Raw genomic sequence first — 144,179 nt, 5'->3', positions numbered from 1 at the left:
CTGGACTACTGATCTATTGGGCATTAAAAAATATAACCAGTGTGAAAATTGCACAAACATGGTTCCTACTGCAAGCATTCATAATCACTCCTTCCGGGGAAGTAAAATAAGAATTCTGTTTCTTTGTTGTGCCTTAAGCAGCAAAATTACTCAAGCTTTATACTAGCAAGTTTTTTACATATCAGTTCAATGCCTATCAGCTTGGAATTAAGTTTCAGAGTCTTTTGTTCTTATTTGTTGTTAGGTGCAAAGTCGTGTCCGACCCATCGCAACCCCATGGACAATGATCCTCCAGGCCTTCATGTCCTCTACCATTCCCCGGAGTCCATTTAAGTTTGCACCTACTGCTTCAGTGACTCCATCCAGCCACCTCATTCTCTGTCGTCCCCTTCTTCTTTTGCCCTCGATCGCTCCCAGCATTAGGATCTTCTCCCGGGAGTCCTTCCTTCTCATGAGGTGGTCAAAGTATCTGAGTTTCATCTTCAGGATCTGGCCTTCTAAGGAGCAGTCAGGACTGATCTCCTCTAGGACAGTTTGTTCACCTTGCAGTCCAAGGGACTCGCAAGTGTCTTCTCCAGCACCAGAGTTCAAAAGACTCAATTCTTTGACGCTCGGCCTTCCTTATGGTCCAACCTTCGCAGCCATACATTGCAACTGGAAATACCATAGCCTTGACTAAACGTACTTTTGTTAGCAGGGTGATGTCTTTGCTTTTTAGGATGCTGTCTAGATTTGCCATAGCTTTCCTCCCCAGGAGCAAACGTCTTTTAATTAATAATAGTTCTTATAGTACACATTTAAATTCCCTAAATCAAAAGAAATACACCTCAACTTCTTGTAACAATCCAATGCCAATTTAAGTTCCTTGGAAACATGAACTTGTCTCTCTCTCTCTCTCTCTTTTTCTTTCTTTTTTTGGTTTTGTTTATGAATCTCTGTAGAGAATCTCTGTTGAGAGATGGTGATACTCTACTGAGGGAAAAGACAACAAACCAGACATGCCTAACATGTCATTATTTGCAGGTCTGAGCTGAGCCACACTCTTCCTATTCTTCATAGATTAGAAAAGGTGTTATAGTTATGTTACAGGACACTGCTTTGGATATAGTATCCAAATAAATATAGCAAATAAAATTAAAACAATGATCACTAGTTCAGCCAGGTACAACCACACATACAAATTATGAATTTAACTTGGAAATGCTCTTGTTAACAATTGATTTCATTGCTGTAGAACTGAAGTCACTTGGGACACCTGAGCCATCTTGATTCATCAAAGGTCAGATTTTATAAGCTAACTAAGTAAATCATGTAAGGGATAAGAGTTAACATAACCTGCTTTTAAACAGTTTGCTTTGACGGTTTTATTGTTTTTATTTTGTACTGAATTATATTGGTTGTGTTCTTGTTATGACTTAGTCATTTGTGGGATTAGGAAATAAAAAAGAAGGTCATAAATCAAATGCCTAAACTGCCATGCATTCTGATGGCACAGCAAATTATTTCCTGAAGTTCCATTCAGGATAAACACCACACTGGAGAACAAGAATCTCAGCAGGCCTGGCTAAATATATGCTCATTTATTTCCTGCTTTCTCTCAAAACTGTGATTTCAAAGTTGGATATTATACTTTCTCAAATGTGCATGTTTTGTGTTATATATATTTGGCTTTTTTATTGTACATCATTTGTATCATACTTTTATCCTCACTAGGGACCCAAAATAGCTTACAATACTCCCTCCTTCTCTATTTTATTCTCACAACAAGCTTAAGATCACTCCAGCAAGCTTCCATGACAAAATGGGGATTTGATGCTGCCTAGATCCTAGCCACACTCATACTGCTATAATCATGCTGGTTTCCATACTGTTTGGATTTAATATTTGTTTCCTATTGCTGGGAGGACATTTCTGCTGCTGGAAGCATTTTAGCAATTCTCTCCTCCCACTCAAGACCCCCACATTGTAAACAATGCTGTTCCTGAAAAATCCCCTAAAGGCTGAGGGCAGCATTCTGGAGAGTGCAAAGTCAGGGGCTGCAAAGCAAAGGGGAATCTCATTTAACTTCAACACACCATCCCGGACAGATCTAGAGGTATTGTCAGCAATGCCTGGAGCCTCTGTAGGACTATACTAGAAATTCCTAATTCCTGCTCCAACCAGTCTAACAAGGCATGAGAGATCATATCAAAGGCTGCTGGCAGAGTATACCATACTGATAACACAGAAACACAATATTTTCCTATTAGGCCATATATCTAGTCAAATTAGCTGAATAAGACCTTTAGCTGCTAATATGAACTAGAGTGACTGGAAAAGTTTATAGCCCAGTTTTCAGAAACATAAAAAATGTTATATCCTTTGGCTATATAAAAATGTAAACTTCTTCTACAGAATAGCACCAGCAAATGCTTCAGAGCATGAATAGTTTGCAGTACAGCACACTGGCTCAGAACCAGGTTCCTATGCACCTAATGGTCTTATTCCTAGTGGAACTAGGATTGCAACACCTTTTAAAACTTACTGCAAGCAGCTGATTGACAACTGCATCCACACCAAAATGCAACTAATAGTTCTGCAGTTGACACTCACTTCTTTGTCTGTTTTCAGTACACTCTCAGCTGGTAGTTGAGCATTCAAAGCTTGGCCAAGGGGACGGACAACAACATTTGCCACTTCTCTCCCCACATTGTCAGGATAGCTATGAAGTACACTAGTGTGACCCTTATCATTTTGAATTACAAGATGCAGGGACCTCCACTCTGAGTACATAGTGCCTTTATGCTCCAGAGAAGTCTGTGCCTGGAAAAAAGAGAACAAGAAAAAATAAAAGTGTTAAAATTATACACTAAATGAGATAAATATTGTAGTTCCACAAAAATATAATCAAGTGTAACTCAAGCTCTAAATATGAGCCGTATTTAAAAAGCTGACTGCTTAGATATTTTTGCCCACAGACCTGCCTAGCATTTTTGATGGCCAAATAATTTGGAAGGTGTTTGGTCTCCACATGCCATCTTGTTAGTGTAAGGCCCCATGGGTAGGAGAAAGTGCTTTATTAAGTCCTATGCAGTGCAGAGTAAATGATCTCATTAAGGCAAGTCACCTGATTTGTCAGATCACTTGGATAGCAACATACCTTGTCAGCCAATTTGTATTATATACTATATATTAATTGGTCAACTAGAATCATGCCAATGATCTATCTATAATAAATGAAAGATATTTGATTCTAGTTTTACCCTTTGTCTAGATTATATCTAACTTTGAGACACTTTGATTTTGAGTGGGCTACAATAGCCTGACTTTGAATTTGAATCTCTATTGGATTCAGTTTTGCCAGGTCATTGTGCTGCGTTTGCTGGCAGGAGCTCGTGGGAATTGTAGTCCATGAACATCTGGAGGACCACAGGTTGACTACCCCTGCTCTACTCTACTGCTGTATATATTTAGTGATCTTAGCTATACCATAGAACAGTGGTCCCCAACCTTTTTATCACTGGGGACCAGTCAATGCTTGACGATTTTACTGAGGCCAGGGGGGGGTAGTCTTTTGCTGAGGGACGTTGCAGCCACTGCCTGAGCCCCTGCTCCACTTGCTTTCCCGCCGGTGCCCCTAACTTCCCACCGCCCGCTGGGGGGCACTGCCAGCAGCAGCTGCGCAGTGCCATGCCAAGGGGGAGCCCCAGCTGTAGCGGCCGCTGGAGAGCACCAAAGGTAAGCTGGCAGCAGAGTGGCAGGGCAGCCCCTGAGGTAGCAGCCCAGGTGGAGGACGAGGAGGAGCTGCGGCCCAGTACTGATTGATCTACGGACCGATACCGGTCCCCGGACCAGGGGTTGGGGACCACTGCCATAGAACACAGGCTCCAATACTTAAAAGCAACAGATTTTAAGCAACTGATGCTTAACTGAAATTAATCTCTGCCACATTACTAATCAACGACATTAATACAACTTTAATGAACAAGTCAGCATATGCAGTAAAACTGATTTTATGTTTATGTGACAACCACTTCAGAGTTCAGATTGCTTTAAACCTTTTTTAAAAAGAGGCTACAGAATTCTCCCTGCATAGTAGCAAATACAAGGAATGCTGAGCTCTGGAATACCACAACGCAAAGAATGCGCTTGGATGAAACAAAAATCCTAACCAATTCCCTGTGTCTATTATTTGCATTTCCAATTATGCACTGTAACAGACACAACTCAGCTTCAAGTGTTAAGTATCTACAAAGCTGAATACACACAGGTTGTAGTGGTACATTTTAAGTCATGACCGCATCCTACTTATGGCAGTATGACAGAACTGTGAAGTAATGAACTCCAGGCCTTGAAATAGTGGACACAATGAAAGAATTGTCTCTCCTAGACCTACAGTCTATTTAAAATGCCTAAGACTAGTGTTAAAGTTATTGCTGAGAGCCAGCTTGGCGCAGTGGTAAAGAGAGGCAGTCTCTAATGTGGAGAACCAGGTTTGATTCTCCACTCTGCCACATGCAGCCAGCTGGGCGATATTGGGCCAGTCACAATTCTCTCAGAGCTCTCTCAGCTCCACCTACCTCACAAGGTGTTTGTTGTGGGGACAGGAAGGCAACAGCAAGACACACTGAAACTCCTTCAGGTAGTTAAAAGTGAGGTACCAAAAAATTCCCACTCTTCTCTCTTCTCTTTTTCAAAAAAGAGATACTCAAAAATATTAAAAGTATATACAAAATTAAAGCCAAAACACAGCCTCTTGAAACGGATTGATTTACAGTCTGCCTTTCTTACTGAGACTCAAGGCAGATTATACAATATAAGTCATCATCATCAATGCAATCAATAAAATGGGACTTCTAATAACTGATGCAGTAGTACTTAGATTACAGCAACCTTAAATAAAGTATAGAGTATTCAATTTATATTAAACATAGCGGAAAATGGCATTACGTAAGTATAAAAACAAAGCCATCAGAGAAGGATAACATATACTGCAAACAGATAAAAAATACATTGTTTTATAAAAGTGCCTTCATGAACCATTTTGTTATCTGTAATGTAGCATGCAATGGCATAATATGCTGAACAGGCTCCAGCCAGCTCAGACACAAAACATTCATGTCACAGTATTTTGTACACACAGATCTTACTGTTTTCCACTCTGAAGAAATGTTTAGCCTACTCAACACTGCTAATTATCTAAGTGTCTTTCATAGATCAGAGACTACCAGAATTAGTACATATCCTACAAAACCACAAGAAAAAAGCAATAAAACAAGTTTTCCACAACTCTTTCCCACTGTATCAACATTCGGCCATTCCTTCGCCCTAAGCCTCATACCAGAGAAGAGAATGAAGAACCAATAAAAAGACTCCTTTCAAACCAGTGTGCCACCATATGAAAAAAACATTTATTTATTTATTTATTTGTTTGTTGTATTTATATACCGCCCCGCCCCCCAGCTTTTAAATACCTTTAAAAGGCTGGTACCTATACAAGAATATTCAAGTGGTAGCTTAAAACAGAGCTTTGTAATAGCATAGCCCCCAAACACAAGCTTCATTCTTTACTTTTGCCATAACCAGAAACCACTGAAAATAAAACACTTTCAGAAGGATATCCTCTACACCCTCACACTTCCTAAGGAGTCAACATTTATTTCCTTTAGAAAAAAAAGGCATGCAGATACTGAACGCAACCTTGGAAGCTGTACTAGGAACCAGTGTTGTGGGGCAGAAAATGCTCCAGTGCTATTTTTTCTGCAGAAAAATTTATCCTAGTATGGGTAAATATTGTCAGTTTATCTACAGCTGTCAGGGCTGTTGTGCTATAATCAACTTAAAGGTAAAGGTAAAGGTATCCCCTGTGCAAGCACCGAGTCATGTCTGACCCTTGGGGTGACGCCCTCCAGCGTTTTCTTGGCAGACTCAATACGGGGTGGTTTGCCAGTGCCTTCCTCAGTCATTACTGTTTACCCCCCAGCAAGCTGGGTACTCATTTTACCGACCTCGGAAGGATGGAAGGCTGAGTCAACCTTGAGCCAGCTGCTGGGATTGAACTCCCAGCCTCATGGGCAAAGCTTTCAGACGGCTGCCTTACCACTCTGCGCCACAAGAGGCTCTATAATCAACTTAGATGGGCTAAATGTCAGTATGAAGCACTGACAAACTCCAGTATTCACTTCAGTTGCCCATGGAGGAACTGAAAAATAGGGCACAACAGCCCCTCACAGTATTCAGTGCAGATGGCTCCCAGATCTGAACCCAATTTGTCCAAGGTGTAATTGCCTTCTTTTGCCAACATTTAAATTTTGTTAATATTTAACAGAAATGGAGAGTTTAAATGGCTCAGAACCATTTAAACCCCTGCTTTTTGCTACATGCCACTTTTGCAGGGAGGAGAAGGGGGTTTATATTTTAAATGGCTAACAAACAAAATTTAAATGATGTTTGCAAGTCGGAGCAGCAGAAAGAGTGAACTTAGAAGGCATTTAAACGGCTGTTTCTTTAAATGCCTTCTTCAAACTCGGGTTTCATCCCAAAGGCATTTAACGGGACTGAGAGCTCTTTAAATGCACTTACACTGCAACAATTCAGTAGCTCCAAAAATCCTATTTTTTCCTGGAATTTTCAGGTTTGGCCACTTAGGACACCTGAAAAACTGAGGCTCTCCAGACGTCCATGGACTACAATTACCATGAGTCCCTGCCAGCTCATGTTGGCAGAAGCTCAGGGTAACTGTAGTCCATGGACATCTGGAAAGCCACAGGTTGGCTATCCCTGCTCTATATCTACCCTGTGAAAGTACAGTGAGAGAGTAATAAACATTTTACTTGATCCAGGAAATGTCATATCATCATTGTCAAAGGGAGCCACAGCAACCACAATGACTACATTTCCCGGGGAGGGGGGGGGCTGGTTAGCATTCAAATAAGAGATCTATAGCCCAACTGATAGTGAGCTATTGGAGTCACCTTCTTCAAGTCCAAAGCTTGTTCACCTTCAGTTCACAGACTGCAGCCCTCCAGCTTTCCGGGAATTGTACAAAGCCACTGACCTGTCAGGTGCAAAGGGAGGACAGAGAACAATCCTAAAGATGTAAACAGTGTATAGCAGTTTGTAATTAATTTTCTCCAGTTCTGGGTACCATCAACATTATGCCTATGAAGATTAAAGCACTTATATGGCTTTTTTCCTACTAAAATATGTAAGTGTTTCTAAGACAAAGCTATTCCACCATCCCTATGATTGAGGCTTAAAACACCATCAAAGTATGCTGGCCTCCCTGTCAAAGCCCCTTTGGGTTAGTAGGATTTCCTACCTCCTCTCTCTTTCCTTTCTAATGTATTTAACAGATTAAGCAAAAAGTGATTTAATTGTTTTGGATTTTTTTCTGACTTTTAGGTATATTTATTCCCATCTCCAGTTTGGAAGTTTCCAGAATTTTTACATTTGTAGTCCTGCCTGAAGAGCCTCTTGTGGCGCAGAGTGGTAAGGCAGCCGTCTGAAAGCTTTGCCCATGAGGCTGGGAGTTCGATCCCAGCAGCCGGCTCAAGGTTGACTCAGCCTTCCATCCTTCCGAGGTCGGTTAAAATGAGTACACAGCTTGCTGGGGGGTAAACGGTAATGACTGGGGAAGGCACTGGCAAACCACCCCGTATTGAGTCTGCCATGAAAACGCTAGAGGGCGTCACCCCAAGGGTCAGACATGACCCGGTGCTTGCACAGGGGATACCTTTACCTTTACCTTTAGTCCTGCCTGAAGAACAGTTTGGCCCTATCAGTTCAGGAGGTAAAGGAAGCCTGGGTAGCAAGTTCCAAATCCATAGCTGCTCAAGAGGATAAGGCATTGGAACAGTAATGCAGAGATGCAATGGTGTGCAGCAGAGGGCCTTCATATACCTGGCAAACCAGTTTGCTATCACCGTACCTAGCTACTCTGGCTCTTGCACTAGACTCAAGGACAAGATCTCCTTTTCAGAGCTGCCGGCACCTAGTTGCAACAGGCTGCCTCAGAGGAGACTGACCTCTAAAGTAAGCAATTCTTCCTTCCTGAATTTATTTAGAATATTTACATGAAAATCTTCCAGACATGTGCTCATGCCAACTCACAACTACAAACAATACAGACTTGTAACTAATTCTGAACTTGGTTTCAGGGAAATGGGGGGGGGGAGTCCACACAGTGGGATCAAATACAGAAGCAGGAGATGTTTCTACAACCCCCATGTTTACAGAAAAGCCTCAAACATTTTAAAAATGAATTCCATCTCCCCAGGTTTGTGCACACAAGAACTTTGAAACACAAAATGCTGACTAATGTCTTGCATGATCGCAGCTCATCTTAGCAGTCCCATATCGCCAGACACTGATAAAACAGGGGGATGGGGGTGAGAAGGCAGTGATGACAGGCAGGTCAGGGAGGAAGAGAAGGCTGCAGGAGGATGGGGGGGGAAGCAACAGGAGGGTGGGGCAGTAAAAAAGACAAAAGAATGTGGGTGCCAACAGGGAGTCAGATGAGAGTTCCCTTCCATTTCAATTTCTCATGAGATTCTTATTAAACCTTAAGTACAACCACCATAAAGAGCCTCTTGTGGCACAGAGTGGTAAGGCAGCAGACATGCAGTCTGAAAGCTCTGCCCATGAGGCTGGGAGTTCGATCCCAGCAGCCGGTCCAAGGTTGACTCAGCCTTCCATCCTTCTGAGGTCGGTAAAATGAATACCCAGCTTGCTGGGGGGTAAACGGTCATGACTGGGGAAGGCACTGGCAAACCACCCCGTATTGAGTCTGCCATGAAAACACTAGAGGGCGTCACCCCAGGGGTCAGACATGACCCGGTGCTTGCACAGGGGATACCTTTACCTTTACAACCACCATAAAAGTATCAGTATTAAAAGAAGCCATAAAGACAGGCTAGGGACATAAAAAAACAATAAACAGCCTAAAGTTATCACAAATTACTTAGGCCAAAGCGAAACAGAGGTTCGAATTTCACTGGAACTCCTATTTAAAGTACCCATACATGCAAGCAGACAATTTGTTTCTCCCACTAGTCCCATATATGCAAGAAAGACTTCTCCCTAGAGATCTATTAACATCTACAAAACTTGGGCAACTAGAAAGCTGACAGTGCCCACCCATACTAAGTGGTTGAATTAGTCTTTGGATATGTATCTTAAAAACCTGTGTTCCCACCATCTTCCATTTGTTCCATGTATATATACCTATAAAATGAACACATATATGGGCTATGAACTCATGTAGGTTTATGCCATAATAAATGTGTTCTTTAAGGTGTCACGTGACTGCTTGGTGTCTTAATGCAGAAAGAAAATACATGGCAACTTAAAGAGTCAAGAAAATTTAATTACTTCCATAGATGATTCCAACCAGGCTAATGGAAGATCAGGAACTCCTATGTACTGTAGCTACTTATTAAACTTTATTAACTCCACAGACTTTATTTGTATGTCACTTTCTACTCCTAGATACTTAAAATTAAGACAATGTACAACATAAAAAGGAGCCATTAAAAACAAGCTATTGGATAGTTTGAAATCATCACATATCCATGTCGAAATCTGCTTCTCTAGAGGTGTGAAAGAATACATTTCTGTCCAGATGCATTTCTTGACTTCTTCTTTTGTCACATCTCACACAAAATAAGCATACCAGCATGGCTTGTCTCTAGTGAAGATCCGCCAACCAAGTATGGAAAGTTTACAATGTATTAATTACTATAAATATGAATCAGTATTTCCAGAACTGATCACATCCCTTCCTTAAACAGAGTACAAAAAGATTAAAGAGTTTCTTGAAGAGCTTTCACACCGACTTAACCAACACAAAGCCACAGCCCTGAATGAGAGTTTTTAAAAATTGTTTTAACCCTCATTTACAAATGAGAAAAGATTCCTGTATATGTAGGATTAATCTCATGGATACAGCAAGCAGCAAATATGCTAAACTTCCACAGCTAAGTGGCTCAGAAACACAACATACAAGTACGAATAAATACAAAACACAGCAAAAGGAGAAAAACGGGAATTTTATAAGCAAATGCCTTCTGAAGTAAATAGGTGACATACTCCTTCCTCATTGACTTCTGGAGAAGTACCACCATGCGTCCTCAGAAAGGATGATCTATAGCAGTGGTCCCCAACCTTTTTATCACCGGGGACTGGTCAACGTTTGACAATTTTACTGAGTTTTTTGCTGAGGTACGTTGCTGCGGCCACCTGAGCCCCTTCTCCACTTGCTGTCCCGCCAGCGCCCCTGACTTCCTGCCACCGCTGGGGGGAGCTTCCAGCAGCAGCTGCTCAGTGCCACACCGAGGAGGAGCCCCAGCCATGGCGGCCACTGGAGAGCACCAAAGATGAGCCAGCGGCAGAGTGGCAGGGCAGCCCCCAAGGCAGCAGCCAGGAAGGAGGATGAGGAGGAGCTGTGGCCCGGTACTGACAGATCCATGGACTGGTACCAGTCCCCGGACCGGGGGTTAGGGACCACTGATCTATAGCACTGAGGTCAAGTACAAAAGGGAAAGTAACATTTTACATAGCTATCCCCCTGAAGAATTTTGACACACAACACTTGGGGTTTCATAACTATTGATTCCTTCCCTACAGGCACCTTAAAAAAATTCTTACTGGAACACTAGGCAAGATATCCTGCTATTTGAAAAGAATGGTAGGATTCACATTACTAAAAACTCCTGAGGTCATCAAGGCTTCTAATGCTGTTAAAATTTCCAAATCGGGGTGTGTGGGTGTATCCAGACTGGAAAAAAGGATTGAAGAAGGATTCTTCATCCAGCAATATTTAGGCTTCTCTGATATCATATATATATGTTCAATAAAGCTACTCTTTTAAAAAGGAAAACTAAAATGGAGTTTGCCACCCCACCCCTACCCAAAGTTGTTTCTTTCTACCCAGAAGTGACCAGATCCCTGCTTCTTTCAATATCAACAAGATTCTATTCTCTGATAGCACCTCTGGCATACACACTGCACAACAAACTTCCTCCCAATGAACTCAGACAGTTCAACCCTCATCTATTCTTCCTCCCTTACACCAGGCTCTTCACAGGTAGATGATGCCAGGAACTTTTTAGAACTATGGGTAAAAAAAAAAATTGCTAGACACTAATACTCTGCTCGTTAGCAATCATGACATCTACTCCTGACAATCTGCAAGACCTTACTTTTGAAGTGGCCAAGATTTCACGTTAGGCCGCTGGTGGCAGGGAAGGGCAGTAAATACACACAAGCTACAGATGCCCTTAAGATACTGAGTTTGTGGAAATAACTTCCTTTCCTGGGTGACACTTCTTATAGTATTTATATATCACTTTCAGGCATTTGAAGAACTACACTTACACTATCTTGTCATCATGCCTCTTACAACAATCCTGTGAAGATCAACATATCTATCCAATGCTGGTAAGGAGGAGGGACTCTCAGAGATCAATGCATGCATGCACAGAAAAGACATCTAGGGAACTTCCCAATTCACATCATGCAGCTGAAACCTGTGCACATGTATTGCCCTATATAAGTATGCAGAGGTCTGCATCCTCAGAAATGTGGCGTACACTTTGCATTGGCCTGATTAAAAGTGTGAGTGCCAGTATTCCTATGTGCAAACATGGGTAACACTTTAGCACCCAATTAAACACGAGTCCTGTGATACCTTAAGTCAAACAAAATTTATTCCAGCATAAAGCCAGGGGACCCGAGAGCACCTAGTTAAGTTGAAGAAGTGAACTCTTACAGTAGCTCTCCGGCCCGCCTCTGCCCTCCAGGTTGTCACGGCTACTAACAACTTGCTCAGCGGCCCCTGTAACTCAGGTTACGGGAGGAACGTTCGGGGGCGGGGAGGAGACATGGCCTAGTGGTTCCTCTCAAGCGGGACTCGGTGACCGGCCGGCTCTTCTTCTTCCTCAGGGAAGACTTCCTGCCACCGGCAGCCACCCCGCTGGACGGAAGCGTCTCCCTCGGGCCTGGCACCTCCAATGCCCCAAACTCAAGAGGAAGCGGAGGGCAGGAAAGGTGCGACCGCGAAGCCCCGCCAAGGGCCACTCCCCCCGCCCTCGCGCGAAAGGGAGCCGCTCTCCGGAGTCGAGGCCTCCGGACCTGGAAGGCGGAGGAACCAGAACGGAACGCAGAGGCGGGCGGCGGAGGGGACCGGCGGGCCCGCCTGAAGAAAGCGCGCCGTGGGCCACGATGGGGAGCGGGGTGGCGGAAGAGGCTCGTAGCACTCACCTGCACCGAGGGGAGCAGCTAACATGTCTGGGCTGAAGGCATCCGCTGCGCCCTCAAGCTCCCGGCTCCATGGTGCCCGCAGTGGGTGAGGGGAGGCTAATCGGACGCTCCACTCAAATCTCTCCGGACACTTCCGGCCGCGCCAGAAAATTCACGCTCCGGAGCACTATTTCCATAACACGCATTGCGCACGCGCCTTGACGCCCTCCCTGCCGTGCGAAATAAGTTCTCCCTTTCGCCGTCGTTTTCAACCGGAAGTACGCATGCGTGTGGTATTTCCCGTAAAAGGAGTGGGAGGAGAAATGAGAATGTAGGGCTTGTGATATGCGCATGCGCTTTTCGTTCCTCCGAGCCTTAAAAAAAAAAAAAAAAAAACACGAACACAGAACCTTTTAAAGGAGACTGGAGGGAAACTTTCTGTGAGTTTTTCATTACCAAGAAAGTCAGATTGACTTGTCTACCCTGTCAATAGCTAAACTTAATGAGTGGGATGAACAACAGCACTTTCAGCACCATCTTGCTGCATCTCCAGGATTCTGATTTGAAGATGTTGTAACCAGCCTGACCTCAATATACGTGTGTGTAGGAAGATATTTCGCTATACATGCTTATCCTTGCCTTATGTTTAAGGTTGAACCACTTAAAAAATATTTTCAGTGAAGCCTGTTGCTTTTATTGTTGTGTCCTACTATGTGTATGACGGTCAGTCAAACTATCAGTAGGGGATTTGCATGAGGGTCCTAGGTCTGGGGACAGGGAAATCAAATCATTCCTTGCAAGGACATGTTTTACCTGTGTATACTCTAATTTTGTATTACAGAAAACACATTTTCAGAAGGAAAGACTACAAGGGTGTGTTATTGAGTAGTGACAACAGCACTGTGGAATGTTTTCCCTGGCTGGGTGCCAGGAGAAGATAACACACAATGTTAACAAATCAATAGTAAATACTATATTTTCAGGAACAGTACACATAGGGTATTATTACCTAAATCAGCCCCCATGCCATGACTGTCATGCCAAAGTGTCCACTTACATTTGTACAGTCAAAGCCTAAAACACTGGGGCCTAATCTATTGTCTACACATCTTCCAGTTTTGTGTAATAAATCTTTTAGACAAAAAAAGGAGTCAAATTACTCAACCAGTAAGTAACTTTATTACTCTAACAAAATGCAGATCAGAGACAAAGAGATCTAAAGTAAAATTAAAGGAATAAGCAAATCCAGTGAAATCTGTAAACTCAACCAATGTTAATATGTAGTTGTGTTTAGATCAAAAATACATAATTAGTGTTACTTATCTGTATTCCTCCCACTGGGCTAGTACATAGAAAGGAGATAAGTGATGAATGTTTCCAAGATGGGACCCAAAAGTATAGTGAAAGAAATGGGGTGGGATGGGATTCCCTGACAGAGTATTTATGGGGAGAGGCTGACTTGCTAGAAGGCAAACCAATTGTGAACCAGGGAAAGAAGCTCAGAGAAGCATGCCTTGAGAAAAAGACAAAATAGATTAAAACGGAAGGAAAAAAAGAGAATAAAACATACTGTTCTTGTCTTAAAGACATGGAGGCAGCTGAGGCAGGACGATTCTGCCACACTTCGCGGTGGTGTGTGTGTGGAATTTTTACTTTCACAAAGGTGGGATTGCATGATAACTTTCAGGGAAAAATTTTTGTAATGCCCAGCCAGCCCCATGGCACCGCAAAGCACCGCAGAACCAAGTGGGGCATTTTCTGTCCCCTCTGGAATGCTGTAGGAGGGGGATAAGCCAGGCCTGGAAGGCCTAGCTCTTCCCTGTTCACACAGGCCTGTGCCTGAATAGGCCCCATTGGCCCCTGTGGCAAACCGGGGAATGTGAAAATGTCTGTATTCCATTACCATGGGACAATAGAGGGCCTAATATGTACGAGGCCCGAGCCGGGGCCAGGCAAGCACCAGTGTCATGCAGAATCAGGAATTAGCCCTGCTACCATACAAGCACTGGCCATATGCCTGTTTCACCTGTGCAGAATTGGTCATAGTCTGCCATTTTCATGGACCTGAGTTTACCTGGGATTCAGTAGTGAAGCCTAGTCCAGCCATTGATCAGCGTGGATACAGAACTAGAGCAACAGTGTAATAAGCAACATCCAGGCAATGTTTATTACTTTTAATCTTCGGCACTCGATCCATATCAGTCTGGCTTCCGCCCTGGCCACGGGGTTGAGAAGGTGTTGGTCGCCCTGCTGGATGATCTCCGTCGCCAGCTGGATAGAGGCGGGTCAGACGTGCTGGTCCTTCTGGATCTATCAGCTGTCTTCGACATCGTGGACCATGAGTTATTGGTCCACCACCTCGCCGGTATGGGGATACAGGGTACAGCCTTGCGCTGGATACGCTCCTTCCTCCAGAACCGGACCCAGAGGGTTTTGGTGGGGGATGAGCTCTCGCGCCCTTATGGACTCCCTTGTGGGGTCCCACAGGATGCGGTTCTCTCCCCCACACTATTCAACATCTTTATGCGCCCTCTGACCCAGCTGGTTTGGTTGGGTTGCCATCAGTACGCTGATGACACCCAGCTCTATCTCCTTATGGACGGCCACCCAGACTCTCCCCCGGAACCATTCGCCACATGTTTGGAAGCATTGACAATATGGTTCGAGCAGAGTCGCCTGAAACTCAACCCCTCCAAGACGGAGGTCCTGTGGCTGGGAAGTAGGGGGCGGGAACAGGAAGCGCGTTTACCCACTCTGGCTGGGGCGCATATTACCATCGTGTCCCAGGCCAGAAACTTGGGTGTGACCATTGATGCCTCCCTGACTATGGAGGTGCAGGTCAAAAAAGTAGCCGACCAGACATTTTTCCATCTCTGCCAAGCCCGACTACTAGTGCCCTATTTGTCCCCCGAACACCTGGCCACTGTGATCCATGCAACGGTCACCTCCAGATTAGATTTCTGTAACTCGCTCTACACAGGCCTACCCTTGTCCTTGTTCCGGAAACTCCAGCTAGTGCAAAATACAGCTGCTAGGGTCCTCACCAGCACGCCTTGGAGGGCCCACATCCAGCCTGTGCTGAGGGAGCTGCACTGGTTACCAATTGCTGTCCGGATCCAGTTCAAGGTTTTGGTTCTAACCTTTAAGGCTTTACGCAGGCTGGGACCCACATACCTGAGGGACCACCTACCGCCCTATGCCCCCCACAGGGCTCTGCGCTCTGCAAGTGAGAACCTTCTGGCCCTAGGGAAGCACGCCTAGTCTCGACCAGGGTCAGGGCCTTTTCGGTCCTGGCCCCCACCTGGTGGAACAAGCTCCCAGGAGAGCTGCGGGCCCTGCAGGACCTTTCAATGTTCCGCAGGGCCTGCAAGACAGAGCTCTTCCGCCAGGTCTATGGTTGAGGCTGGGGCTGCCATGGTACGTCGACTGCTCTCCCCCAGGCTTCTTCTTGAACACTGTCAACCTCCTTCTCCTCCGCCTCCCACTTTTAAGAAGGGGGGTAGGAAGGGGATCTTATTATTGCGCCGCCATGTTGTGATGGCTTTAAGTCTTTAAATGGGAGTTTTAATGGGGTTTAAGACAATGTAACCCGCCACGAGCCATTTGGGAGTGGCTGGAAATAAATTGAAATCATCATCATCATCATCTCATTGATTTCACCAGTTATATAGAGCAGGCATTTACCCCAATCATCAGAAGGATGTCAGAGAACATAAAATTATCGTTTAAAAATGGAAAGGCCTGAGTTAATCCCATCCAGAATTCAGCAAATCAGTCTTCCCTCCAGGCTATCTTTCTCCTGCTATTGGCTAATAAATTAATCTTCTAACCTAAGCAGCAACAAACTGTGTTACACTGCTCAAGAATTCAAAACATCCCATTGATAATGCACAGAAAGGAGTCACTGCAATAGAAAAGTGATTGATGTATTTAAACATTGCTCCATTTTCAAACTGGAGAAGGAAGCAGGACATACAGCAATTATTCCTGCTGCTTTAAAAAGGCTGGAAGCTGCCACAGCTGAACCGAGGACATTATGTATTTATTTATTTATTAGATTTTTATACTGCTCTACCCTCATGGGCTCAGGGTGGCTTACAGCATCCTTATCCATCCATGGTTCCTCTATATATTTGTGAAACAGCCTGGGGGGTGGGACGTGTCCGGCTGTCCAAGTTGGAATAGGGCCGATCAGGGTGCAGCCAGCAAAGCTAGGTGCTCGGCAAGTAGCCCATGGTCTACCATGTCGAACGCTGTAAGAAAGGAACAGCAACGCCGACCTCTTTTTGTTTACATACAGCCTGAGGAAGAAGTCAGTGAAATACACAAATAGCCTCAATCTTTAGGCAGTTTTCAATTGTAATAAAGGTATTCTTGTATGGTTAATATTTGGCAATTCCAAACTAGATCCATGAAATATTCACCTCTAGAATGGACTTTTGTAACTTGCTCTATGCAGGCCTGCCCTTAGCCTTGACCCGGAAACTACAGCTGGTTCAAAATGCAGCAGCCAGGATCTTCACTGCAACACCGTGGAGGTCCCACATCCGGCCCATTCTCCACCAACTGCAATGGTTGCCAGTTGAATTCCAGATCAGACTAAAGGTTCTGGTAATTACCTTCAAGGCCATACGTGGTCAGGGCCCAGTGTACCCGAGGGATCGCCTCCCCGCCTATGCCCCCAAAAGAGCTCTGCGCTCTACTGCTACCAACCAGCTAAGGGTCCCTGGCCCTAAAGAAGTCCGCCTGGTCTCGACCAGGGCCAGAGCATTCTCTGTTCTGGCACCCACCTGGTGGAACAAGCTCCCAGAGGAGATCAGGGCCCTGACGGAGCTTAAACAGTTCCGCAGGACCTGCAAAAAGGAGCTCTTCCGCCAGGCATTTGGTTGAAACCAGACATAACCAACAGCGACTGAAGGGCCCGTGCTCCCCCCCCCGCCTCCCCTCAGAACTCCACCAGTATACTCTGGACCTGTTTGCACTGTTGCACTGTTTATATTGTTTATACTATTATATTGTTATATGGTTGCAACTTTTAGTTATTATTATTGTACGGTTATTCACATGCTATAGACTGTTTCATGTATTGTTCTTATGTAAACCATCCTGAGCCTCCGGGGAGGGCAGTAAATAAATAAATAAATAAACAAACAAATAAACAAATAAATAAATAAAATGGTTAGTTGCATGAGTACTAGCGACAGCATGCTGCACCAGTCTGATGAAAATAAAATAAAACAACAATCCAGTGGTACCTTAAAGATTGACATTTATTTTAGCATGAGCTTTCGTAAGTCAGAGCTTACTTCTTCAGATGCTATGAAGAGGAAATAACTATTGTAAAGAAAATTACAAAAAGGCCTGACTATTATGATCATTTATGCATATATATGATTTTATTTACTTCTTGATATCAGGGCCTGAACTTTATTGTGATATTACCCCATCCATGTCTAGTTCCCAAGTTCAATGCAAGAAGGCAGAGAGATAAATTAGAATGAATCTTTGGGCTACCAATGTTCAGGAATTCTGACAGTACATTCCTAAGGATATTTTCCTGGGACTAAGCCCCATTTAATAAACCTGGGTGAATTTCTTGCATTCTGCATGGGGTTGGGACTAGATTACCCTAGAGGTCACTTCCAACTCTATGATACTATGCTTCTGAGTTGACCTGCTTTAAGACAGCCATTTTCAACATAGTGGTAGCCAGGGCTTTCAGAATACCTGCTCATGTATTTCCTAATATACAGTTAATATTTGAGCCTTGGTGATAAAGAAACAAGGGTCTTGAATAGAATAGAAAAACAACAGGCAGCTCTGAACCACTTCCTACCAGCTGACAGACTAGTAAAGTACTTAACTAATTCCAGGCATATGTGCCCTAAGCTTGGCCACAAACACAAAGCTTTTTATAACTCTAAGTTTAGCAGCCTCTCCCTAAGGCTATGCATGAAACAACAAACCCTACCTCCTATTTGGAAAGAAGCCAAAGGTCATCTATTTTTCTGTGCAAGGAGCCTCTCCCATCTTTCCTCCATCTCCTCAGTGCAGAAGGTATTTTGGGAAAGCCCACAAAGCACTGCCTTTGCATTTACTGAGTGCCCATTCTGAAATGGCTACCTCCATCATAGAATGTTTCAGCACTCTATGGAAACTGCCAGCATTTTGTGATTGTGATCCCTTCTCATGGCTTCCATTTTGTGGTAGTGATCAACGTCCCAAACATGTTGACAAGTTCAACAAGGTTGGCAGGGGCAGCTCTAGAATGATGGTTTAATTTGTTGACAAGATTAGATTACATGCAAGTAATTCAAACAAGTGAGATGTTTTTCCATATTACAATGTTTAACAGAATGGAAAGTTCCTAGTCATGTAGAAATTAGCAAGAGTCCAATAGTGATAGGCCAGAGTGGGGAGGTTTTGTTTCAGAGCCTTTTTGGATTACTGCAAAACAGATTACAAGCCGAGAAGAGAACCCACTGTGTCTGTTCAATGAAGTAGTTTACTAATAAATTAGCATTCTTTATATTTCTCAGTGGAAATGGAATCATAGTGGCATGGAATCACTGATTGGTTCAAAACTGAGAAAGGAGTTTGGCAAGGCTGTATACTGTCACCTTGCCTCTTCAACTTGTATGTGGAGCACATCATGAGAAAGGCGAATCTAGACAGCATCCTAAAAAACAGAGACATCACCCTGCCAACAAAAGTGCATCTAGTCAAGGCTATGGTCTTCCCAGTTGCAATGTATAGCTGTGAAAGTTGGACCATCAGGAAGGCTGAGCATTAAAGAAGTGAGGCTTTTGAACTCTAGTGCTGGAGAAGACTCTTGCAAGTCCTTTGGACTGCAAGGCGAACAAACCGGTCAGTCCTAGAGGAGATCAGCCCTGACTGCTCCTTAGAAGGCCAGATCCTGAAGATGAAACTCAAATACTTTGGCCACCTCATGAGAAGGAAGGACTTCCTGGAGAAGAGTCTAATGCTGGTAGCGTTTGAGGGCAAAAGAAGGGGACAACAGAGAATGAGGTGGCTGGATGGCAGCACTGAAGCAGTCGGTGCGAGCTTAAATGGACTCCGGGGAATGGTAGAGGACAGGAAGGCACGACTTCGCACCTAACAACAACAACATATTTCTCAGTAGACAATGTAAGGAATTCTTCAACAATAATTAAATTGTTCACAAAATAAGTTTGTCACAACCAAAACAGATATCTAGGCTGTATACCACATTTTCGGAAAACCTCCTTTTTCAATGGTGTCCCTTTATAATAATAATATACATGTCACAAAAATATTCCATAAATCACATAAGTGCATCAATAGATATGCTGAAAAGCTCTGCTTCTGTGTTAGACAGGCTGCACTGAAGGCCATAGCAAGCATGCTGAGTACAAAGAAAGATAAGAGAACTTGTGAGAGGCCCCAAATGGGAATAGAGAAATGAAAGTCTGAGTGGGGGACACGATGCTTTTCTTAGTAAAGAACAGGTATTCATTTCTTTAAAAAATGAAATTGACAATACAGCAGCTTGCACAGCACCAAATGGGGGAGAACCTTCTGCTAAGATGGTGACCGGAGAGAAAATGCTGGAAGAATCTCTTCTTACAGTTTAAAAAAACATGCCCAGCATGAAACTGACCAATAAAGAGAGAACAATCACACTGCCCCCCCCCAACCCCTTCCTGATCCCAGACTATCCCCTTTTTCTCATTGGCATGCAGAACACATACTCTGCTATTCCAAAGAGAACATTGGATTTAAAAAAGAAGTGCAGAGTGCAAGAACAGATTCAAATTAAAGTTATACCGAATGGAATTTAGTGATAATCGATAGTAAGCTATGGCAGAAAGGGTCTGTGATTTGTTTGCCTTCCAAAGAAAAGATTTAGACAGTGGCCACCAGCAGCATCTAGATGCCATCTAGTGGACAAAGAAAGATCCGTTGTTTTTTTTAAAGATCAAAGACTTTTGAACTGTATATTCATAAACAAAGCGGGGGTTGTTTCAGGAGTCATGACTCAGAAACAGAAGCCTTTTTTCCTGATCTGTTGTCTATATTTCCAAACAACTGCCCTTCCTCCAGCTATGTCAGCACTAGCTGCAGAAGCAATATCTGTGCATGGACTTTTCTATACAGCTGCTACTACTGCTGCTTTCATCTTTCTAGGATTTGACCAAGATGGCAGTGGATGGTTGTTACCTGGTCTATCCCTGCCTAGTCTTATCCCCATTTAGGCAAGACAGAAGAGGCACTGACTTTGGTGGAAGGCTCTATTATTTATTTATTTTATTTATATACCGCCCTCCCTAGAGACTCAGAGCAGTTTACATAGAACATAGAAACTATACAGGGAGATTAGTGGGGAGCTGCTTCCATTCCCAGACCTCATCCAAAGCATGCTCTTATGTGATTATTATCCTTAACTTCACCCATTTCTTGCTCCTATTGCACTGTGAATAAGAACTGTTGTCCTAGTGGTTTCCCATGTAGCTGATTGAACAGCTGGAGCATTAGAGTACCTGGGTCTGTTGGATTGTTTTTAATGATTTTTCCCTAAAATCCAACAGTATGAATAGGTCAATAAGGGTAACCATACAAGTCTGTAACAGTAGAATTCAGTGGCACCTTAAAAATATTTTTTGTTGGTAGTTATTAACCACCAAAAGAAATTTGTTAATAGTTACACAAAAGTCAACTAGTTGGTTATCTAGTTACGTGATTTAATTCAATAGCATCCCCATCAAGTGATTAGTGAGGCTTTTATGGTCACATAATTCTTAATTAATTAGGTTATAAAGATGTCTGGTATAAATTAGTTTATTCAAAATTTTGCATAGTTGTGGAGGTTGGACCACTAAAGGATAGCAACTTACCTATTGGCATGCCCTATGTATGCAGACATTGTACAGATGGTCTCAGAGATATGTATGGTTATTAGCAATCAGACCCCTTCTCTCATTGGGCAACAGTTTATAGTTAGAAAGCCATAAACATCAAATACACCACCTGGCCAAAAATGACACTAATCTAGATGTCAGCCAGATCATGAGTGCAAATACACTGTCTGACCCAACAGAACATTAAATGCATGCCAGCCAGAAGCAAGGCTCCAGGGACAAGTCTGGACACATAGTTTAGAATGTGTGGGAAAGAACGGCTGACATTTCCATAACACTTTCAACCAGGGAGATGCATAATTTAGGACAATATGTTTCCCAGGAATTTGTGGCTAATCCCAGTCTCACTTCTCATGCCTAGTTGCCCTAATTTAGCAATACTTAACACTTTCCCAAACTTGAGAACTTTCCCATCTGGTATTCAGAGTATCATTAAACCATCACGTTTCTCCTAAATCATTGTTTAGCTCCAGAATACTGTTTAGCTTTCCTGAACACTGTTTTGGGGGCAAATATGTCAGCATAACCATGGATAGCACTCTGCCCCCATCTACTGTGTGTGTTCTTGGTGCCATATGTACACTTCTACATGAAACACAGGTTGCTTTGCTGCTGAATCCACATATCTCTTCCCATCTAGACTGGTGTCACCTTCCCCAAAAATACTCTCTCCCCATTCCTTCCTTACTTTTTTAGCCACATGCATTTTTTGTGTGTACGCTGTACCCTTGCATTTCCCCTTAATTAAAGCCTTCCAAGTCAACCACCCAACTGGTTTATTTTTAGTTTCTGTAACGGAATAATACTTGTAATCATTGGTGGAAATCCTAGTTCCCTCCTCTCATAGTTTCCTATAAGCTAATTTCGCCAAACTAATTAGGAGACCTCCTTTGGATAACATGGTAATTGGCAATGTCCCTGTTCCATTTCCATTTGATGACCTCATTTGTTTCTTCCTCTTATTATCATTCTTATGAGTCTTTTAATAAGCATAAATTCCCAGAGGACTCCTGTTGTCATTAACAGGCACGCATCACTGATGTACAATAGCAACTCTAAAAGGCTTGATTGTATCATTTACAGTGAGTGTTGGATTTCAAGCGTAGACAAGAAAAACCATAACATAGTTTCTATTGCCTTTTCAACTGGATTGGGATGGCTTCGCATCAGCATTCTAGCTCCCACCATCGTGCATGCTGCTCCCCAGTGTACTGAAAAATGCAAGGTACAATTGTTTTGATAACCTACCTCTACTTTTTGCCAGTGAAAAGGAATTCTGTGGGTGGTACTTCACTCAAGAATTCCAAAAGGTAAAGTCATTTTCAGTTATGCTGTTTTCCCACCAGCACAGAACCAGTTGGACATATCAAGTATGTTAAATATCACCAAATAAGAAACTGAAGCATTTGAGGGTGGGGAGGAAACAGCAGATATTTAATAGCAGGAAGAACAAGCACACTTAATTCCTTGTTTTATTTGCACTAAAACTGTATCTCTTTAGAACTGGTAATAATGGAAGTCCTTTGACATCATCTGAATTATGTTAATATATTCTGTTGATTCTAATTTTTTCACACACACAATAAGACTTGATTTATACCTAGTATATTCCTTTAAATGACAATACATGCTCAGGTAAAAATCTCCAAGGTCTGATGGCTTTCTAAGAATCACTGACTACAGAGCAACTTCATCAGGAAAGTAACAGAAGGACTGGGGTTGTTACTTATATCACCCAGCGAACCCTTCTCAGTTTAACATCAAGGATCAGCCTAACATCAAGAATGGTCCTTCCCTCTCATAGACCTTGGCTAAAAGTCTTATACTTGTACTCAGTCAAACCTCCCAAGTTGAAATAACTACTCACTTGTACCAACAGACAATAAATAGTAATAATTTGAATGGCTAAACAGGGCACTGCTGTTAAGAAGCAGACATAAATTATCTGTATATTTTGACATAAGGGAATCACAAAGGCTAGGTGCATTACAGAATTAAAATGGACACATTTGAATTCTAGTGAATTCACCTTTAAATATATACTGAACTGGACAATATGAAGAACTTTCTAAGATAAGTAACCCACTCCTTTTCTCCTTTTTATTAAAAAAGTAATTTTAAACCATGACTAGTTCTAAGTCAATATATAATCACTTAGCCAGCACATTCATTTCCTTGAACGATTTCTGCACTTGTTTTTGCTTTCCCATAAATTTGGGTGCCCATCAATTTCTGTAGCAGCATCTGTGGTTCAGTACCTTCATTATGAACTGCTAGTGGAATGGCTGGTTTAATGTTTTTTGGGAGGAGGGGGGTTCTGCTAATTTTATTTTATTTAATGGCATTCAGGTTTCAAGACCTAATACAATGTTTTGGATACCATTAATCCATAGGGTCAGAAGTTACTTAATGGCACATAACACAAACATGCATTCAAAGGAGAAGCTCCATTATTTGATGCCCATTCCATCTATAACAGACACTGTTTCTCAACAGTCTCGGTTAGGCCGTGTTAGGAAAACTTTCCACTTGAACTAATATATTTTAACCTTCACCAGTAATAGTCAAGTTCAAGACCTAAATCTGCTTAATGTTACCCTTCAACCAGTCCTCCTTGAGCCTCTGGATGTTGCAGTTACACTCTATTAATATTAAATAATGTGATAAAGTATATGTTTGTTTTGCATATATAGCAACTTAACTAGTCCTGTTGTCCTAAATTTTTTTTAAAGTACAAGTTTAATAGTAATAACTCTGAAGTAAAATCAGCCAGTGCATAGCACTGCTACAGCTCAGCTTATGACAGCGAAAGGTCATTGAACCTCTAATCCTATCTAACAATCCTGTTCTTTTTGTAGGTCAGACAGTAAGCGAGGCTTCTTCAGCATGCTTTTACAAACCTCTAACATGGAGAAATGAAGCTCATTTTTTTTTCTTGAAACATCTGAACTACTTGAGTAAATCATGTTCCATATTTTGCCAAACCATGCCTAAAAGAACAATTCCATACATGTGAAGAGAATCTCTTAATTCCCCAGGAAACCTCTTCATTCCACAATGTCCTGAATAAACTGGAATATTTCCTCAGAGTTGGTTATAGTTGAAAATAGCTCCCTGCAAGCATGGAGATCTTCTGGCAGTAAATGCCATATGGTGTACTATGCAATATTTCCCTTAGATTTGTTGCAAAGGGACAGGGTAAAAGTCAGAATGGCCAGGAATGGGCATTAGCTTTTTTCCTGACGCACATGAGATACACTCTCAGCACCGAATTATATAATAGGGAAGAGTGGTGACCCTAGGCATATATCATAGGAGGTGGTATCCAAAAAGGATAACATTTACATATATTGGTTGGAGCCATAATTTACAGATCCCATTCAACCACTCAGCTACACTTTATAAAGAGTTTAATATAGATATTTTTTATAGTGTATTATCACAGTTCTGACCACTGAGGAAGTCCCAGTAGGGTCGAAACGCATTTGGTCTTATGTGCATTTGGTCTTAGTTCTGTTTTTATGAAGTTTTTATTCTGTTTTTAATTGTGCACTATAACAAATAATAAAAGCCTCTGGAGTCGGCATTAAACAAACAAGAGTACCACAAAAAACAGTGGGATGCATTACGGACACTTGAGAACAATATTTTAGAAATCAAGAAGTGTAATTCTTACCCCTTTATAACCCGTTCCGGGACAAAGTGCAACAACCTTGAATGGGCATTAAACAAACAAGAGTACTGCAAAAAAACAGCAAGAGGCATTATGGCCACTCAAGAACTCAGCACCTTCTGGGGGTGCTCCAGAGGCTTTTTGGCCACATAAGGGTTAATAAAGATGTAGAATTTCTGCCTTTTCATTTCTAAAATATTGTTCCATAATGCACTCTCTTTTTTGTGGTACTCTTGTTTAATGCCTGTTCTGGCCCATTCTGGCTTTTACCCTGTCCTGTTTCAAACCTGTAACATGTCACCTTCAATAGAATATTTTGAGAATAATCCATGTTTTGACAATAATTCCCTTCCCCAGCCATTTTTCATACTTATCTTTTCATAATAATCCAGCATCTTTCAAGTGGAACAAAAGTTATGTTTTCCAGTTCATGATAATTTCCCTCACACACTGCTGTATCATCACATACTTTCTGATCTGACATTTCCAGGTATCTGTCAAAATCAACTTTCCTCAAAGCTTTCAATCCCATGTTGATTTCTTAGGGAACAAATCTCATGGGATTTACTTCTAAGTAAATACTGTATAAGGTTGGATTTAAAGATTAACTCCGACCAGTTACAGAATTAGGAGGAGCAGTTTTCAAATCTGAGAACATGATTTCTAAACTAGAAACATAGTTCAAGTTGAACCAGCTCGAGCACCTGCAATTAACCCGATCAACTTGCACCAGCATCCACTACAAATAACACCTGGGGCGCGCGCACCCCCACCCGGCTGTTCTCTCACTCTCCCGCCCTTTTCTGGCTTTCTCTTCCCCCGCCCCTTCTTTTTACCGAAGCCTGCCACCGCTTTCGTAGACCTAAACAACCACGGGAAGTGTGCGCTTGCGCGGCAGTCGTGACCCTCTCCTCCAGTCGCACTGCGCCTGCGCGGTTGTTTCCTCACACATGCTGTTGAGTGTTGCTGGAGTCCTAGAGTAGAAGGCGGGGGGGTCACTGGTGCCTGTGCTGTTTGTGGCGTCAGGTAAGTTCTGGGTCGTGCGGGGCTGGTCTTCCCTCGTCGGCCTTGCTCTCTTCCGCTTCACGGTATGGCCGAGTCGTTTGTGTCTCAGCGACGGGCGGAGCAGTTGGCTGGTTGGGAGTCGATGCCTCGTCCCCACGGCGGGCTTTGGGGGTGTTCAGCTGCTCTGACCACACTTTCCCCCCGCCCCCATCGTCCCCAGAGGCCGGGGGGGGGGGGGGCGAGATCTCGGCCTTGCCTTCCTGGGATGGCTGGCGCGCCCTGTGGCCACCCAGGCTGGCTTGCGGGGTGTAATTGGGATGCTGCATCTCTGGCTGGGAAGGGCGCGCCTGGCCCCAACTGGCCACCCGGGGGCAGAAAAAGGAGAAATGACACCTGGCAGGTTAGCGGTATGTGGACCGATAAAATCTAAGCAATGTCACAGAGTTCTTTTCCTGGGTTGGCAAGCAGTGCCTGCGCTCAGTGGTGCTGCTTTTAAGGCTGTGGATTTAAGCCTATTTAGTTAGAATGAAAATCCCGTTGAGCTCAAGTATAAGACCTACTTCCGTGTAAGCATTTGCTTACGATCGCGCTGTCAATTTCTCCGGGATGAATAGGTCTCGCAAAGCGTGGCGTTTGAGCTGGAATTTTTTTTTTTTTGCCATTCCTTCTAGCGTGTCCACGCGTCCTTCAGTAAACGCAAGAACTGTAGATAAAACTTGCTGCTGAAAAGAATCATTGTCTGATTTGCAGGCATCTCTTGAGAAGCAAGTGAACAGCTGCATCGTGCTTATTTCTTTGGGAGTGAACAGTTTGCAGGGATTTTGTATTACAGTAGAATCTAACCTTCTGTTGCCATTCTGATTTGAACTGATCATGGCTCGTCTCTGTAGAGCTTTCAGCAGACTGGGCCCTCCTTTTCCAATGTTGCCTTGTTTAGCGTCGTACAAAAATCATGTTGCCTTCATGATGAAAATACTTTTGAGGTTGATTTCTCTGAACAGAAGCAATCACTTGTGCCTATGTTGGAATTAAATGATGCATGCTCACAATGGTGCTGTTAATGCCCCTTTTGGAGAATAGCTTTGGTTAAAAGCTGCATTTGCAGCTATCATATGTGACTGAATATAGTCATTACCAGTATTGCAAGTTTGTCCTATAAATGATTAAATTGCTGTTTGTAAAATATGTATTTCTAGTAGCGAATCAGCACAAACACCCGGTTGCCTTTCTGTTAATTCTGTATATTTATAATACTATGCATAAATCTGATTGAAATCAGTGGGATTTGTATTTAGGATCAAGCTGTAAATGTGTATATCCCTTATTCGTCTTTAATTATTTATTTGCAAAAGTAATTCTGATGTATGAGGTAGCTGTGTTGTTGCATAGGTTGTATCTGTCTTCTTAGAAGGCTGTATATTGGGATGGAAAATGTTTATAAGAGTCTAATGGTCTACTAACATTTTAAAACATCCCAGTGTGCCCGTCAAAACTTTGAATAATCCCCAAATATAGGCTTAGAAATAGCAGGTTCAGGTGCTGGATAAAGGAAGCTTCAGCTTCTCTCATATTAAATGCTACCCATATGCTTGGCATTACATTAAAATAAAAAGCTCTGCCCTCAGTATTTGAGGAAAAATGAAACCTAGATTAAGGATGAATGGATTCTGTGAACTTGTAAGGGGAAAGAAATACCATTTTTAGAATGTTGGGGAGGAAGTAAGCTTGAGAAATTCTGCTAGCAGTAACTTTCTAAGGTTCTTTCTTGCTAATAAATGAAGACTACTAATTTCAGGAAGTAAAGCTTATTAGCCATACTGCTCAGTCTTCTCTGTTTCATTTCTTCTCAACTGGATACAATCTAGTTGGTGCCTTCTCTTGGTCTAATTTTGACAGTTTCTGTAGAACTTGGTATCAGTGCCATCAAGCAAGCATAATTTTGATGGGAAATTAAAACACTAATTCACTTCTAGAGATATCTGAGGAAGAGGGTTCTGCAGAAATTATTGACTTGTTTTTCCTCTTACTGAAGGGAAGAAATCTAATCATAATTGCAACAAGCACAGAGAATGGTTCCATAATCTCTCTATACCTTTAAAAATAGGCTCAAAGATGTTTACAGGTAGCTCTGGTTTTCTTGTATTAGGAAGGATGCTGCAGGGATGATTCAGTGTATATATATAAAACTTGACAGAGGAGCACTCTGAATTGCCAGCTGCATCAATCAAAATAGAAAATAATCAGCTGTAGACCTGAAAACTTTCTCACTAGTAAAGAGGTTGGCGTTCCATGCTGTTCTTGAGACACTTATATAGTATTTTCAGTGCATATGAGTGCATTAATATGATCTTAGAACAAAAATAAAAAGAAAGCTGTGCTAGTCTGTAGCAAAAAAGAACCAGGTCACAGGGAAGCGCCAACATTCTTATCATTTTACAGAATGTGTAAAACCAGACGGTTAATTTCCCTTTCTGTGTTTCACATATATATCTGTTGTAAGCTGCCCCAATACCTTTCTGGAGATTGGGGGCTTAGAAAACTAACAAATAAAATGAATGAATGTACTGTTTATTGCATTATTTCCCAGCTTTGCTGTTCAGTTCTGTTACATTCTCTTATATTCTACTATAAGAGCCAAGGCCATTGCATTCAGGAATACAGCAGGTGCTAGATTGGGAGGATAGGGTGGAAGAACTCTGCAGATAGCCTCTCCCTCCCCCCCCAGGACCTGGAAAGGCTGCAGGCAGCTGTTAGGGAACTCTCCGGCAGGGGCAGCTCTCACGCAGCAGGAATCTGCAGCCTCCAAGCCTCAGAGGGAAGTGGAAGGAGGAGGGGGTGGTCAGGGGTGGGGGATGGAAAGTGATTGGCTGGCCACTAGACAGGCAAGCTGGCTGGAGGAAAAGGCACTGGGGTGGAACAGCCACCCTGAGTGGGTGTTAAGTGCCAGCACTTAAGCCATGAGACTCGCTCCTCTTTCAAGGCCTTACCAGAAATATATTATGTGGAAGAGATGTAAAGAAATGCTTTTTTTTAAAGGCTAGAAATTCTATATTATATTGTTTTCAATACCTTTCTGTCTAATTTTGTAACCCAGTTTTTATTTCTGTTGTTTTGTTTTAAATTGTATAATCTGCCTGGAGTCTCAGTGAAAGAGATAAATATTAAAATAATAATTATAATAAATATTATGAGCAACCAAAATAACATAACCCACTGTGTGTGTTTTCAGTGTATCCAGAAATCTTCATCAGGTTAGGTGTTAAAAAGGGGAGGAAAAGATCGTAGTTCAGGAGTAGGCCACTGGACCATTTCTGGCATTTTTTTGGGGGTGAGGGGCAACAGAACATGATCTAATGAAATGACCACTTGTTGTAGGGTGAGGCTGCATGTTTGAGGCCACTTGTCTCTGATCTATTTATCACTAACATGAATTCATTACTTAGCTTTGTTTAAGGTTTATCAACAAGTCAGGATAATATCTAAGATAAAACCTAACAAACCTTTATTGCTGTCTTAAGTAAACTTATCTTGGCAGAAAGAATGTTTTGTGTACATGGAAGAAAAAAGATTCAGACCATTTTCTTTCTTAAAGGCATGAGATGGATGCTAAAGAATTTTAAGTCAAGTATGGTGTTAATGTTTATGTTCAAGATAAGTTATTATTTTGATTACTTTGTCTTTTGTTTTGATAGTTTAGACAAGAAACAATCTTGAAGTATTCTTTAAAAAATTTCAGTGACGTGATATACTTCATGCCACTTGAATACATTCTGCTGAAAGCATTCTAATACTTAAAGGGTAGAATAATCATAGTACGCTGACTTCTAGACATTGAGTAGTGCAAATACAGTGAAAAGTGCAGGCTTACAAAAATAGGTTATTATATACATTTACAAATTACAAATATATGATCTGATGAAGTCTGCATGCACACAAAAGCTTATACCCAGAATAAAATTTTGTTGGTCTTAAGGGTGCTGCTGGACTCAAATATTCTTCTCATTCTCTGTTGTCCCCTTCTTCTTTTGCCCTCGATTGCTCCCAGCATTAAGCTCTTCTCCAGGGAGTCCTTCCTTCTCATGAGGTGGTCAAAGTATTTGAGTTTCATCATCAGGATCTGGCCTTCTAAGGAGCAGTCAGGGCTGATCTCCTCTAGGACTGACCGGTTTGTTTGCCTTGCAGTCCAAGGGACTCACAAGAGTCTTCTCCAGCACCAGAGTTCAAAAGCCTCAATTCTTTGATGCTCGGCCTTCCTTATGGTCCAACTTTCGCAGCCATACATTGCAATTGGGAATACCATAGCCTTGACTAGACACACTTTTGTTGGCAGGGTGATATCTCTGCTTTTTAGGATGCTTTATAGAGTTGCCATAGCTTTCCTCCCCAGGAGCAAGCGTCTTTTAATTTCTTTGCTGCAGTCCCCATCTGCAGTGATCTTGGAGCCCAGGAAAATAAAATCTGTCACTATCTCAATTTCCTCCCCATCTATTTGCCAGGAATTCAGAGGGCCAGATGCCATGATCTTTGTTTTCAAAGAGGTAGATATAGCATGATTCAAATGTAGGCATGTAAACAAATTGAGCTTTAACCAGAATCCACAATGCACCTTGTCAAGACGTCAGACCTACAATGGCTCTTCTTATGTCAAGGTCAGGAATAGAGGGTAGCAATTTGGGAGAAGCAGTTACACTATTTCCCACTCCCTTGTGGAATATTGCATGGTGCGATTCTCTCCCCTTGTGGAATACTTCAGGGTATGATTCTCTCCCCTCCCCCATGCTATTTTACATCTATACAGCTGGTTGGGGGATATGGGCTGGGATGCCATAAATATGCTGATGATACCCAGCTCTGTCTGTTAATGAGTAGCTGGCTGGATACACTCCCAACATCACTGGCTGAATATCTGGAAGGTGTGACGGGATGACTCTTGCAGAGTTCCCTGAGGCTTAACTCCTCAAAGAAAGAGTTTTTATGGCTGGGGGGGAAAAGGACCAGAAGAGGTAGTGTGCTGCCCCTGTCTTGAGTGCAATTAACAACTTCACTTTCTGTCAGGAACCTGGGAATGATTTTCGATGCCTCCCTCTCTGTGGAGGCTCAGGTCATGAATGTAGGGTGCTAGATGTCTTGCCATTTTCACCAGGCAAAGCAACAGTGATCCATGTGACAATCATCTCCAGGTTGGATCACTGTAACTTTTAAATATAAAGATAACTAACTAATTTGCTGTTTAGATCCAGAAGCTACAGCTGGTACAAAATGCGGCTGCAGGGGTCCCTGGAGGGCTCATATTTAACCTACCGTCTGCCAGGTGCTGACATCATGAGAAATGCGGGATTAGAGGAGTCACAAATTGGGATCAAGATTGCAGGGAGAAATATCAACAACCTCAGATATGCAGATGATACCACTCTAATGGCAGAAAGTGAAGAGGAACTAAAGAGCCTGTTGATGCGGGTGAAGGAGGAGAGTGCAAAAGTTAGCTTGAAACTCAACATCAAGAAAACAAAGATCATGGCATCCGGCCCTCTCAATTCCTGGCAGATAGATGGGGAAGAAATGGAGATAGTGACAGATTTTATTTTCCTGGGCTCCAAGATCACTGCAGATGGGGACTGCAGCAAAGAAATTAAAAGACGCTTGCTCCTGGGGAGGAAAGCTATGGCAAATCTAGACAGCATCCTAAAAAGCAGAGACATCACCCTGCCAACAAAAGTGCGTTTAGTCAATGCTATGGTATTCCCAGTTGCAATGTATGGCTGCGAAAGTTGGACCATAAGGAAGGCCGAGCGTCAAAGAATTGAGGCTTTTGAACTCTAGTGCTGGAGAAGACTCTTGCGAGTCCCTTGGACTGCAAGGCGAACAAACCGGTCAGTCCTAGAGGAGATCAACCCTGATTGCTCTTTAGAAGGCCAGATCCTGAAGATGAAACTCAAATACTTTGGCCACCTCATGAGAAGGAAGGACTCCCTGGAGAAGAGCCTAATGCTGGGAGCGATCGAGGGCAAAAGAAGAAGGGGACGACAGAGAATGAGGTGGCTGGATGGAGTCACTGAAGCAGTGGGTGCAAACTTAAATGGACTCCGGCTAATGGTAGAGGACAGGAAGGCCTGGAGGATCATTGTCCATGGGATCGTGATGGGTCGGACATGACTTCGCACATAACAATAACTGCCAGGTGCATTGGCTGCCAATAGAATTCCAAATCAAGTTCAAGGTGTTCATGTGCCCCTCTCTGTGTTCCATCCTCATATTGATATCCCCCACACAATCTGTGAAATTTATCAAGATTAAAAAGAACATTGCATGAGACAGCGGGGATTGGAGAGTGAAATAGAAGCGAGCCAAGTACACCTCCCTTAGGAGGTTGTTCTGTATCTGTGGGGCTGCCACTGAAAATACCCTCCCTTGTGTGTCCACCAACCTTCTTTGGTCCCAAGGCATGTGGGGTTTTAAAGGACAAAACAACATTATGAGTTGGGCTCCAAAGCAGATTAGTAGCCAATGTAATTGCTGTAGTGTCAGGATCATGTGCTCTGACTAGCTGGTCCCAACCAGTGTCATAGCAGCAGCATTCTGTCCTGGTTGCGGTTTCCAAACATTCTTTAAGGGTATCCCCAAGTAGAACACATTGCAGTAGTCCGATTCTTGCAGCCTTCTTGAATGTTGTTCAGGGAATTTACAGATGATACTTAGGTCCGTGCTTTGGAATTTACAAATAGGTGCTGTTTCTTAGCTGTTTATCTGAGAAATACTGTTTTAACAACAGTAGAGAATCCAGTTGTACTTCATAGGAATGTTGTACTTCATAGGAACAAAGCAAATAATATAATGAGTATATTTGCTAATTAAAATCTAGTGCTGGGACACTTGAAGTATATGTTCTTGAAATACATATTTCCAGAGAAGGAGAAATGGCTTTAAGGTTTCAAGACCATCCAGAGTCTGAAATGTATACAACTAAATAGAATTATAACATTATAAAGGATCTTCTAAAATTAAGCACAGTGTCTGAGTCTTTGGGTGACTCTTCTAAGATATACTTTTATTGCATTTGAATGATTTGCATGGGCCATAGCTCTCAATGAAATTAGAACTGGAAACCTTCGTTTAATTGTAGTATCTATTTCTATAGCACAGGGAAGCGCTGTTCTACATGAACCGGTTTCTCTGGCTCAAATATACCAACAAATTACATTTCGCTTTTAAGGAGGAGAAGGAATAAAATGCTGAAATGTGTAATAGCTATACAGCCCCTACACGTTTTGGATGTGATTTTGCCAGGAGGACTTTCAGATCCTTTTCCATTCCCTTCCCATACATACACTGGAGCAAAGTCATGTATGGGAATGGAATGAAAAAGAATCTCAGATTCCTCCTGGGAAAACTGCATGTGAACTGCATAGACTGTATAACTATACAAAAATTTCATTTGCACCATTTTGTTTTTTCTTGCTTTGCTTTGGTGTGGCCCTCCTTTCCTTCTTTGCTTCTAGGAAGGAAGCATAAAGGTAAGTGGAAGAGAGTATGCAATCATGATGAAGTTTAGGCAACAGTCACCAAATCATGGATAATCTTGCCCCCTCTAGTGTAGTCTACACTGTCTCCAAGGTCTCTGACCTCACCCCACCCCTTCATATTACACAATATTTCTGATGTGCCTGTTTTGGCATTCTTCAAATATAATGGCCAATTATGGATGTCCATTATGTGAACATGCCTGGGGGATCCTTTGCTTGTGTGTGCCCTCCCTCTGTCTGTACAGCTTATTAATTGAATGCTTTTGTTTTCATGGTGAAGCTTTCCTTCGTGACAAACTGTGATTTGCACTAGGATCCCACATAAAGGTTTAATCCTAAATTGGAATGCAGTTTTTCAGGGAAGAACATATATCTTAGCTTGTAGTTTGTATGAAATGCCATGTTGCGTTTCGCTGCAAAAGTCTTCAATTACATCATCCTGCAAGAGCCTAAATATCCTTCAGGCTAGTCTGTTTAGCAGTGGGTTATGATTTTGCCATTACAGCTGAAGCATGGTTATGTCTATGTTTATTTACAATTATTCAAAAGGATATTCCTTATAGGTTGTGGCTTTTTGTTCCCAACCGGTACCTATATTTACAGCTGAACTATATTGTCAAAATGGAATTTTCTGTCCTTAGCTCTGTTCTCTTGTAGGATTGCAGATAGTTACAGTTAGAAACTACTGGTGTAACTGAATAGATTCAAACTGAATATGAGCTTTGTTATAGCATGCAGGCGAAAAAGTCAGAGTTTTAAAACATTTTTTTATATATAGTCATTCATTTATTCCTGACTGGCTATATTATGCAGTTATTTGTCTCTCACCTGAATAGTGTTGAGCTTTGGTATGCATGCATCTGGGATTATAATACATAAAAGGGAGTGTGAATATTGGTCTTAAAACATGTTACTATATTAAAATGCTATTTGCTGAAAGGAATGAAATTTAAAGTCTCCAGATATAAAATTTGAAACCCACCTATTAACAAATTGAGGTAACAGTTTATATCAGTGCTGAATATGAACTGTAACAGCAGTTGGCTATGTGAATTTGTCCTTGGTTTGTGGTAGTACATGTTTCCAAAGCCTTGTTTGTTTGTTCAAGAAACCCCTTGTATAAAGGAAACAAGAAAAATTATTAGCACTCAAATCAAATTGGCATTCTTTTCTACTGTATAGAGAACATACTAATATAATGGCAGCAATACATTAAAATTCAACAACAAAAAATCAGCTAGGAAACCCCCCAGAATAATGAATGAATTAATTTCTTATGGTCATTAACCAGAATATCAAATAGCGTATACAGGATTAATAGTCATGCTTAAGAGATATAATAAAACATAAACAGAATAAATCTTTCTATAAAACCAAAACAATCCCAATAAAATCATATAATCAGGATTATATAGTAAACTGGTTAATATGATGCGGTAACATAATAAAATAAGCATAATTATTTGATTTCCACAGTACTCTAATCTTAATAGCCAACTAGGAATATTTGGCCACTCAGCTCATGGTTCTTTCCATAAAGTTGGTGGTTCTCTGGCTAGTAGGAAAGCTTGATACTATGGAGGCTAAGAGTGCTTGCTGAATTTGACTGTAAATCTTACATTTAAATATCACATGGTCTGCTGTCTATATATTCCCATTTTGGCAGATGCACAAGTTCGTTTAGAGGGATCTTTTAAAAACTTTCCCTCTAAAAATGTCAATGGGGAGCATTATGATACAATAAAATAACAGCTCTCCTATATCCTGAGTTGGGAATATTGAAGAGGTAAAGCATTAGTAATATCTTGTTAAGAGTCAGGATAGAGGACTGTGTGATCTCAGCTTTTCTTGGTTTCCTTACTCTGTCCAAAAACTTGAACTGAACAGGTATATTATTTTATTCATTCACTTATTAAAGTTTCGAAGATATAGGCTTGTTAGAGATCAGTTTAGGAGGAGATACTTTCAGATTTGATGGTGACAGCAGTTACCAAAGTTATTTTTGGCCCCTTTGAGGACTAAGGGTAAGGAGCACATCACCAAATGGAAAGTTGAAACAGGTTGGGGGCCAACCAGAAGAAACCAGAAGGGCTTGCAAACTTGTTGCTTCACAGAGGCAATTGTTGTTGCTAGGTGCGAAGTCGTGTCCGACCCATCGCGACCCCATGGACAATGATCCTCCAGGCCTTCCTGTCCTCTTCCATTCCCCGGAGTCCATTTAAGTTTGCACCTACTGCTTCAGTGACTCCATCCAGCCACCTCATTCTCTGTCGTCCCCTTCTTCTTTTGCCCTCAATCGCTCCCAGCATTAGGCTTTTCTCCAGGGAGTCCTTCCTTATCATGCAGTGGCCAAAGTATTTGAGTTTCATCTTCAGGACCTTGCCTTCTAAGGAGCAGTCCGGGCTGACCTCCTCGAGGACTGACCAGTTTGTTCGCCTTGCAGACCAAGGGACTCGCAAGTGTCTTCTCCAGCACCAGAGTTCAAAAGCCTCAATTCTTTGACGCTCCGCCTTCCTTATGGTCCAACTTTTGCAGCCATACATTGCAACTGGGAATACCATAGCCTTGACTTCACAGAGGCCATAGTAAAGTAAAATTTATATACCATGAGTGGAGATTTTACCAAGACAGCTTTTTATTGTTCTCCTGTATTAGAGATCAGGCTTGCCCAATTAAACTGCCCAATAAAACTGGCTCCTAAACATAACACATAACTACAGAATTTACTGCAACATGGTGTAGTGATGGCTTTAAAGGGGGATTTGACATATTCTTGGAGTACAAGTTATTTGTGAAGGTATGAATGAAACCACTTGTTTTTTGACACTATACTTCTGAATGCTAGTTCCTGGATAGCAATAGCAGGGGAAGGGTGTTTGTTGCCTTGAGTCTGCAATGAGGTTCCATGTAAGTTATATAATGTTCAGGGTAAACCGCCCAGAGCTGCAAAGAAATGGGCGGTATAGAAATATAAATAAACTAGTAAATAAACTAGTAAACTAGTACTAAGGCATCTGGCTGAGCACTATGAGAAACACTGTATTTTATTTTAAATTTTAATTTAATTGTTGCTGGCTATATGGCTGGTGGTTTGTATGCATCGATTTTATTGTTGTCCATTTTGGTTCCCAGTTCCCTGAGAGAAAGGCAGGTCTATAAATCATTTAAAGTAAAGCTGGATGCTGGACTATAGGCAACTTGATCTGATCCACTTAAATTTGTATTTTAAAGCCTTATCTTAAGGCTATTGCTGTTAAAATATTGGCCAACCTAACAATGGGATGTTAACAGTTCCTCTGTTAGTAATTAAACTGCTGTTTTTTTTAATTAGTAGTGTTAACCATTACAATTATACCAAGAGGCCACAATAAGAACTTGCACACTTGTTGATACATAAGGTTTAAAGTATATTATTTGATTGATGATTGATTACATTTGTATACCACCCTCCACTGAAGCTCAGGGCAGTTCACATAGAACGTAACAGGAACAATACATCAAACTTGGAGATTATAACAATGAAAGTAACAGTAATAGCAATAAACACAAAAGATAACATTTTAACAGGGTAAACAATCTAACAGGTCCATGGTTGGTCAGATCCATTGCATGGGTTCAAAGAGGGAGGTTCAGGGCCCAATAAATACTGTTTACTTTTGGTCAACCTCAACCAAATGCCTGGTGGAGGAGCTCCCTTTTGCAAGCCCTGCAGAACCATTTTAGTTTTTAGATTAGAGGCTGGCCTTTCCTTTATGGCGTGTCTGCCTCATTCTAGATCTGTGCTTGGGTGTTGGCTTTTACTCAAAATATCAGTGCTGAAGTAAGGTGCAGCTAAGTTAGGATAGGCAAGCCGCTTAGCCAGCCTTATGCTCCTCTTTGCTTGCATGTCTGGGGAGCCTGCAGTTGCCTTGGAAACGTCAGCAGACTGTATTTATCAATTATGCAGCAGAAGACATGCATCCCTCTGGACGCTGCCTTTCTAACTCCATATTTATAAATGGCCAGACTGGATTGTTCCAGATGCTAGACTTCTGCTGAAATTAACACTGTAAAAGAGTGTGAGAAAAGTGAATCAAATGATCAGTAACAGTGTATACCTTTCAGAAAGGGGATGGTAAGGAAAGATTCAGATTGTTACAGTTTCTACAATGATAATACCATTCTGAGGTCACTATATAACATTTTTATTACAATTACATCTGTCTGAAGTGGAAATTCCTATTAGTTCCTCTCCTGGGCCATTAAAATAAGTACACCCAATGGTCATGGAAAGGCAAAGGAATACCAGTAGCTATCATAGAATTATAGAATCATAGAGTTGGAAGGGGCCATACAGGCCATCTAGTCCAACCCCCTGCTCAATGCAGGATCAGCCCAAAGCATCCTAAAGCATCCAAGAAAAGTGTGTATCCGACCTTTGCTTGAAGACTGCCAGTGAGGGGGAGCTCACCACCTCCTTAGGCAGCCTATTCCACTGCTGAACTACTCTGACTGAATTTTTCCCCCTGATATCTAGCCTATATCGTTGTACTTGTAGTTTAAATCCATTACTGTGTGTTATTTCCTCTGACGCCAACGGAAACAGCATCCTGCCCTCCTCCAAGTGACAACCTTCCAAATACTTCAACCTCCTTTTATTTACCTTTTGTTCATTATTTACCTTTTGTTCGACTCATGAAAGTTTCTAAATCCATCCAGTAAAGAAGCCACTTCTTAATCTGTAATTCATAAAATTTAATGCCTGGATTAAGTATGCATCAGTTTCTCTTTATTCCCACGCTTACAACAAAAATGTAGTGCATGGCAGCCAGCAACACATGTAATACGCTGTCATAGTGCAATCCATTAATAGTATCTTTAGCCAAGATGTAACTTGATCAGTAATAACAAAGACATTGGAACCATTTTGAAACTAACAATTGCAACAAGTCTAGTCTTAAGTGCCAGTTCTTCATACGACATGCACATAATATTGGAAGTATTATACAGTTGAGGAGAATATGAACAGAACTGTCTAGCCATTGGAAAGGTGTGTTTCTTCTTCATTTGAGTCAGATATGTACTTTTTCAAGTATGTTTAGAATGTATTTGCCTGTGTAGCAATAATGATTAAAAGTACTCAGACTGCAGTATGCAACCACCTGTTGAATGGTCTGTTTGTTTGGCTTTATGGATTGTTTCCCTATGGCCCATTATGCACGGGGGGGGGGGATAGCGCACATTCAGGGTGAAATGGCAGCGACTAAAATCACCGATAACACACGGAGCTGGCTGCAACTGGCCACAGTTTCAGTGCATACCGCCGAAAAAGCCGAGTTAGCGAAACGCGGAAGAAAGCACAGCTTCCGGGTGACTGGGGTGCAACCAGAAGAGGCACTGGGGTTGCCGCGGGCATAACCGGTTACTCTGGGTTTTGCCGCCGTTGAGTCCCTTCCCGTGCATAAGCGGTTTGCTTCGCTTCTTCCCCCTCCACGTTTTCCATGTGACCCGAAATTGCCGTTTCGGCGGCTGTGCATAATGGGCCTAAATGAGATATAGATATATACATTTCATGTAATGATTTTTTTTGTGCAAATTAAGGTAAAAGTTAAAAAGAATCTGCAAAGCATTGTTTCTGTGTTCTGCATGCTGTCATTACATAGAACATTTAGATCAGAGATCTGGTCTAAATGCTCTGAGATATTACTTGCTACTTGTAATTCAGTCAGGTGTAATTCAGTCAAGCATAAAGTATGCCTCACTCAGTGCTGGGTCATTAGGGTGAGAGATAAACTTCCTATGATTTTGACCAGTCCAAGTGCTGTGGTTGACCATCTTCTCCATATTCTCAATTCATTTTTTGTAAACCTTGGATCTCTTCCAGTGTTATGATTTTAATCTACCTCTGTCTTTTCTTTGCCTTAACAGCTGTGATTTGCTATCTCATAGCTAACTTTGGTGGTATCAGAAAATATGGATGAATTGCAAGATGTCCAGTTAACAGAGATCAAACCTCTTCTGAATGATAAGGTAACTTATCTGGTCTTACTGGAGCACTAGCAAAATTTTACATTTTGACTATTTGAATTGAGTACCAACTGCGTGTACACATGCTGTATTCTACAGTTCTGTACCATTTGGTGTTGGCAGAACAACTAGATATTCTGATAATTTTTTAGTTTCTATTTTGATGCAATTGACCTTACCTATATTATTTCTCTATTTACCTTCCTCTCTGTCCTCTTTTCCTTCCAGTTTTGCTTCTCCCATATTGTACTTCAGATTGTGAACTCCAACCTTTTTCCCCCTTATAAAATGGTGACAGCACCAATAAACAGTTATGACTGCAAAGAGTATTGAAAATGTGCAGATAGTGGATGATACCCAAAGCCAGAACAGATCTCCGTGGCATTTCCAGTTATCATCAGAAGTGGGATATAACTACAGTGTCCTGCTTAGGTCCTTGTTTCTCTCCATGCCTTGCTAAAGCAGAATAAATAATTTAAAAAAAAGAAAAGAAGTTTAGTTTTGTACATTAACATTGCCATTTTTAGCTTTTTTTTAGCGCTGAATTTGGGGTACCTAATCATAGAATTATAACATATAATATTTAGTTGCGAACTAAATATTAGACTCCGGGGAATGGTAGAAGACAGGAAGGCCTGGAGGATCATTGTCCACGGGGTCGCGATGGGTCGGACACGACTTCGCACCTAACAACAACAACAATATTTAGTTGTCAGTTAAGGTAACAGCCTCAGCTTCTCAAAACCCAGTTGTCCTTCATATATGGTGAACAAATGCAAAGAAAGGAACTATGAAAGTATTCATCAGCTTTAAAGAAGTCACTGTAGTTCAAATATTTGCTATTATGTGGAAAGATGTGCAGACACATATAAAGGACATGATTTCTCTGTAGCCTGGAATGAGTATAGGGGCAGAACACTGGCTTGGATTTAGAACAGTGTTTCCATAGGTGCAAGATTTGTTGCCTGTAATGACCACTGGAAAAGGATTGGGAGGGGTATTTTGGATAGCTCTGGGTGGGGGAGTTGCCTGTCATAGAGGGAAACCTTTGCAGCTATTAAATTGCTGTGCTGGATCTGTGCCAGTATTAACAACTTCATCTGCAAATCCAGTATTTATTTCTGTCTGTTTTCCATTTTATTTGCTCAGAAACTGTCCTCACCAATATCTGAACTTGTATGCATATTATTACAATTTACATTAATTCAAAGTATCCTTTTCTCCTGGCATTCATAATTGCCAGGAGAGCTTGAGCATCCTTGTAATCTAGAAATAAAGCTATAGCTAACTTCACTGGATGGAGAAAATGTAGATATTGCATAGTAGCTAAAGGCTGAGATTTATCCAAGTAGCAGTTTAAGAAGGCGCAATATATAAACGTTGACTTTAGATTTAAATCATTCTGAAGCTTGTTTCAGAGTATATTTCGAAGAGGTGTTTGACATATGCATGAAGATTTTGAAAGTGATTAGAAATTGTGTAGTTCTGAGCCATGTAAGTATAAACATTTAAATGCATACTTATGGAGGTGTTGAAACTGCTGCACATTGCCTGACAGTGTGATTAGCTGCTTATTGGCACTGATCATACAGGCTGGCTTCTGGGCTTCAGTGGTGATAAAATTAACATCTTCCTTGTAATTATTCCATCTGAGCACTTTCTTTTGGAAGATTCTGTGCAAAGTGGCTTGGATGCAAGCCACTCGCTGTGTGAGCTGAAGGGTACTTCTTCATGCACAAGGGGGACCAAGATTTGCTGATTTCCTCCCATCCTCTGCACTACATCCTATCCAATTCCCAATAATCCAGCAATATCTGGATGGGTGTGTGCGTGCAAAGGGCTGCAGTGTGAAGGGGACTCAGCAAAGACCTGTTTAACAAATAAATTTATTTTGCATCCTGTGGCCTTTTATGCTGACAAACATGATGAAGTAGAAATTTCAGATGTGTGCAGTGTTTAGTTCCTTGATTTGCAGCCATACTGTTTTGTATTTTTGATCATTTATTGTTTCATATTCTTATTCTGACAGAATTCAGCTCGAAACTTCCAAGACTTTGATTGTCAGGTAAGCATGTGAATTCCGAATGGGCTTGCATTGGCAGTCTTTTCTTGAAGAAGAAAAAAATCAATTGGTTGTGTGATAGTTTTGAACAAATGGGAGAAAGTGAATTTGAAAAGTTTACATGCTATTGACTTTTGTTTATATTTCTGACTTAAGTGTGTATCTGCACTGTTCTAATTCAAAGATTCAGGTTCTTGACCTAATTGTCCCTTATTAAGTAGCTTAAAGTGCTTCAGTGGTACATGAGATTTCAGGTGCGAATCTGCACTGAAGTTACACCTCACAAACGGGTAAAATGTGTGGGGTTTGTAACTCTAATTAAGAACTGCTTGTAAATGTATGAAAGAAGCTAGCTTGCACTAGGAGTTCCCAATTTGGGGAAAGACCAAATTTGATATTATGCAGTCTCTGGTATTTGTGGCATTCTGTTGGTATTAAAGATCTTAATAGCTGGTAGTGGAAAGTGCTATCAAGTCACAGCCAACTTATGGTGACCCCTCATGAGTTTTTCAAGAGACAAACAGAGTTGGCTTCCCATTATGTGCTTCTGCATAGCAACACTGGACTTGTTTAGTGGTCTCCCATCCACTAATCTGGGCCAAATTTGCTTTGCTTCTGAGATCTGATGATGTCGGGCTAGTTTGCCACATATGATCAGTATCTGATGTGAATTGTTGAGCATCTTCTTGTAATAACTGTATGCAATGCAGTCAGGAATTTGTACTTACTAGATTTCTGTGCCTCTTTCCCTTGTTGCTCAGTTGTTTACAATAAAATAAGCAAATTCTTTCTACCTCCTCCTCATTCCCAGTGTTAGTTCCTATTGTTCCTTCTCCTGGGATGAAAGGTCCTGAGCACCTCAGCATACTTTGGAGAAAGGCTGGCTCTTATAGGACACTCACTGGACACTGGACGTGCTTATCTGGACCAGGGTCTGCTTTAGAAACAAAAGAGGCCACAAAGAATTTTATCTGGCCTTCTGGTCCATAGAATCGATTAAGGTCCTTTGTGTCCTACATAGTTAACATATTAAATCACTGTATGCAAGGGAGCCAACTGTATATTTAACATTGCTGTTCTTGCATTTTACATATGCTGCTTTATTTGTGCCTGACCATTGATAAAGGCAGGGATGCCGAAAAGCAGTGGTCCCCAACCTTTATTAGGCTGGGGACCGGCAGGGCATCGGGCTGCGCCCGCGGGGACCGCACCCTCGCGGGCCACGCTCGCGGATCGGGCCGCGCCCGCGAGCCGCGCGGGCACGGCCTGCACGGGCGCGGCACGGCCCTGATTCCCTCTCCCCGCCCTCCCGCAGTAAGTAGCTTCCCGGGCCGCAAGCTTGCGGCCTGGGAAGTTTTTTACTGCAGGGGGGGGCGGGGAGAGGGAGCCGCGGCCCGGCGCCATGGCCTTTGCGGCCCGGCGCCGGGCCGCGGCCCGCAGGTTGGGGACCACTGCCGAAAAGCGTCTGGTCAGTGATGGGATTAGCATGAGTGTATACATGGATTTTAATGAGGCTATATGTTAAGCCTTGGGTTTTTAATTTGAATAAATATTCTTATTTATTTTTACAACATGTTTTAACATACAGAGGCTTGACCATACTTTCCCTATTTTAACCCTTTTTCGGGGTAGGTCCTGAGAGCCAGACAGAAAGGAGCCAGATATTTCTTTGCCTTTGATTGTAGCATGGCAGTTGCTTGAATGTTGGGCTCCCTAGCTTCTCCTTCTTTTCCATACCATGTCAGCTTTTGTGCAAATAAAAATCTTAGGTGACTCCTGAGGAACTTGCAAGAACAGCCATCCCATTTCCTTACCCTTCCTTATCCCTTTCTCTCACCTTCCCTTCTTTGTCTCTCTCTTTATCCTCATACTCCTTATTTTGTTTTCCTTATCTCTCCATCATGCCTACTGTAACTCCTCTTCCCCCCATTTTCCCTATTCTGTATGTCTTTCCTTCTTCCATCCATTATTCTCTGTCTTTCTCACCGAAATCACTTGGATACTGCCTCTTGGCAACCCACTATGCTCTCCCCTCAATATTTTGTTGCATATATTTCCTACATGCACGCATACACTTTGGCTGAGCCAGGGGCTGGCCAGATGGTACACTGCACTCCTGTGTGCGTGTCCCCAGCCTTGGCCAGGCATGTCAATCTCCCCAACAGCTCCCAGCTTCTTGTTTTGGGATTTTTAACTCCCCTACCCCATTTTTTAAGGTTTCAGAGTTTTTCTGGAAACCTGGGGAATCTCCTGATTTTGGAGAAATCTTCCTTCTAGTCCTGATCTACAGACATAGGTTTATGCAGATCAGATCAGGCTGGCTATTAGAATTATCTGATGAAGTTTTAATCTGTGTTTAGGTAGCATTGACTTTTGACTGTTTATCAGGCCCTGACCCCACTCATATTTCACAACAGGGAATAGTATAACTGAAAGTGTGAATTAAATGCACACTTACATAAGATAATTTAGTTTAAATATTGATCTAAGATCATATGGACATCACTTGCACATCAGCATAAGTATCCCAGAATAATGGAGTGCAGAGACACGTACACTGTTTGAAGCAGAGGAGAAAGTAGGCTACCCTGAGCAAAGGCATACTCTAGTTTTCTGTTTTTCTAGTGTGGCAATAAGTGAGCATAGACCAGGTGAGACTTGCTACCATTTTTTCTTTTGAGTCTGTGAACACTAACTTGTGTCCATGGCAACTGCAGAACAGGATGTTCTTTACAGTTGCTCTGTTAATTTTAGCTCCTTAACATCCAGCTACTTGTTGTGTCTTTGTGCTAGTTAACAAAGCTGATTGGTCTTGTTAACTTTTCTAAGATGCTTATGGCAACTTCTGAGAAGTGTCCGCTTCAGTCTCCTTTAGATATAACTAAAGAATTAGAGCTACAGTCTCCTTAGGAGGCAAGAATGAGTCTGAAAATTTCCTATGGGCAAGAATGAGTCTGAAAATTTCCTGTCATCTCTGGCTGTTTCACATGTGTTTGCTCATGACAAACTGAAAAACTGCACATCAAGATCTAATGAGCCATCTGGAAAAATGCAAGTACCTGCCCTTGACTAGGCTGTGTCATTGGTTCAAATGCTGCATGGCATTTTAAATACCACCACAACTTAAATTATATATGTGGCAGAATCTCATCAAATGGATATCAAGACCCAGTGCCCAGATCATAGGGTTGTGTTAGATGAACAAGCCCTGTGCTTATCTCCCTGACCCATCACTGCATGTAGCTGGATTCTATTAATTTATTCAATTTCATCACAAACTGTGCTTTGCCAGGATAGAAGTGCTTGGAGACCATGGTTTTTATGACAAGGGCCATCATCAATTGATTCCAACTGCATAAGGGAGGAGGAGGGAGTGCAAGTTAGCAGTTTGGTTCCTTTACTTTATCTTTGCGTTATGTCTAAACTATGGTACAGAATGGATCTCTGTGAATATCTAGGATGAAGGAAGCAGAAAAGTATTCTTGAGCTCCTGATGACAGATGTTGAGGGGGATGAGGAGTCAGAATATATTTTAATAAAAGAAGATAGATTGTGATGGCTATCTTATTTTAAAAACTGTAACAGTACGAGAAGCAGACCCACGAATGCATCATGTGCATTTTCAGCTCTGAGCTACCTGTCCATTTGCTAATGCAGGGGGGATTGGATCTCCCAAGGACCCCTGATCATCTAACCAGGGAAGGTTTTGGCCCTAAAAGCCCATTCTTCCCTAATCCCCATTCTACCCCCAAATAATTGGGGATTGAGGAATTTAAAGAACACAGACAGGTTTTCATCTCTGAGCTTCTTGTATCAGCTTGCCCAGAGATGTCATAAGAGGTTTCCTAGCAACAGCCAAATGGCAGCCAAGATCTTGCAGTGTAGTATCATGTGGTCTTGCTTAGTCTTTTTTGTTTGTGTGTGAATTGTGATGTGTGCTAGTGCAGATACTGCTTCTTCAGTTTGGGGGTGTTAATTCAGAATTTTTAATTTCTATTTTTATGTGTTTTAGATTTTTCTATCTAAATTCAAATCACCCCATTATGCAAGCTTGGCCAGGGTTTGGTGAGGCATGTTTGGCATGATGATAGCTATCAAAAAATGTGTTAATGTATTTCTAGTCTCAATGGAAGGTTTTTACATTGCTTTCAAATAATGAAGGCTGTTTCCTTTTGTGAGTGTTTCTTTTGGTGTTGGTTTATGAGTAGAAAGTTGTTAACAGCCATATCGTCCCATCCAACTTCCAAGAAAGAAAACAAAATGTATTACCCTTCTGTGAGCAGAACAACTGAGGAAAATCTTCCAAGCTGTTAGAAGCCAGAGCCCTCCTCATTTTGAAGGGAAGTTTGCCTTCGAACACTCTTCCCTAAGATCGCCTACACGTTGCCTTCACATTGCTCTGCAGTCACTTCGCTTGACTGAAATGTATAAATGGATGTCAGTTTCACCCACACTGATGTACGTTTTACAAATTCCATGCAGAAATGGAAAATGGACATTCCAGTTGGATGCCATGCTTCCAAGAGCTTTCTGGACTCTTCATATGGGATGACTGAGCCTGCGGGAAGCAGTTAACCACTGACTCTTTCTCCCCATTCAAAATAGCAATATATATTTGCAGGACAATAAGACTCCTAGTGGTGTTACTAATTACATCAATGCTAAAAGGTTCTTCCTTCCCTTTCACCTAGGATAATTCAATTAGGGAAATCACTAGGGAGAAAGAGACCAGACTAGGAAATGTATCTCCCCAGACGGTGCAGTTGACAACTGTGCAGATGGCCAAAAATTTGCGGGTGATCTTTGATGCTTCCCTTCCATGGAGGCTCAATTCATGAAGGTAGTGCAGCTGGAGGTTCTCCATCCTCGCGAAGCTAAGCTACTAGTGCCCTATCTGGCTCCAGAATATTTTCCTATGTTGATTCATGCAATGGTCATCTTGAGATTAAACTACTGTAACTTATTCTACATGGGCCTTCCCTTGTCTTTGATTTGGAAACTACAACTGGTCCAAAATGCAGCAGCCAAAGTCCTCACCAGAACTCCTTTGAGAGGACCCACTTCCAGCTGGTCCTCTGCTAAGCTCCATTGGAATTCCAAATCAGATTCAATATGATGGTTGTGACCTTCAAGGCCACACACAGTCTGGGACAAATGTATCTAAGGAACCTCCTTTTCAAATGCACCGCTTGTAGAACGCTGTGCTCATCAAATACCAACCAAATAGTGTTCCCTGGTCCCTAGGAGATATGCCCAGCATTGGCACCCTTCTGGTTGAATGAGCTGCCAGAGGAGGTTAGGGCTCTGTTGGAGTTTGTCAAGTTCTACCATGGAAGCTTGCTTGGTGACATTAGACAGTCAACTGTTTCTCAGACTAATATTTCACAGGGTGGTGGTTAAGGTAAATGGAAGAAAGGAGAATGTGATGGTGGGCTACTTTGGATCTCCATTAGAGAGAAAAATAGCATATGAATATATGAACCAAAAGATAATCATACATAGCTTCTACGAGATGCTTTGACACACATTTAATGAAATTGGTTTGATTGTCACCTCAGCTGGGTTCTATTCCTCTGACAAAAGCCATTGCAAAGATAACTTCTATAATTATTATAGATTATAATTAAAAGAACCTAACATTTCACTATTTGGATACATTTTATTTTCCTCAAGTTGCTTCCTATAGTGCCTTAAAGATCATGGGCTTTGTTTACGTATTGTGGTTCAGGATGCAGCTTCATGGTACTCTGCTGTTAGCAATTTGGTAAAGATGAGTGAATAAACATGGAAGTGTCTCTTGAGTATCCATTGAAGTTCCCTGAACTGGTAAGAATAACAAGGTAGGAATGATTCATATGGGTAGCCATGTTGGTCTGAAGCAGCAAAACAAAATTTGAGTCTGGTGGTACCTTTAAGACCAACAAAGATTTATTCAAACTATAAACTTTCATGTGCATGCACACTTTTTCAAAAGGTAGGAAAGGGTTATGCTTTAACTGTTGGCTATCTCTTTCCCTCCTTTTAAGCAAAGGGCTCAAAAGCGGCACAGTGCCAATCTGCTCATGTGCATAGTCCCACTAGTATCCCTTTGAGATCATTTCTCTTGTCTGGTTGATGCCTGGAAAAATAGCACTATCCCTCTGTTCATTCCTTGGCTGTAAAGACCACGAGTACATAGTTGCGCCTGCCTCCCCTGGCCTTCATGAACCAAGAGGAGATGCCTTTAATTAGTAACTTGGTTAATCCCTTTGGGACACACAATAAAAGAGGTTAAGACCTAGAGTTAGATCATACCAGCTGGTGTCAGTGTATACTTGATATAGAGATTTATTTGGACCTTGGAAATAGTTCAGTATAACAATAGGTTGCTCTGTGGAATTTCTATTGAAGGCAGAATAGCTTTGAATATTTAATTTAATTGAAGAATGGACAATTGGCTAACATTGTACCATTCTGTTCTGGTTAACTTGAATGCTTCATCTAAAAAAATTATTTACAGCATTCTGAGTACTGGTTTTGTTCTTCATATCAAACAAGTATAGCTAACATGGTAATAGTTTAATATTAAAATATTTTTCCTGGGTCAAACTTGTTCAGCTGGTCTTACAGTTTATATTCTATACACGCTTCTTCACACTGTACTTGAAATCTGAAAGTACAGCAACTGAACCTCCTTCAGCAGATGGTGTATTAAATGGTCTCCAGGGTTTCACTGCAGATGGGCAGATGGTGTCTGTGACCTACACAGCTAGAGCCATGGGTGTGTTCATACTGTGCCTGCCTCCACTTCAGGCACTTAATGTTCAACCTTTTAACTGTTTGTGTGTGTTAGCTTGTCATGTAATTAAGTATGACCTCAGCTCTTTGTCATATTCCCAGTGTTTGTTAATCGAGAAGGTCATTTCTAATATCAAAGCAGTTAAAACAAGTCTGAATGTGTAGGAACTAGAAAGTGCTACTGATAGGACTGGATTTGAGTCCAATAGTGTCTTAGAAACCAAAAGTATTGTCAAAGTGCAAGCTTTTGAAGTCTGACTCTTGAAATATCATAACTTCCAAATCACCTTGGTGTCTAAGCTACTCTAGGAAGTATCTAGCTCTTCTACTGCAGACCAACATGGCTGGCCTTTGAACCTAATTCTTGCAATGAATAAAAAGTATTACATTGTTTGAGTTGTCTTGCAGTTGTGACTCCTGAAAAATTGGAGATACCGATGGATACTATTTTGCGCTCAGGAACATGCACCTACCACAGTAAGAAGGAATTCACATAGCCCCCCTCCTCCCTTCTTTTAGTAGATGAAGCCAAAGCAAAATGAAACTTCTGTTAACTCAGAAAAGGGAGATAACTCCCCCACCTCAAAGTCAGTGTTGGGTTTTTTGTTTTTGTTTTGTTTTTGTTTTGTCATCAGCTGGGTCTGCTGAGGGACAGTATCCCTTCATAGGACTAACCTCTAGATTCTAATACTTTACACAAAGTGGGGTAAGTAGAAGCTCAGCTTCCTATAGGTTTGGTCTTATTAGCATTCTTAGAGTCACATTCTCAGATATTTGAACTTTTGAAGACTGCGCCATCACCTGTTCTACATAATTCTAAAACCAAAGGGGTGATGATAAGCAAAAAGGATATATTTGAGATGAAAGACTTTTGGGCAGTTGATTTTTAAGTAAACCTTTTCTGCTTCTTGATCTCTTGTTGTGTTCCACCGTGGATCTGGAACAATGGAAACTATGCACACTAATAGGAAAAGCCGCATGCATTTAAACATACAAAATCTGCATACAAAATTTTGGAGTTGCCATCTTGGGATGGTGGAGTTTGGGGAGAAGAAAGAGCTCAGCAGGTACAGTCATATAGCACTGTTCCAAAACATCCATTTTCTCTGGGGGGAACTGATCTCTGTCATCTGGTGATAGTAGGAGACAGCCAGGCCCTCCCTGGAGGTTGGCAACCCTAAACACTGCAAGAAGCTCTTGCAAGACCTCGTTTCCTTTTTTATTGTTGCAGCTCTTCATATGGGTATGCCTCTTGACCATGACATTCTGAGGGGACAAGTGATCATTAAAACTGATAGAAGTTTGAACCTTTGTACAGGCCGTAAAGGCACTTGAGGCACTTGAGAAATGTTCCAAATAATTGCAGTCCAAATAATTGCAGTCCAAATAATAAAAAAATAACAATTGCAAATGTTCCAAATAATACCAGCCCATTAATTGCAGTCTCATCTGCATCTGACATTTTAACTTTGCCTCTTCTGTTTAAGGGAATTGTGGAGGGATGCAAGCAATGGGAGAAGGTGGATTGTAAGTAACAGTCAACTGGTCCTCTCTGGTGTTATTCCATGCTGGATATGGCTCTTGCAAGGGAAATACCAGCCTCTAGCCTGGCAAAAAGGGAATCTTTGTAAGCCCCACTAATTATGTAATAGAGATACCAGTTACCTCTGTCAAGGTTGTACAGTATAATCAGTGTGACATCTGTGTCTGCTGATAACGTGTTCACATCACTAATTTTAGAAACCTGTCCAAACTTGGGGGGGGGGGGGATATTCTTCCGAACAGCTGTGAAGTTGATATATTCTCCCCAACAAATTAGCGGCTACAGAAGTTGAATATCAGCGATATTTTTCTTTCCTTTTTCCTGCAACTGTAGCAGTTGGTAATAGTAGACAAGACAATCCGGTGTCTCATCAGTCAAGGTGAATAAGGTTCATGCTTTTCTCCCTGCCCCCAGTCAGGTGCACCTTTTATCTCCCAGAATAGCTGGAAGGCCGTTTGGTACTCGGAAAGGCTCATGTGATCACAAGGTCAGTACCCTGCCACTGTTTTTGGCTGGGACAAGTCCTGTTTATGGGCAATGAAATTTTGATTTCTTCATAACATTTGGCCTTTAAAGAACAAAAATTGGGAGGAAACTGAGACCAGAACTGACAATGGCAGAGATGGTAGGTCTTAAACTAAATGAGTGAAGGTGTATGATCAGTGTGGCTTGGATCTATGGCAGTGGTCCGCAACCTTTGTTAGGCTGCGGACTGCTGCGCCGGGGTGCGGGGAGAGGGCGACTTGGGGCCCCGCGCAAACGTGCATGCCCGGACTTGCCGTACGTGCGTGTTTGCACCGCCAGCATGCCGGCAGCCACGGCTCCCTCTCCCCACCCCTCCAGGCCACAAGGAAATCGGCCACTGAAGCAGCCGATTAGCTTGCGGCCCGGCAAGCTTCTCTTCCCGCCCCCTCCCAAAGCAAGAGGCTTGCCGGGCTGCAAGCTGATCGGTTGCTTCGGCGGCCGATTTGCTCGCAGCCTGGCGAGCTTCTCGCTGTGGGGGGGGGGCGGGAAGAGGGAGCCGCGGCCCAGCACCGAGGCCTTCGCGGCCCGACACTGGGCCGCGGCCCCGAGGTTGGGGACCACTGATCTATGGGACACTTTCACTTTTGGAAGTCATTTCCATGAGCAGGTGATTCTCACTTCACCTCTTCCACAGTTCTAATTGCACATAAGCTGCTGGGCTCCACAGCCGTCGGCATACTGTTGCAGTCAAGCAAATTCCCGTAGATTTGCTCATAAATGACACAAGCTGCCCATGCACTAACTGTGTTTCTGCTTATTTATTAATTATTTGTTTATTTTTGTATTTATATACTGCCCTACCCTGAGGCTTAATAGATCCATATTTTATTCCCCTAAAGAAGCTAGTACTGGAGAATTAATCAACACTCAGATGAAGGGTATTGATTGTGATCTTCGGTTTCTTCAGTATTGTGTATGGGAGAGAGGTAGATTCTTCACATTGTCCTTCAGAACTCCTGTGATCCTGAAAACAGATATAAGGGACAGCAGGGGCCTGAATAAAGTTATACAGAGAAACAGAAATGTGTGTAGACATAATTGCTTATTGGGCTCTATCCTTAGGTGCATGTTGGAGTGAGTTTTGAAGGCATTTTTAAAATCTCTGGCTATCGTTCACATTTCACAGAGCTTCACTGTTAATTTACACCTTGATCTATATTTACACAGTGCCATAGAAACCATTGCCTGTGTGCCTAGACTGTTTTGCTATTAATATTCCCGTTCGATGTGGTTATGAATAATTTACTTCACTGTGCTAGTTTAGTCTGAGCAACTAGTATTGCACATGATCATTTTTCAATCACTGCCTTATGGCAGAGAAACTTAACAGCAGTGATACAAGCAAGGTCTCTTGCAAAGCACTTGGAGCAGGTTGGGAACTTCATCAAGTAATTCCTAGCATTGTAGAAGGTGAAGGATGTGTTCTGAATGAAAAACCAATGATGCTTTTGGAAGTTCTGCATAATTATGAGCTTATTCACATTATGGCTATTGTACGGAGGCTATTAGAAATGTTGCCATGCTGAAAAAGCCATAACCTTTAAGTTCATCAGCTCTGGGTTGGGAAATACTTGGAGACTGAGGATGGAACCGGGAGTGGGGAGAGACCTCAGTGGAGTTTAATGCCATGGAGCCTACCCTCCAAACCAGCTGTTCTCTACAGGGGAACCTGAAGATGAACTGTAAGATTGGGGGATCCCCAAGTCTCACCTCGGGACTGGCATCCCTGGTAACATTTGGGAAGCAACTGAGCATATGTGTCAAATAGATGGCATGGAGAATGCTTACGTGAGGGAGCCAGTTTACATTACATTACCATAGAGCTATAGCCTTGTAGAAGTGTCTTATCCTGCTTTCATACGGTGGCTGTAATAGAGGATAGATCTAAGAGCTAGTCTCAGGAGAAGGAAAAGTTAATGAATGGCAGAAAGCTTTAGAAGAAAGCAGGCTCTGATTATATAGGAAAGGCTTGACTGTTCCCAGGGATAGTTCCTGGGATCTGAGCAATGGCAGTGGTATTTAATGTTGTGAAAATGTGTAACCTACCTTATGACTTTGGTCAGCAACACTGTGAGTGATCTGTGAAAACCCTTTCATTCATTGAAGGCAAACAAGATGATCAAAAGACTGCAAAATCTTTTTCCTACTTACATAATGACATCGTATTGTCAAGTGAGAGTGTTGTGTTATGAGCACATCCCTTTACTGTTGAGTCAAAGTCTCTCATGGGCTATTTCTGCCTGGTTTCTCTCACTATAAGCCAAGTGGGCTGCCTAGAAACCATTTTTGTACTCGAGGCCCACTAAAATCAATTGGGCATGGAACATGCCCAGCAAGACTTACTTTTCTTGCACTGTTGACTTTGGAAGCTGGAAAGATTCTCCTTTGAGAACTGGCATTGCATCAAAGGGAAGTTCTTTATCTGTCTCAGTCAAACATGGTTATTAGTGTAGTAAGAAGTCAGTTTATAGCATTCTTTTCTTTGCTCAGAGGAGGAAGGGGCAGTCATTGTTGCTGCCTCTGGTAGCCTCACTGCATCTGCATTAGCACTGCTTTGCCTTAAAGTTACTGGCTGCTTCCTGGCAAGCCTTCAGTATTCTGAGTTGGCGTGAGTTTCTGAATTGTTTCCAGTTCCTTCTTCCTGGCTGCTGAGATATCCACCCATAAAGTCTCCAATTTCTGCTTCATTGAAAAAAGGCAGCATGTTTTCAAGTTTTTCTCTGCAATCTTGTGAGACAGAAGCTGCTTTAAAAATAGAAGGCGAGATTCTGAAAATTGTATGAATAACTGCTGGGCTCCACAATCAATGCCACCCTATTGGAATCTAGCACATTTCCATAGCTCTGCTTATAAATGACACAACTGTGTTATACTGCTAAAGATACGTAATGAGTTTACGGTCACATATTCAACAGTGCATAATAGCAATAACCATAAAGAGCATGCCTGTTGAGCCTTCAATGCAGAGATGTTCATAATCTAAAATTCTTCACTTGTTTCCTGTCTTTATGCTTGGTGCTGTTTTGTTCAATCTTTTTTTCCGTCTTGTTCCTCTGAAAAATATATAGCTTTTCAATCCCACATGTGTTTCTTTCAGGTATTTTCAACTTGCTTTATTTCTGAAACTAAGAACTAGAGGGACTAATGTTAATTTTCTGCTTAAGGCAATCTGATAACATTTTAAACTTCTTTGCTTTGAAATTCTGCTGTGGAGATGGGCTAATGCAGGGCAACTTGTTTCTCCTCCTTTTTTATTCTAACAGCTCCAGTCTCTTCGCATCTCCAGTGTTAAAGAAACAGTCACTAACAGCAGACACCAGAGCTGTCTCTTGCTGGCCTCATCTGGCATGCCATCACTAGGTTGTTCTTGAGAAAGCAATTAGATTTCACACCATGTTCACCTAATGAGATTTATAGGCCAGGCCAGGGCTGCTGTCACCCAGCAGGAAAACAAGCATTGTAGATTAAAAGAAAGACTGGTGCCATCTGCTGTTTGAATCCAAACCTTGACTTGCTTATCCGCACTGATTCTTCCTATTCTTTCAGATTAGGACAATTTTATAGACTGTTAAAGAAAGGTGCTAACATCTGTGATCCTAGTCACTTGTGAAAGCTGCTTATTACCTGCTTGATTCCACTCAGTAAGCTGTAGTTGTTAGTCACTCTGTTCCTCCAAAATTAGTGCACATGGTGGGATCCCACTCTTTAAAGGAAGGCAACACCAGTGGCTTATTTAAGGTATGACATGTGCCTTGGGTGCCACCTTGATAGGAGGAGTCACTGAGCAGTTTCTGTTAAGAAGATAAAGAAGAAGAGTTAGTTCTTATATGCCGCTTTTCTCTACCCGAAGGGGGCTCAAAGCGGCTTACAGTCGCCTTCCCTTTCCTCTCCCCACAACAGACACCCTGTGAGGTGGGTGAGGCTGAGAGAGACAAGCCATCCTTGGATAGTGATGATGAGTACTAAGGAGGGACAGGGGGTGTGGCTCACCTCCAGTGCAGAGTTAGGAAGTCAAGTTCGGTCTGAGTTCAGTCCAAGGCAGTCTTTCTGCAATGTTTTATCATTGAGAACTCACTGTAACACTCTTCAGGCTTTGAGAAACCCCAGAAGTGGTGTGATCATGCAGAATATGATCAAGAAGCATAGCTGTGTATACCCTTCCCCTTCCCACCCCCTCCAGGTCCATCATCGGCCATTGGGGGAGGTGTCCGATATGACCATATATGGTCATATCACCTGCTAAATGTTTTAACAAATTTTTAAAATACATTAAAAGAATTAACTTTCACCCATCAGGAAACCCTTCCAGGGCTGTCAAGAAACCCCAGGTTTCATGAAACCCTGGTTGAGAAAGCCTGGTCTAAGGTCTTCCTCTTATTTTTAAACTGCAATTCTGGCTGCAGCCACTAGGGACACAGGGAATCTCAAGGATAGCAAAAAGGCCTCTAGGATAGGCTACTCATCTTGATCTAGCATCAGCTAGATAGTCTTCCATATCTCTGAGACTTGTTTAACAGATTGTATGAGGGAGCCAACACCAGGCTGAGAATGACTCAATAATTGCCAGCCTGCAGGTCATTTTTATCCAGTAGTTTAGTCTTTCTCCTTGCATACAGCTCAGCCAGATCTTGCAGCTGCAGCACGATAACCTTTCCCTCTGAATTTCTCTCCCTCCTTTTTACACCTTTCTCATTCATTCTGTTTCCCTTCAGCTAATTTCCCCCCACCCCTTTATTTTCACTTCTTGGTCTCAAGACCTTCTCATCCCTATTCTGCTTGGCGAAGAATATCCAGACATGCACCCCCTGCTTGCTCTGTGATTTTGTGCTTGACTGGCTGGCATTGCCACAAAATGGCACTGGGTTTGCTGGGCACTGTACATAGCCCCTGCCTAGCCTGATCTCAATAGATTTCAGAAGCTAATCAGGGCCAACATGGAGGTAGACAACGACAAACCAACTCTGAATGTCTCTTATCTGGAAAACCCTACGTGATCTCCATACATCAGCAGGACTTGATGGCAAAAAAAAGAGAGGAGGAGTGTGTTAAAAACTTATTTGCCCCAGGCACCAAATAAGCCACTGAGCAAGATAAAGACTCCTTAATATAGGTTTGGACATTGTCATAGGTATTTTGTGGAGATAATATCTCGGTAACCTGAATGAATCCAGATAAGCTTGTACTGCATGCCACATGATCAGATTAAAATATGATGATGACTGTATGCGTCATCATAGCTTGCTGATACGTGTAAAATTTGTGCTTTTTATATGGGGATTTGTTCTATTTTACCCTGTCCCATGGAGGATGGTTCTGTTTCCACTTTTATTTCCATGTTATCTGTTTTTAATGTACCGTATTTTAACCACTGTTCTCATAATGTTCTACATCGCTTTTTAACACTGTTCAGATCTATGACTGTTTAAATAAAGGACTGAATCTGCTGTTATGGTGTACATATTTTTCCTGCTTTGTGCAGAATAGCCAGCTACTCAGCAGAATAATATGTCTTAAGACCATGTAAACTTTGCAAAGAAATGTTCAGGAGACACTAGCTTAAACCAAAAGAGTAAAGCAAATTAAATTAAGTAAAACAAATGATCAATTGACAGACTATGTGGACTTTTTGTGCTGAAATCAGTGATGATCAGATTGCTAGATTAAGGAATTAAAAATGCATCTTGGGGAATTTGAAAAGCATTTGCTCTACTATTCCCCCCCCCTCACCCCTTTAGCCACCAATTAGATTTCTCCTTTTGCAGGAGCATGACATTGAGACAGCTTTTGGAGTTGTTCATGTCACTCTACGTGGGACACCAAAAGGAAACAGGCCTGTCATCCTTACATACCATGATATTGGCCTCAACCGTAAGTTATCTTTTCTAAGGGATTACCTCTGTGGATTTTTTTGTTTTGTCTGGTATATGTATTTTGCCAGCTCAGTCACATTCTTACTGACGACCGCAAGGGCAAAATAGAGCCATGGCTTCTACTTCTGAACTATTTGATAACTTGCTGTGGCACAAAGTATGAATGTGATCAATCAACTGTGACACAAGGTAGAATGAAGTGGTACATTAGTATCTGAGTAATTTTGGGGCATGGGGTTTCTTTCAGATAAGTCCTGCTTCAATGCTTTCTTCAACTTTGAAGATATGCAGGAGATCACACATCACTTTGCTGTGTGTCATGTTGACGCACCTGGACAACAGGAAGGGGCTCCCCCTTTCCCTTCTGGGTAAGTTTGGCAATATCCTCCTGATCCTGAAGGACAAATGGGCCAATGGGCATGGCATTTAGGGTAGTTGTGATAGCACTCATAACAATATTTTTGGCAGGGACTCTTGCTTTTCCTTGGCCATATAGAACTCTCTAGCTTTTCAAGATACCATCTATTAAAAGCACTTGAAATGCTAAGGCCACTCGAGCGGGCCTAACTTCCCAGAATTCCCTGTGCATTTCTGCAGTTCAATTTGAGCCTAGGAATGGCTTGGAAGACATGAAATGGAAACTGACATGGTGGTTCATGATGTGAATCTGCTATGATCCTCTGGCCCCTAACTTGTGTGCATTGGTGGTGTATAATTCCCCCACCACTGGCAATTTTTAGATTCTCAAAAAGCAGCATCACAATACCAGTAGAGTATTCATAGCCAGGATTTTCTGGATGAACCCAACTGAAAAATGGTGAGAGAGAAAAAAGTAGTGGCACAGCCCTATGTAGTCCCTTAAGCCAAAAAGCAACCAATCCTGTGGAGAGAACTCTCCCTCCAGGCTTGGCTGGGGCTCTGCTGAGCAATTTGGTTTAAACCAGACCACCCAGGAGAGTCCACCAAGCAGCTGGTCCTGCAGGGAGAGTTCTCCAGAGGGTCATCAGGGGAGAAGCTGGTCCCAAGATCTGCGTGTGGCAGGGAGGGCTCTCCACACTGCACATAGACCTGGCTAGGAGCTCTCAGTTCCTGCAGCCCCAGCAGTGGTGGCTCAGGGCCACCACCACTGATCAGTATAGCTGACTATCCCCCAAATAAAAGCCAAAAAATTGGCTTTTATTCAGGCTCAACTACATTGGTAGCCAATCAGATTCTCTGATCTGTAACTGACTTAAATAATTTCCAATAAATACCTTATCGATATTATTTTGGCTTGGGCTAATCAAATACAAAGCCCTGGTATGTATTTGTTAGCATATGTTTTCACTAGCATTTTGCCAATCTTTAAGATCAGTTTTTGTGAAATTGATGTGTGTTTTTGCCAGACTGTGTGTATAATGATTATTGTACATGAAGTGTTTTTATATATTTTATCTGTTTATTAATTGGTTGTGAACCGCCCCAAGACAACAATTCTGAGAGGGGTGGTATATGAACGAACGAATGAAATCTTTACTTTTACTATACATTGGAGATTTAACAGTTGGAGATTGTTGCTGTATAGTCTCTAACTAACATCTTACACTTCAGATTCCAGTATCCCACAATTGATGAACTAGCTGAAATGCTCCCTGCTGTTCTTACGCACTTGAGGCAAGTATGCACACAGTGATCTAGATTTATTACAGTGATTACTGCAAGTGGCCAGAACCTTTCCCTTGTGCTTCTCAGGAGATGGGTATGTTCATATTGTAATAGGCAAAAGGTTCGCCAGATATTTTTTATTCATATCCCACATTAGAAGAATACTTCTAATCAGCTATTAGTCCTGACTGGTGCTACCAGTAGAATATATAGTGGAACACTTTGTGAGCTGAAAGGGGGCTATAAAAGCGCTGGTGTGGCGCAGAGTGGTAAGGCAGCAACCTGCTGTCTGAAGCTGTCTGCCCATGAGGCTGGGAGTTCAATCCCAGCAGCCGGCTCAAGGTTGACTCAGCCTTCCATCCTTCCGAAGTTGGTAAAATGAGTACCCAGATTGCTGGGGGGTAAAATAGTAGTGACTGGGGAAGGCACTGGCAAACCAACCCCATATTGAGCCTGCCATGAAAACGCTAGAGGGCGTCACCCCAAGGGTCAGACATGACCCAGTGCTTGCACAGGGGATACCTTTACCTTTACTTTTAGAGAATGATTCTTGTAGTAAGAATGCTCTCTTTTTTAAATCTTTTCAGTCTCAAAAGCATAATTGGTATTGGCGTTGGAGCTGGTGCTTACATTCTCAGCCGGTTTGCAGTAAGTGTTGTTTATCTTTGACTATTTCTCTGAAAAAAATTGAGTCAGTCTCAGCTCTGTTCTTGGGGCTACTTATTTTTAAAGGCGACTACAGTAAAAAGAAATATTGGCAAGAAAAAAGTGACTTGAATTCCTTTAGAGAAAGAAATTTTGTCCTTAACAGCTGATCAGAATTTAGAAAATGGATTCTATTTCACTGCAGAAAGCAGAGCTCCCAGTCGTTTTCTAGAAAGCATTCTGTCATTATTGTTCAGTGCCAGTTGAAGCGAACGGCCTTCTTGTTAGAGTACATCAGAATTAACCCAGATGTTGTGACTCGTGTGATTGTTTTAACCAATAGTATAATCTAGGACTAGGTTAATCATTCCTACTCATTCATACCAGTTAAAGCACAAATATTTGCAGATATCAAGGACCGATACTTCCTTTTTCTTTCCACTCTTTTTTTTTTAGTTGAATCACCCTGACTTGGTTGAAGGTCTCATGCTTATTAATATTGACCCGTGTGCAAAAGGATGGATGGACTGGGCAGCGTCGAAGGTACAACTTCTGTGACTTTCCAATATGTGGGTGATAATATTAACCTACCTTTAGAGGATCATGAAAATAGGCATGAAACCATGCTTTGGCTTTCCCTTCTCTGCATTTTGTTTCCTGATGCTTGAAGTAAGAGATATAGCAAAAAGCAATGTCCTCGCAAGTTCTATCTGCATTTTTTTTAGTTACTAAAAATGCACTAGCATGAAAAATCCCCAACTATAGAACTAACATCTAGCCAAGCAATATATAAGATTTCAAGTGAAAGTACAGTACAGAATTTCTATAGCTTCTAAAACGGCAGCATTTGTGGATATCGGGGAGGGGGGAAGAGTCCAGTCTTGTGCTTGAATGCACTATAGTCGAAAAAGTAGAGGTCGGGGCCCATGTTGGCCTGACTTCTGCCATTCTTTATTAGTTTGTGCACAGCATTTATTTATAACATTTCTGTTCCTTCTGTCTGCCCAAAACAAGAGCCATCAATACTCCCCTGTATAGGTCAGCCAAGTGACAGTCTTATATTTGAAATGTATATGTATAATAATTTTAATTCAATTTTATTGGATTTTATTTAATTCAATTAATTTAGAAATGTAAAATGGTGACTTATTTTATTTATTATTTGAATTTATAAGCTGTTCTTCATGACCCTGTCATCTCGAGGTAGTGTACAACACTGGGAAAATATATCATGTTTTATATATTTCTGACATGAACACTCCCAGCTTGAAGCATTGCTTTGGTTACCTTGTAGTATTTTAGACTATGATTACAAATGTAATTTTTTAAAAACTCTATTCCAGAATGCAGACCTGCTAAGATTGTATTCCCTACTGGGCTAAAAAAATGACACTGTATAATTTGACTTGCTTGTTTTTAATTATTTGACTGAACTGGTGTGATACCAGCAGTTAGGGTGCGAAATCCCCAGCTAAGATTGGGAAGACCCTGTTCCCCACTTGACCATGAAGATCACTGGGTGACCTTGTCTCACCTACCCCATAAGTTGGGTGTGCAAATAAAATAGAGGTAGGAATAACATTATGTACTCTCCTGAGCTCTTTGGAACAAGGGCAAGGTATAAAGTAGTCGTAGTAGTCATACAATTCCACCACTTTCTTTAATAATGAGTGTTTTATTTCCAGCTTTCTGGGTGGACAACTAACATTGTGGACATTGTCCTGTCTCACCTTTTTGGTCAGGTAAGTCAACTCCAAATTTTATATTAATTTGGTTTTTTTTAGAATTAATGTCTTTCAAGCATCTTTAGAAACTGTTCTTGATCATTGTTGCTACTAATATGACCAGCACTGCATTCTCATTTTGGGGCTTTGAAGTAGCTTTTCCATTTAGGGTAATAAATGCACACTTAAGAATGTGTGATGGTAAGAAAGGCAAGGCAGAGGTAAACAATGTTTCTTCTGTATTGTTGATGTATTGTGAAGTTTTCTACACAGCAGGAAACTTAGATATATTGACTTCCTCCTTAATGTTGTTGTCTACAGCAGTGGTCCTCAACCCCCGGTCCAGAGACCGGAACTGGTCTATGGATGAGTCGGTACTGGGCCGCGGCTCCTCCTCGTCCTCCTCCCTGGCTGCTGCCTCGGGGGCTGCCCTGCCACTCTGCCGCCAGCTCATCTTTGGTGCTCTATGGCTGGGGCTCCCCCTCGGTGTGGCACTGCTGCTAGCAGCGCCCCCCCCCCCAGTGGGTGGCAGGAAGTTAGGGGCGCCGGCAGGAAAGCAAACAGAGTAGGGGCTCAGATGGCGGTGGCGATCTCTCTTGACAAAAGACTACCCCCCAGGCCTCAGTAAAATTGTCAAGCGTTGACCGGTCCCCGGTGATAAAAAGGTTGGGGTCCACTGGTCTACAGGATGTATGTTGCTCTTTCTTTTCTGTGTATTAATACTCCACAAAAACAAACATTTTAACATGGCAACTGATCAGAATATTTGTCATTCTTCACCAGGAAGAACTGCAAGCTAATTTGGACCTGATCCAGACGTACAGACTTCATATAGCCCAGGATATCAATCAAGAAAATCTTCAACTTTTCCTCTCCTCCTACAATAGGTACAGGCCTTCATTTAGTTAGTATGGAGACCCGTTTTCTTCATTCTCCCCCTTAAAAAAAAATAATAAGAGATTTGGGAAGAGCCCACTGTGTTGATCATCTGCTGCAAAATGCAGATTGCATTGTACTTTAGGGGAAGCAGACTCCTGTAAGATAATTTAGGGAATGGTCTTGTTGAATCCTCATTGAGCTTGTCCATGTATGTCATATGATCCTGTTATGTTTGTTTAGGTGTTTTATCTTTCACTTGTTGCTTTGGTTGTCTTCTGCTTTTCAAAAGAGGCTATGAAACTGCTGCCAAAACATGGACAACAAGCACACTTCATTCCATGAAGCAGCCTTTTGGTTCTGTGGCTAGTAACTTGTAGAATATGAAACTGTCCCCGCTCCCCCTACACCCACATTTTAAGACAGCTACCCTTAGTGTGATGCTAGGCCCCTTGATGTCATTTTTCTAGTCTCCGATCTGCTGTTATGTTTGTTTGACTTACCTGTGACATTTCAATGTTAATCCAAGTTGAATAATTGTGCTGTTTTACACATAATACAAAAGTGATTCCATGAGTCCTTAGTACCACCAGCCCACTTCTTGGTGTTTGACAGGAGTTTGCTTTGTTTTCTAGCCGTAGAGATCTGGACATTGAGAGACCAGTCTTGGGTGTGAATGAAAATACAGCAAAAACACTCAAGTAAGTTTCTCCTTATAACCTTTTTCCTAACAGACTGCCTCTCCTGCAATCCTCTGACAGTTTTGTTTATGTCAACATGACTTCTGGAAATGGGCAATACCAACAGCTGCCCCTATATGTGGCTTCTCCATTTTGGCCCTTACCTTATGGAACAGCCTGCCTGAGGAGGTCAGGAAGGCTCCCACTCTTATGGCTTTCCACAAACTATGCAAGTCTGAATATTCAAGTGGGCTTTTCAGTGCAGGCAGTGGATTTGCACAGTAGTGTTTTACAAAATTACTTGGGTAAATTATTAAGGACTGCTGTCTACACTACTGTGTATAGTTTGCTGAAACTGTGATCCTACTATGGAATTTTGCATCATTTAATGCTTTTGTTCAGTTCTGGTTGTAGACTTCTGGCTGGTTCCACAACTCTAATTCCTATTGCATTGTTCATGGAAGGTCCCATTTTTGATTGCATGGACTCACTGTGTGTGATCTGCCTTGAATGAAAGCGAAAAAGGCAGACTATAAATAACACAAAATAAAATAAAAAATACTTAGAGACCTTGCTTGAAACTATGTGAATTTCTGTTTTAAGTTAATTAACCACTATTACTTCTGATGGGCTGCCTGCTACCATGCTCTTGTGTGCTCTCGTACCCCCCTTCCCTTGTGAGAGCTGAAAGGGCTCTTGACATCATCCAGTCTACCATGATTAGACCAACAAGACGACCCAGCTCACTGAAAAACATGAAAGACAAGATAAAGCTCAGACTTTGAACAATGGAGCAATAAAACTTCTAATGCCTAATTTAACGAAACTCTCAACAGGTGAGTGAGAGTATGTTTCCTCACTCACCACGGAGTATTTCCAGCACTGTTAGGGCGTACATGCAGTGGAGAGTACCTTAAGTTGAAACTGACTAATTGTGACTTTGCAGGGATTTCCAAGCAAGAGATAATCAGGGGTGGTTTGCTGTTGACTGCCTCTGCATAGCAACCCTGGGCTTTCTTGGTGATCTCCCATCCCAGTGCAAAGCAGTGCTGACCCTGCTCAGCTTCTGAGAACTGATGAGATCGGGCTAGCCTGGGCCATCCAGGTCAGAGACAGGGCAGGCAGGTGGGTCTTTATGTATGGAAACCAGGCTTGCTGTACAGGAATTTCTTCCACACAGTGAATTAGAGCTGAGCAGGATACATAACCAAAAGAAGATTGCAGGGTGGGGATGTGCGTACATGCCCAAAGTTAAGTTGTCTGCTATGGCTTTCATCCAGGTGTCCTGCCTTATTAGTGGTTGGGGATAACTCGCCAGCAGTTGAAGCTGTGGTAAGTGTGCTTAGTCATTTTGCCTTTTACGCCCTCTTTATTTCTTGACCTCTTGCAATCTTGGTGGAACGCTTCCAAGTCACCTAGCCAATTGAATTATGCTTATCAGCAGAGAAAGGTGCTTCTATTATGAGTATCCATGTGAGGATGAAATCTTCTTAGTTAATGAATGATCTGTAATACTTGTTTGACAAATTCTGACTCCATGCTGAATGCATATTTGGGGAGGTCAAAATGCATGCACCTGGTCAACTGATTTGGGTGGCATAGAGATGGAAATAAGATATGTATGATGCTTGATGGACCATTCTGATGTTCTCATTTAGTGTTGAATGATATTCCTTCCCCCTCCACCATCTTTGGCTTCCATTGAATGTAAATAGACAAAAGTTGCATTGGCACCTTCTATTAAAGCCATTTCACATAGTTAAATCCTTACCATTTAGCTCTTATATTGCCTGTTGGCTGTCATCAAATAAATTATTCTTGCCCATCATGGTTGCTTTGAACATTATAATAACTAATGGAATCTTGAATTCCCACCTTCAGTGACAACTCTGCATTTTCAGCATTTGTTTAATGTCAGCTGTCCCTGCTGTGCTTTCTTAGAGGCTTTTCTTCAATGTTCATTTATCAAAGTTATAACTTTGGTATAACTTCAAGGAGCTCAGAGCAGCATATGTAACATAATATCCTATTGGAATGCATCCAGCAACTCTCTGGAATAGATTAAGGGGGAATTACTTGCACAGTGAACCAAACAGAAATTTCTGTCCTTGTCTCTCCAGTCCAAGCACAGCGCATTGCCCAATGTACAGCACTGATCTGAAGTCATAAATTGATAGCAAGTACTTTTTCTGGGTCTGTACTTGTGGACCCATCCCCTAAATGCCTATTTCTGTGTTTCTTTAACTACCAGACTCCAAGAAGTAATCTCATCAACAAGTGCACAGATACCTGAAGGAACTCATGGTCTTCTCGATAGAAGTTTGGTCCTTTATTAAGGAAGCTACAGTTCCTTTGAGTTTTATTCACAAAATCCTTCCTTCTAGACTTTCTTTTTTCCAGTGTGTAGCTGCACCATTCTTACTTCCAATCCCCTTTCCTCCTGGATCTTTGGCAAGGACTCCTATATTTAGCCTGTGTCTTCAGGTGTGCAGTAAGGGGAAATGAAAGGTCTCTGTATTTTTCAGGTTGAGTGCAATTCACGGCTGGATCCAGCAAACACAACATTTTTGAAGGTAACAGATATTGTGTGCAATTGTGTTGAACTTTAACAAAGTCTCTGTGTGGCTTCCACAGAGGTCTCTAGAAATATATTCCTATCTGCCAACTTCCAGTACAAAAGAAGGGAATTCGGAGACTGATGCAGGATACCTGCTCTTTTAATGGTAATTTTAAACTAAAAGGCAACAGAGAATGTATTGGCATAAACATGTTTAAAAATACATTTCTCTCACCTCCAACTTTCTTATCCAGAAATAAGAGTTAACCAGCCAGGGTAGACCATATTTGGCTTAGACATCTTTACCAATAGATAACAACTTAGTTCGCTCTTAATCTTCTGCTGCAGCTGCTTCATCTTCTCTGAAAAGGTTTGGTTATAAAGCTATGAATGCCAAGAAATAGAGATCATGATTCTGCATAAAACTGCCCATTGCAAATGTCTACTCGTTTTGCCCATGGAGTAGTGATTAATTTCGTCCTCATTTTAGACCTAGTTTTTATGCCAGATATCATTATGACTGATTCCAACTCTCTTATTTCAGATGGCAGACTGTGGAGGGATGCCTCAGGTTGTTCAGGTGAGATCTCGGTGATGTCTGGCTTTGGTAGACATGAGAGTCCAAACCTAGTTTTACTTGCATTGAAGTTTTGCTTGTTATTTTTTCCAGCCTGGGAAACTGACTGAGGCTTTCAAGTACTTTGTGCAAGGAATGGGCTACAGTAAGTGCTGACAATACGAAACTACTTTTTAAAGGTTAACTGTTAGGCAGAGCTCTGTTGGATCTGGCCATTTTGGGAAGGGAGGCAGGTCGACATGACCATATATGGTCATATCAGCCAATAAATGTTGGCCGTCATTTTCTATTATACTTGGAAGCCAGAAAAACTGCTAAGAACCAAATTATGGTTGCAGTGCACAGGTCATGCCAAGTGCTTATCTAGCAACTGTGTCTCAGTTTAGAATTTCTTATTCTAGGCACCACAATATTGGTTTATTACTGAGCTGACCAACCAGCAGGGTTACCACCAGGGAACTACCATTCCTGCCTTCCTGATAGACAAATCTTAGTGCTCTGTTAAGACAACTCTGCTGTAATGCTATAATCCTTTCCTCCCTATATAGTTCCTGTGTGTACAACTTCTAGATGTTTGTACCTGATGGGGGAGGACCGCTTGTGTCCCTTTTATACATGGTTTCTAACATGAAAATTAATTTGGTGGTCAGGAAGTGAACCACATCATGTTGTTACAGACCGAAGAGAATTTTTCAGGTGCGATTGGCAGTACTAGCCAATGATCCCCAAACGGGCTGTCATCTATCAAACCAAAGAGCTGAAAATTCATGCTTAGTGCTCAAGCTGCTCGCATAGCCCCGGGCAACCTGAGACTAACTAACTGTTTTCCATTCCTTCTCTTACCTTTTGCTTCCAGTCCCTTATGTGCAGCTCAGCCACCTCAGCGCTGAGTCAGGTACCTCCAACTTTGTGTCTGGCTTGGCTGAGTTTACCTTCCCTCCACCCCCTGCTGCATTACTCTGACTGCTTATGGCATGGCCGTAAACTTTCTGTTTTCTGGGCCATTCTGTTTTACACCTCTTGCACTACAACTTTGTTTGCTGCATTTGTATTTGGTTGGCTGTTGCATGGTTTGCAGCTCACAGATGTTTCAAGAGTAATGCCTATTATTTTCAGTATTCTTTAATAGGGATGGGTACAAACCATGTGATGAGTCAAAATTCATGCCAAATTCTGGCTGGATTGGGGCTCAGGAGGTGAAGTTTGGCTCGTGTGTGGACTCCAAAGACATCTCTGAGCTTTTGGGCGTGGCTCAGGACAGCTCGGAAAACAAAACCCATCCAGAAACTCTGGCGTGAAACTGCTGGCATTGTTGGGAGGGGTGTTTTGCAGCCTTGGAAACACAAATAGGGAACCTCCAAAATTTGACAGGTGCTGCTGCCTGTCAATAACAGAGTTCCCATTTGTCACGATGGAACTCAGATTTCTACAAGCGTAGGACAAGGACGTATTGCCTTTGTTGGTGTTTTGGTTTTGAATGGAGAGGGTGTAATTGCAAAAGAGCTCTGTGGCTGGACTGGTGGGGGGATTGCTTTGATAGCTTACTCAGTTGGGCCGGAGGGCTTTGGTTTGCCCTGGGTTCCTCTGTGCTAAGATTCAGTTTTTGTTTCTTTGTTGCAAAGAGTTAAAAACAATCAGGATTGAATTCCTCTTTGACGTAGCAAGCATTTTTGTTTAGCAAGATTTTCCTGCTGTCTGCTTTCCCTTTTGAATTTCATTTTATTTCCCCCGCACACACACTTTGAGTTGCAGTAAGATGAGGGATTGCTCTTTGGATTTTTTTTTAATGGGTTTAGTTATCTGCCAGTTTTGTTCTCCACACACACAGGGCTGCTTTTTGTTTGGGGGTGATTTATGTTGGTCTTGACTTTACTGACCATTGCTCCCATTTGAAAGCCCTCCACCAACCTGCTTCTCCTTCTGGGATGGCCTGTATGTGTCAGCCGGCCTCCCTGCACCCAGGTTGCCTTGGGGGACTTGTTCCAGAGTTACTGGGGTGACTGCCCTTTACTCCATTTGAAACCTCCTCCCCCGACCTTCTCCTGTGGGGGGGGAGGGGTGAACTGTGTTTGTCAGCTTTCCTCTTTGATAAACTGCAGTCACCTTCTGGGCCTGGGAACTTGCAACCACCCACTGTTCAGGTGGCTTGCAGGTTGAGAGGGTTGGCCTTGGCCAGTAATCACCTTGATTGCAGTGGGAGGGTGGGCTCAGGGATATGTTGCCACCTGCTATGCAGGTGACTCCTAGACAGGGCAGGTGGTTTGATCCTACCCGATAATCCATGTTGTCCATCCACAAAGGGAGGGTCAGTCTGGGGGATGTAGGCACCCACACCCATGTGGGTGGCTCCTGGGCCCCGGACAGGGAAGGAGTGTTGTCCCTCCACTGCATTGCAACCACGTAGTCACATCTATGAGGGTGCCTCTCAGGCTAAGGCGGAGAGGTTGGCCCAGAGATCATCTGATTGATTTTGAGAGGATCAGTCAGGGACATGTCCATTTGCAACAGTGCTGGCAACAGTTATCTCCCACATGCTTTCAGGGGGAAAGGAGGGTGTCCATTCCAGAGAGGTCTGCTGCAAGTTTGATGCTTCCTCCTCCTAGGTCATGTCCATTCCAATCTCCCCTAAACTTGGTGGGCAGGTAGAAGAGGGTCAGAAGAAGATGCCCTATGGTTGTAAAGTCTCTAGGACCCTGGAGACCCCCCCCCCCACGTCCCAAACTGGTTTGGTTTGGCGAAGTGACTGGGTTCCTTAATGAGGAATCCCTGATGGACTGAGCAAGTTAACAGCACATCTGCTAAGAGCTGTAGACAGTTGTTCACGGAGGGCATTCAGCAGCCTCCACTTGATTCTATACAGACACTTGGTTGTCACATTTAAGACATACTATGGAGAGCCATGGGGTTGACAACCTGCGTTTTCCTTCTAAGGCAAATCAGGGGCTGGGGAAATTATGACAGATTATTATTATGACAGAGTTTAAGCACCTTACAAGCACCTTAAGCACCTTACAAATGCCACCCTGTTGGAATTCACTTGGCAAACCCAAGTTAAAGTAACCTGTATTCGCTGGAGTAACACACTCTGGGTGAAGTACTGCTTTCCATTATTAGGAATACCGTATTTTTTTCTTGGTAGCATCTCACTCCTTCCATTCCTACTGCAAAATGGGCATCGGTAGTAGTTTGCAGGCTGCTTAAATGTTGGTCATTGATACCTCTCTCCTTACAGTGCCATCTGCTAGTATGACCAGGCTGATTCGTTCCCGGACGCACTCTTCTTCGAGCGTGGGCTCTGGCGAGAGCGCCCAAGCGAGGTCTCAGACCGGCAAACCAGGAGAGGCAACAACTGGAATGGCTGAAGCGGCTAGCATTCGTGACTCTCCTCAGACTATGGAAGTATCCTGCTAAGCAAGCACTCCTCTTGTGTATTCAGACAAGCCCTTTCCATTATTCTGAAACTACCCTGAGTCAGTGTTCACCCAGAAAAGTGGCATTAACCATTTTTTTTTTACTTGTGCCTGCCCGTCTTAGTTGCCATCCTCTCACCTGTCGGTTGGGCATTGCTTTGGGTTCTTTAAAAAAAACACAAAAAAACAAAACTGGCTACAGAAACATTAGCTGCTAACATTCCATCGGTGCTAGAGGAGAGAATCGCTGTATATGCTGATGCCTTCCTTTTCCCGTGCTTTTTTTGCTGTTAAACCAGATGAAAGTGTTGGGCCTTGCCATTCTCCTCACCCCCATCTAATTTAAGTAACCATTTCCGTGGCTTGTACAGTTAAAAATGGCTTTCTAGTTGTGCTCCTGCCTAAAGGGTGTTCAGGCTCTTGGCTGCAGACTTTACAATGTTTTTAAGGAGGGAATAAAGGGAGAAGCCAATTTTTAAAAATTCAGGGATGACTTGTGCAGTCTAGCATATTGCATAGTTAACAGGCTTACATGAGAGTTTAGGTCTTCGGACTGAATGGAAGAAACCAAACCATCTCCCACCAGGGCCTGTGGGGCCATAGTATTTTTTTTAAAAGGGCAAGGCTTCTGATGAGCCTAATTCTCACTAACTGTTGCTTTATTCAATAGAATGTAAGGATTTATACGCTACAGTAGTCTGAACTGCAGTAGAGGGGCTGTAGGAATGAGGTTTTGAATTAGGATGTTTTTTACAACTCCAAAGGGAACTAGTACTTTGTATACTAGGATAAGACCAAGTTTAACACAGTAATCTTCTGTTGTGATCACTGTATCATTACATAAATTGCTGTAATTACATACAGCTAATCAGTCTGAAGCAAAAAATGAAGGTATTTATTCCATTAGTGCAAAGAGAATACTTGGGATGCTACCGTAAATCTGTCTTTAGGGCATAGGAACACTTCTGTGGTCTAGATAGATTGAATAACATATATTCCACTGTCAGCACAAATACATCTGCTGAAATCACATAATATAAGTTGTGTTCCTGAAGCATAGATGGAGACACCCACTAAGTATGGATGTAACTGAAACTCATTTTTTTTTTCAGTTTTGGATAGATCAGAAATTGTTGCACAGATACATGGCACTTACCATGCTTACTCTGTGAAGGTTTCTGTAGTTCTGTGGGATTTCCACTCCCCACCCCCTATTTTACTCATAACTTTCCAACCTAGAAGATTATGAGCTCTTTTTAGAAATCCGTAGCGGTTTTCTAGAAAGAGGATAATGATGATCTTGATTAAGTACCAGTCTAGCTGATACATCTTGTTTATATTGTCAGGGAAAAATTTAACCAGTTTTTGACTTGGTCCGCTCTAATTTAGAGATATATCTTACATGGAGCTTTGAATTGTCTTTGGCCACTTTTGCAGCCTTCCCCTGAGTAGATGTGTTGCTGCAAAGGCTTTTAAAAATTGGGTCTGCGACTTCTTCTTCTTGCATTGTAAAGGCTTCTTTAGCTTGTATAAAGAATGGCAAAGGGAATGCATTGATGTACTGTATACTGTAATATCCTGCTCTGTTTGAGGCCTATTTTTATATTTTCATAGGCTAATATAAAACTTTGTCTGACAAATATGGTGTTCCTTGCAGGACTGTTTGCCTTCAGGAGCGAGGCAGTTTCCAAAATGAGTTTTGGAATTCAAAACAAGTTGCTTTTTAGATGTTCTGGCTGGACCACAGAAGGCAAGAAGAGTGTGATATATGACATGAGAGAATTGCTGCTGGAAAAGGGATTTGCAGCTGATATTCTTGAAGTCATGGCAGAATGTCTACTTTTCCCTATTTCACCCTACTGGCTCATGTGGGGCCCATGTTCTGTGGAGGAAATTATATTTGGCTCTGTTTCAGGCATGAGATGGGACTGGGATATTCTGCCTCAGATTGAATTTGTATCAATTAAATAAAGCTATAAACAAATCTCATTGTATTTTTTCCTGTCCTTTAAGTAGAGTATTCAAAAACACACGGAGCTTAAGAGTGCATCATTTCCAAAATACAGTACTATTTTTTTTACTAGGGACAGGCCATTTTTGCCAACTGGGGGGGATTCACACAGCCTCTTAAGAGTTTGAGGGACGGGGTTTGCTTGGAACTGTAAACCTTCCCCTCGGTTATAAGATGTTTTTTGGGGCAGCTTTGGGTTTGTTGCCATGAAGTAAGTTTTCTGATTAGTGAGAGGAACACAGATCACTGAGGCAGGAGTTGTATGCAAATAATCTGTAAATAAATATATCTTTGCTGTTTTTAAATAATAGATCAGTAATAATGGTCTTCAGATAGTCAAAAGAAAAGCCTGGCTGAGGCACATCAATTTAAGCTAGTGATGGCTTTAGCGTGTGATTTGAATTGTCTAATGCTGCGACCTTTTAATACAGTTCCTCATGTTGTGGTGACCCCCAACTATAAAAGTATGTGTTCTTTCACATAAATTAAACCGAAATTGACCAATGGTGTGAAGATCCATTGTTCAGATTGCATATACATTGGGTTTTTTCCAGGGTTTCTCAGTTCAGTTCAGCTCTGCCTCTTGTCCCACCATGCCGATCTCACTCTGTTCTACTGCTCCAGACGGACGAACACTCTATCTCTATCTACCCCAGCCAAGCTGTTTGCCCTTCCGCAAACCCTGTGAAAGGGTCGTTTGACCCCCAAAGGGGTCCCAATCCCCAGGTTGAGAACCACTGTTCTATTCTAGGTTCAGACAGGCTTTCACTGACTAGCCATTAGGTTGGATCCTTTCACACACACAGGATTCCACCCATACCAGCCTGCTCTTCCGCAAGAGTCAGACTAAATGGTACGAGGTCTGCTTATCACCAGAGATAGGCCTCAGAACTGGTCAATTTAACAACAGTATTTTTCAAAACACCCTCACAAGTCTTTGAGTGCTGTCTGCATAAACTAAGCCGTATATTTTAATCTGTTGTATGAGATTAAACAAATAACAGTAGAATCGTTCTGGCAACGTTTTAAAAATAGAATGGGGCTCAAAACCTCAACATACCGTAGATAATGATGGGGTTATGACTATAAATAGAAACAGCAGCTGTGGAGCAACCAGTTTACCAAGAACTTATCAAGGAGACTGAAATACACATGAATATGCTGATAACAGGCAACAGTAGCCTCTCTAACTTCCAAGGGACCAAAGAAACTGCAACAGAATTTCTCCAGAGGGAGAAAAAACTTGGCAATAATTGGAACAGGCACAGTTACACCAACCAGTATAGCTGGAGGGGAGTTGGTAAAGAAGCCTGCACTTCTAGGGTTAGCAGTATGGCAGAAGTTTATGGCCACAAAGTCACACATTCAGCAGAGCAGGAGGAGATAGCAATTACGATCTTAAGCTATTTTTAGACTTCTGAGAAAGACAAGATATCTTGATGTGCATACTTTTAATCGTGACATAGTCTTCAATGACATGAAGATTTACGCAAATTAACTGGCCAACTACATTCCTTAGAACCAAATGTGTGAAGGTTCAAAGGCACATGTTGGAACCCTGGTGTATTGCAGTCACTTAGAACACGGGGCTTGCGTAAAGGCCTGAATCCCCTCATCTGTGTTTGAAGAACCCCCTATTGGCCAAGGGCCACTTCCTCTGAACCAGACTTTAATTCTGGGAGCCAACTTAGAGAAGAGGAAAGACCACAACTGCAGAAAGCTGATCCTGTGTTTCTCATGGGCATATCCTTTTGGCTCTTGAAGGTCAGTCCCTGCCCTTTTCTATACAAGGGGGATTTAAATATGGTGAAAGTATATTTGTACTTTTAGTCTGGCTCAGCATTTGCCTTTACCTTCCTGGGGGAGCGGGGCAGCCACAACATGGGGAAATACTTTAACAGAACAGTAAAACTGGATCTGTGCTACTGCATCCGTTTGTAGAGAGGGGAGCCCGTACCCTGCCCAGAGCTGGCCATGACCCTGCCAACTTCATAGATTGAGGACTAACAGAAGAACTTTAATTATTCACAGATTTTTTTTTTGCGGTACCACATGCTGTAAGGAAATGTTGGCGGTTTGCTCTAAGCAGGTCTTGCTTATTTTTCTTTCATTTTGCTTATTTAATTTTTCACTTAGTTCTAAAATAACTGCTGTTTTTGCTCACAAAACACTGACATCTGCACATTAGGAAAATTCAAATATGAGGACTTCCTAATTCACTGTGGTGCAAACATCCTGCGTGAAATTTTGGCATGCATTTCAGGAAGGATGTGCTCATCTTTCTCCAGGATCCATAGATTTGGTAAGAACAACAAGGAGCTAAGAGAATCCCAGCAGGGAGGGAGGATAAACTATTGGAAGAAAGTCACCTAGATTGTCTGTCATACATGTAGCCTGTATATGTGTTTATTCTAAAGGTGTTGCATATATTCTTATCAATGGTTCCTCTATATATTTGTGAAACAGCCTGGGGGGGTAGGATGTGTCCGGCTGTCCAAGTTGGAATAGGGCCAATCAGGATGCAGCCAGCAAAGTTGGCTGCATCATGATTGGCCCTGCCCCTGCAGCTCCCACCATCCATCCCTGGGCTCTAGCCTCTTTGCTCTCAGATACGCCTCAGTGCCTAGAGCCAGCAGCAGGTAAGGAGAGAAGGCCCTGAGCAATGGGTCCTGGTGGAGGGCTTGCTAACGATGGCCTCTTGGCCTGCTCGGCTGGGCCTGCTCATAAGGGCCTCTTGGCCTGCTAGGGCTGGCTGGGCCTGCTAACGAGGGCCTCCCGGCCTGCTCACGAGGGTCTCCCAGCCTGCTGACTGCCTGCTAAGGAGCTCTGTCCTGGGCCTGCTAATGAGTTGGCCAGCCCCCGCTCGCCCACTTGGTCCGGTTGCGCACTGCGGCCCCAAAACACCTTAAGTTGTCTGGCCAGGGGAGGGGGGCCCTTTCAAGGCCCGTTCTTAGGAACGGGCTTAGAAGCTAGTATTCATAATAAAATACAAGAATTTTATGGAGCATTCAGTTTGGGGATAAGCCAAATCACTGGACTTGGAGCACCAGGCCATTAGGACTTCTGGTCTCAAGCAATAGGATCCTTTTACCTGAGAGAGCTAAAGACTATGTTACAGCAGTATGTTTGAACCAGGCTATTACACTCTTCTGCTTTCTGCGAGGGGAAAAAAATCACACCAGCCACCTTTCCATTTGCGTCATAGGAAATCTGAATGGTTTGTGGGTTCTCATCAGCTAGCAGCACTTTTGCAAACCATCAAGCCAATCTGTACATCAGGCTCCCCTGGTCCTGCAACTTGCATTTTAAAACCTGCAGGAATACTGTTGTCTGCAGAATCTTGGAGTAAGAGCTCAATACTGCATAAGAAGACTAGATGCCTACAGACGGTCTGGACAGGAGTTATATTTATAGCATGCCTTGTTAAAAGAAGGGGTCTGGGGTTGTGTTGTGTTCATTGCTGTGTGTTGGTGTGAGCCAAGATCTTGCCCACAACCAGTGCAACCTGAAGACTTGAGATGAGACTCTAAGTCTCCCGTCTTGCAAAAGTTTGCTGCTTGCAGTATTGGCATCTCATGACAAACAGGTAAGTGATGCCCACTCTTTGGCTTGCAATACAGAATGTTCTGCAACAGATACAGCTTATCAGGATAGCAAGCAGGGTCACTAGAGCCGCATACCAGTCTGGACTGTAACACCTTGTGCTTGCTGCGCATGTTGGTTTACCAGCACAGCAAAGATTGTGATTGCCATATGCTCAGGAGTGCTTCTGTGGCCATGATATTATTTTGGCAATGTATTACGTGAAGTTCAGGACATTTGATACAATGCCTTACAGAGTATTCACAATTGTCTGCCATGCAACTGTTTCCTACTTTCACCACCACAAATGTCAATCAATCCAGAGTGGGTCAAGGGATGGTTTGCTAGAAATCTTGAGAGGAATTCAGACACAGAGCTTAATTGATGCAGGGAAAATGAACTGTTTCAGATACTAGAAGCATGACAGAAGACAGTGTAGCAAAGAGTAACCATTAAGCTGATCCATTTACAGGAAACAGTTTTTCATTAGTAAATCTCACCTGAATTATAGGGCAAGAACTAGGATTCAACTTGATGTTTTTATCTTTTGGACGGCCCACTAGTAACAAAGAGAAGGATACTTTTGAGTGGGCTTTACAATCAGTACCAGGTTCTGATCTTCCAAGTCAGAGAGCATGACTTTCAAGATGAACAGAACCTTTACCATGCCATACTTCAGGAATCCCCAACATCCTCAGTCAAAGAGGCCAGATAGCCCTCCACGTGTTTCTAAGGGGCAAACTACTAGTTACTTGATTATTCTGGTTTTGTTAGCTGCTTCCAGCTCCCACCATTACTGCCTTTTTCAGGTAGAAAGAACATTCCTTGTGGAGTTTAACTCAGAACAAAAACAATCTTCCCCCACAGATGTGCCAGCTCACAGTTGGTAGTTTTGAGTTCCATATCAGGGCTTTTCCACACCTGATATAGTGAAATGCTTAACTAATGTAGTCGGTATATTCTGGCCACTCCACATGACATAGCCCACATCCAGCATCTGGCCACCTGACTGCTCACTACATCCTCCATTTTAAAGTGCAAGTTCGGGAATCACTTAAAGTGGATTCATCAACCTAAATAGCGCTACCCCTAGTGGATAAATAGCAGGCAACAAGCAGAAGGAAGGTATGGTGGCTCAAACATGCTAAAGTTGCCTGCTTCGTCCCACCCTCGCACCCACCTCCCTCTCCCTTGTTTCCAGGAACAGGGATTTCTTTTTTTTTAAACGTCTAACTTCCTGAAGCAACGAATAGGCAGACATGCGTGCAGGCGATGACAGAAATAAAAGATTTTTTTTTCCAAAGTTGTAACATAAAGAGTGGCTCTCAAAAGTTTTCTCCACCTCCCCAAATCAGGAACAATATTAATTTTAAAATGTCTCAAAGGGCTTGTGATCCCTTAAGGGGTGGCATTCAAAAAGCACTATGCTATGATTCCATGCATGGGCATTTCAATGGAGAAGTATTAATTCTTAAAGTGAGCATTGTGGGACCTTTAAAATATGAAGGGGATTGGTTGCCTGAATTGATTGACAGGCAAAAGCGCAAAGTGTTCGTTGCTCTCTTCCACCATTTCCTGCAGCAGATGTGGAGGGTGAGATGCATGAAAAGGTGGCAGACAAAGGCGAGACAGCAGAAAAGGTGAGGAGGTGTGATGGGAAGCGCAATAAAAATTAGCACTTTGCCATTCATCCTGCATAACACTATTTTGACTGATGTGCTGAAATGCTCTCACTTTCTGCCTTACAGCTGTTGTTTTTTAAATGCCTCTCTCTGCTCTGTACTAGAACACTACTGTTGTTCAAACGCAGAAGCTGGCTGAGGACTAGGATGGGGAGCTTGCCCAGCAGGAGGAAGCCAGCTGCTACTCAGCCAGTCCCACCAACCCACCAACCCACCGGCTTGGGCCCAAGACAAACAGGTGGGGATTACTCTAGGCTACAAACAATTCTTGGTCCAGGAATTTGGGAAGGAGGGTAGCTGTATTCTTAGAGCTAGGTAGATAAAGTGATTGAGCCTGACTCTAGTTTGCTGCCCTTCATACTAAAGTGGGGCTTGCATGATTAAATTTAGTAACTGGCACCTGACAATTCAAGACCAGTTCACATAAAAGACTGTAGTGCAAGTCCTTTTGGATTCAGAATGTCACTGGAGTCCTCTTCCTGGTTGTAGCTGAGAGGAAATTTGAATCAGGAAGTGGGGACATCCTGGGCCACACTTAACCCACAAAATTAAGATTAAGCTCCCCTTAGAACAGCCTTTTTCAACCTTTTGACTGTGGAGGAGCCCTCTGAAATTTTCTTTCAAACTCTGAGGACCCCCAGAAGTGATGCCAGCTGGTTGTCCCCTGCTATGCCTTCAGAAGTGACATCACTACCCATAACTTTAGCCCTCCTTTTGCTCCCTCCCCCCTGGTTTTACTACTACTATGGAGGCACTACCTCATGTAAGCTGGAAAGAATAGGAGCTGTGAAGACAGCCTAGAACCCCCCCTCCCCCCCATAGCATGCCACTTCAGAATTCCCAGGGACCACCAGGTGTCCATGGACCCTTGATTGAGAATCCCTGCCTTATAAAGACATGGTTGGTTTGAATACTACAGCAGTAAGACAAACTAAAGTGGCATGCATTTTGTTTGGACTTGTAGCTATTGCAGTATGTGACTTCCCTTCCGGGCAGCCAATACTGAAGATGGGGGAACAGCTGCACCTCCTGTCTGAGTGAGTATCTGCACTAACAGAAAAGCTGAAGAACCAAACCCTGGCTACCCTCCTCACAGCCAGTGTGGTCTGGGGGTTAAGAGTGGCAGACTCCGATCTGGAGAACCAGGTTTGACTGCCCACTCTTCTTCCACATGCACCCAGCAGGGTTACTTTGGCTCAGACACAGTTCTCCCAGAGCGCTCTCAAACTCACCTGCTGCACAGGTTGTCTGTTGTGGGGGAAAGGAAGGCAATTGTAAGCTGCTTTGAGACTTGTGCAGGCAGTGAAAGTGGGTTATAAAAACCAGGTCTTCTTCCTGAAGGAGTCATGGCTTACAATCAGGGAGTGGGAATGTCTTAGAGTCCTTTTATATTGGGATGAGGTGATTCAAATGATAACAAATAGCTTAGAAATAGAGATACCATCAAATAAAGGAAATATGTCACTGAATTATTTACCACGAATACAAACAGAGCAACCATAGAATCATAGAGTTGGAAGGGACCTCCTGGTTCATCTAGTCCAAAGTCCCACCCCCTGCATTATGCAGGACACTCAGAACCCTATTGCTTATCCACTGTAACCTCCCACCCCCTTGAATCTTCACAGAATTAGCCTCTCCATCAGATGGCTATCCAGCCTCTGTTTCAAAGAGAACCCACCACCTCCCGAGGAAGCCTGTTCCACTGAGAAACTGCTCTGTCAGGAACTTCTACTGGATGTTTAGAAGGAATTTATTTTTAATTAATTTCATCCCATCGGTTCTGGTCCATCCCTCTGGAGCAAGAGAGAACAACTCTGCTCCATCCACTATATGGCAGCCTTTTAAATACTTGAGGATTGTTATCAGATCCCAGTTCTTTCCTCTCCAGGCTAAACAAACCAAGCTCCCCCAACCTCTCCTCATATGTCTTGGTCTCCAAACCCCTCACATCCTTCTTCAATTGTGGTGCCCAAAACTGAACACAGTACTCCAAGTGAGGCTGAACCAGAACTGAGTAAAGCACTACCATCACCTCCTGTTATCTCAACACGATACTCTGTTTGTACAGCCCAAAATCCCATTTGCCTTTTGAGTCGAGTCACACTGTTGACTCATGTTCAATGTATGGTCTACAAAGACTCCTAGATCCTTTTTGCACATATTACTGCCAAGACAAGTCTTTCCCATCCTATATTGATGTATATGGTTTTTTCCTACCTAAATGCAGAACTCTACATTTGTCCCTACTAAATTTCATGTTATTCAGTTTAGCTCACTTCTCAAGCCTATTCTGATAATCCTGTATTCTGTTGTGTTTGCTACCCTTCCCAGTTTAGTATTTGTCTGCAAATCTAAAAAGTACCCCCTCTTATTTAATAAGTACCCCCTCTAATCCCTCAACCGTCTATAATGCTTCCTATGTTAACATTAGCAAGACCAAATTTTTCCAGAAACTGGAAAAAAAAAGAAGTATCAGTTTTACACTTTATGTATAGCTTTTGCTCTGGGGTATTTTAACAAATGAGTATGCTTTTATCCCACAGAGATGGTGAATGGTGGAAAGTTGTATCAGTAGCAACTGGTAAAGACTGCTACGTTCCTAGCAACTACATAACCAAAATCTCTGACAAGTAAGAGCTGCTGTCTTTCCTTTGGTTTTGCAACTACTAAATATGGAATCTCGAGGGTGCCTTGGGGAGTAGAAGGGTAGCTCTGCGTGAACCAAAAGGCTCACCTCAACCAGGGATTGGACATGTTCCTGAGGTATCAGTTCTCCCACACCCCTTTAACCTGTATGGGACAGGTTTTATGGGCTGTAAACATTTCAGTGCTTGCTTGCTCTCTTTTCAGGTGGCTCTATGAAGACATCAGCCGGGAAAAAGCAGAGGAGCTACTGATGCTGCCTTCCAACCATGAAGGCTCCTTTCTGATAAGAAAGAGTCAAATGATGAAAGGTACTGGAGACAGTCCTTTGAAACCTGCAAAACAAAACAAAACACAAACTCCAGGGAAGGCCAGCTCAAGAAACACAAGAACTGCAGAATTCTCTCTAAGGTGCTGTATACCCTCCCCATTGCACTCAGAGCAGCTTGCAACAAGCAAAAATAAAACAACTCCAAAACTATGCAAATAAAAATCCATTAAATCAAGAATTACAACAGTATGAACCAGCAAAACATACTAGAACCCGCACTAAGCCTAACGTAGAATCTTAAAGGAATCATTAATACAAAATCCTCCCAAGTAGAACATCGATGTCAGTAGTCCATAATGGAGGTTTGTGAGGGTCAATAAAATAAAATATAATCTTAAAAACCTATGAAGCAACTTTACATCCTATAGATGTTCGGGCATCTGGAAGTCCAGCATGCCACACTGAACTCTCTTCTCCGTTGCAAACAGGTTGCTACTCCTTGTCCATCAGACATTCCCAGCACGGAGCCTGGGATTCTGTGAAACATTATCATATTAACTACCTGGAAAACAACCGGCTTTACATCACTTCCCGTCTCACTTTTCCGAACTTGCAGGATTTGGTGGACTATTATTCTGGTAATTTTTTCCCTATATATATTTTGGGGCTTGTTAAAAGAAAGGAGGAGGCTTACTCTTCACAACGATAGTGCTTGGGTTTAACCACATCTTTTTACACAAAATGATCCCTGTTATTCTGAGGCTATTTCAAGGATCAACTGAGAGAGAACATCTTCTCACAGCAGAATCTTGCCTTTAATTTCCCACTACCCAAATGCCTGTGATGGGGAAGGTGGCAAGGCAGCATGCCCTTTCATTGCAAAAATCCCAACCCTGTGTGGTCCTTCTAAGTACTGCTTCTCATCCCAAAGCAGACAGGTTCCAGGATTAGCACTTAACTTTATCCCACATATAAATGAACAGCAGGCACTGGTTCTTAAAGCAAAAAACAAACAAAACAAACAAAACAAAACAAACAACCCCCCAAAACAAACGAATGAGGGTATGTATACATGGCTTCACCACTACAGATGCTAATATCAACAAGGGAACTCCTCTTATGCCTGGGAAGTAATTATCTTAAAACTAGTAATCAAGCCTGCTGCAGCTAAATGCTGCAGGCGCTAGACCTCAGGCGCTAGACCTGCAACAGGTGCGGAGCGCGGCTGCCGGGGCTCCGTGTGTCAGGGGGCTGACGCTGCGAGAGGCGCTTTGCGCCTCTCGCAGCATCAGCCCGCCAGGCAGGGAGCCCCCGGCAGCCGCGCTCTGCGCAGCTGCCAGGGGTTCCCTTTGCGGGCGGGCTGAAGCGGCGAGAGGCTCCGCGCGGCTGCCGGGGGCTCCCTTGCCGGTAGCCTGACGCGTCGGAGGCGCTTTGCGCCTCCCGACGCGTCAGGCCGCCCTCAAGGAAGCAACTGCGAGCCGCGCTCTGCGCGGCTCGCAGTTGCTTCCTTCAGCAGCCTAGGAATCGGCCGGGCCAATCGGCAGGCGCTTTGCGCCTGCCAATTGGCCCGGCCGATGGTCTGTCAGGAGGAAGGGGCCAATTAGGCCCCTCCCTTCCTCATCACGGACAAAGCCCTCCACCTGAGGGCTTAACGAATTATTTAGTCGTGTTAAGGATGCTGTAGTAGCAAAGATCCTTATCGTTGGAGGGGTTTCTGTTCAAGCATAACCCCTACTCCCACTACTAGCTCCTCTCTCCCTCTGAAAATTTAGAGCTACCTCACTAGACAAAAAGTTTAACAGGGAAAAAGCTTACCCTCTGTGGGCTAAATGTGAAACCTTTTTAGAAAGAAATCTTGCTTCCTAACCTACACAGCGTTGGAAGATGCTTGGACTTAACTGAAGCAGTGTTAAATCTGGTTTCTGTAATTTTAATAATTTCCAGCTCAATTAGCATTATTGAGATTGTTTTCCTCGTTTCTTGGCTGCTGTGCTATTATGTGAGAATAATGGGAATAAGCATTCCTTATTAAGACACTTCTAAGAACATGCTTAAGGTATTGAGTATATAATATAACCAGTGTGTGTGTGTGTGTGGGGGGGGGGGGGAAGAACAGCTGGAGCAATCTTGCTGATCCAGAAGGTCCCCTGCACAACTCTGGTAATTCTCCTTCTTTGCTTCTAGATTGCAGAGATGGTTTATGTTGCCGCTTGCAAGAGCCATGCTTCATCCAAGGATCTGACTCGGGCTTGCTACCCAACCATTCAGAATCAGTGACAGTGAAACAACCAAATGTCAACTGGCAGGAGATCAACCAGTACGTAAAGGACCTGGAGAGACCAGGGCACAGTGGGATACTCAATTGCTGCTTTGTGTGACCAGTTCATTTATGACAACAAACATAAAAGCACTTAGTATTGCTTCTGAAAGGAAAGCATTTCAGGTTAGCTTGTAAATCAATCTTCCTAAAAGTATCACGTCATCCTTATCTACAGGGTAGACCTTTCTTCAAATGCTGTACCACTGAAGTAAACTTGTTCCTCATAGGGGAAAAAACGCTCAGGTTTCTCCTTCACATCCTGTTCAATCAGAATTTATTATCTTTGTTTTTTCCTGTCCAGTTCAGAGCTGTTGTCACAGGATCCACTGCCAGAAGATTTTCCAATCAGCCTGGGCCTGCGGGAAGCCATCAATTCTTACTTGTTAATGACTGAAGATTTGCCTTTAGAGGACGCATCTGCCAAAAAGAGGAGGAGATGCAAAGATGGAAACCATTTGTCCCACAGAACTTGAAGGAGAATGCCGAAGAGCCATCATCATTCATTATATGCTACTAAAGGCAGGAGGACCTGTGGTTGATTAAGAATAATACTCTTTAGTCCAAAGCATTATGTTTATTCTTTTTCCATCTCTTAACACCAAAATAACTTTAAAAAAAATGCTGCCCAACAGAGGAACCGCAGGTATATTTTTGGTTCTGAGGGGATCTTCAGCAAATGAGGGATTTATATCTTCCATGCTTCCATGATATGGCCAAAGCACCCTATAGTTACGGTATCTAATCTTCATGAGGAATAACACAGAAATATTCATAATACATTTAAAGTATTGCTGTAAAGGTAGGTATTTTAAACAGGCCTCCTCTAAAAGATCAAACTGGAAGGATAACAAGTGTAAGAATAATACAGCAATAGATTGCTTGATAAATCTAAGACTTGTATTTGCATACACTAGTGCTTTTTTGTCACTGTACTTGCAGCAAATCCAAGACAAATTTGCACAAAGAATTGACTCTCTGGAGGCTAAGTGATAACAGGTCCAAGTGTGGATTCCCGGCTTGCCCTGCTGCATATCCTGTGCCTGTAAATTCAAGTGTTCCCAGTAAGGGTCTGTGGACTGATTGAAAGGTTGCTGTTTTCCAGCTGCTTCTAGGGAAAATAAATATTATTGGAATCACACTATTACAGAGGTCTGCAAATGAGGGATTTATATCTTCCATGCTTTTGAATGGAAGTGGGGGTTGCTTACATGGGGGTCAAACTGTCTTAGAGGAGGAGGTAGGCTGAAATGTAAATTAAATGACCTAGGGCAAATAACTAGGCCTTCAGGGCCTAACGGAGATTTTCTGCTCCAGTTCACTACAGGACACCTGTTGTATCTGATCCTGGCTGTTTGGTGTCTCTCTCTCCCTGTGACTTCTGGCCAAGGAAAGGACTCAAAGCCCCACTATCCCTACTCTGACAATTATAATCAATTATGTTACAAAACAATTATATCTGAGTGACCAGGCTTGAAACAGCTTAAGATCATACCAAACGACAACAGCACAGTTACACGTTTGTATGAACAGTACAAACCAGTAAACCATACTCAACCCCTGTTTATTAAAAGACACAGAAACGTTAATGTTCCTGAAGGCAAAGGGTAGACTTACCGGAAACACTTGCAGGAGAGAATGGACTTTCCCCCTGAGGGCAAAGAGCATTATGAACAAAATTCAGCAAGCACAAGAGGATACACAGAGAAAAGCATAACTGGCTCTTCCAAAAGAGGAGGTTAAAGCAGTTTTATCATATTCCCCCTCCTCACTAAAGACCACTGTATCGTAGTGTGTTTTGCTGATGTGCACTTGCCCCTTGAAGGCTTCTTGGGACAAGAGACTTTAGGAGACAATTGCAATGCATGCTGTAATTGCCCTAACAACAGTTAACAGGGGAAGCCCCTTGATCCATCCCATGGAGTCTTGTCTCCAGGATCTGTGGGCAGATATGGCTGAGGCTGCTTACCTAGTTATACATTTGAAACTATTTAAATAGCCCTGGCTCAGCAACTTTAGCCTTGTCAAACATTCAAAGACAATCATAAAATTTAGTCACCCACCTGTGTGTAACTGGCCACTGAAAAGCTCGAGATTCCTGTTTATAACATTGCAGTGCAAACATTCACAACTTCAGTACTTTGTCTCTTAAGAGTCAGATGTCATTTAACAATCACATAATCTTTATTCCAATTATTACAGCAAAGTAATTTTATCTGCTGTACAGATGTTATTCATATGATAAGTGCCAATAAAGTGGAGACAAATTATTCCCTGAAATTAGTCTTGGCACAAAAGCCTTTTTGTAGTTATCCTTTCTGAAAGAGATCAGCTGGTCAAAATGTTAACTATAGTCAATGTTATTCCTATGACAACACTGGCTAACTGAAGTATACATAATCAATTTTTGCAGCATATAAGCGTTACAGATTTATATCCATAGTTAACAATTTACACTTAAACAGGCCTTCAACTCACAAATGTGCTTTAATTTTAAACTTTGGTGTCAAAAACACAACTGTGATATCAAGGTAATAAAAATACAACTTATTCAGAACTCCATCAATGTAAGAATAGCCCATTCCTGTCTACTTCAAAGTAACCTTTTTGTCCCAGATGTTGTCTAACAAAAAGAAAAAAAAATCAATTATGGAAATATGGTTTTCAGGCAAAATATTTTTTAAACATATCCAACACATACAATACACCAATGTTTCCAAAAGGTACTGTATAATGTAGCTTCAGCAGCATTTTCACTTTGATCTCACAAATACAAATAAGAAAACTGAAAATAAAAGTACAAAAAAAGGAGGATTTTTGAAAACATACTGTTTAACGTAATACCCCACAGCTTTTGGGGACAGTACCTCATGCATAGATCTTGAGGCTTCATTTACACATATATATAAAATAAACTGATTCCCAAAACCACACATTTACAAGTGTCTACAAGGAGAAAGTTTATAATATTCGAAGACTACATTTGAAACTATAACCGGAATGGAAATTATTAACAACTGGGTAGAAAACTATCACAGACCATGGCTAAATCTGAATTTGCAGTACACTGTTTATCTCACAGACCATTCTGTACCTACCATGAGGGCAGGACTCATCAGTACTATAACATGGGAGGCACAGCATGGCCAGACTCAGAAATTCAAGAATGCACAGAAGTACAACATAAATGGGTTTCCCGGTACCATAAAAGGCATGCTACTATGACATGATAAATATGGAAAACAATCATTTACTAGGAAAAGAAGTGCAACCAAATTGTGACCTTCTACTACATCTATCTAAAATAGTAGACATGTTTCAGGTCGTTATTTGCAAACCCCTTGTAACAGTTTACAATAAAATTAGACATTCATATTTGCTAGGCTTGAAAATAATATCTTCTGTTGATTAAATACTGTGGTTATGCATAAACCAGTAGAATAAAATATGACTAAATCTGGTGCACTAGTCACTTAAATAAACAATGCATAATGTAATTTACAGCCTTGGTCAATTAATCGTTTTTTGGCTCTCAGAACTTTGTTCTCCAGTGGCACAATTTTGTCAGTGTATATATGCAATGAACTGTAATCTTGAAGTTCTAAATAACTTGATGTATGGAGTGAAAGTCTATTGCCAGCCTGCTCCTTGTCTTTGAGGACAAGAATGAATCCCTTTCCACAATGTTAAAAATGCCTAGCAAAAGACGAATGAACAAAAAGGGCAACCTCATGACTGTTCTTTAAGAATAACACTTGTCTTCAAACAATTCCCTGAAGTCAGTTCTGCATCACATGCAACAAGCATGCTATTCCACTTAAACAGTGTTCATCACATGATATGTTCCAGCCGCCATATAGAACTCTCCAGTATCATGTTGAGCAGCAAAGTGCTATCTGTTGCACTTTGCCTAAGTCCGTGAGGAGTTGTTTTATACAATGTTTGAGTTGTGGGAGTCTAGCTAGTGGTTCTGGTGGTTCTAGCTCTCCAGTATAATCCAACCAGCTCTCCAAAACTGCAAAAGAGAGAATGTTAATGTTCACAAGTATATTCATATATGGAGACATCACCCTAAAAATGCGCAAGACGAACAACTGCAATCTCTGTGGAGGTTCCCACCTTGTGCAATGGCCTGAAGTCAGGGAGGTATCATTTCGCAGAACATGCAAAGCAGAATTTTCAGGATGGCATTTTTACAGAGGAATTAAAACTGGAGTATAATGGAACAGATTAGGGGTTGCTTGTATAAGCAAACAAGACTGCAGTCTATTCCAGTGTTTGGAAGGGGTGAGGAAACAATTGTCTTGCTAAGACTTTCTAACCATTTGTCAAAAATTTCCAAGAAGTATATGGTATGTCTTTAAAACTCTGAGTCTTTCCTTTATGAGTTCTCTTTCATTCAGGCAGGAGAATGCATATGAGAAAAGGAAAACTATACAATATGATATTTCTAAATGTTTCAATGTGCTCTAATAGCATTTGTCATCTAGACCAGTGGTCCGCAACCTTTCTAAGGCTGCGGACCGGCAGTGGTGGGGAAGGGGGATCACGCAGCCACAAACGTACATGCATGGACCTGCCGCGCATGTGCGTTTGCGGCAGCGCATGGAGCAAACGCACATGCGTGGACCTGCTTCCCTCTCCCCTCCCTCCCACAAAATGAAGCTTGCTGGGCCGCAAGCTAATCGGCCGCTTTTGCGGCCTGGGAAGTTTCTTACTGCGGGGGGGGGGGGGGGGGCGGGAAGAGGGAGCCGCGGCTTGGTGGTTGGGGACCACCGATCTAGACGATTGTATCTGGATCCTTTTCTCAAAATAAATATTCACTTTTAAAGTAGCCCACCTGTTATTGGCTTTTTTTTGGGTCTCCTATAAAAAATTTCCAAGTTTCTCCTGTGTCTATGAAGTCAATTCCATCTCAAGCTATGTTTGGGGCACAATTCTTCAGCAAAAGCTTCCCTAATTTATGTCACTATCTGCATACTCCAGTGCCATTACTATTCACTCATGACAAGGGTAGTGAAGAGCTGTTTTTCTATTTACTCACAGGGTCTTGTGCTATGTGACCTTAAATCAGTGTAATCAACATGTATTCATAACGAACTAAAATTCATGACGGTGCCAAATCTTGGACAAAAGAGAAAACAAGACATTTACCATCCAGTTCCTTTTCAATTAAATCCATCCTATGTGTAACTTCATCTTGGAGAGATTCAACATGGGCTAAAAGGTTAAGCTGCCACTGCAGCTGGGAATTCATAACTCCTTCCTTGTCCTTCTCCAGTAGCTTCACTTCAATAGCTTCTTCTGATGTGACTTTCTTAGACATATTTTCTCTTACCTGCCAAAATAGGGAAGTTAATGTTTCTTATAGGCATTAAATCATCAGCCAATATAATTTTAAAGTTACAGTTACTGGAGTTGATAGTACATGGCTGTGAAGCTGGTTATTTGTCATTCCTAGGATTTTTAATAGCTGTTTTGGGGTGTTACTTTTTCCTGGTACAAAGACTAGCAAGTATCCTAATTAGTACAAATGTACAGAAATTTCATTGTGAACGAAGCCTCCAAAGCGTGCCTGGCCTCAACTAGGGCCAGGGCCAGGGCCAGGGCCTTTTTGGTCCTGGCCTCAACCAGGTGGAATGAGCTCCCGGAGGAGCTGCGGGTCTTGCGGGACCTCTCAGCGTTCCACAGGGCCTGCAAAATGGAGCTCTTCCGCCAAATCATGGAATGAGGCTGGGCTGCATGGAAGATCTGGGCCCCCTTAAGCAGCAGTAGCTAAATCCATCTGGCACCCTCTATCCTCCCCATCCCTCTATGGTGGGAATACTGAGGGGTAGTGTGTAGATTGAGCTGAGTTTTTACCACATCTTGATTACTATGTGGGGAATTGTGTATGATGTGTGTTTTTATATGTTTTATTGTATGGTTTTAATGGGGGGTTTATATCTTGTAACTTGCCTCGGGCCTCCGGGGAAAGGCGAGCAATAAATCTAATAAACAAACAAACAAACAAGCCATTTTGTTGTAGATTATAAACTCTTCTTCAGGTAGAATTAAAAGTGTTTATTTCAAACATGCATGGAAAGCATATTACAAAAGTCGATCTTAGAGAAGGAAATATACCATTACTTGGTTTACAATTGCAGGAGTCCTGAGTCATAAAATTTCATTGTATAGTTATGCACTATACAGAAAAATGATGGAGGAAAGTACCATTGCAGCTGATTTATGGTGAACAGATAAGGTTTTCAGGGCAAGAGACTACCACAGGTGGTTTGCTATTGCTTGCCTCTTCATAAGTTCTTTGGTGATTTCCCATCCAAATACTAACCACGGTCAACTTTGCTTAGCTTCTGACATCTGACAACATCAGGTGAAGCTGTGCTATCCAGGTCTGGGCAGTCTGAACGGTATGTTGGCCTGTATCCAGCCACAGTTAAGAAAACAAGTGCCCTTAAGAAATTACACTGTTTGCCCCAGGGATCCTCCAGTGCTCCTTGAAACTATGTTTCTGGTAGGTCCTGCAAGCACTTAAATTGCACATGGGGGGTTGCAGTGGGGGTTGCTACCCCTTCTTAAGAAAACTCAAGTGTCCTTAAGTCTTTGGGATATGGCTGGTTACAAATCAATGGACTTGGAGCAGAAAACCCAGGGAAGCTCACTTGGCCTCAACCAGGGCCAGAGTTTTCTCCATCCTGGCCCACACCTGGTGGAACGAGCTTGCAGAGGGCCCTGGCAGAAATTTGAACAGTTCTGCAGGGCCTGCAAAAGGGAGCTCTCCTCCACCAGGCAATTTGGTTGACGTCGACCTGTACCATCACTTCCCAAGGGCCCTCCTCCTGAGCCCCTTTATGGCACCCACTGCAGTTCCGCCCAACCCACTGGGCTATCAGTATGAGTAACTTTAATGCTTTTTTTTAAGTTCCATGTTGCTTGTTGTTTCACTTCATTCATTATTGTTAATCTAAGTTATCTGTATTATTTCTGGTCTGTTTTATGTGAATTGCCCTGAGCCTTTGGGGAGGGCAGTATACAAATATAACCACAACAACAACAACCAACTTGCATGTTCTAAGGCACCTAATATGGCAACCTTATGGCTAAGCAGGTTTAAGACTAGTTAGAACCGTAATGAGAGGCCCTCTAGGAACTTTATGCATATCATCTTGTATTCCATGGAAGCAAAGTAGGTTAAAATTTTGACAAAATTCAACTGACCCTCGTGGACTCAGTTAAAAGCCTTGAGTTTGTATTGAATCCAGCCTTATTACTAGAGAAGCAAATTAATGCAGCTGCAAAAAATGCTTTCTAACAAATCAGCCTAACCTGTAAAATGGCACTTACCTTGATATGACTAATTTGGCCACCTGGATCCATGCCACAGTCACATTAACACTCCTGTAATGTACTGTATATTGGTCTCTTCTCAAAATCAACTTGAAAACTCTAGCTGTCCTGAATGCCAAACCTTGGCTAAAACAGGGAGCTAAGATGGGTATGCATAATGCTCCTATTCTGCAGATACTCCACTGGCCGCCCATTTGATACCGGGCTCAAGTTAAGGCATTGGCTATCACATGCACCGCCTCTCTCCTGTTGCTATAGCTTGACAGCTTTGCTCATGTCAGCAGGGGCTTCTGCCAACCTGCAAATTGATTAAAGCAATAACTGCCCACACACGTAATTTCCTCCACAGTAACTCCCATCTTATGGAATGGCCTACCTACTTATGGAGGTCTGCAAAGCTACTTTCCTGGCTTTCCACAAACTGCAAAACTTTTCTGCACAAGTAATAAGGTTGCACTGTACAAAATGGTTTAAAACTTTCTTGGATACATTTATTTATTTATTATTAAATTTATATCCTGCCCCTTTTGGCAGGTCAGCTTGGCGTGGCTTACAGAATACAATGGGCCCAATGGCCCTATCACAAAAAAACAATCCCCCCATGTTAACAATAAAAATAATTTACAACAAGATGACGGACAAAATCCAACTACCTCCCAATAACTCCCCCTGCTGTTTATATCTGGCCAACAAAGTTGTCAATGATGTTTAATTCAGGCTGTCAGGTGTACTTGCCATACATCTAAGCACGGCAGTTGACTAAGGGCAGGACCCACAGATTGCAACCCAGGCATGATTAAGGACTGTGATCTATACTGCTGTATATTGCTTACTGTAAGTAGGACCTATTATGCAATTTTTGCTCCACTTAATGTTTCATTTTAATACTTGTGCTATGCTTCGGTTCTTTTTATTTGGTTCCAGACTCCTACAATCCTAATGCATTGTTTACTGAACATCCCATTTAGTTGATTGTAATGACTCAGTATGTGTAATCTGCCATACGTTCCTGTGAGAAGGGGGAACTATAATGTAAATAAAATATGTGTAATGTATATATAATACACAACACATTAAGTCTTCACTGCTGTCTAGTTGAATAATTCAGCAGAGAAAGCAATCAGCATTTGATTATATGCAGATTTCAATTAAAGTATCTTTCAATGTAAATGTTTTTAAATTTACAAATCATATCATTTTGGCTTCTGAAATTTATCTGCCAATCAACAGGAAAAGCATTTTTATTATTTTCTTATTCAATTACTAGTTACTCAGATTCCCCAAATTGTATGCAGTTGAACCAGTGTACAAACATGGCTCTGAATAATATTGTGATCTCTCACTTCATTTGCTTTTAAGAGCATTCTTCTCTTCAGCTGAAAGCCAGAAAGAAACCAGTTCTACATACCTTAGAGTAGTTATGCTTTGATTCATTCTCCAGTTTGCATATTCCTTTATCCAGCTCCCATCCTAATCTCTCCACTATAGTATCATCTCCATTCTCTCTTATCCTGTTGACACCATCGTCTATGTCCGAATTTCTGGTTTCTACAACAAGTCTCTGTTCTATAGCAGGATAGTAGGCTCGAGGTTTTTGGTAACAGTGTTCACTAGTGATGTAAGATTCCTCTACAGAAGGAATAGTAGAAGGTTTCTCAATTGTTCCGTTTAAAGTTCTATAACTTGTCGCCTCCTCGTTGCAGCAGTTTTCTTCAATGTGAACAAGGCGAGTGCTAGGAGGTTTTTCATCAGCTTCAAGATGCTTCCAAGGCTGACACCATAGTTTTAAGTCAGGATGTTCTTTGCTTCTGATGAAAAATATTTTTAAAAGTGAATAGATCATCTTTAAAAGGTGGGCAAGAGGAAACCTTAGTCCCCTTCAGTGTGGTGGCTCTTTGATATTACAGAAAAGCTGCTCACACCAGAGGAAACCTCCATTAACACCCATAGAATCCAACCCACTGTATCTTCCTACTCTACCAAGTGACCCAAAGACTTGTTATTTGCATACACACAGCATGTTACAGATGCTTCAATCACAGCTTTAATTGTATACCTGGAACTGTAAAAAACTAAAAATAACTGTATTGATTGGTTTCTCAGATAAACCTTTCTATCTGAATATATTGTACTGAAGGCATTTTTAAAAACATATTCAAACATTAAACACAAAAATACAATTTTGATTTTTAAAAACCCCTATGAAGCAGAAAATATTGCCCCTCCAAACCATTAAGAGTCATAGCAGGTAAGAAATTCTACAATATTATACCTATAATTCAGAATGACAAAAACAGTGCTTACTGCAAGATGCTCATCTTCAGTTGAAGTCCATGGAGTACTTCTATTACTTTTTGGACATCTCCCAGTAGCTGGTGTGTAGCTACTATTTTCTTAGCATTCTGGTGGGAATAATTTTCTCCAAGAAATGCTAAGCCATGCATGTGACCACTGCATAACCACTCCTTCTCATACCAGTATTTCAAGCTGGACCGTTTACCTAAACAGGAACAGGAACAGTGAGATAAATGACAAAATTAAATATCTAAATACCATTGCTAGGATAATTTGCTCATCTTCAATAAGTGTTGAAATTATTCCTAAAAAGGAATATTAAAAAAAAGTTTAAACTATAACTCCTTGAAGGCAGCAAAACTTTAGCAGAAGGCCTCCCATACAGACAGAATTGTTTAAGGAGGGGAGAATGATGTAAACTGACCTCAGGCTACTGGGGAAGGATGGGATACAAACATAACCAATGAATGACTCACAGCTAACCAGTAGTATCACAATACACAAAGAAACAAAGGCATGCAATATTTCAATTTTTCCAATTTTAAAAAAACTACAAAACAAAAGAAAACTGGACAAGAGGGAGACAACTGAAATGCAAATCTAATAATGCAGTGAATTTTTGTCTTGCAAAAGGTTGGAAGCTGATAATACCACTACAAGTGCAAATTTACTTATCAGTGAGCAACACTGATTATAGTGGGCTTCACTCCTGAGCAAACACGCAGGGGACAGGGCTGCACACAATAACCTAGTCAATCACATTAACAGAAAACAGTTTGAATAAATAGATCTTCCAAAAATTCCTGTGCTAGAGATAAAGCAGCTGCTGTTGCTTCTTCAGACTCATGTTCACTACAACAGCTAACAGAAAATCACAATCTCAGCTGGATTCTTTGCTATGACAGTGATTGCTCTTCTCTGTTCCTACTGAAGGCAAAACCAGTAACTCTTAGAGGAAATGGTGATAAATAATTGGTGTAGGGTTCTCCTTGCTCTCACAAGAAGAGCTGCGAGAAACCGTGTTGGCTGTAGCAGCTCCTTCAGGGGAGACCGCAAAAGTTGTAATATGTGCTAGTAGGAAATGGATATAATATTAGAAAAATGGTCTATCAAAAGTTGAGAAACAGTACTCAGAAAAGAAACAAGATTTAAAATGGGACGGTGTGACTTTCACGTAAAATTATTACCTTATCAGCAAAATGTATATGCGATATGGATTCTTATCAACTGTGACCTTTAGTTTATTTTATAACCTTTGATACAATAAGGATTAAGGGACAAAAAAAATTAGGGTGGCAAGCAATAACATTATACACCATATTTAAATAAATAAGATTTAATCCAAGAATCCATGAATGGAGGTTTGCTCATGGAATGGGAACCCCCCCCCCACCGGGTACACAATTGTACACAGGATCTAGAGGACCTTCAACTTCCAGGAACAGCACAGGGCACAATACAGGGAGCGGCAGTGGGAGGAACTGGCCAAAATAAAACTTCTCTCCTATCAAACAGAAGTGCCAATCTTCCTATGTAAATATATCATGCGATCTAACCCACACGTTCTTTAAATAGATATATAAATATAAAATTACTACATACTATTAGTAGACTCTGCAACCTTAGAAATCTTTGTACCTGGAGGATCCTGACAAATATAGCAGGTATATTTTTCAGGTACATTATCTTCTAATAATCCCATACAGACTCCATGCTGCCAACATAAACATTCTTCACACTGTAGTACATGAAAAACAGAAATAAAGCTAAAATTAGATCAGACAAAGACTCCTTTAAATACTTTGCAGGCATGAAGATTTGCTATATTTCTTTTACAAGAAATCTATATATATAGATTTCTTGTAATCTATATATTTCTTGGAGGAGAAGGAGGAGAGTGCAAAAGTTGGCTTGAAACTCAACATCAAGAAAACAAAGATCATGGCATCCGGCCCTCTCAATTCATGGCAAATAGATGGGGGAGAAATGGAGCTAGTGACAGATTTTATTTTCCTGGGCTCCAAGATCACTGCAGATGGGGACTGCAGCAAAGAAATTAAAAGACACTTGCTCCTGGGGAGGAAAGCTATGGCAAATCTAGACATCCTAAAAAGCAGAGACATCATCCTGCCAACAAAAGTGCGTTTAGTCAAGGCTATGGTATTCCCAGTTGCAATGTATGACTGCGGAAGTTGGACCATAAAGAAGGCCGAGCGTCAAAGAATTGAGGCTTTTGAACTCTGGTGCTGGAGAAGACTCTTGCAAGTCCCTTGGACTGCAAGGCAAACAAACCAGTCAGCCCTAGAGGAGATCAACCCTGACTACTCCTTAGGAGGCCAGATCGGGAAGATAAAACTTAAATACTTTGGCCACTTCATGAGAAGGAAGGACTCCCTGGAGAAGAGCCTAATGCTGGGAGTGATCGAGAGCAAAAGAAGAAGGGGACGACAGAGAATGAGGAGGCTGAATGGAGTCCCTGAAGCAGTAGGTGCAAACTTAAATGGACCCCAGGGAATGGTAGAGGAAAGGAAGGCCTGGAGGATCATTGTCCATGGGGTCGCGATGGGTCGGACACGACTTCGCACCTAACAACAACAACTGTATATATATAGAGAGAGAAATCTATATTTTACAAGAAATCTATATTTCTTTTTCTTCTTGCTAATTTCTTTTACAAGTGGAAGTAATGATTCAATTAAAACCAATGGAATTATTGTAGTTGTCTTGCTGGAAAAAGCGGTCTTATACTTGAGAAAGACTTTGTTAGTGGAGCATTCACAGGATCCAACACAAGAGTATCTAGTAGGTATATCAGCTTCATTAAACCATGAGAATCTTTGTTGATCTTGCTTATATTGATTGATTGATTTATAGTTTTACAGGCCACCTTCTCTCCAATCTCAGAGTGGTTCATAATAACTGAAAATTAAAAGTTATGAACCAGTAAAATATAATTCAGTCTTAAAAATGTATCAATCTAAAACATTAAATGCTCTGATAAAGACTGCCCATCTCATCTGGAGGTTAAGTTGATGGTGTGCCAGTATTAACCAGGTGCAAGGGGGGGGGGAGTAGGAATCTGGCTGGGGTAATTTATTTATTTTTGGGTTTATACCCTGCCTCTTGACAAATGTCACCTCGAGGCAGCTTACAAATAAAACAATAAAACAGAGTAATCCATAATATCTCATTAAAACATTGAAATAGCATTATTCATAATATCAAACAATTATGAAAATGGCGATATAAACTCATACTCCCCAAACCAACTCAGCTGATCCCAACCAAGGACCAATACCATGACCCTAATGGTGTAACTCTGGGTTTTGATCTTCTGCGTTCAATACAGAATCACTTAGGATAGGGCGGGATGCCAATTCGTAACTCCAGTCAACTCCCCCCCCCCCCCGGGCTCAACCAACGCCTGACGGAAGAGCTCCATCTTGCAGGCCCTAAGGAACCTAGCTCTTCTGGGAGCTCATTCCACCAGGTTGGGGCCAGCACCGAAAAGGCCCAGGCCAAGACAATGGTGGTACTTGCCCTCAACCAAATGCCAGGTGGAAGAGTACCATTGTACAGGCCTTTCAGAACTTTCGTAAAGGCCTGAGTCTCTGCCGGCAACTCATTCCACCAGGTCGAGACCAAGCGCACCCTCTCTGGGCCCAGAGACCGCGAGCAGGTTGGAATTTGCTGAATGAGGAGCTCTTTGGGGCATATTTGAAGAGGCAGTTCCTCAAGTATGCAGGTGCCAGACTGCATAAGGCCTTAAAGGTTAAAACCAACGCCTTAAACCTGATCCAGAACTTGACCAGTAACCAATTCAACTACTTGGAGAACTGGTCAAATATAGGTTCTCCATGGGGTCTTCGCAAAGACCTGGACAGATGCATTCTGGTACAGTTATAACGTCCGGATCAGGGATAAGGAAGACCAGCATTCAGCAAGTTACAGTAATCTAGCCTGAAGGTGACCATCGCTTGGATCTCTGTGGCTAAGAGCTCGAAGGCCAGGTAGGGCGCTAGTGGCTTTGCCCAGCACTTTTGTGTTTCCATTTACTTTGATGCACATCCATTATCTATCTTCATATACCTGAATCATAAAGTCATTCTCTTCCTCCACTTCACAAATACACCGGACAATTTCAAAGTCATTATCATCATCTTCAAGATCATCATCAGGATTAGTCGTTACATCAATGTCCTGACTGCAGTCATCGTCGCTCCAAAGTAAACTATCTGTGGATGACTCACTCAAAGTATCATCCTCTGTGGGCAAGAAGTTCAATTGAAATAAAAACCATCAGGGTAAATGTAGAAATGTTGCCAGAGGAGCTGGCCATTTAAATCAGTGTAAATTGAGAAATATCCACTGCCAATGTTATCAAACATTCAAATTAATGGTTGCAATAGTAGTTCTGTGTCAGCCTTTGACAATATGCTAAATTTTAACTATTACTAAAAGAGTGTAAAGTCTATAGTACTTTTCAGTGATGGTTTGGGGATTTTTCTTAGCCAAAAATTGGGGGATAAATTTAAATAAATATCTCTCACTGAAATCAAATGAATTTAAAAGTGCATGGTTCACGCCGGACAGCTGCAAACCTACATAAAATATTTTCTTCTGTTATGTCTGAATAGAAATCCACTTACACTGTCTTAATGGTTATAAATCTTCTATTTGTACAAAAGCCAGTTCCCAGTGTCCTATTACAATACTGGGTCACACAAAGAAAATATGCTGCTGACCTCTACAGGTCTACAGTACTACAAGATTAAGTAAACAGATGACAATTTGGGTCATGGTTACAAAGAAGTAAACATTGTCCTTCATTTCTCACTACTCTGAGTTCAGGTGGCACAATACATGCAAGACAGCAAAGCACACTTATATGTTTTGTACTCTAGGGTTCCTTATCACATATGGTATGAAAGTGTTGAGTGTGAGAGGTGTAATAAAATACACCCCCAGTGCTTCTTTTCCCTGCTCCTTAATTCATGTGTGAATTGACCAAAAATCTAGGTCGTTGAGTTCCAAATTCAGCACAGCTGAGGTGGGCAGTGAAGGAAAAGGAACAGCTGGGGAAGGCACTATCCTACATGTGGTGGCTAAGTGCAGGTGGGGTAGTTGACATTCAAGTATTTCTGAAACAACATTGCTTGGTAATGGACCACTCTAGGCCATTAGCCTTCAGTCTTTCCAGACCAAGGTCCAATGACTTGCAAGAGCACAATGGAAGTTATATAACATCAGACTCGTGTCACAGGAACTAGAGAGCAGAGTTATGATCTCACCAGTGCTAAGATCAGGACTATGGGCACCACACCAAAAGAACTACAGGCAGGCAACACAAGCCAAGTAACAGGATATGTACTATTGTAAGGAACAAGCAAAGTTTTATGCCATGGAGGAAATATTCTCTGCCTCTTCCACTGAACAACCCTACTTTGCCATTCTGTTTCTGTTCTGCAGCCTTGGACTCTACCTGGTAGGTCCTTCCCAAAGGCTGCAATATGGCTACTTCTGAACCAGTAAGAGATCTTGGACCCACCAACTCATTAAGCTCAAATCTATGGATTGAAGATCATGGATCTAGGCCATTGGTTTTCAGAGTTTCAGTTTGAAGGAAACCCCTTTCCTCATCAATTCATATGTTCTAAAACCACCCAAACTTCTGTGTCTCACAGAGAAATTAGAGCACGGACCACATGTTTAGACTTCAACAGAGTATTGACCAGGCTGATTGGACCTCACTGTTTTGTTAGCAGAAACCAAAAAATAGGTCTTAGAATAAACAACACTACTAAACTGCATACTGCAGGGGGAACATAGGTCTTGGTGCTCTGTTTTTTTTCAGCAAAGAACCTTGTGATACCTTTCTAAAGACAAACAGGGTTCCTTCGAACACAATCTGAAAGCTACTGCTCTAGGCAATGCCTGTTGTTAGGCTGCCTTGGTTATCCAGCAAGAAGACAAGGAACAAATGGGAGAAGGGTGAAGCAGGACTATAAGCTACCCTGGCTGGTGAGATGGGAGTAGAAAAGGCTGGCCTCTCCTAGCAGAAAATTCATTAATGAATTCCGAATTATATTTGTCAGAAATGAAATCTGGACTTTTTGCATATGCTGCACAACACATGTACTTGTAAAATGTACGCTTAATGTATATCTTTCAATATGAATTAAGTACTCTAACATCATCAGCACTCTGCGAATGATAGCTATGGTGTCACAAGTACCTTCATCATTTTTATAAGTGTACCAATTTGCTCAGAATGTAAACAATATTTCAGGATTAATATGTATGTATCTGAAGTTATACTTTGTATGGCCACTGTTTCCCTACAGAGGATGAAGAGCTATTTTAAAATGGCTGTCTCAACTTAAATCTCTCATACAGAAGTTTTGGGAAAAATGAATTGATAAAGGTAATGAAATGGTGTTAATATTGATATCACTGGTTGGTCATGTCTCTCAACTAGGATGGTATGAATGCCAATCTCTGCACACAGAGAAAATGGGGGGAAGCAAAAGAAGGGCAGTTCAGGGTGAGAGAATAAAACCTTTTCCAATCATGGAGATATATGCTTATTTTGTCACAGTGGTTCAGTATTGTTTACATTTAGTTTGCAACAAGTGGTCTGCTGTTGAACACATGAAGTTGCCTTATACTAAATCAGACTCTTGGACCTTCAAAGTCAGTATTGTCTATTCAAATTGGCAGCAGTTCTCCAGTGTCTCAGGCAGAGGTTTTTCTCATCCCCTATTGCCTGTTCCTTTAAATTAAAAAAAACAACCAAACAAACAAACACTGGAGATACCAGGGACTGAACTTGAGATTGACTGCATGCAAAGCATATGCTCTACCACTGAGCCACAATGCATTTGGTCAGGAAGTGGTCATTTTCTCTCCCCTAGTATTATTTTCTTAATTCCCTACATGTAGGAATTATTTTAAAGCCTTTAGTCTCTTTACATACATACAGTATAATCATAGAATCACAGAATCATAGAGTTGGAAGGGGCCATACAGGCCATCTAGTCCAACCCCCTGCTCAACGCAGGATCAGCCCTAAGCATCCTAAAGCACCCAAGAAAAGTGTGTATCCAACCTTTGCTTGAAGACTGCCAGTGAGGGGGAGCTCACCACCTCTTTAGGCAGCCTATTCCACGGCTGAACTACTCTGACTGAAATTTTTTTTCCTGATATCTAGCCTACAATAACTGAGACTGGACGTATGCTGCCCTGAGTATAGATCTTAACAATTAATTTTTCATTTGTTTTAGTTGTGGATACTACCTCTCCTAAGAAGTAGGTAACGGTTGCCTTTAAGATTAAAAAAAATACAAGTCACCTTTAAGCAGAAACCAAATCTAGAAGATTTCAGCCTGAAGGTTGAGCATTCTGGAAAGATATAAATGATTCAAATGCAAGAATTTAGAAAGGAAACTTACTATGAACATAACAATAACTGGTAAGAACTGGCCTTAATTCATTTAATAAGTATCAAGGACTAAAGGCTAGTGGTAAATGAGTGGCTGGTCTTAGAAAAGTGAAGTAAGCAAAGACGGCAAGTCACTGTGTACTCCATTGACTCAACTACACTAAAAGTTATGCATTTTTAAGGAGTTCGTTGTTTTGTTGTACAAATGTCTTAATTATTTTAACATAATGTTTACTTTCAGACACTCCTAGTCACAAAACACAAATTGAAAACAAAAATTAGAACCTATGATAGAACTACTATACATATAACTGATAAAAACAGCTGACTTAAATACTGCTTCCTTTACAAGATGACACATCTTGTTTCCAGAGTAATCCACAATGTCTAAGGCAAGATAACCAATATTGGTGTATTTATCAAACCTGCCCTAAGTCTGTGGAGAAAGGGCAGGTAACAAATATAATAAATAATATGTTCATAGTGCAAATCAATCCAAATCAATCAGTATTGGGGGGGTATGGAACACAGCAATATTTTTTATAGCAAGTTACTACCAAGTTAAATACTGCATGTAATGCTTGTTAATAGAATATGGTATTAGAAAGTATTCTTTTAACAACGAACGTCTGGAAAAGTGAGCTAGTTCTCAAAAACGCCACTCAAAAATAATTTTTATATCTTGAACTATTAATCTATATATTGAAAACATGGGTTTGAGGATCACAGATGAAGTCATGATCAGGAGACCTCCTCATTCACCAAGGTAATTCCTTATGGAGTATGTTTGGATGCAGAAAACCAAGAATTATGGCATCACCTTTATCCATGTCCCTTCTATGGCAATTTGTTTATTTGGTATGTTTCAAAAACGCATCTGTCAAGCTTTATTTGCATAAAATGAAGCCCACATTTGTCCCATGCAGACCTTGCCATGGTGGGCACCTGGCTTGATTGGGGAGTGGTGGTGCTTGATTTTTATTATTCCCTCTTAAAGATATATTCTATATAAACGCTTCAGAAGTGCACTTGCTTTCAGCATCTGTATGTTTACTTTCTGGCCACAAATTACTCTGCATTCTCTACAGAATGTAAAATGGCAAACTCAGTCCAGGAGCTGACTTTGAAAATAGCAAGGACCGATGCTATTTAGGAGATTAAATTCCAGCATTCCTAGCTCAAATTTATTCTTCTGCTAATATACCTTTCTGCTAATATACCAAGGTTGACTAAGCCTTTCAAGGTTGATTCAGCCTTCCATCCTTCCGAGATCGGTAAAATGAGTACCCAGCTTGCTGGGGGATAAACGGTAATGACTGGGGAAGGCACTGGCAAACCACCCCGTATTGAGTCTGCCATGAAAAGGCTAGAGGGTGTCACCCCAAGGGTCAGACATGACTCAGTGCTTGCACAGGGGATACCTTTACCTTTACCTTTAATATACCTTTAATTTAAGAATAAACCAAACTTTTGCTGTCACAAACCCTTGGTATTAAATTTGTCCCCTATTTGTTTCAATTTTTTTCAGTGAATTATGCATACTTGTTCCTCCCTAGTGCATTTTTCTCTTGCCTCCCCTGTTTTAAATACCATTAAAAAAATCTAGTCCAATCTAGCCGGGCTGTATTAAACTATCATGGAAGTGAAAAAATATTGTGTCCAAAATTTTAGTAGTTCACAGCTGTCTAAAACAATCTAAAAGTTTCAAAAGTTAAAAAGAATTTAAAAAAACCCACTAACCAAGTAGAAACAATATTGCTAAAATGAGCGAGAAAGTATGAACATGTGTAACTGATACAGCCATCTGGGATTCCTGAACTGATCTGCAATGCAAAGATGTAATATTTTATGACACTGAGTAAATAGTTATATCATCCCACTCCATCCTACACAGAAAAGAAAATTGCATTTCCTTTAAAAGCGGTACCTATTTGTTAAGAAAACTATTCTACGCAAAAACTAAATCAGTCTCACCAGTTATTTTTGATTTGTGTCTACGATGCCCAGTATCACACCCATGAAGTTGTGTAGTCAACTGTGCACAAGACCGGTTTGCTGAACTGTATCTTGTTGTGGTGACAGATCTTGGAGGGGAAAGACCTTGGGAAAATTCAGCATTTTCTTCACTGCCTGAATTTTCTGCAAATATTAAGAATGCATTAACATATGAAGCACACAAGAGACATATACAAGATTTGATTGTTAAGGGATTGGGAGATTTGCGTCTGCACCTGTCCTTTATGGCGGTGGTCCCCAACCACCGGGCCGTGGCCCGGTGCCGGGCTGTGAAGGCCCTGGCACCGGGCCACGGCTGCCTCTCCACAGGGCTGTGCCGGGTCGCGCATGCACCATCGCAAATGTGCATGCGTGGGAGTGAAGCACATGCACGTTTGCGGCCATGCATGGAGCAAATACGCATGCACAGCCCGGCCTTGCATGCGCGCATGTGCGAGAGTGCCGCGCATGCACGGCTGGGCGATTGCCTTCACTGCCTCCGGTCTGCAGCCTGAAGACGTTTGCGCACCACTACTTTATGGCTCAGTTTCCCATGATCAGGCTCTTTAAGATTTCTAGAATATAGGTTCTACCGTTAAAATCAAGTTACATGTATGCTGCAACATAATATTATGTTTTGTCGGTATTTTTTGCCCAGAAATTGGTCAGCCAAGGGAAAAAGCAACAAAACGAATCCAGTTCCTGTATTATAATTTTACCTGATTTTGTTTTCTTTTTCTTTTTCTTCTTTTTCTTTGACTTTGATCGTACAATATCTCTGGGTTTCTTCTCTTTATTTTTCTCCTTTTCTTTAATAGCTACAATGAAAATCTATGTCATTTTGCTAGCTTACAGAGTAGAAGAAGAATAAGTTTACATAGGTGTACATTTAATGCTTGATTAGAATAAATTCAGATTAGCAATCGACACAATTTAATTTGATTTCAGTTTTGTCTCCAAGTATTAAATCTTTGTCCATTTCTCACACTTACACAAATTGCACCCTCTCTCTATATATTTACTTGATGCAGTTTGTTATGACTGAAAAATCAGAAGCTGCTTTTATATTTCTCCATACAAAAAAAAGGCTTTTGATAGTTTGGAACTCAATCTTTTTTAGCAGTGTTAGAAGCCTCTGGTTTTGGAAACACCTTTCTAAAATGGCTTAGAATTATCTATTTGGAATCTCTTGCAAGGTGATTAATATCAGGAGCGTAATCAGTGGCAATACAAATCTTAAAAGATGTTAAACAAAGCTGTCCTCTTTCAGCTTTGCTTTTTGCATTAGCATTCTGAACCTTCAGCATTCTGTATTTCTGAATTAAATGAGGATCAAGGCCACTGTTACAAAGTGAGCCTATATGCAGATGATTTAGCAATATTTTAAACATTGACAAATTATTGAAAAATTAAAGGAAATCAAAGAGGAGTATGTACTAGGTTCTGGATAAAAGCTAAACCCTTCCCAATCTGATTTACTATTATTTAATAAGGCTAGAATAGATCTAAATAAGGATAACTGGTCATATAAAGTTCCGTATCTTGAAGTGATTAGGTACCTGGGGATTTGTATAACATCAATTTGAACCAATTTTGTGAATTCAACCAAGTTCCAAATCTCAGAGAAGTTAATACCAAACTATCTTATGCAGCATCTTTGAAACTATCATTTTTGACAGAATCAGCGTTATTAAGATGCTTATACTTTCAAAGTTCACCTTTTTGATTTGAAATGTCAAAATTTTTAAATGTCAGAAAGATGTTCCTGATTTTGTGTGGAGGAAGAAAGTTCCTAAGATTGATATGAACCAAGCACAAGAAAAGTGGAAACTTAGGAGGATTTCTGCTTCCAAATTTGCTTCTTTACTGTTTATGCAACTGAGTAGTTCGTAGAATATCTTGATGCTGAATTTATGACTGAACAATCATTAATTTTGATACCTTTAAAAAACCTGATTTTTTTTGGGGGGGGGATGATACACAGAGGTTCTGCTGTGATAGAGCTCTGATATAAGGCAGGTTAGATTAGACAGCAATGGAAATATTGATCTGATAGCCTTGGAGTACTTTTATCACCACTTCTATCAACTGATTAAAAACAATATATTACCTTATGAGGAGGTAATCTATCATAGCAATTACATAAATTCCATGTTTCAATATATGCAGTTACGCAGTTATATATATATTTATAAATGTAATGGAGAATTGGGGCTGGAACTGAATAAGTTTGAGACTATTTCATTACAAAATCAAGGTATTATATCAGCATATTATTTTTTTACTGGAAATGAACAGTGATTCAATTCCAAGCTATGTTAAAAATTAAAGGGAGTCATTAGACCATAATATAGATGTTAGAGTTTGGTTGTGTTTGTTTACTCATGGCTCCTCCATTTCTGTGTCCACCTTGTTTAAAGAAAACACATTTCGCTTCTGTTCAAACTGTCAGGCTTTATAGAAAAACTGATGACAACTGTTGGTTTTGTAAAGACCCACATTAAACTTTCTTACAGATATGGTAGTACTTCTTCTTGGAAAATGAGAATTAATTTCTCATCTGTGGCATTTCAGGAGAACCTGAGTATCTCAAAGCAGTACCAAACAATATTTCTTAACATTTAGTATTTGCAAAAGTTTGACTACATAAAGTCAAAGAAAGGTTTAACCTGCTAATGCTAACTTTACTGCAAAAATCACAAGATACTTTAATTGTCACAAGACTTTGGAATGTGATCTGAAACACTGAATATGCTTTATATAGTAATACCATATTTTGAGGAAAGTATTAAATAAAAACTCACTTCACTTATAGTCCATATTTCTCCCCAATGGGCCCCCAAAACAGTTGACATTGTTCTCCTGTGCTCCATTTTATCCTCTCAACAACAAGGTAGGCCAGGCTGAGAGGATGTGACTGGTCCAAGGTCACCCAGCTAACTTCCCTGGCATAGTAGAGATTCAAGCCTGGGCCTCTGAGATCTGGGTCCAACGTTCTAAACCCTACACTATGCATGTTCATGTTTAATTTATACAACTGCAACCACATGAACTCAGGTAAATATAACACACATTGAAAACAATACACCCAAAGCACCAAAAGGCACATTCCTATCACAGGTCCCAGCATCATAAGATAAATACAGAAATGGAAAACGGTAACAAATTCAGTCTCATAGCTCCGGGTTGCTAGATAATAGCCAGAAGAATTAAGAGAGAAAAAACATATATTCAAAACAAGTCTGTTAGCAAAATATTTACATAAGCAACCTGATGTGGTCCTCCTTCTGTTAGAACTTTCCTGACTGGCTTTCTCGGAAGCTAAGGATCTTGTTTGAATATTTCTTGTTGCTGGACTCTGCTGTGGTTCTGGTGACTTCTCAATCCCATGGAAATATTTCATATGATAATGCAGCAATTTTGCTTTCCTAAAGGACTTTGAACAGTCTAAGAACTTGCATCGAAATTTGGGTTCATGATCAACTGCAGCTTTTGAAACAGCAGAATCATCAGTTTTCTTAGAAGTACTGGTTACTGTAAGAATAAGGTAAAATGTCTATTAGCAATGCATATTTTTCTAAATAATAGTCATGCTATTTTTCTATGCAAACATTAGGTCCTATTTACCAGCCCTACTCAATGTTTGCACATAACACTTCACATATGATTTGAAACCAACAAGCTTAAGGTGGTCAAGTATGGCCATATTTTCTCATCATTATTAGGATCTGAATGTTGGTGCAAAGCTTTCATCTCTGATGGAACATTACAATTAGCAGCATTTTTACTGTTCTAATGCCCAAAACCAGATACCCAGAAGCAAGACTGAGTTCAACTAGAAAACTCTATTTCACCAGGAACTAAGAACGTCAGCAGCTTGTAATTAACAGTAATTAACCAGATGCTTGTTTGGAAGCTCACAAGTAGAGTGACAGCAGTCTCATTTGACTTTCCTCAGCATCTGGCAATTAGACATCTGCTTACTGTGTGGTGTTTTGCGTACAAAAGACTTCAATCCTAGATGCTGCCTTTGCAGTACCTTGTAGGGGACTGCTAGGGGAAGGCAGAAAAGAAGAATGCATAGGATCCACCCCCTCCCCTTTTATGTGAGCCAAACAGAAACTGAATCCTTATTAGAAAATCTCCTTTGAATATGAAACAAGAACAGAAACTTCTTTCAGTGCTTCTTTTTTTAAAAAGGTCTGTCTTCATTACCAACATTTGCCTTTGAAGCCCTGCTTTCTGTGCACCCATCTTCAGAAGCAGCGACAGGGCATTTTCGGTGGTGGCATCCTGCCTTTGGAATGCCCTCCTCCTTGAGGCTTGCCTACCGCCCACTTTATTTTAGGTGCCAGATTAAAATAAATCTTTTTAGCCATACAAGGGTTTTTCTCTTACCAGCTTTTTGATGATTTGCTTCTGTTTTATGAATAGTTTCACGCTGGTTATATTTAATGGCTTGTACATTAATATTGTGGTTTTTAAATGTAAACTGCCTTGAGTAGGACTCTGAAGTGCCAGAATAGAAATCCTTACCATAGGTCTTCTACATATTTTCAAAATGCCCACCTGGGTGGTCCTGTCTGGGTGCTGTCCGGCAGCTGTCCCGGAAAGGAGCTTCCCGTCCAGCGAGCCAATCTGGACGCGCCCAGATTGGGCCGGACCCTGGAGCACCCGCCTCCTTTAGTTGCGCGCCCAGCCTTGGTGTCAGAAGCTTCCTGGCCTGCGAGGAGGGCACATCGACGGCTCCCAGGTACCTCTGTCCTGGGGGAGGGGGTTCCCTGGCTCTTTAACCCGCAAAGGTTTTTTAAATGGGATTTGATACTAGTACTCTAAATAAATATAAAAAGACCCCCCCCCCCGGGGAATAAGAGCACATTAAGGGTGAGATGCTAGTAAATTTGAACCTGTAACAGATGCCTCTGAAGACTCTTGTGATTCAGGTATAGAGGAAGATGCTTTTGTTGTCTCTTCCTTTAATCTGCTGTCATCTACTAAAATCTGAGGTGCTTCTGAAGGTGGAGGAAACTGTTCACTAATCTTTTGGTCAGATTCAAGACATGTTTCTGATGGACCTAAAAGATAAGGAAAAGGAAAGGATGAATTGACGATAGCAGACATGAACCTTCAGATAACACCAACTGGCTGAAATAGCAAAAGTGAAATGAACATTTTGTTTTCTAATTCAATTAGGCTATAAAAATACTCAGAAACAAATTCATTTGAACTCATTCAATCTTGCATCAAAGGAAAATTTGTTAGGCACTACTAGTGCTTCTACACTTTTGCATTCTGCAACCATCCATACATAATTCCTGTAATATCCATTAAAATCCTTTCTTATAGAGCATTATAAGTTGCTCACTCAATAATGCAAATAAATTTAGTACAGGAAAAGAATTACAAGCAATATAATCACATAAACAAGACAAATCACTTATACTGTGAGCTGTTTACCTTCGATTGTTTCTTTTGGGCTCGATTCTGGATCTTTTAATACTTCAACTTCATCTAGTTGAGCTATTACAGAATCAGTATCTATAGCCTCTTGATTACTACATGTAGAATGTCTTGAGCGCCTTTTTATGGAATCTTTTTCACTGTCTGGAGAATGTTTCAATTTTTCTTGTGCTAAAAGTAATTTTAAGCATATGTTTAATAAGTAAACTGAATAAGCAGATTTTAACAAATACATAAAAACATAAGCAATCTGAGCAACCATATTCTTTCTTTATTTTTTATTTATAATTTGTTTTCTAGACCGCTGCTCCCAGCAAACTGACTCATGGTAGTTTACACCATATATAAAAACATAATTACATAAAACCCTATAACAATAAAATCCCCAAATCTTACCCCAATAAAAATACCGATGAACAATAAAAACAACAGAACAAGATGGTGGTACAAGCTAAGAAAAAATCTCCCTGCTTCCAATGCAATTGATTCAGTGTGCTGGAATGCCTAGGGATGTAGAATACAGCAGGGCAGATTCTATATAGGTCTAATACCCAAGAATTGGGAGGGGGAGGGGGAGTTTGAAATTCCCCTGTACTCATCGCGCCCAGCCTCAACCAAACACCTGGCGGAAGAACTCTCTGTTTTGCAGACCCTGCAAAACCTCAAAAGCTCCAACAGAGCTCGCAGCTCTTCAGGGAGCTCATTCCACCAGGAAGGGGCAGGACTGAAGAGGCCCTGGCCCTAGTCGAGGTTAAGCACGCTTCCCTTGGTCCCGGGACCATCAGCAGATTCATACCCGCAGAGCAAAGTGTCCTGTGAGGGGCATAAGGAGGTAAGTGGTCCCGCAGATAAGTAGGACCCAAGCTGCTTATAGCCTTGAAGGTCAAAACAAAAACCTTGAATTTGATCTGTAAACAGACCCGTAGCCAGTGCAGTTGCCTCATCAAAGGCTGGACGTAGGTCCTCCAAGATGAGGACTCGGGACTTGGGATTGGGATTAGAGATGGGTACCACCAATACCCCCACTCCACCTGCTAGTAGGGGGAAAGGGTAGTGGATTAGCCAATCTTGCCGGGTTAGCTTGCTAACTAATAATTGCTGTACTGTAGTTGTTTTAACTGGATTTCAATGGATTTTATGGGGTTTTAGAATGTTGTAACCCGCCACGAGCCACAAGGGAGTGGCGGGCAATAAATCAAATATATCGAATAATAATAATAATGATGATGATGATGATGATGATGATGATGATGATGATGATGATGATGATGATGATGATGATGATGATGATGATGATGATGATGATCTAGTAAGGACTCAAGCAGTTGTGTTCTGTACCAGCTGTAAATTTTGGATCAAAGCCAAGGGTAGGCCCGCATAGAGCAAGTTACAGAAGTCTAGCCTGGAAGTGACCATTGCATGGATCACTGTAGCCAGGTGTTCCGAAGACAGGTAGGGCGCTAGCAGCCATGCCTGGCGCAGAAAGAAAAACACCACCTGGGCTACCTTTGTGAGCTAAGCCTCCATGGTAAGTGAGGCATCAAAGATCACCCCCAAATTCCTGGCCAACGGTGCAGATGTTAGTTGCATGCCATCTAGGTAGGATAATCACACTTCGAACTCCGTCCTCTTCTCCCCAGCCTCAGGACCTCCGTTTTGGAGAGGTTGAGTTTCAGGTGACTATTCCTGATCCAGCTAGCTACTGCTTCCAAAATACTAGCAAATGTATCTGGGGGGAGATCTGGCTGTCCGTCCATTAGGAGATAGAGCTGGGTATTTTCAGTGTACTGTTGACAGCCTAGCCCATAACCGCGAACCAGCTGGGCCAGAGGGCACATATAGATGTTAAATAGTGTCAGGGAGAGTATTGCCCCTGTGGCACCCCACAAGGAAGTGCATAGGGGTCTGACAACCACTCCCCCACAGCCACTCTCTGCGACCTGTTCTTAAAGGAGGTGAGCCACTTCAAGGCCACACCCCCTACCCCTGTATCAGCAAGGCAGCAAACCCAAAGCTCCTGATCGACCACATCAAATGCAGACGATAGATGTAATAACACGAGAATGGCCGACCCACCTTGATCCAGCTGGCACCAGAGATCATCCATAAAGGCAACCAGCGCAGTCTCCAACCCATGGCCAGGATGGAAGCCAGATTGGTATGGATCTTTGTTCAATCCCCTAAAGCAGGTCCACACCTTTTTCGGGCTGGGGACTGGAGCGGGGGGGGGGGGGGGGGAGGGAGGCGCAGGCACACCGGTAGGCACGGAGCTGCCGTGCCTGCGTGTTTGCACCCGGCAGCATGCCAGTGCCTCCCCCCCCCCGCAGTGTGGCACTCCCGGTGCAGTGAGCGCCGCGCCGCAGGAGGCAGCAGCAGCGTGGCGCTTGCTGCGTCGTGAGCAGTCGACTGCCAAATCGTCTCTGCTCCCGCCGCGGCCCGGTACCGAGGGCTCTACAGCTCGGTACCAGGCCGCAGCCCGGGGGTTGGGGAACACTGCCCTAAAAAGCAGTTCAGCACTATTCACAATGTGTCACATATTTCTATGGTATAAGAGTATTACCCAACCTGCTGCCTACACTGATGCCTGAATAGCTTAAATAAGGAAAAGGATTAGTTATCCTCATTGCAATGAAAGCAATGATTTGAGAAAATCTTGGCTTTTGAACAGGTCCATGCCAGCCACCCCATGCTCACCAGCCTCCTCATTGCCATAAGAACTGGGGAGGGGGGTGTCTGGCCCAGTTCCCTGGTTGGCCTGCCCTGTCCTGCTGGAGCAAAGGTGGCATAGCAGAGATTGAGTGGTAGGAGGCTGCAGAGCAGGGCAGTCCAGCTGCTGAGTCCTCTGGCTTTCCTACAGCCTATTTTCAGTCATTATATATTTGTAATGATTTCCCCTTTTTTGTAGTACTGCTTTTGTAGCACTGCTCCTAGTTTCCCCCCCTGTCGAATATCTGCACACATAGCCAATGGAAAAATGTCATCAAATGATAAAAATGAATAGTGAGGAACAACTTAAAGCAACATACCAAATTCAAAGTGAAAATGAAAAGGCCTACAGTACATATCCACTTTCTCTTTGCCCCAGTATGTTAACATTACTTGACACTAACCCAAAGAAAACTAAAGGACCAAATGCTATTTATAAGTAGGCGGCACCTATCAGACCCAGTCAATTTAGCTCTCTAAAATTAAAAATCCAGTAATGTTATACACAGCTTGCTCTACGGTATTTTTTTATTCTGTTCACTGAAATAGGCCTCACATTATTAAGAGTGAAAAATACTCACACATGTTCTTTTGGAGTCGAGGACGTTTTGAAGGGACGTCTCCTCCTTTAGGTATTTTCCGTCTTCTTAATTCTAAAGTAATTGGCTGTAATGTTTGAGAGCCTTGCTCTAAATATGTAAACAGAGCAGGGGGAAAAGACTATAAATATAACAAGAAAAAGTATCCAACCTTCTATCTTTTAAAAAAATATTATTTTTCCTGCTGACTTATAAAACCTTCATGGATCTTAGCACTAGGAATCCCTTTAACTTTATCTTCTCTTTTTGGAAACAGTGACCAATTGTACTATGCATATTACAAACAGTGATGATATTCCCATGCCGTAAACATAATCTGTTCATTAATCTGTAAAAAAAGAGTTGTATAGACCAGCATTAAAGGATTAGTGGTGACCCTGGTTCTTAACAAGTGACAAGTATGAAAACTCATTTTAACTAACATGACAATTCACTGCTGTGTACATGAGCTTCTCTGAAAATATTTCAGTAGCAGTCAATGAAGCTAACCCACATTACTGAAAAAAGAAACATATAAGGAGGATAACATGAACAAAATATAATGTGGTTTCAGGGTATTAATCACAGCAGAATACATTTTACTTACATTATTTATTATTGGCCACATAAAGTATGCGTGAAGAATGAGGTAAAAATAGGTCAAACAACTTAAAAATTAGCATGACCTTGACAATAGGGGAGAAACAATGGTTCAATGATGGATCACATTTTGCAGGCAGGCCTAGAGATGCAAAGACTTGGGGAGAGAACAATGGGGGGAGGGTTCCTAAGCCTTTAGGGGAGTACTGAAAAAAAAAACTCCTATGAAATATTTTCTTTTTGAGTGAATAAAACGCTTTTACAAACGAAGTGGGCATACTTTAGACATAGACAGATAATAAATCCAAGATACATTTCTGCACCTAAAAGAATATTTAATCTTCACGAGGGAGCATGCAGGGCTTTCATTGCTTCTCAACTGTTGTATGCCAACTGTTGCCTTTTGACTTGGTTTTTCCTGCATCGTCATTTTATTCACTGGTTAAGTTCCAGTTTCTGCAGGGAGATATGCTGGAAATAAAGCTATGTGATATGGAATCAACCACTAGAAGGAGGAAAACAGGTGTGGAACAGAAAAATAAGCCCTGAGGAAATAGAAATTTACCAGCAAGTAACATGAGAATACAGAAAAACCCTTCATGGGGTAAAAAGTAGCTTATTGCCCTGCCTTGCAGGAGGGACCAAAAAAGATCAGGAGGAGATGGGACGAAAACGGAACCAATGTGTCAGGGGAAAACTGAAAGTTTCATTGAGAACTCTTTCTCTCTCTCTAACCAAAAAGCAAAAATTAAGGTACATGTGCTAGGATAGCATAGGGTGCATCAGCTTGCAGTTTTCTCTCATTATTAGGTACACTGCAAGTTTGCTTGTACAAAACTAAGGAATTCATAACTTTTAAATTCCATAAATACATCAAATTTTTTCATTCTATAGACTAAGTAAGTTATAAACAATCAATTGTATCTTGTTAAAAGCGGTAAAATGAGTTTAGGTTTGATATGACATTAAGTATTGTATATATTTCACTTTCCTGCAAAATTTCATCTAGTCCTGCCTCCTTGCTAACAGCAGCCACTTTAGGATATAGCAGCCACTCAAGTGATATAGAAGTTTGAGCTTCAGAGTACAGGTTGGGAGACCCAGGTTCAAATCCCCATCTTGCTGTGAAAGAAGACTGGGTGATTTTAGATGAACTCCATACTTTTAACCTAACTTACCTCACAGGGTTATGCAGTTAAAAAGAAGAAGAGGAGGAGAATATAAGGTACTTTGGTCCCCACTGTGGATAAAGCTGGGGTATAAATTAAGTAAATAAATAATAAATAGAGTTGAAGATGGGAGGAAGAATGACTGAGGAGAAGAGAATGATGGAAAGGATATATGGAAATTGTCAAGAGGAAGGAAAGGTGAAATCATGTGGGGGGATACTGGTGGAAGTGACACACCCTTCTAGAAGTCCTTGAGCGTTTCCTGCTATTCAAGTGGGCCTGGCCAGTGGCTGACACCACACGACTGGACCTTAGGTTTCCTAGGCAGAGCTCCTGGGGGAGGGGGAGATTTAAGAGAGATAAAGGCAGTGATGACAGATGCCAGGAACCACTGGAGATTTGGAATGGATCCCAGACAGCAACTGGATGCATCAGTTTACCAATGTGGGGGGAGGAGATGAGATCCCCCCCAAACAAGTTTTGCAGGGGTGGTGTATACTCTAGTAGAGAAGTGTGGCTCCATCTGAGTTTATGTACATTCAGAAACTGGAGCAGTCAGTGCAGCAGATCTTTCAACACCCCTGAAAAAATGCCTCAGGTTTGCAGAATTTTTAAAATTCTAGACAAAATATATTGGGTGCTTAAAAATAAAATAAAATAAGATAAAATAAAATAAGCCTCTACAGGAGTGGTGGCCAAACAGTGCTTAACTCCCATGCTCTGATAAGATAAAGTTAGGCTGGACTAAGGATACATCACCCTTTCCTGCTTCTCTCTCCCTGCATTGCCAGACCATGTTTAAACACTGTTCTTTCTGTGGTGCAAAATGACACACATGGCAATCACCGGACCATGGGGGTTTCAAGGCAAGGGATAAGCACAGCTGGTAGCCATTGCTTTCTTCTGCATAGTAACCCATCTTCCTTGGTAGTCTCCTCTCCAAGTACTAACTGTATCTGATGAGATAAAGTTAGGGTGGACTAAGGATACATTACTCATCCCTATTTCTCTCTCCCTTGGTTCACCAACTTTACTGCAGACAATGTTTATACGTTGTTCTTTCTGTGGTGAAAAATTACACACAACAGATTCATGACCTGTACTTAGGCAACAAACATCAGGCAAGGAAAGAAAAGGAACATCACCTTGACATCATCCTCACCATCAAAATTTACTAATTTTTACTAATATAAAAATAATTTTGGTCTAAGAAAGTAAAGATCAAGGTTCTGTGCATGCTTGAGCTCTCAACTGTGTGTTGGACAGAGAAATCTGTGTATGCTGGGCTACCTGCATATGTCTATATACAAAAAGAAAAAGTACCTCTTTTAAGAATATAGAAAAACAAGACTTGAACATTAAAACTGACCTGCTGGTGGTACCACAGGAGGTCTACCCCGCCGTCTTTTTGTTTCTTTAAGATTTTCTGGTGGGGTCTTCACACTGTCATTTTCAGGCTTCTTTTCAATCTGGGTATCTATTGAAAACTCCCTATCATTCTCAGATATATTCTCTTTGTCTTCTTTCCCATCTTTTTGCAGAGCCTTTTCTGATACTTTGCCTTTTTCTGAGGCAACTATTAGCTTTCCTTCTTTATCTGGTTTAGACCTTCGTTCAATCTTTAGCACCTTTTCATCCTTGTCTTTCTTTTTATTCTCAGCTGTTTTCCTCTGTTCTTTAAACTTTTCCCATCTTTCAGGAGATGAAGGGATTTCATTACCTCTTTCCTTGGGTCTTGGATTATTTACTACGGACTACAAGATAATAATTGAATAGAAGACAGAAAAAATTAAGCAAGTAAATTAATAGGATCCTACAATAGCTAGAATCTTGTGAAAGTATAGCATCCAGCATTACTATTGCTTATGATTTTTGTTTTACCGCTTATAGTAGAATAGGATAACATAAGAACAGATACGCAGCTATAAATCGGTACACAATATAAAAACGGGTAGCATGTTTGATCATAGCCAAAGTTCACAAAAGACTACAGCTGCATCTATATGGCAACGATTCTCTATTATCTGTCACATTATGAATGCAGAGGCATTCAAGTGAGATCTTTCTGCACACTTTGGTTTGGATGCCAAATCAGAGTAAAACCTCTGTGTGGAAGCCACCTATGTGGAGGACAGCAGGAAAAGCTGTCTGTAGTCTTTAATACTTTTATGGAACAAAACAAGGATATTATACACCATCTGTTGAAAACAGATGTTCCAACTCTGTATCTTAAATTTATAAACAGAAGGTATCTTTCATCTGTATGACTCTTGCATGTAAAAAGAACAGTGTTCTATAAAATTATACAAATTTATAGATTAAGTATACATCTACTACATAAAAATCAGCTTTAACATATTTAGGTTCTATGAAACACAAGATTTAGCAAGCTAGTGATTTAGGCTCTGTAATTAAAACAAAATTTAATTAATTTAAAATCTTTCCTACCTGATCTTTGGAAAAGGCTTTGACATGAATATTCTTCACTGTCTGAACTACACCATCATAAAATTTTACAGTGTAAGTACCTGGAATATTATAAGAAAGAAGTCAGAATGCATAGTGTTATTTATTTTGCACCAAACTAATTACTGAACATAGAAACATGAAAGTGACATGAATATACACAAGATGCTCATGCCACAAAATACAGTATTTGCTGGCGTATAAGACTACTTTTCCCCCCTGAAAAACATGCCTCCAAGTGGGGGGATCGTCCTATACGCCGGGTGCACTTCAGTTGGGATAGACATAGCTGCCCATAGTGGCCCATAGTACCGTAATGTAATGTAACAAACTCTATATTTTGAGTGGAAATGTTGGGGGGGTCGTCTTATACGCCCAGTCGTCTTATATGCCGGCAAATACGGGTAAGTGTTTTTTCCTGATCTCTTTAAATACCAAGACCAATCTTTCCCCAGTTCACTTGAGGTGATGTTATGGAATCTGATCCTGTATTTGTGAGAGTAAAAGCTTCCATACATGGGTACATCTTTCCACAACATCTCTTTAAAAATCTTTTTGGGTCCTAAAGCCACCAGACACAGCAAGTCCAAAGTAAGGAGGAACTGGGTAAAACCATTCCAACTTTGCTCTTGGACTATTTTGAAAGCCTGCTCCACAACACTCCTCTGACAATGAAAGAATGAGGTGGAAACAATTTTGCTCAATTCCCTCTCTTCACTGAAGCCCTCTGCCATGTACCCATAGTAGATCTATGATCTGAATAATTCATTTTTGGAGTTGGCAAAGGACTGACATGGGAAGAAGCTGGTAGTGAATGAACTGCCTCCACAAGCTTAACTTTTAAGATCCAAACCATAGTCTGTGTTTTTGGTATATCAATAATAATGAAGTGATGATGGAAAGTGCTGTCAAGTTGTAGCTGACCCCACAGGGTTTTCAAGACGAGATGTTCACAAATGGTTTGTCATTGCCTGCCTCTGTGTCATGACCTTGGGAGTCTCCTTTCCAAATATTAACTGATCTTGCTTAGCTTCCCAAATCTGATGAAACTGGGCGAGTGTGGAAATTCTGAAACACGTGACATGAGAACACTGTTTTGTATTAATTACCAATCATTCTTAAAAATAATTTACAAGTTGTTCTTAAAAAAACAAGTACAACTTTTTCTTATTTAGGTATCCTATTATATCAGCTGATCGATCCTGGAAATCTCATTTTAGAACTATACTTAATAAGATAAAATTGTGTTCTGGAGCTATCAGATTTCTTTCCTTCCAAAAGGAGCTGGGAGATACCTGGAGCTCTTCAGGTTCTCAATATTGTTCTCTTTGGATAAGCAAGCTAGATAAATACAGTTACCAATCGACATTCTACTGTCCCAGTTTTGAGTATACTCATAAATATTCCTTATTGTGTTTCTAATATTGGCTTGTGGGCTGGATTTAGGTAGAATGGCTTCTTGCTTTTAAACTGAGAGTAAAAAACCTACTTGCTTTTCTGGGAAAAGTTTATTTCATACTCTCAGGGTTGAAAACAGTAGACAATAAACTATACTTAATTAGCATGACCAGTCCCCCCAAAAAAACAACAACACACACAACATATTGGCTCAGGGAAAACACAATACTCTTATTGTGATTCAGATTCAGGTGCCCCTGGGTTATTGTTCCTGGTTTGCTACCCAGACCTGTGGATCCTCAGGGTTAGATTTACATCAGAAAATCAGATCTTATAAAATTGTATAAATGTTTATTAAATTATTAAAGGAACTGACTATGCAGTACAGTCTCTTTAGCTTGGCAACATGAACACAAAGAAGCTAATATAATGAATACCTTGGTATTAGATGGGCACTCTCTTGCAGCATAAAATCCAAGCAGTAGCATAAAAAGCATTCTATATGGTGCAGTCCACATGATCAAGAATAAAAGATCTAAGCGCTAAATTAGCATAGCTCTCTCTGGCCTATGCCCTTATTAGAGATGTTTGCCACTGGCATCAGGTGTTCTGTCAAGTCCAATCAATGCTATTTGTCTCAGGAACTTTGCAGAGGACACTGGCAACTACTCCTATTTCCCCCCTCCCATCTGGTTATACAATGGAGCACAGGTTCTCACAATTTGCCCAATTAATATATTCTTGCTTCTGGCCTTGAAATAGATAATATTGGTGTCTGCAGGAATACTGAAATCACAACCATGAACTAAACCTTTTAATATTCATGTTAACCCTTGAGGGAAAATTAGGTTGCTCAGGCTCACATACCCCTAGTAAGTAATCACACCCCCCCCCCTAAACTGTTTTCTTTCTACTCAGAGAAAATGATCCCAAAATTACACTGGCCGTGTCTAAATGTGTGACTCTTTTTAACCCTTGGTTTCAAATTAAGATATCTAGCAAATTTTTGGTGCTTAAGATCACATATCTATGAGCTCCTGGGGTTTAAAATAAAGAAAAATAATTAAGCAACTAAGGGCAATATGATAGCTAGAACTGTACTGGCAGAAGACTTAGGCCAAATCATAAAAAGTACATTGTACAGCCCATTTGAAGAGCTTTGAGATGGTGGTGATTGTGACAAGGTCTTTTCTCTGTCATGTCTGTTAGCTCAGGGGTAGTCAACCTGTGGAATTGTAGTCCATAAACATCTGGAGGACCACAGGTTGACTACCCCTGTGTTAGCTGATTCACTAATTAGTGATTCTGCATGAAGCCATGATAATACTGTGTGATTCTCTGCTGATAAAATATCTCAACACTGATCCAAATTAGATGCCAATCTGACAGATCAAGTAGTAGAATTGTTGGAAACTTCATCTTATCTGTATTTACAGATAGTTCTTAATTGGTCGTCTTGAGCAATGTTCTGAAGTCTGATAGGAACTCGGGTGTTGTAAAGCCAACCACTTGTAGTTGGGACCCACGCAAGGGAATTGGGAACACCTGAGCAATCTGAATATGACATGGGCTAAGCATTCTGCAATTAATGTGAAGCTTGGGCTTGGCCTTAAATCATGGCTTTTTGGGTCTTGTGTAAACTCTGGAGAAGAGAAGGACTGTTTTTTTATACCCCACTTTTCACTACCAAAGAGTCTCAAAATGGCTTTCCTAGATGATTTGTCTGGTCTGTCTCAATTTCAGTCTTTTTCCTGCATAAGAGAGGGTACTCTTATTCTAGTATATGGTCCCTGAAAACAGTCAAGAGAAGTTTTCCTGTATTACATTTTTGCCAGGTCTCAAAACAGTTTACCACTCTAGGCTAAGGGTTTTAAAACAGAAAATTGTGTTGAAATGGTTTTGGTCTTTTGCCAGAAAGTCAAGGCAGAAGCAATGAGGAGGAGCACAGGCATAATGGTGCCCAGCTTTGCCCCCCCCCCCCCATGCACATTGGACTGGACAATGAAATGAAGCAGGCAGTTTGCTTTCCCTTCAACCACCTTTTTAGTGGGCATGGCAGCAGGAGGCAGGGTCCCTTCCCAGGGTATTTTGGCTTTGGGGGCTAATTGCTGTTGCTTAGTGTAGTGGATAAGAGCGTCAGCTTCTAATCTGGTGTAGCGGGTTTGATTCCCCACTCCTCCACATTCAGCCAAGGTTGGGTGACCTTGAGCTCATCACAGTGCAGTTCTTACGAAGCAGTCCTGCCAGAGCTCTCTCAGACCCACCAACATCACAGGCTGTCTGTTGTGGGGAGAGGAAAGGAAGGAGATTGTAAACCGCTGTGAGACTCATTCAGGTAGTGAAAAGTATAAAACCAAACTCTTCTTCTAAATTATGTGAAGCTCTTGATATTAGTACCTAGATGCCCCAGATTAGCCCGATTCCATCAAATTTGCATGGGAGAACACTATGGAATTCCATGGTCACTCTGCAGAGGAAGAAAATAGCAAACTATCTCTGAATGTCTCTTGCCTTGAAAATCCTATAGGGTCGCCATAAGTTGGCTGTGACTTGATAGCATTACACACACAGAGCTGTAGCAGGCGGTATAGATAATTAAGGCAAGATAAGTCTTACCATCCTTGTTGACAGAAGTAACTTTGGCTGGATAAAAACGACAATCAGACCAACAAGCCAACACCTGATCATTTATATGAAATCCCTTTAAAAAAAAAGAATAAGAACAAACAGGTGTTTCTCACTCTAACCTGTACTGGTGCAGGCAGAAATATATTGATACATTATAGTAGCTAATACTATTGACATAATGTAATAAAACTCTCAGTTTGGCCAGTATTTAGAAAGTTTTAAAACAAACAAAAAGAAATCTGGATAAAATTATGCCTTGTGTTTTTTTTATTAGATATAATTGTAACTAGTTGGTGTTGGTTGCTTCTTTACTCTTGGATTTCATTCTTGTATGTTATATGAATTAAAAGTTATATAACGACTCAAAGTTAGAAAACTGAAGCACAAAGCCAGCTAACATGATTTTATTTTATTCTTTTGTTTATTTTTATTTTTTATTTTCTTAGGTTTTTAGACCACCATTTCTTTTTATATTATTTTATATTATTTATTTATTTTCATAAAGATAGAAATATAGAAATAAGACAAATAGTATGTTAATACAAAGAACAATAAAATGTAGTCCATTTGTTACACTTAAACTCCCTCCATTGTGTCCCCTTTAGACCACCCTTTCCACACAGCCCAGGGCGGTTTACATGGAACGTTGTGGGAAACAGAACATCATATATTAAACTAGCAAGAAAGCCCATTGCAACTAGGAATGCAATGGGCGCTAGGACCCAGGGGGACACCGGCAGGTGCAGATCGCTCTCTCTCTCTCTCTCTCTCTCTCTCTCTCTCTCTCTCTCTCTCTCTCTCTCTCGGGGCTGGTTTGCGGTTTGGCAGGGCTCTCTGTGTCTCTCTCTCACACCCTGGTTCCTGCAGCATCTGAGAGCAAAGTGGCTAGTGTCTAGGGAGGGAGGGAGGGAGATGTAGGTGCAGGGCCTATCAGAGTGCAACCAGCTTTGCTGGCTGCACCCTGATTGACCCTATTCCAACTCCGACAGCCAAGACACTCTTCACCCCCAGGGCTGTTTCACAAATATTAAGAGGAACAATGGATAAGGATAACAGTCACAACATCATATCAATAACAATTCTAACAAATATAAATTTAGCAGATTACTATAATCAATTCATTGAATAATTTCAATAGAATAACCCCTAGGGAGGACAGAATCCTTCAGATTATGGAGGGCATGGCTTGAGGGGGACCGACAAATTTTTTTAGGTCAGATATTTTGAAGTTGGATTAACCTCAGTAGAATGCCTGGTGGAGGATCTCCCTTTTGCAGGCCCTGATGAATTCTGGGAGTTCAACCAGGGCCCTGATCTTTTCAGGAGTTTGTTCCACCAGGTAGGGGCCAGGACAGAGAAGGCTCTGACCCTTCTTGAGGTCTGACGTACTTCTTTGGGGCCAGAGATTACTAGCCAGTTGGCGGTGGCAGAGCGTAGTGCCCTTTTGGAGGTATAAGGCAGCGAGACAGTCTCTCAGGTACACTGGGCCCAGACTATGTATGGCTTTGATGGTAATTTACCAGACTCTTAAATCTAATCCGAAATTCAATTGTGAGTGTTGGAGTACCAGCCGGATGTGGGATCTCCATGGTATATTTGTGAGGATCCTGGCTGCAGTATTCTGAACCAATTATATTTTCTAGATTGAGGATAAGGGCAGGCCTGTGTAGAGCGAGTTGCAGAAATCCAGTCTAGAAGTGACCATCGCATGGATCACTGTGGCTAGGTGTTCTGGAGTCAAGTAGGGTACTAGTAGCTTGGCTTGGTATAGGTGGTCACTCTTGTGACCTGTGCCTCCATAGAGAAGGAAATATCGAGGATCACACTCAGGTTTCTGGTGGAATGGGCTACTGCTAGTCGCACTCTGTCCAGGTTGCGTAAGCATGCTTCCTTGCTTGGTCTCTTCTTACTCAGCCACAAGAACTCCATCTTTGAAGAACTGAGCTTCAGACGACTCTACTTGAGCCACTTCATCACTGCTTCCAAGCATCTGGCCGAGGATTCTGGGGGAAAGTCGGGGTGGTCATCCATCAGGAGGAAGTGCTGGGTGTCATCTGCATATTGGTGGCAACCCAGCCCAAACCTCTGCAGCAGCTGAGCAAGACGGCACATGAAGATATTAAAAAAGATAGGAGGACTGCTTCTTGTGGGACTCCACATGTGAGCTGGTAATTAATACTCTCTCTCCTATTTCTACCCTCTGTTTGCAACTTCAGAGGAAGGAGATCAGCCATTTGATGTCTGTCCCCCATATCCTGGTGTCGGCAAGGCGGTGAGCTAAAAGCTCATGATTTACTGTGTCAAATGCTGCTGTTAGATCTAATAGTACACTGATCCGCCTTGGTCCAGCTGGTAGCGGAGGTCGTCTATTAGGGCGACTAGCACTGTCTCTACCCCATGGCCAAGTTGAAAACCTGATTGAAATGGGTCAAGGGTAGAGGTTTCCTCCAGGAATGCTGATATCTGGTCTGCAGCAGCCCTTTCAATCATCTTCTCCAGAAAAGCTAAGTGCGAGACAGGTTGGTAGTTGTCAAGCTTCTGTGGATCCAGAGATGTTTTTTTGAGCACCAGGCGTACCACTGCCTCTTTTAATCCTTCTGGGAATATTCCCGTTGAGAGGGTTAAAAACATTTGTTGTTTTGATCTCTGACTGTTTACCACCTATCTTGATCAACTTAAAAAATAAAAATAGACAACCATTCTGAATACACTAGTTTTAAATTGCTCATTGACTGCCTTTATGATTTTAAGTTGTTTTAAACTCCATTCTCTGGAGAGGCAGCTGGCAAAATAATCAATAATATATTAAGGAAAAGGAACAAGATATCATGCAATTACAACTTAACTTCAAGCTGTTAAAGGCCTTCTAGGTTAAATAAAAAGTAGAAATGAAGCAAAGATATATATTTACTTACAAAGTATATATATTTACTTACAGAAGATATTTCTTCCTCGTGTAATCCTTCCTTCCGCAGCTGTATTTTCTCTAAAGGACGCAAATAAGGGCTGTCCCAACAAAACCATTCATCATAGCGATGATTCCAGCGTTTAAAATGGATAAGTACCTTCCCTTCCTCATAATCAATTTCTTCAATGTGAGCTGGATACCTAAATCAAATAGAGTTAATTTAAAATATTCTTGCTAAGAAAAATGGGAGAGTGTCTCACAAATGATACATAAGATTCAATACAAATCTATACTTAAATGTGGGCCAAGGAAAAAGAAAACATTGCGATTAAGAAAAGACTTTCCCCCTGGCTATTCACAGCACAAGTTCATTCTACGATGTGGGTTCTCTCTTCTGTTCTTCATCCCTCAGATTTTTATTTACCCAGGAAGAATAGTTGGTTTTTATAGGCCGCTTTTCTCTACCAGAAAGAGTCTCAAAAACCGTTTACACACTGGAGGTTTTATGTTAGGCTGCAGGCTGGAGTTTAAGTCATGGCAGGTTGCCCCACCTCTTCCTGTATCCACCCAGGGGAGCATTTGGCCCGATGCACCTCATCCGCTCCCGATTTGTGCTCCTGCATGGGAGCTGGGGCAGTGAAGTTCCCAGTGCGTAAACAGTCAAAGCGGCTTACAATTGCCCTCCCCACAAGAGACATCTTGTGAGGTAGGTGAGGCGGAGAGAGCCCTGATATTACTGCTCACAACAGCTTTATAACGCTGTGGCAAGCCTGAGGTCACCCAGCCGGCTACATGTAGGAGAGGAGGGGGGAATCAAACCCTACTTGCCAGATTAGAAGTTGGCGCTCCTAACTACTACACCAAGCTGCTTCCTGACTCCAAACAGCATGAACAATATGAACATTGGCTTAAAAGAAGAGTCACAAATTTCAGATAAGCCATTCAAATTTTTATTTATTTAGAAAAGCTTTATGCCACCTCTTCAGGAACCTGCCCAAGGCTTACAAAATAAAAACAATAAAAACTTGAATGTCAAAAGATAGTAAATTTATGAAAATCCAGCATTAATAACTCAGCTCAGCATAAAAATAAAAACAAAGACCATAAAACAGATCACTGACAGCTTAAAATAACAGTTTCCAGACTACAATGCTGTTAAAAAACCCAACCCCATAATTAAAAGCCCAAGTGAACCGAAACACTTTAACTTGGCACCTAAAAGAAAGCTATATAGGTGCCATGTGAGCCTCAAAGCGAAGGCTATTCCTTAACACAAAGAAAATTGGTAACAATTATGGATACTTATCAGCCCTACCAATAACAATGATGTAATAGTTGTATACAAAATTAAGTCTATTTTAAAATCAAGAACAATAATTTGTTGATGATCTAGCTACACAAGTTAGAATGTTCTTCTCAACATATTGGAAAAATATTGAAAGCTTCATGCTACCTGAAAAAACTTTCAGTAGTGCAACATCCACATGGGTGCAAAAACTGAAAAGAAGCCCTCAAGCATAACTGCTTGCCATGGAGAATTATTCCCTGTTGATAGCAGTTAAAGCTGGGAAACAGATTTCACCATTCTATTTTGCTAGCAAGTATTTTTAGTCCTAAAGATAAAGATTGCTCTGGGCAACTGAGAAAGATTCAAGACAGGAGTGAGAAACTATCTGTTCAAGCAACTTGACAAACGGTCTAAGGCAGGGGTAGTCAACCTGTGGTCCTCCAGATGTCCATGGACTACAATTCCCATGAGCCCCTGCCAGCATTTGCTGGCAGAAGCTCATAGCCCATGAACATCTGGAGGACCACAGGTTGACTACCCCTGGTCTAAGGCACATGATCACTTCACAGAAGTTCACAATGCTAAATACATGGCATCAAAAAGCACATGTATTACCTTTCTACTTTGCGTAAATGTAAACAACAACAAAAATTCTGGATATCATTCTATTTTTTTACAAGCTTGCTATTGCAATTCCATTTATAGTGAAACTCAGGAAGGTATTTCCCAGGCTACAGAGTCATTGCCGTCTCAATTCTGCTATGCTGTCAGATTCCTTTTCTTTCATGAAGTTAGGAATGTAAACAAAAGGAAGATCCTATGCAGCACCAGAGATCCCATGGGTTAGATTCTATACACCGACGAGAAGCATCTTCCTCCTCTAAGCCTCAAAAAGATGCTGATGGGGGCAGGAGGAGGGGAAGAGGCTGCCTAAATGAAAAGCGTTGTAACATGGATGGCTGCACTGGCATGCATAGAAACTCATGTAAACCAGCTTTAGTGAAACAGGCAGGAGTGGTAATTTTGCCAGCTTTCCCTTCCAGGTATTTTTGTATTTTTAATACATACGGCTCTTCCAACTTCTGGCACCACCTTTTCAAAGCGTCCAAGTGCCTGCTGGAAATAGTGTGTGGTGTCTTATGTTGTGGGAGCACATGATCTAACCCAAGAGTATATTCTGAATAACTAACCATAATTTCCAAATTGCAGTCGTGACTGAGCCTTGGAATTATTTTAACTCAACCATGCCCCAAATTCTCCAGTACCTAAATGTATTCATGTAGGATTATTATACTTCCAGATTATAGCACAAAAACCAACGCACCTATGCTGTTTCCTGCCCCTTCTCCTACTGCCTACTCATCGGCAACTGCTACTGCAGAGCTATCCCAGAGTCTGTCCCAGCTGTTTAAAGATGGACCTGAAAGTGAGAACAGCCACACACTTCAGCTTCCATTCATGAAATACGCTTTAGTGCCACATCAGCTGTGTATTCAACTCACTTTCAGAACTGTAAGCCCTTGAGCTCTTAAAAGAAAGTAGAGATTTATAAAACTAATATAGTGGAATTTCCATAATTTAGCATACCATTGAACTCTACTGAGCTGCTTAAACATACTTGCAATTCAGATTCTGCAATGCTAGTAAATAGATGAAATATCTCAAGAATCAGGTATTTAAAGCATAATTTTTAATTCACCCTATCATGCTGATTCTGGATGAGTAACAATAGTCTAATTAAAAATATCTCCATCATAAAAAGTATGCATTTGTCTCTCCTGAGTTGAATATACTGTTCACATCTAATTTTGCATCTTTTTACAAGTTCACTTCATTTATATCCCTCCCCTACCCCCTGGGACCCAAAGTAGTTTGTCATTCTTTCCTCTATTTTATCCTCACAACCCTCTAAAGTAAACTGAGTGTGTGACTGACCCAAAGTCACCCAGCAAGCTTGCAAGCCAGGACAGGAATTCAAACCAAAATGTTTTCAGTTAGGTTTTATTGTAAACCGCCTCAAGACAGCTGTGCTGGGAGTGGTGGCATAAATATGTAATAAACAAACAAACAAAACTGCGTCTCTTAGGTCCTAGATTATCCACTATACCACCCTGCCTCTCAAAATAGTTTTTTAATTGAACCATCTCAGACCAAGCTTTTCAATATCTTTAAAATGTTATGCTTATGGACTAGAATGTCCAGTGTTTAAATTCTATTTTTTCTTCAAAACTACAATCCCCAAAGGTTGTATCAAATGAAGAAAGACCATTGAAAAGCTGATGCTGGGGGTTACAGGATTTGCATGGACAAAAAGCTATGCAGCCTTGGGGATTGTGGTAAAGGGGGGGAGGAAGAGGAGGAGAAGGAGAAGAAGAGTTGGTTCTTATATGCTGCTTTTCTCTACCCGAAGGAGTCTCAAAGTGGCTTACAGTCGCCTTCCCTTTCCTCTCTCCACAACAAAACCCCTGTGAGGTAGGGGAGGCTGAGAGAGCCCTGCTATTACTGCTCGGTCAGAAAAGTTTTATCAGTGCTGTGGCGAGCCCAAGGTCACTCAGCTGGCTGCATGTGGGGGAGCACTGAATCCCAGGAGCACTGTCTCGCCAGATTAGAAGTCTGCACTCCTAACCACTACAACAAGCTGGCTCTCCAAGCAAAATGCCACCATCTTACTCTTTCCAAATTTTGCTTCTGTTGTTACAAGGATGAGGTAGGGTCATTTTCATACAGATCTTCCTCCTCACTACAACCCCCACTCCAGGCCCTGTGGGTTTTGTCCATGTAGGCCCTGCAACCTCTCACTTCAGCTTTTTGGAGATTTCAAGAGTTGTAGGAGCAATGGGGAGAGAAAGTACCGTATTTGCCGGCGTATAAGATGACTGGGCGTATAAGACGACCCCCCAACATTTCCACTCAAAATATAGAGTTTGTCACCATTGTACAGCTACAGTGCGACCGCAGCGCCTCGGGCCCGCCCCTGCATCTCCCTGTGACTGGCACTAGTGTGCAAGTGTGCACGTGCGAGCCAGAGTGCCACTGCTTCCCGCCGAGCAGAATGGGTCATGCTGAAAAGGCTGGCACCCCTATCTCGCTGCTGATACTCGCCACACCCACGCTGATGACCCGCTGCGGCCGCGCTGGATACCGCGCAATACTGGATGGTATGTAGAATGAGGTGGGCAGGCATTGGGAGGCCACTATGGGCACCGGACTGGCATCGGGAAGCCACCATGGGCAGCTATGTCTATCCCAACTGAAGTGCACCTGGCGTACAGAATGACCCCCCCACTTGGAGGCATGTTTTTCAGGGGGGAAAAGTAGTCTTATACGCCAGCAAATGCAGTATCTTCTGAAAGCACTTATTTGAACCCATTTGGTGTGTCTTGCAAGCATATATGCAGAGTAATGTATATACTCAGATCAGGGACAACCCAGAGAGTGTTTTACAGCTTTGCTCTAGCCCCTCTTTTGGTGAAGTCCTGTTAAGTTCTGCTATGGCATCTTATCAAATTATCAGGGGGTATAAAAAAACACCACATAGTCTTACTCATACTACCCAGGCAATCACATAATACAGTATCAGACTAGCAAACTGCATTTTCCCTTGCTTCTCAGGTTTTCCACTCGCATGTTATAAGTAGTAGAATAAATAGTAAAATGGTTATTCAAAAATGTCTATAAGTAACTAAACAACTGTTGAACATTCTGGTATGTCAAAACACTATTATACTTTAAGTAACAATAAAAACATACTGCAACCACAGCTATACATAAGGTCCTATACATTCAGTCCTATGCAAAGAAGCTTCAGCGACCACGGGCTTTTTCAATAATCATAAGAGCTTATCTTCATGCTTGGACTGGGGACACTGTTGCTTACATAGGAGCATCACAAGCACATCAAAGATTCCAAAAGTATTAGAACCTCTTGGCTTTTGCAAAATTTAATATACATTTTCAAACCACATTAAATAGCTATAAAATATCAGCAGTAGGTCTGACAAATATGAAATTTATTAGATGCCAAATTCAAGTGTTCAAAATTAACAAAGGCCATTAACTCAAAATGTTTTTCCACACAACCTTAAGTACTACACTCTGGTTCTAACCCATTCTAGACAGGGTTGATCTAGATGGCTTCTATGGCCCCTTCTAGCTCTATGATTCTAACGTAACAGCTACCCTTGTGTTCAGCAACAAGTTGTCTGGGATGCAAACTATCTGCTATAAATTTGTCAGACTTACAAAAAATGCTCTCATACAAAGCAAGTTTTCATACTCTATGAATATGGGGTGAGAAAAAGAAATCAGTATTCTAGCCAGAATGTAGTTTAGTTTAGTGTACAGAAATCCGGTCTCTCCTGGTTTATAGCTTCAAGGTTCAGCTCAGGTTCTTAAAACATGCTCCTTACTTTTCCTAAGGATGTCAAGCAAAGTAGCCAGTGGCCTTTCATATATTCTCTGTTCATACAACACAAAATACAGCTGAGCTCCTGACTATACTGAAAGATTCTCTATCAGGCAGCTACTGTCAACTTTGGCAATATAAATACAACAATATTCCTCTGTTAATTCTAAATCAACATGGAAAAATTCTCATGTGCTTCACCTCCCTTTAAAGTCTTTTCAGTTTCTGAAGATCAGAAATTTCAAGCCAAGAGCATCAAACAGCTTTTACAGTGTCATGGACTACACTTTGAAAAGATCCAGCCTGCACCATAACTTGGTCCTTTGTTATTCTCAGATTTCTGTAATATTCCTCACTCATATTACTCTATTACAGTTACAAAATAAGAATAATGATGAGAACATATGAGTCAGAACCAACTAGTTACCAGGGAGTCAAACCAAACTTTCATTAAATAGCTTACCTGAACCTTTATTTTATTCAGAACTGAAACAGAATCTGAACCAAAATTTTGCCTGCTCAACCAGTGTTGAAACACAACCAGATAAAAAATAAGGATTTGACTAAAAACGATGTATTCACTGGCCATGGAATCAGAGATATTTTTATATATTTATTTAATCTAAGTTTCTGTACTCTGGATCCAGCAAGCTGGATAGAAAGAGAACTGTTGCTTCACTCATGTACTTCAGTATCAACCAGACTGAATAGCCTCTGGTGTTAGGACAGCAATTCTGGTCACTGCAGATTATTTCTCCCATGCTGCAGTTTCTAGCCAGTATATGTAGTTGTTATAATTGCTGAATCAGTTTCTTGCTAACTCCTGACTTGAGTCAGGATACCTATAGTTGTTTATTACTTTTCTGTATATTAGGTTTACGCATTTAGTGGTAGGATAAGGATACATGACAAGAATAGGATAGGGATACATGACAAGAATCATCTCAGCACACGTATAACCAGCATCTTACTTTAATTTCTCCTACATGTACTGGAACTGAACCAGGTAGGCCAAATTGTTTATAAAAAAGTTATTTATCTGTCTCAGAACTTTAGGGCTGATTTACATTCAACTGCGATTGAAGATTAATGGTTTGACTCTCTGTTTGTAGTACAATGTGTCAGCATCACAAAAATGTATCCAAGGGTTATCATGAAATAAGAAATACCAGTTTTTTAATCTGTCTCGGGCTTCCAACTGGGCTCCCACTTCAAAGCTGATACCTCTTCTGTTTGGTGGATGTTTTCTCATTTTGTAAAAAGCCGCTGCTTTTATTCCCCTGAAAAATGCAATTAAATATCAATCACTAGAAACTGTCATCTTTATATCTGCTAGTCTAATAATTTCAAATAATTCACAACCCAATCTTTCAATTTTTAAAAACTGCCTTTATGTTCATTAGTGTGTATGCTGAAATAAGCGCCCTTTGATATTTGAATATACATTCTCCCTGATAAGCAAGATTACACACCCTAAATCTTCTGTGACGGTAATTTTTCAGGAAACTAAATTAAGGACTATTTCATGTACTGTGGCTATCAGGTGGTGCACTGTATTGTTCTACATAGAAAACTGTTTCATATGTACTTTCTTATCATACAGATCAGCTCCACTTCATGGTCTGTCTCCAAGCCTCTGCAAGCAATGTGCATAATGGACTGATAGGCACATTGTTAGCAGCAGCCCTCAGTCTAAGATGCTGCACGCTTTACAGATATGGAAAGACCCTAACAGAGTTCTGCACAAATGCCAGTGCTTTACAGGTCTACTTCTGCTTAATTATCATCCAGTATGCATTACTAGTAGAGTATCAGGTGGAAAACTGAGGAATCCAGGAACAACTTCAAGCACTGAAGTGCTATTTCTTTATGTGGCATTACTATGAAATACATGCACAACGAATCTAAATGCTTTGTTGCTTCTAGCTGAAGATATAACACAATGCAGTTTTATTATTTATCTATCTATTAGCCACCCTGCAAAAACCGTCTAGACATTTAGCACATCAGTAAATTAACATCTAGCCAGTTTCAGCACAATTTTCCTAGCCATTTTATTGGTATACATGGCTATCACAATGTGGCAATAAAACCATTCCAAAACAGCCCACCATTACTCCAACAAGATCAATGTGATAGGACACAGTTGTCATGCAGAAGAAATTTGGCAAAATATTTTCACACCTCAAATACAACAAAGGAACTGTCCTGCTCCACCTTTTCCACAGACCTAAAAATCACGGAGATTTGGGGGGGGGGGGTGTCAAGGGGAGAACAATTAATCACCAAACATAAATAAATTAGTTTCTCCTCCTAAATGACAACTTAAAGTGGATCTTTTAGCCATAATTTTTCTTATAATAATATGATAACAGGAGAAGCTGAGACAGAACTGATATAAGCATATTTAATGAGATTTTTTCAAAAATTAGGTAGACTTGACAATGCAAGATAGGACGTAAAAAAGTAGGATGTACATTAATAAATGAAATAAGAAAATAACAATTGCTGAATTTAGTTTTAAAAATTATCTTTCAGAATAGGAACAATGCTTAGTGACAGACAAGAAAATATGGAAAGCTCAAACAAGATCCCCCAGATATACGGTTCTGTCAGCATTCTTTAGTCTGTTGATAAGTTTGTTAGACGTAGTTGCCACTCGTCTGTAACAACTGTCCTCACAAGCTAATTACATGCTGCCTAACGAGAGAGAGAGAGAGAGAGAGAGAGAGAGAGAGAGAGAGAGAGAGAGAGAGAGAGAGAGAGAGAGAGAGAGAGAGAGAGAGAGAGAATGCACACACTACAATAGGGCACTGCCTTGTCCATTTGTGGATTATTTATAACTTACCTCTAGCATAATGCTTGAACATTTTCCTCCTGTTCCCATTTCCCTTAGCAATCCCGTCTGATTCTCAGAAACATGATATCTCAGGACCAGCATGGTTTTTCAGGTGTCTGAAGGGTGCCTTCAGGAAGAATAAGCAATCAAGTAAAATTGTCCCTTTCCTCCACAGAAAGGGTTCCAGCTTTTTGGTCCACACAGGCCCTGAGATCTGATGAAAAAGATCTGATCAGAAATCAAAAAGGGACTGCTGGGGGAAGGTGAATATGGAGAAAACCCATGTTCATGATCTGCTGGTGAACAGCTAGATACAATGTCAACTGTTTCCAGAAATAGATTCCACTCAATCGATTTCTACCACTGCTCATGGATCTTGCCACACGAATGTTATGATGTTCCAAATCACCTAAAACTGATGCCCAGCCCAAAGGTGCTTATCTTATCTGAAATCAAGAGCACTTCTCTAATGTCAGCCAGGAGGCCCATTATTCTGTATCAGTAATAGCTACATGAGCCAAAAGCCTTCACAGGACTTTCCAACTGAGTGGCCCTTGTGGTAAAGGGCTGAAATTGCTTACATTTTAAAGCCACTCAGAACCACCTCAAGCTGGGGGAAAAGAGAGCTTGTTTTAACTTGGTTTGTCACATGCAGGAGTGCCCAGGAGAATAGACCTAAAAGGCCTCAGAAGACTGTGAAATAGGAAGCAGTTGACTGGTAGAAACAGAAGAGTCTGGAGAAATGAGACCTCATTAGACCTGAGAAGTAGTATTCTTGCCCAGGGATACAGCAGATAGCAACTTCTGACACATCAACAGGCTTGGCACTTCAATGAAGCTATAGCTTAAGCCTTAAGGGACCAAGGGAACAACTCATGCCAGAAGCCAGCCTGGAACATGGATTGAAACAGGTGGAGGTGGTAACTAAAGAAGGTATCCTGGTTGGAATAAGATGGTCTACAGTAGGGATAGTCAACCTGTGGTCCTTCAGATGTTCATGGACTACAATTCCTATGAGCACCTGCCAGAAAATGCTGGCAGGGGCTCATGGGAATTGTAGTCCATGGACATCTGGAGGACCACAGGTTGACTACCCCTGATCTACAGCATGAGCTGGTTAATTTATGCGACTGAGAAATTAAAGTGATATTTGTAATTCACTGGTATTGGTTTGTTGACACTAAAGTACGAGAAAGATGGGATACCCCAATGAGGGAATGGTTTTCGGCTTTAAGAATTTTACATCTATTTATCCTTATCCATGGTTCCTCTTTATATTTGTGAAACCGGACTCAGGGAGCAGCGAGTCTGAGCTAGAATAGGGCTAATCCGGGTGCGGACAGATTGACCCTGCCCCTGCGGCTCCCGCCCTCCCTCACCGACCGCTCACTCCTTGCCTCACAGATGCGCCTAGCTGCTGGAGCCACCATGTCTGCAAGTCTCCACCACTCCCCCAGGTAAGCGGCTACAGCAGTGGGGGGGGGGGGAGATCCTTTCCCTAGGTCCCGGCAAGTGCTCTCGCCACCTCTATGGGGCAGCGGGAATGCTTAGTGGGCCGCAGGGAGGCGGCCAGGGCGGTGGGGGGGATGCAGACGCAGCAGCAGGAGGGGAAGTTCCCTTCCCTGTGGGCTGCCAAGAACTTCCGCTGCCTCCATCTTCCGGGCCCCAGAAATGCAGCTGCACTGCTGGCCTGCGAGGGCCTGGGGGGGGGGCTTTCAAAGCCCGTTCTTATGAATGGGCTTTGTAGCTAGTTTATTTATAGTCTACCTTTTTCCTCTGGGACTCAAGACATATTATACAGAGTATATACAGATGCAAAATTCCATAGTAGGGTCATATTTCCTGTGAACTATACACAGTAGTACAAACCACAGTCCCTAATAATTTTTCCAAGATTCATTTCATACAACTCTATTGCCTGCTAAGAAAAGCCCTCCTGAATCATTCAGTTTGGCATAGTTTATGGAAAACCAAAAAGGTGGGAGCCTTCCTGACTTCTTCAGGCAAGCCAATCCATAAGATGTGGCCACAGTGGAAAGGCACATGTATGGACAGATGTTGATTTTGTCCTTTTGCAAGTTGGCACCTGCAGAAGGCCCTGCTTCAATGAACAAAGCTGTTATGGTGGAATATAAGGGTACAGGTGGTCTCACAAATATGAGGGCCCAAGGCTAAACAGAGCTTTGTATGGAATGGCTAATACCGTAAATGGAGCCTGGTATTTTACAGGCAGCCAGTAAAGTGACTGCAGGACAGGAGTTGTATGTGTGCTCCATCTAGTCCAGCTTCTGATAATAGCCAAGCTGTGGAATTCTTCACCAGCTGAAGTATCTGAATTTATTTTGAAGGGAGACCAATGTGCAGTACACTGTAGTGGTCTAATCTCAATGTTACTGTGGTGTGGATCCAGGTGGTCAGATCAGCCATATCCAGATAAGGGATTATCTTTTTGGCTAAGCTGAGTTGGAGGCAAGTCTGTTTTGCAACTGCATTAACTGGCTTTCCTGGTAATAATACTGAATCCAGTACAACCCCAAAGCTCTTGACAAAGTCCGTAAAGGTCAACTGAGCTCCATCCAAAGTCAAGAGCACAATGGCCTTCATGAGCCTCACCTTTCCAACTAGCATTACATTTGTCTTTTCTGGGTTTAGTTTTAATTTGTTTACTCTTAGTCAACTTACCATAGAAACTTGGCATTTATTCAGGACCTCTACCACATCACCAAGGGATTTGGACAGGAATACATAGTTATCACATATTGATGACATCCATTCCCAAGAAATGATTTGTTATAAGGACTGAAAAGCACAGGGGATAGAATTGTGCCCTGTGGAATGCCACGTGGAATCCTACACTGCTGATAACTGGCATCCCACAGCAACCCTCTGAGTCCAATCCTTGAGGAATAATTTCAACCAATGCAATGCACATCCTCTGATACATACTTCTCCCTCCAAGATGCCATGATCTACTGTATCAAAGGCTGCAGATAAGTCCAGTAAAGTGGCATGTTTTTTGTTTACACTCAGACTCATGTCATCAGGTAAAGCTAGCAGATCCATTGCTGTCTCATAGCCTGGTCTGGAGTTGGACTGAAAAGGTTCTCGAACAAATGAACTATCCAAGAAGTTATTGCAGGGCATGCATGAAGAGTGCAATGTCAAATCCTGTTCTTGTTGCTAAACAGTTCCCACTGCATGAAGCACACCTCAAAAGTTTGTGAAGTTCAACGGACATATATTTTCAGTATTTTCTACTCCATTTCCTGACAGAGTGTTGGAGCTCTAGATCCAGATGGAGGAGTAGACTTGGTGTAGTGAGCTCTGAGAATCAGCCATAGAGGCCAGCTGAACTAAAAAATCATAGCCTATACCACTACCAGAATATCCTATACATTCATGCTTTGATTCTTCTGAAAACCCCTGCAAGCAGTGATATAGGAAGATGTCTAGAGCAAGCCTAAAGCCAATCCCACATGATATTATAAATTCCCTCTGCCCTTTACAGAATAAATTTGAAAACTAACTGTTTAACTGCCAGGGCACTGTCCTTCAGTCCCTATTGTGTTTGAGAACAAAAGAATACAAAGTAGATATATCAGTATATTGATGGGAAATATGGAACTGGTCTCCCATTACTGAGTCCTGTTGGATGCCACTACTGTTGTTGACTGTTGGGCTGAAGTTATTGCTCTTGCCATTGCCAGGTACAGAAGAAAAAAGTCTCGACAGGGGCTAGTATACAATAAGATTGGACAAGGAAGAAGAATTCATCCTCTGATCATTCCCCTTTATTATCTTTGTGACTTGGCTGAAAAAAAGTTGAGAACTGAAAAAACCAAGCTCTGGCTTCATCTGGAAGAAAAGCTCTGGCCTGTGGCCTTTTTTTTGTAATAAATAAGTTAATAAATAATTTATTTGGTGTGCTGTCTGTATGGTTGTTTTTTGGGGAGAGGAGGGGGAGCAGGGAAACAGGAGAGAAGTCTTGCATCTGAAACCTCTTCACTGGATCATGGCTTTATTAAGATTTTTCTAATCCACTCCCTGAAACTGATCATAGATGTTACAATTAAATGCTACTGTAATGAGCCCTCTAGTGGCTGTCTTGGGTAGTTCCAGTTAATTATCTTCTTTCTATAATAAAAGAGCTTTTGAAAAGACAAGACTCTGGCAGAATACTAGGCCTGAGGCCTGTCTAGCAGCATCATGGAAGGGGAGAGTTACCTATTTCTGAAGGGGTGCTTCCCACACTGAGGATAATATAATGGTTGTGGTTGTTGCAGTAACGTCAGGAGCAGCTCTGTCGCGCCTTGTGGCTGCCTCTAACCAGGCCTTGTCAGATCTAGCAGCAGAAAAACAGCTCTTGTTGAGAAGTCTCACAGGTGGCTGCATTGTGCTGCACCTCAATCAGCCACCGCAGCCTTACTGCTTGGGAGTACCTTTACCTTATCAGACTACTGTAAGCAAATCAGGTAATTGAATAGGGCTGAAAGTAGCATTCCATTTGACTATCTGCTGGCTGGCTCATGAAGCAGGTAGGCCTCTCCTCTGAGACAGGCGACTGAAGTCCCAAGGAACTGCGTCAAATGAAAAAAATGTGAGGTTAAGCTGTTTCAGTCTTCCTGTCCTCACTTTGTCTCTCTCTTTTATTAATCTCCTTAAGAGGGGGCTAAAAGGCCAAAGACAGGAGAAACTGAGGGCAGCAGAATCTTCAGAGATAAAAAGAAATAGAAAATAAAGTACTAGGTTCTACGGTGTGACCTCATTTAGAATACTATGTACTGTTCTGGTTACTGGGTCTCCACAATGACATTGCAAAGCTGGAAAAGTATAGAGGAAAGCAACCAAGAGGATTATGCGATTGGAGCACCTTCCCTGTGAGGAAAGGCTGAAGAGTCTGGAACTTTTCAGTTTAGAAAACAGACGACTAAGGGTACCCTTAGTAATTTATAAAATTGTCCATGAGGTGGAAAGAGTGGACAAAGATATTTTCCTCCTACCACTCCCAAAATACTAGAACTTGAGGGCATCCAATGAAGTGGATGAGGAGCAGGTTCAGGAACGGCAAAAGGAAATATTACTTTATACAAAGAACTAGAAAATAAGCTCGCTGTACTCCAAATACAGCGGGCACTAGCAGGGCTTAGGTGTTTGGTGTGGCGGCTCTCCATCTTTGCAGGGTTAGGCCCCGGACCCCATGCCGGGCATGGGGCGGCCTGTGAGGTGGCGGCGCCTCGTCCTTCCCCCCCCCGGGCTGCGGCTTACCTGTCTGTGTAGGTGGGCGAAGGAGTGAATAGCGGCGGGCTGGAGGCGAGGAGACAGTCGATGGGCCGGGTGTTAAGGAGCAGGTGGGGTCGCCGTTGCGGTGGCTGCGCCCGCAGCCGGCGTGTCCGCTGCCACTTCCCGAGCATACTCGGCCGGGCGCTGCCAGCAGCATAGCCTGGGGGGCGATGTGTTACTGTGGTGGGCAGCTGGGGCAGCGCCGGCACAGCCGCCGCTCCCACCCAGTGCGCCGCCGGCCACTGCTGGCCCCGTGGTCCGGCGGGCAAGGTGTCCTGTGTGTGGGCGGGGCAGGCTGCCGCGTCTGCTGGGTCCAGGTGGCTGCACGGGCCACTCCCGCCTGTGAGGACCTGCGGTTAGGCGTCCTGCTGGCGGCGGTTGCTGCCTGCACCAGTGCTGTGGCCACCGCTGGGCCATCCAGGGTGGGCGGCCATGCGGCAACCTGCCCTGTCCCAACCGAGGCAGCAAATGGCGGCGGTCATGCGAAGGAGGCCGACGTTGGAGAGGGGCGGATCGGGAGGCACAAAGTGCCTCCGGATTCATCAGTCCGGCGGCAAGGGACCAATGGGAGCCTCGCACAGCTCGGTTCACAATTGGTCCCTTGCCGCTGGACTGACAATCGGAGGTCCTAATCGGCAGTCCGGGGGAAGCTGTTCTAGAGGAATTAGTTGACCACGTGACATAGGACATTGCACTAGATAGATCACTGGTCTGATCCAGCACAACTCATCTTATGTTCTTAAGATAATTAGATTTTAAGGATAGTCATCTTGTTTGTGCACTTACATTTTTTGTTCCAGATGCTATTCTACACAATCGTTTCTGATACAGAATCTTAAACATGAATGGGTAAGAAGGAACTATTGGTAGCAATTTCACAATAAGTCAAACAGAAGGGAATTGCTAACACATCAATTGTTAAGATGTTTATTAAGCAATGCAAAATATTAAACTACCAAACTGATGTTCATTTATGAGCTGTAACTAAGGCAAAAAAAATCTAATTTAATAACTGAAGCAACTTTAAGACTACTGTAACTGGGAAGGTTACAATTAGATACTATAATAATATTCATTCTAAAAGACAAAATAGGTTACGAGAGAGTTTTCAGTGCCTTTTCCATTTCCACTGGAAAAATGTTTTTTGTGTGTGGGTTTTCACATCTCCATACCTGAAAGGAGGTACAAAGTTCCATGGAAGGAAAGGCTGAATGCCCTGTGGCAGAGAATAGCCATGTACTTACATACAGAACAGGTTATTGGTGTTGGGTTGGGGGGGAAAAGTTACAGCAAATTCAGAAGACAATCATTATATACCCTATTTATTATTTAATATATTTATAAACTGCCCCTCCCTAATTAGGCTCAGGGCAGTGACTATGTTTCATATCATAATCAGTTGCAAGAACAAGTAAAACTTCATGGACTTCACCCCTATATTTTGCAAGCCTCCATCATGAATGGTTAATTAATCTAAAATAGAAATGGTAGCTGTCTATGATTTGTAGCTCAATTAGAAGCACTTGCAAAGGAACAAGTATGTTTGGGGCCACAGCCCCACCCCTACTCTTCATCTTCCAGTTCTCTGGGCCATGGGTGAATCCACTTGAGCCCAAGACTCCACAAAGGATCCAGAAGCAGGTAGCAAGCAGGTGAGCAAGGAGCAGAGCCCTTCCCCAGGAGAAATGGTGGCCAGTGAGGAACCTGCTGGGGAGGTGGATGGCACACCAAGGCCATGCCCAACAGCAGGGTGCCTGTGGCAACAGGAACTACCTCCAGGTGGGGAGGGCTCACTGATGCATGTGAGAGCCTTGAATGAGGTCACAAGCCACCTCAATAGGCTGTCAACGGGAGCTCAGGGCAGAAGACCATGCAAGGAAAGCAAGGCATATCTGTCCTACACTAAGCCAGAAGGCTGATGTCAGAAACCAGGAAGGGGAGGCAGGGTCAGAGAAACACTCATGATAGAAAGAAGGGAAAAGGTGGACAAACTAGAGGGGAGGATGGTATAAAAGGAGGCTCTATAGCTGGTCAAGGAGGAGGAAAGCCAAAGACTCATGAGTGTAATGCAGTCTCCTGGTCAAGCGATTGTAGAGCAAATTATGTTTGAAAGCCTTTCCACTTCCCATTTTGAGGCATCAGGAGTGTCCCCATGACAGATAATGAGACAGGAGAAGACAATAACTTTACTGGGGTGGCTGAGTGAAATGACAAAGTACTATCAAGTTGCATTTAAACACAATCATTAAATAAAGGCAACTGCTATATAACTCAGGCATGCTATTGCTACTATTATGCCAAATGCACTATTCCTAAAACCATGGTAAAAATAGCAAGACCGAAGTGGCAATGTTTCCATGAAATATCCTTCTTGCACTATATAGTAGTTTGGATCATACAAACACGGACCTTTCCTGCCTTTCCCCAACCAGCCATCTAAAAGCCTAGTGCTTAAAGTCACAGGACCCCTGTGAACAAAATGCTGTATCACAGAATGAAAGAGCTACTGGGGATGTGGGAAATCAGGCAGCATCACTTCGCTTTTCTCTGCTATCGAATATCTCTCGGCTGGGGCAAGTGGATCTGTCAATTCAACAGAAAAGCAAAGGTAATGTACACTGACTGACTCCTGTAACAATTTCGCGCGTGCCCTATTAAGTCAGTGGGTCTCAAACTTGCTGAAGTGAGACCCACATCTGGACTTACTGCACTTTGAGAGACACTTGCAAAATCTTCTTTCTACATGCCTAACATTAAATGCAGTTTAAAATAAACAAATGTATATATTTATATTTATATATTACTGTTATATAAAGAGATAATATTTAGCAACATTTTAACAGCCTTTTTGTCCATTATACAGACACAAACCCAAGTTTGTCACTGATCCATCCCTACCAGAGCCTCTTTTCTCATTCACCCTATTTCTTTCCCTCCTCCTGGCCTTCTGATCCACTTGCAAGAGACTTGGAACTCACTTTTGTGTACCAAGACATAGTCTGAGAACTACTTAATTCAGGCAAAGGACAATTTTTGGCTATGGAAGGAAAATGGCTTGTTATCCTTTATTGTTATGCTAATCTAGATCCTTCTTCAATGGTTTAGGAAGTATATAGATAATGAAAGAAGGAAGTTAGGCTTGAGAGTACAGTCTTGCTAGGAGGGAAAGGGAGCCTATTTTTTTTTAAGGGAGGACAGGTACATGCTTGCAGGGTGTACTAGAGCATTTTATCCAAATAAGAGAGCACCTTGTACAAAGAGAAGGAAATTTAAAATAAAATATTCCTGAAAAACCACCATATAACTTTAAGGTGGTAAGCAGGTAGCCCACTCTGTAGCAGTACCAGGCATTCAAGGAAGAGAGAAAGTATGCTGTACACAAGGGACATAGTAATTAAGCCAGTAAGAATAACAGCATAATTGTAAGTAGAAATAGATCTTTCTAAATGCTTTGGTAAAGAGCCTCTTGTGGCGCAGAGTGGTAAGGCAGCAGTCTGAAAGCTTTGCCCATGAGGCTGGGAGTTCGATCCCAGCAGCCGGCTCAAGGTTGACTCAGCCTTCCATCCTTCCGAGGTCGGTGAAATGAGTACCCAGCTTGCTGGGGGGTAAACGGTAATGACTGGGGAAGGCACTGGCAAACCACCCCGTATTGAGTCTGCCATGAAAACGCTGGAGGGCGTCTCCCCAAGGATCAGGCATGCTTTGGCGGCACTCGGGATGGCAGTGCAAGTTTATTGTAGTACTAGCAAGAAAGCCCAACCAGGAATACAATGGGCTCTAGGACCTAGGGGACACCGGGAGGTGCAGATCTCTGTGTGTTTTTTTCTCCCTCTCTCTGCATGTCTTGTGTCTCTAGGTGTGCCTCGCAGCAGGAGGCATGGCAGGTATTATGGCTGGTCTGTAGGAGGGAAACAGGGTTGGTATGCAGTTTGGGGCAGCTCTCTGTCTCTCTCTCCCTCTGTCATAGCAGGGGCGGCTCTCTCTGTGTGTCTCCGTGGCAGCAGGAGCCATAGCAGGTAATTAGGGCTCGTTCTTAGGAGGGAACCAGGGCTGGTCACCAGCTTGGGGCAGCTTTCTCTGTGTCTCTGCCTCCCTCATAGCAGGAGCGATAGGAGGCAATGAGAGCTAGTGTTTGGTCTGGTAGGGCTCTGTGTGTCTCTCTGTCTGTGGCACATGTGAAAAGAATGTGGCTAGCATCCAGGGAGGGAGGATGGGAGCTGTAGGGGCAGGGCCAATTCCAACCTGATTGGCCCTATTCCCACCCGAACACGTTCCACCCCCCAGGCTGTTTCACAAATATATAGAAGAACCATGGATAAGGATAACCAATAACAATTCTAATAGCTCATTTCTACTTTTGCAGAAGACATTTTGGAGAGCAACAAAAAGAATGCAAAACTGGTATGACTCAAGACCTCCACAGAATAGACAAGTGAGCACACATACAAAAGTTGGATCCAATGGAAAGGCTTGCTAAAGGATTTAATTTCCTTTCCTGTCTTTCTGTTCTTCCACTCACTTGTTGTTTGACCAAGAAAGCCTCTCAGAGATGAAGGGGAACCCTTCCGATGAAAATGCATTACAGTATACAGGATGGCAAACAGAAGGGGAAATTGGATGTAACTTTACCTGAAGGAGAGTGTGGGACACTACACTGCCATGTTCTTCTTCAAGCTCTTCTACTGGATCCTACACTACACACAGCTATGATTTTCCACAGTGTACTTTAAAACATTCTACCCAATGCAGTTAATTAGTTGTTAATTAGTAGACTGCAGTTAATTAGTTGTTTGTTATACACTCTTACTGTGATTACGTAGAAGTTGAATTATAACAGTTGAGAAAATACTGACCAATGCTACTTAATTCAATTAATACTTAGCATCTGTTTGTCTGAATGCATGTTATAAGGTTGTCTTTTAATTTACATAATACTGATAACCGGAATCTCAGAACAAATAAAAACAAAATTAAATGCAGCTGCTTTAATTTTCTGAGTTGTTGGTGGTACCTCTAAATGTTTCGCAGAACTCATCAATATTTTTGGTTTCTCTCTCTGTTATATTTTGCATAAACTTTCTTACTCCCCTTAGCTTAGCAATTTCACTATATTTTCTCACTGCAGCAAATGCAAGTCCAAGCCTGATCATCTAACTAAAATTATGGGGATTGCTAGTATTACGTTTGCAGTAGGCTTTAGTAATCAGGCATGGGTGATGTAAGCAGAAATAAAGGGTGCTGACAGGGTATAAAAGTTCTGCAAGAACCTGACATTGATTTGCTGACAAATAGATTCAGGCAGGTGGCCGTGTTGATCTGAACAAAAATTTTGTCTGAGGAAATGTGCATGCACACGAAAGCTCAAGCCTTGAATAATCTTCGTTGGTCTTAAAGGTGCTATTGGGCTCATTTTTTGTTGCCTACATATACTTATGCCAATGTCCATGGAGTTGTCATCTTCTTGAGCTTTCTTAGGACAGTTAGGCATGCTGAAAAATCAACACAGAAATACTGAACAGGAGAACCTAAAGAAAATATGGTAACAAACTATATAGAAGACCCAAAAGTATGACAGATACCTTCCAAGAAGAAACTTTTGAAGAAGAGCCTGTTTTAGAAAGTGAAGTGAAAGATTCACTGAGAGTAATTGGGAGACACAATTCACTAGGAGTAGATGGGATATCAATAGAGCTATTCCAAGCCACCGGAACAGGGTCCTTCAAAATCTTAAACAGGATAAGCCAACAAATATGAAAAACAAAACAATGGCCCACAGACTGAAAATGTTCAATCTATATTCCAGTTCTGAGAAAGGAGCTGTCAAAGACTGAAGCAACTATCACACCATTGCTTTCACATGATTCAAATGGATAGCCATTTTGGTCTAAAATAGTAGAACAAACTTTGGCACCTTTAAGACCAAAAACAAAATTCTTTGTTGGTCTTAAAGGTGCCATTGGACTCCAAATATGTTATATTTCTCACATGAGCAAAGTTATGCTCAAAATCTTAAAACAAAGTTGGTTACCATATATGGAACAAGAAAGGGAGACTGCAACCAAGAAATCAGAAGGTGATTGAGACTGGGAAGAGTAGCTATGAAGGAGCTAGAACAGATTCTTAGGGATGGGTTGTTGGTGACTAAGATCAAGATCAGGGGTAGTCTAACTGCGGCCCTCCAGATGTCCATGGACTACAATTCCCATGAGCACCTACCAGAGAACGCTGGCACAGACTCATGGAAATTGTAGTCCATGGACATCTGGAGGGCCGCAGTTTGACTACCCCTGATCAAGATAATCCATACCATAGTATTCCCTATTACTATGTATAGACATGAAAGTTGGACAATGAAGAAAGTTGAGAGAAAGAAAGCTGATTCCTTTAAAATATGGCGTTGGAGAAGAGTTCTATGGATCCTATAGACCAATGGCACTGGGCCGCAGCTCCATCTCCCTGCCCCCACCGCAGGGAGAAACTCGCCAGGCTGTGAGCAAATCGGCTGCTAAAGCGGCTGATTAGCTTGCGGCCCATAAAGCTTCTTTCTGCGGGAGGGGGGAGAGAGGGAAGTGCAGCCGCCGGCACGCCAGCGGCGCAAACGCCCATGCATGGCAGGTCTGCGCATGCGTGTTTGCATCCGGTGGGGTCGCAAACGTGCATGCGCGGCAGTTCCACGCATGCGCGGACCTGCCGCGCGTGCACGTTTGCGGCCCCAACAGGAGCACAAACACGCATGCACAGCAGGTCCGCGCATGCGCGAGGCCCGGATCGCCCTCCCACCCACCAGTCCACAACCGAAAAAAGGTTGCGGACCGCTGCTACAGACCTCCAAAAAGACAAATATATACATCAGTTTAACCTGCTGTCACAGGAAGCTGTGATGCCTACAGGCATAGATGACTTTAAAAGGCTATCCTATCCATCTCATATTATGAGATGTCACTAGAAAAATTAATAACACTAGGAAAAGTTGAAGGCAGAAGGAAAAGAAAACCCAACATGAGAAGGATTGACTTGATTAAAGAAACCATAGGCCTCAGTTTGCAAACCCAGAGCAAGACTGTTAACAAAAGGACCTTTGGGAGTTTACTAAATTCTAGGGTCACCATAAGTTGGAGGTGACTTGATAGGACTTACACACCATCAAAATATAATATAGAATAGCTCTCTCATTAAAATTCCCTCCATCCCTCTTTGTAAACAACCAATCAAGGCACTATTCTATGATTTACAGGCTTTGCATTCTACCATTAAAAACAAACCATTCAAATGAAAATACAGTTTCAAGGGAATATCATTAATATTTGAGAAGACTGGAAAAATAAGGATGGTTTATAAACACACTATACATGACACTACTAATTTTTGCCATTACTAGGTTGGCAGCCTCTGGCGAACCCATAGGGTTTTTGAGGCAAAAGATGCTCAAAGTTTGGCACTGCCTGCCTCTCTGAGGTGACCCTGGACATCCTTGGTGATCTCCCATCGAAATAATAACCAAGGGATACCCTATTTGACTTCGAAGATCTGATGAGATCAGGCTAGTGAGAGTTATCCAGGACAAGGCATAGCATTAATATCTAACAAGAATGGAAAGATAAAGGTCATTTATAAGCACACTATTCACAGCAAGTCTATCCTCCTTTAAAAGCCCTCAGTCCGCATGCATTCAGGATATGAACACTTTATTTAATCACCCAAGCAACAATACTGTTCAAGATGGTATACCATTTTTCTACTTGACTTTCCTTGCCATATTTAATACATCGAATTCTACTGAAAAGTAGACAGGATGTAGCTATGCAGATAAACACACACAAGTGCTACATTCTACTTTCAACTGACATGAACAAGTGAGTTAATTCATATGGTGACCAGTATTCATCTTTGGAGAACCAACATTCATCAGATGGCCTTGACCACATGATGCCTGGAACCAACATGAACTGACCTATCCGGTCCCTATAAGGCTAAGAGTAAGCGACCAGCAAAACAAATGTTATGTAACTATAACACTAATTCTGTCAATCAATAAAATAATATATACTCTATTTTCAGGTTCCAACTGCTAATCATTGCTATTCTCCACCTGAAACGTTTATGGAGGAATAAACAACTTTCAAGTATGTCACTATGACAAGGCAGAGTTCCTGCCATCCCTGAACTATGTGTTCCTTTCATTTCTTAATCCCCAGGGACTAACGGAAGCCAGAACATTTACATGACCCAACCCAATTCGGTTGTATACCCAGGACATATCTAGAGACGTTTCCTCAGAAGTAAGTCGAGACGTGGTTTTACACCCAGCTCTCCTTGGAGGGGAGGGAGCTGGATCCAAAACATTCACTTCGCGCCTCCCTGGGGCTGGGTCCTCACCGGGAGATCTCTCCCAAGGGCCGTGTGGCCAACTTGGCTGGTGCAGATTCCTTGCGGCGGCTGCCAAGATCAAGGTCACGTTATTGACATCCTAGAGGCACAGCATCCCTTTCAGCTTAGCGCGGAGCGCGCCTGCCCCTTCGCCTCCTGCCGCTGGCTGACGGGGGCCGGGCAAGCGTCACAAGCCTCCGGCCGGCGGGCGGGCGGGCGGGCGGGCGAGCGGGGGTAGGGCGGGCGGCCGCGCGGGCCCGACGGCGCGCTGAGGTGGGCGCCCGGCACGCAGCCCGAAAGGCCGCTTTCCGAGGGCTCCCTCCACACCCACCCGGCCCGGCCCGGCCCCCGCGGGAGACGCGCGGGCCCGCTAGACACGCCGCTCGCCAACAACGCCATGCGGGCGCTCCTCCACGCCGCTCAGACGCAACCGCAGGGCCCGGCACGCCAGGCGGGAGGCAGGGAGGGGGAGCGCGGCGGCTCCCGCGTCACCAGCAGGCACCCCGGGCTCCGCAGAGGGGGGAGCAGCGCCGCCCCCGCCCCGGGACCCTCTCGCCGCCCCGGCCGGTCCCCGCCCCTCTCCGCCTTTGTGAGGCCGCGGCGGGAAGGCTCTTCCGTGCAGGGCCGGGCCGCCTCTCCCGCTGCCTTTGAGGAACCCGCCGCGCTCTTACCGAGGGCTTCGCAGGCGGAGAGGGGCGGCCGAGGAGCGGATTGTGCACTCCGGCTCCGCCGTCCGAAGCCTACCCGGCGCCACCAACCGAGCAGCGCCACAAAATGGCCGCCACGACTGCGGTGCCGCTAGCTCGCCTGCCGCCTACCGTGAGCGGAGACAGAGGGAGGGAGGGAGGGGGTCCGCCGGGAGGCGGGGCTGTGGCCGGGGGCGGGGCCTGTGGCGGGCGGGGGAGCTGGGTCCCAGGCGGGGGAGCGGCGTCTCCCCTGCCGCCGCCGCCGCCGCCTGCATCCTTCTGGCCGGAGCGAAGAGACGTCGCTGGTTTCCTCGCTGGCCCGCCAGCGCCGCGCCGATGCCTGGAAGGCCGGACTGTCTCCGTTAACCCGCAGCCCTGATTCACACGCCCCCGGGTTCAATGCAGTTACCTGCAATAGACTTCTAAGTGTGCAAAAAAGTTGGCAACAGCCGTGTGGGTCGCCGAGTAAAACCCCAGAAGCCAGAACACGCGCCGTATAATGGCTGATCCCAGAACCAGCTAAATGGCGCCTAGCAGGATGCCCGCTGGAACTGGAGCTCTGCTAAACCGGGAAGCTCCCGCGCTGTTAGGCGACGCTTGGTTGGGTCTGATGGGCTGGCCTAGCCTAGCCGGATCTTGTCCAGCTAAGCAGGGGCAGCCTTGGTTAGTTCGTGGAAGGGAGACAACCGGGAAAGTTAAGTCTGGCCTCACAGAGCCCGGCAACGGCAGACTCCCACTGAATATCTCTCGCCTTGGGAAAACCCTACGAGGTTCTTGACACACATCGGCTGCGACTTGAAGGCAAGGGGGTGGCACTGGAGTGTTCCCTCTCTAAGCTTTGCGCCTCAGCGGCGGCTCATTTAGACACCAAGCCCTGCTCAGCAGCAAGCAAGCTGGAGATTATAGCGTTTATACACAGCAGAATGTGGACTGCGTAGTGGGGGATTAGAGGGAAAATTTGGGAGGGTGGATCCTGTCATTCTTGAAGTAGCCTCCTTCAACCTAAGTGGTTCTTCTTTCAACAAGAGAGGAACTAGAGGTGGAGGAAGGATTGACACTCAGACCAAAACTGGAACCTGGGACCTAAACATTAAAATAAACTTTCTTTATCTGACTGGTAGAATCCATCCCAGTAAAAAGTGGATAGTTAGAGCCAGTGTGGTGCAATAGTTTATTTTAAATTACTGTAATAGTATTTTAAAATGTTATATTATTCATATAATGTTGTGAATATTTCAGTCTTTTGAGCCACCCTGAGCTGCCAGGGAAGGGCTGCATATAAATGCAATTAATAATAAGTTTCTGGAGCAGCTGCCAAGACAGTGTTGCTTATATTCTCTCTCATCCCTCTTTTCCAGTGTATTTCTAAAATTACCCCTCCTTTCTTTGCGCTTGCACATCCTCTGTGGTTGGGTTCAGTGCCAGTGGTAGCTATTTTGTGGCTGGCTCTGCCTTCAATGCCAGCCATTTTGTGGTTGCACCCTGTTATGCATGTGGTTCTGTTAACGATTCTACCGAGGATTGAGCATGAGGTCTGAGGTAGGATCCGAGCAGGCAATGTAATTGACCAATGTGCTGCTAGATCCTCCATATCGGGATCC

The 144,179-nt window shown here is 42.2% G+C and overlaps 4 protein-coding genes and 1 long non-coding RNA gene across 20 annotated transcripts in view; 3 read left to right on the top strand and 2 right to left on the bottom strand.

The window, feature by feature from the left end:
- The window catches only part of RALGAPB (Ral GTPase activating protein non-catalytic subunit beta), a 73,273-nt gene extending 60,808 nt beyond the window's left edge, over positions 1-12,465 (bottom strand). For 3 of the 7 annotated variants that reach the window (XM_077335225.1, XM_077335229.1, XM_077335230.1), the window contains exons 1-2: positions 12,241-12,464; positions 2,593-2,802 (exon numbers count right to left, since the gene is read on the bottom strand). In XM_077335225.1, coding sequence (XP_077191340.1) covers positions 2,593-2,772 — 180 coding nt within the window. In that variant the 5' untranslated portion in view covers positions 2,773-2,802; positions 12,241-12,464. Of the gene's footprint in view, positions 1-2,592; positions 2,803-6,953; positions 7,037-12,240 lie in introns of all 7 variants that reach the window. The other 4 variants (XM_077335231.1, XM_077335232.1, XM_077335226.1 and 1 more) reach the window with 3 other exon arrangements.
- A 13,182-nt stretch (positions 12,466-25,647) lies between these two features.
- NDRG3 (NDRG family member 3) lies at positions 25,648-70,197 on the top strand. 3 transcript variants are annotated; one of them, XM_077335219.1, is made up of 17 exons: positions 25,648-25,818; positions 39,225-39,326; positions 41,353-41,388; positions 55,993-56,098; positions 56,348-56,468; positions 57,691-57,753; positions 58,332-58,392; positions 58,846-58,932; positions 60,075-60,131; positions 60,897-61,000; positions 61,625-61,690; positions 62,950-63,001; positions 64,195-64,242; positions 64,771-64,806; positions 64,897-64,948; positions 65,660-65,698; positions 68,036-70,197. In XM_077335219.1, exons 2-17 carry the CDS (start codon positions 39,270-39,272, stop codon positions 68,212-68,214), a joined length of 1,164 nt encoding a protein of 387 aa, XP_077191334.1. In that variant the 5' UTR covers positions 25,648-25,818; positions 39,225-39,269; the 3' UTR covers positions 68,215-70,197. The 3 variants fall into 3 exon arrangements, with proteins under 3 accessions (XP_077191334.1, XP_077191336.1, XP_077191335.1); XM_077335220.1 differs by lacking the exon at positions 25,648-25,818 and adding an exon at positions 25,945-26,204; XM_077335221.1 differs by lacking the exon at positions 65,660-65,698.
- A 145-nt stretch (positions 70,198-70,342) lies between these two features.
- Positions 70,343-82,723, top strand: SLA2 (Src like adaptor 2). Of its 3 annotated transcripts, none has more exons than XM_077335224.1 (8): positions 70,343-71,988; positions 75,593-75,726; positions 76,453-76,525; positions 78,035-78,121; positions 78,342-78,445; positions 78,894-79,043; positions 80,590-80,722; positions 81,027-82,723. In XM_077335224.1, the coding sequence occupies exons 2-8, from the start codon at positions 75,636-75,638 to the stop codon at positions 81,196-81,198; spliced, it is 810 nt and encodes a 269-aa protein (XP_077191339.1). In that variant the 5' UTR covers positions 70,343-71,988; positions 75,593-75,635; the 3' UTR covers positions 81,199-82,723. The 3 variants fall into 3 exon arrangements, with proteins under 3 accessions (XP_077191339.1, XP_077191338.1, XP_077191337.1); XM_077335223.1 differs by lacking the exon at positions 70,343-71,988 and adding an exon at positions 72,002-73,810; XM_077335222.1 differs by lacking the exon at positions 70,343-71,988 and having other exon boundaries at positions 72,003-75,726.
- Positions 82,724-82,884: 161 nt separating this feature from the next.
- PHF20 (PHD finger protein 20) lies at positions 82,885-142,736 on the bottom strand. Of its 6 annotated transcripts, XM_077335217.1 has the most exons (19): positions 142,564-142,731; positions 128,255-128,459; positions 126,576-126,686; positions 119,742-119,913; positions 116,794-116,878; positions 112,762-112,841; positions 111,683-112,067; positions 108,548-108,655; positions 105,258-105,431; positions 104,708-104,875; positions 103,062-103,334; positions 100,520-100,618; positions 99,780-99,944; positions 94,454-94,629; positions 91,967-92,102; positions 90,374-90,569; positions 89,478-89,877; positions 85,877-86,060; positions 82,885-84,737 (listed from the first exon to the last, which is right to left on the bottom strand). In XM_077335217.1, exons 3-19 carry the CDS (start codon positions 126,656-126,658, stop codon positions 84,595-84,597), a joined length of 3,027 nt encoding a protein of 1,008 aa, XP_077191332.1. In that variant the 5' UTR covers positions 126,659-126,686; positions 128,255-128,459; positions 142,564-142,731; the 3' UTR covers positions 82,885-84,594. The 6 variants fall into 6 exon arrangements, with proteins under 6 accessions (XP_077191332.1, XP_077191331.1, XP_077191333.1 ...); XM_077335216.1 differs by lacking the exon at positions 128,255-128,459 and having other exon boundaries at positions 142,564-142,736; XM_077335218.1 differs by lacking the exons at positions 128,255-128,459; positions 142,564-142,731 and adding an exon at positions 141,902-142,036.
- LOC143836215 (uncharacterized) lies at positions 133,034-138,504 on the top strand. The gene is made up of 3 exons (XR_013230545.1): positions 133,034-133,178; positions 135,958-136,133; positions 137,889-138,504. It is a non-coding gene; the product is annotated as an uncharacterized LOC143836215 (long non-coding RNA).
- Positions 142,737-144,179: the final 1,443 nt, after the last annotated feature.

This window comes from Paroedura picta, chromosome 4 (genome assembly GCF_049243985.1).
Source record: "Paroedura picta isolate Pp20150507F chromosome 4, Ppicta_v3.0, whole genome shotgun sequence".
NCBI lineage: Eukaryota > Metazoa > Chordata > Lepidosauria > Squamata > Gekkonidae > Paroedura > Paroedura picta.
The sequence above is the reverse complement of the archived record's forward strand: the minus strand, read 5'-3'. Positions and strand labels throughout refer to the sequence as shown.

Bases quoted from the DNA above. Each gene is read 5' to 3' on its own strand.
- PHF20 (XM_077335216.1), bottom strand. From the start codon at position 126,658: ATGAGAAAACATCCACCAAACAGAAGAGGTATCAGCTTTGAAGTGGGA. The intron at 108,656-111,682 runs GTCAGTTTTAAT...TTACATATTTAG, and splicing joins TCCTGTGGTACCACCAGCAG to AGCAAGGCTCTCAAACATTA. The intron at 105,432-108,547 runs GTGAGTATTTTT...AATTACTTTTAG, and splicing joins TCGACTCCAAAAGAACATGT to CACAAGAAAAATTGAAACAT.
- NDRG3 (XM_077335219.1), top strand. From the start codon at position 39,270: ATGGATGAATTGCAAGATGTCCAGTTAACAGAGATCAAACCTCTTCTG. The intron at 58,933-60,074 runs GTACAACTTCTG...TTTTATTTCCAG, and splicing joins TGGACTGGGCAGCGTCGAAG to CTTTCTGGGTGGACAACTAA. The intron at 65,699-68,035 runs GTACCTCCAACT...CTCTCCTTACAG, and splicing joins CCACCTCAGCGCTGAGTCAG to TGCCATCTGCTAGTATGACC.
- SLA2 (XM_077335222.1), top strand. From the start codon at position 75,531: ATGCTCTCACTTTCTGCCTTACAGCTGTTGTTTTTTAAATGCCTCTCT. The intron at 76,526-78,034 runs GTGAGTATCTGC...TTTATCCCACAG, and splicing joins CAGCTGCACCTCCTGTCTGA to AGATGGTGAATGGTGGAAAG. The intron at 79,044-80,589 runs GTAATTTTTTCC...CTTTGCTTCTAG, and splicing joins TTTGGTGGACTATTATTCTG to ATTGCAGAGATGGTTTATGT.